Here is a 110,326-nt window from a genome sequence, read left to right as displayed (position 1 = left end):
AAGTAACCCAAATCACACTGATTTGAAGGACTAAAGACATCATGATTATAATCATCTTCATCATCATCATCTAAAGCAAATTCCAAAAGCAAGTACAGATTCTGTCTCTGCCTCACACTGTAGAGCACATTGTTACATGTCTAATTTCCTTGTCAAAAATATAGATAGAAATTGATTCTCTCTCTACACAGAATATGACACCAAAAAATGCCTTCTAAGATTTCCAACTAAATTGGGTAATATGTGGGATGATTTCTTCTCTGACTCCATTGAATATAGAACTGAAGTTTCTGCTTATCTAGTGAACACTAAAAGCCAGAGCAAAGTATCCCCTCGTGGCTTGTTATATGGTTCTACAGAGTCTATTCCACTATGGTGACATAAATGTTCATTTCTAGTAATATCGATTTTTCTAGCTCATTTTGCTAATTACAGAGAGAGTTAACTATGACAAAGCACAATTTTGCATTTGTCAACTGATAAGCAACCAAATTTGAACTTTGTTGAGGCCAAGTGAGAAGAAAGAATATTGTATATTGATTTTGTTTTTTTGCTAAACACTATAATACATCCTTCTCTAAAGCCCAAATCACTATAAAACACCAATTTAATACCTCTTTAAATCTTGCCATTTTGGTTGTTTACAGCTAACAGCAATTGTTTTGCCTAATTTACACAGAAAGTGAGATAATCAACTTTAAAGTCTGAATTTTTGGTTATATTCATGTATAAACAAATATACACTTAAAACCATCTCTGTGTACTTTTTACAACTTGTCACAATGGAAGAGTCAGCCTTGTTCTAACAATTTTTAAACCTAATTTAATATTTTCTATATAATTTATGCTGTCTCTTATGTATCTTAAAATTTAACTTTTGTTCATATATATTTCAGTTTATAAATATGACCAAAGCATCCTTATCTCAAATCAATATCCACCTTCAAAACTCACCTTGACATATAGTAAAATAAACAATAACTTCCAGTTGAGAAAAGAGAATGTTACTAGAATAGTAATTGACAACCAAGAAATAATCCCTAACAAAATTTTTGCATTTATATTTAAAATATAAAGAATCTTTGCAATAATTGAAACCAAAAACATAGGAAAAATGACTATTTAGAAAAATACATATTTTCATGTATGTATGAGTTTAACCATTTTTATGTATGTATGAGTTTTACATATGAGTTTAACTTCATAAAAAAATACCAGGTGGATTCAGTTACATGGTTGGAGGAAAATGTGTATGTGAATATATAGCGATAGTCTTTGGGGAATCTTAAAAATAATAACAAAAATGTTTCCATGTAAAAATAAGTTATATATTTTACCACAAATTTTACTGACAAAAAAGTATATTAAAAGTTAAAGTACGAAGTAAAACACAAACAAACAAAAAGATGTAGTTGGTACATTTTCTATGACTGATGACTCATTTGTCAACTGAAAGGATGTGTTTGTGTTTATTTACAAATTAGTGACATAATATTTTCCATGTAATGCTGAGCTTTTGATGATTAATCTTGAAATGAGTAAAGGTTTGCCACAAGGTGAATTGTCTAACTTATCATGACTTTACTCTGTATGCTACATAGCATTAATATTTAATAAAAGGAAAAATTCAAGAAAAAAGAATCACCTTGGAAAATCTCCATGTTCAAAGTAGCTTATTATTTTTTACATTTCTAATAGTGATATAAAACTGTACTATATTAACTCGTGCTTATACAGAGTGAGGCTAATGAGAGAACTGTAATGTAGACTATGTAAATAAAGCTATACACAAATACTAGACATAAAAGATATTTCATATATATGTGGTTTGCAAAAATTTGGATTAATTATATAGTTAAATTTTGGTTTTATGTAAACTTTTAAAAAATGTGTAGGACACTGAAAGACTATCACGTATCATTTTAATTTGGATTTGTTTTTTATTGAATGAAATTTTTGAATTTTTCTGAGCCTTATTAAATAATCTATGATTCATTAGTCAATAAATAACTTAAAATCTAATATCTTCCTGAAACAACTGGGAATGTGGTCCTTTAGATGACAACTGTGCATAAATAAAAGTAATTTTTTGAGAGTTGGTATTTGTACGGATAACAATCTGTTTTACAAATTAGAATAGCAACAAGAAGATACCTACTATGTCAATTCATAGGCCTATGTCTATCCTCCCCCTTGATATGCTTTCTTTGAGAGAAAATACTGTTAAAAAAAATGTGCTGCAGATTGAGTATTCCTGCTCCAAAATCTTAAACTTTTTGAGTGTTAACATGATGTCACAAGTGGAAAATTCTACACATGATGTCTTTGTTTTCTGATGGCTCGGTGTACAAAACTTTGTTTCATGCACAAAATTATTAAAAATCTTATAATAAAGCTACTTCAGGCTATTTGTATAAGATGAATATAAAGCATAAATGAATTTTGCGTTAGAATTACATCCTATCCCCAAGATATTTCATCATGTGTATGCAAATATTCCACCCCCTCCAAAAAAAATCTGAAATCTGAAACACTTTTAGTCCTAAACATTTTGGATAAAGGATACTCACTTAACTCATCTTTCTTATATAAGTTACCAATTCATAAGCATAAGATGGCAAGAAAATTGAAATAAAAAATCCATAACTTTGTGGTGTTTAAATTTTGTGAAACAGTCCCAGATATAAGACAGGTAAAATATGCAGTACAATAAGTTAGATGAGGATCAGGACAAGTATTTTGGAAAAGATTTTGAGATATTTTGGATACGTTTATGTATATGTTTGGAAATTATTGTTGTGAAGGACAGAGATGAAGACATTTAATTTGAAACTAAGAAGCATGTTTAATTTGATGTGACCAAATATCAACAAGGTGATTTAAAATTTCTATTGCTATTTTGTGTTATCTTTCCCACCAGGCAGTTTACTTACCAGTTGCAATTTTTTTTTTTTACTGTGTGTGTATATATATAATATATAATATATATATTATATATAATATATTCATATATATTATGATATATATTATATATTACATATTATATATATATTATAATATATAATATATTATATATTATATATATGTATGTATATAATATATATAAAATATATAATATATATATACACACTATATTTTCAGTGTTTCTTATCCATCTTGTCCCTTACTGTAATAAGGTGGATATACTTGGCGTCAATTTATATTAATTATTGATTAATATATGAATTCCACTATTATCTACTGGTAACTACACTCTATCAAGTGCTATTTTAGGTCTTAGATAAGTAATAGTAAATGAAATATAAAACACCCTTTCTGTTTTGGAACTCACAATTTAGGTGAAGCTGTATGAAGACAAGTAAAGTCATCTTCCAATAACCCTTAAAAAAGTACAGGAACTGCCACTATTTAATGATGATAGAGTGGGCTCTCTGAAAGAATATTTATTAAAATGTGTTATTACTCTTAGTTTATTATTTTAGCTAAAAATACTCACAAGATTTTAATCATTATAATTTGAGAAGAAATGCTGACTATATTTCACAAGTTATAAGTAAGGTATCCTCATTTTAAACATAACCCTAATTATTTTAGGTTACTTTTTTGTATTTAAAATTTTTCTTATAGCCCCAAGATTTTATAAGCGCCTATTTTATATGCCTTGCAACATGCTAGGTCATTATTGTGCTGTGCTTTGGGTAGGAATTATAATTAGTAGCATAGGCTCCATAGTCGAGTTCCTGAGTATGACTGAGTAAGAATCCAGGCTTTGCAGTTGATCAGTTGTGTGAACAGAGGCAACTTGTTTAAGTTCTATTGACTACACTTTTCCCATCTACAAAATACAGATACAATTAGTTAATTTAAAATAAAAAAAGACGTTTTGGAGAATTAAGTGACATAACACAGGTGATGCAATTACAATTAGCCTGGTACTTTGTCAAATCTTAAATGATTATTGGCAGCTCTTATCACTAGAAGATATAAAATTATTAAACTATTTTTAATGGTTTTATAATATAATTAAGAAAATAATATGAATGACATGAAGCAATCAGCAAATGATAAGTAATTGCTAGAATACATTAAAGAGAAAAATTATATTGTTAATATAGTACTGGATTGACAGAACTGTGATTAATATTTGCAGTTTTTTAGGTGTGGTTATTTTAGGTAAGGCTTAAGCATATACATTAATTTGCTAGGGCTGTCATAATGAACGATCACAGACTGGGTGGCTTAAACAACAAAAATTTATTTTCTCATACTTCTGGAGGCTAGGAAGTCCAAGATCAAGGTATTGGCAGGTTTGGTTTCTTGAAATCTCTCTCCTTAGTTGGAAATAGCCACCTTATTGATGTGTTCATAGATGGAAAAAGGAAAACTCATTTTCCTCTACTCTCAACATTTCTCACACCAAATGTGTGAGTTTTCTACACATAGCAATTAGCCAGCTCTTTGTAGACATCAATTGGGTGTCTTACAATTGAATTCAATTTTGACACTAAATACTTGGAGTTAGTGCAGACCCTCAGGTTACAGGCTTAGCCTGAAAAGATTGCCCCCACTTCAGACACCAGTCATAAGTAGTAAGTTCTCACGTTATCTGCACTTCTGTCTGATATGGATACAAATTAGGGATTTCACAACTCCCTTCTTGTTTGGTAATTTGCCTTAATAGCTCACAGAATTCAAGGAAATGCTTTATTTAGCCTAATCATATTATTTTATTATTTATATTTTAACTTAATTTAATTTAATTTAATTTAACTTTTTTGAGATGGAGTGTTGCTCTGTACCCCAGGCTGGAGTACAGTGACGCGATCTCGGCTCACTGCAACCTCTGCCTTCCGGGTTCAAGGGATCCTGCCTCAGCCTCCCAAGTAGCTTGGAATACAGGCGTGCGCCACCAAACCTGGCTAATTTTTTTTTGTTTTTAGCAGAGACAGGATTTTACCATGTTGGCCAGACTTATCTTGAACGCCTGACCTCAAGTGATCTGCCCACCTCGGCCTCCCAAAATGTTGCGATTACAGGCGTGAGCCACTGCTCCCAGCCCCTAATCAGGTTATTATAAAAGATGTAACTGAACAGCCAGTTGCTGTGTATGTATTCACCAATACAGAAGCCCTCAAAATGCTATTTATAGTTTTTTATGATCCTTTATGTAGGAACAATTACTACAAGTATTTTTTATTGATTATTGGACTCCATTTTCAATCCCTCTCCCTTACCTCGAGGCGAAGGAGTAAGACTAAAAGTTCCAACCCTCTAATTATATGATTGATTGCTCTGGCAACCAGCCCCCATCCAGAAGGTATCTAGGGTCCCCCCTACTGTTCAACTCATTAACATACAAAAAGACACTTATGACCTCAGAGATTTCAAGGGTGTTAGAGGTTCTTGTGTCAGAAACTGGAGACTAAGATCAAATATTATAACACAAGATGCTCCTATCACCATTATTATTTAGGAAGTTACAAGTATTTTAGAATCTCTGTGCCAGAAAGTTGGTGAAGAAACCAAACATGTATTTCTTATTATGTCACATATGGTCATCTCTAAGTCTGTACCATTGTGTTTTAATCTCCTCTTCTTAGAAATACAACAGCCATATTTAGGACTCACACATAGGACTTCATTTACCTAACTGCCTCATTAAAGGCTCTGTCTTTAAATTTCTGTCATTCTGAGGCACTGGGGATTAGAATTTACACATATGAAATTGGCAGGAGGACAGTTTGGTGTCTCAATTTTATCATCTCTAAAATGTAGATGATATTATACAAGCTGCAAATGTAATTGCAAAGATTTATTTTAGAAAGGTATGTAATGCTTTTAACACACTGACTATGATTTAGTGCTCAAATGTAACTGTGTCAGTCAGTATCACAAAAAGAAACAGAAGACACATTCAAATGTAAATCAAAGAGGGTTTATTTACAAAGGGATAATTGCAAATATGTGAGTGAAATGGAATCCAGATTTCTAAGGGAAACCACAAGGAATGGTGTGTCTAATACCTCCAATACTGTTAGTATCCTGAACCATTAAGGCATAAAAGAAGTAGAGGTTATTAAAACCTAGCAGTGGTCAATGTCTTGCAAGGAAGCTAACAATAGGAAAGATAACTTTTGATGTCAGAAAACAACCAGTTCAAAGTAACTTTGAGAGGAAGTACAGGAATAATTACCTTCATGTCAAGTTTTGTATTCCTTTAGATTTCTTTACAGGTTCTATATTAGTAGAACACAAATGTAACCCAGACACTTATGATCTGTTTTACATATATCAGTGTCCCAGGGGAAGATAGTAGAATGGAGAAGAATAAAGAGTGTTTCTGAAGTGTCAATTGGACATTAGGTAGTAAAAAATGTTAAGTAAAAATTTGAGAGAAAAACATCTTTAGTATGATTTTTGTAAAGGAAACAGAATTGTTGCAGGTACCAGTGTGATTTACCCTTAGTTACTCAGTTCTTAAAAGAAGGATATAAGTTTAATCCTTGAAATTATGAACACAAAAATAGTAAATAAGAGGGCACCAATGTTAATTATATGAAGATTGGTGCTATTGAATAAGCCTACATTTTAAAAATAAAATAAAAATCTGTGGAAATCATACTCCGTAATGATCAAAGACTAGGACAATTTTTTTAGCATAGTAAAAGGCCTCAAGTTCAAAATTGCATGGTGTTAAAATTTATCAGGAAGACCTAGTAATACAGACTAATTCCAATTCTAAAATGACAAATGCACACAAATAGCCTTCAAAGTTAATAACCATTTTAAATGTGGAAAAGAACACAACACATTCAAACTTACCATATTATAATTATTCAGATCTTAGTATTTATTGTTATCACTAGTCTACTTATAACTTCAAGTTAATCTTCTTATAAAATTGTCTGTCTTGGATGGGGAACATCACACACTGGGGCCTGTTGTGGGGTGGGGGGAGGGGGGAGGGATAGCAGTAGGAGATATACCTAATGTAAATGACGAGTTGATGGGTGCAGCACACCAACATGGCACATGTATACATATGTAACAAACCCGCGCGTTGTGCACATGTAACCTAGAACTTAAAGTATAATTAAAAAAAAAATATGTTTATTGCGGCACTATTCACAATAGCAAAGACTTGGAACCAACCCAAATGTCCAACAATGATAGACTGGATTAAGAAAATGTAGCACATATACACCATGGAATACTATGCAGCCATAAAAAATGATGAGTTCATGTCCTTTGTAGGGACATGGATGAAGCTGGAAACCGTCATTCTCAGCAAACTATTGCAAGGACAAAAAAAAAAAAAAAAAAAAAAAAAAAAAACACATGTTCTTACTCATAGGTGGGAATTGAAAAATGAGAACACTTGGACAGAGGAAGGGGAACATCACAGGCTGCGGCCTGTTGTGGGGTGGGAGTTAGGGGGAGGGATAGCATTAGAAGATATACCTAATGTAAATGACGAGTTAATGGGTGCAGCACACCAACATGGCACATGTATACATGTGAAACAAACCTGCACGTTGTGCTCATGTACCCTAGAACATAAAGTATAATTTAAAAAAATAAATAAAATAAATAAATAAATAAATAAAACATAAAATTCACTGACGGTTTTTTACTTTTACTTTTTTAGTATATTTACGTAGTTTGGAGCCATCACCACTATTTAATTTTAGGACATTTTCATGATCACAAAAATAATCCCTGTACTCATTATCTGTCAATCTCCACCTCTTCCTTCTTCTAGTTCCTGGCTAGCACTAATCTACTTTCTGTTTCTATGAATTTGCCTATTCTGGACATTTCATATAAATTAAATTATATAATATGTTGCCTTTTGTGACTACCTTCCCTCATTAAGCATAATGTTTTCAAAACAATATTAAAATTTTTAATAATGTGTAATATTTAATTGTATTAATCTTTGACAACTACATTTGTTTATCCACTTTTTAGTTGATGGTCATTTAGGTTGTTTCCAACATAGGACAAGTATGTTGCTATAGAATATATGTACATGGTGTAAACATATGTTTTCATTTCTCTTGAGTATATATCTATGAATAGAATTGCTGAATCATGTGGTCACTCCATATTTAACTTTTAAAGGAACGGCCAAACTGTTTCCCAAAGAGTCTGTATCATTTTACAATATCATGACCACTCATGGGGTTTTCATTTTCTCCATAAAACTTACTATTTTCTGTTTTGTTTCAGTATGAGTCATCTTTTGGATATCACATGGCATTGCTTTTTTGGTTTTGATTTGTAGTCTCCCAATGATTAAACATAATTGAGCACATTTCTCATGTGCTTGTTAATTATTTTTGTATCTTTTTTGGGTAAATAACTACTTAAATTGCTTGCCATTTTTTTTTTTTTACTTTTCTTTTTTCTTCAGTTATTTCATTGCAATTGCTTTTTATATATTGTGGACACAAGTCTCTTACCAGAACATATTTAATTTTCAAATATATTCTAATATGTGGGCTGTCTAGTCACTTTCTTCATGATATTTTTCAAAGCTTTTTTTATTTTGATGAGGTCCAATTTATTTATTTTATTTATTTATTTATTGTTTGTTTGTTTGTATATTGGGTATGACATGTAAAAGAAAAAAAATGCCTAATTCAATATCACAAAAACTTACTCCTAAGTTCTATGCTGAGAGATTTCTAACTTTAGGCCTTAAATTTAGATATGATCATTTTAAAATTTCTTTTTGAATGTAAAATAAGGGAGAGGTATCACTTCTAGAGCACTTCCTTTTTCACCATATACAAAAGTCAATTCAAAATGTATTGAAAACTTAAATCTAAGACCACAAATTATGGAAGTCCTACAAGAAAACATTGGAGATGCTCTCCAAGATGATGGAGCGGGCAAAGATTTCTTGAGTAATACCCCAAAGCACAGGCAACCTAAGCAAAAATGGGCAAGTGGGACCACATCATGTTAAAAGCTTCTGCACACCAAATGAAACAATTAACAAAATGAAAATACAACCCATAGAATGAGAGAAAATATTTGCAAACTACCAATCTGTGAAAAGATTAATAACCAGAACATATAGCTCCAATTACTCAATAGGAAAAATCTAATTATGCAATTTAAAAATGGGCAAAATATTTGGATAGATATTTCTCAACAAAAGACATACAAATGGCAAACAGGTATATGAAAAGGTGCTCAACATCATTGATAATCTGATAAATGCAAATCAAAACTACAATGGTATATTATCTCACCCCAGTTAAGATGGCTTTTATCCAAACAGCAGGCAATAAAATGCTGGCGCGGATTAAGAAAAAAGGAAACACTGTTAGTGGGAATTTAAATTAATGCAGCCACTATGAAGAACAGTATGAACATTCCTCAGAAAACTAAACATAGAATTACTCTATTATCCAACATTTTCACTTCTACATATATACCGAGAAGAAAGGAAATTCATATATCAAAGAGTATCAGCACTCCTATGTTTATTGGAGTACTATTCATGATAGCCAAAATTTGGAAGCAACCTAAGTGTTCATCAACAGACAAATCAATAAGGAAAATGTGGTACATATACCTAATGGAACACTATTCAGTCATAAAAAAATACAGATCCTGTCATTTGCCACATGGACAGGAACTAGAGGACATTATGTTAAGGGAAATCAGCTAGATTCAGAAAGACAAATTTTGCATGTCCTCACTCATTTGTGGGAGCTAAAATTTAAAACAATTGAACTCGTGGAGATAGAAGGTAGAATGATGGTTACCAGAGGCTGGGAAGGATAGTGGGGGGACAGGGGAAGTGGAGATCGTTAATGGTTACAAAAACATAGTTAGATAGAATAAATAAGATACAGTATTTGCTAGCACAATAGGGTGACTACAGTAAAAAATTTATAGTATATTTACAAATAATTAAAAGGGAATTTTTTAATTAGAATGTTTCCATAACAAAGAAATCATAAATGTTTGAGGTGATGGATACTCCATTTACCTTCATGTGATTATTACGTATTGCATACCTCAATAAAAATATCTACATACCCCACATAAATACATACTTACCATGTACCCATGAAAATTAAAATTTTAAAATAAATGAATTAACCATATGTATAACTTTTTATTAACAAACTTTCAATTTTCTTCCATTGAACCATAGGTCTCTCCTATGTCAGTACCATGCTCTATTATGATGACTCTGAAGTATTGGCTTACCTATTAAAATATTTGATTTTTCTCCTGTTTTGGAAATAGACTCTAGAGGACTGAGGGCAGAAGCAGGATATCACTTTAAATATTACGTTTTTAAAGAATAGATCACAAATGGTACCAGCTTAGTTGAATATAGCAGTGACAGAGATAAAAAGAATTGGACAATTTCTGGATATATTTTGAATTTATAGCAATAATATTTGATAATTGATTAAACGTAAGGCATAAGAGAGCAGACTTAAAGATGAAGTTAATGTTTTTCTTAAGCAACTGGAAGGAAATGGGTATCATTTACTGGGATAGGGTTGATTACAGAGAAGCAAAATTTTGGATTAACAAATAATTCAGTTTTTTGTTATGTTAAGTTTCAAGTATTTCTTATACAGTCAAGTGGAAATGTAGAACTATATATAAATCTAGCAATCAGGAGTGGGTGAAGGTATGAATTTTGCTTATAGCAAATTTTAACAACATGGAATTGCATCAGAGACTTAGATGTGAGAATAGGAGGGATAACTTCTTTGATAGTTCCACAGTTAGAAGCTGAGCTAGGAAGAGGGATTAGTGCAAAAACTTCATGAGGAGAAGTAGCCAATGATCTGGGCAGAACACCAGGCACATGTGGTAAACTAGAAAGCAAGTAAAGTTTAGTAGGAGGTAATAGTAACTCTTTAAAGAACTGCAGGTGGATATGGTAAAATGAGAATACGGTAGTTAGGCACTGGATTTAACAAAATAAAGATGACATAGATGCCATTGAAAAGAGTGAGTTTGGTAGAGTGATTAAGATAAAACATTATATGGAATCGGGTTAAGAGAAATGGCATAACCGAAAACCAAGCATGTAGGAATAGTGTAAATAAGATCAATAGTGAGGGGAAGGTTACTAACTCTACCAGACATTACTACACACTAAAATTCTAAAGAATGTGGTATTTGTATATTAAAAATTTGATAGGCCAATGGAACTGAGTATAGGAAAAAACTCCAGCATCTACAATCGACTGAGAAAAAAATGGAAGTAGTAAAATTGGATCATTTTTCATACCATATGGCAAATCTTCCAAGTAGATTCAAAATTAAAATGTAAGGATAAAAACACATGTATTAGGAGAAAACATGACATTTTTTAAATTATCTAAAAATAAAAATGTATTCTCTCACAAAAATCCAGAAGTTTTAAGAAAATATATACTTTTTAAAAAATGGCAAACTAGTAATACACACATACACCCATATACACATAAGGCAACAAAAGGTAAATGTAAATAATATAGAAAAAGCTTCAAAAACAGAGAAGAGATAAAGTGGTAATAATAAAAATGGACTACAATATGTAGAAAAATAATTAAAATGACACTAACCATTTGAATAAATAATTTTAAACATAATAAGTTGAATTCAAATTACATATGGATACAGGTATATTTATTATCATACTGGCAAAAAAATGCAATAATTTGAAGACTTGCTGTTGTTGAAGTAGAGAAAAAAGTTCTCTCAAAATTTGTTACTGAAAATGCAAAATGGCACAACACCTACAGAAGGTAAATTAGCAAATCTAGCAAAGTTGCATATACATTTATACTTTTAAGATCACTTCTAAGAATCATTCTCAAAAAATTAATGATAAAATACAAAATAATTCTCAAAAAATTAATGCTAAAACACAAAAACACATATGTTTATTTATCAAATTCTCCTAGGAAACAAAACCAACAGCAGGTATATATATGCACACTACTGGTGTGTGTATGTGTGTATATATGTGTGTTTGTGTATATATGTGTGTGTGTGTGTATATATATATCTGATATATATCTGTGTGTGTGTGTATATATATATCTCTGTGTGTGTGTGTGTGTGTGTGTGTGTGTGTGTGTGTGTGTGTGTATAGAGAGAGAGAGAGAGAGAGACAGAGACAGAGACAGAGATTTAAGAAATTGGCTTCTGCAGATGTGGACTTGGCAAGTCCAAAATCTAGAAGGTAGACTAGCAAGATGCAAATTCTGGCAAGAGTTCATGTTGCAGTTTTGAGTCTCACAACAGTCTGGAGGCAGAATTATTTCCTTCTGAGACTTCATCTTTTCTCTTAAGGCCTTCAGTGGATTCAACGAGGTCCATTCACATTATAAACAGTAATTTCCTTTACTCAAAGTCTACTTATTTTATTGTTAATCACATCTAAAGAAGTCCTTCACAGAAACATCTGGAATGATACTTGACCAAACAAATGGGCAACATAGGCTATAAGGTGACACATAAATTAGCCCTAGAAATATGCAAAAGACTTTTCACAGAAGCACTGAAACTATTACAGTTTAGAAATCTATTTTGAATTAAATTAATTATTAATTATAATTAGTAGAAAACAAATACATAAGAAAATTTGGAAATAATTTAAATTCCCATGAATAAAGTACTGATTTTATAAGCTGATATATCTACATGATAACTACATAGCTGTAAAAGCGAATGAGGAAGAATTCTCTGTCACTGGCATAATATCAGAATATATTTTTGAATAAAAAGCAAGCTTTGTGTGTATATTTATATGTGTGTGTAATTATAAATGACATATATATAAAAGTACATGTTATATATTAAATAATTATATATAAATGTAATCAAATATATATAAATATTAATTCAATATATAAATTATAAAAATTAAAAGCATTGTTTTAAGGGGGACATGAAGGCAAAGGGTAGAAGAGACTTGGATAAATCAAGGCTTAACTTCCTTGAATAAATTTGCTTTTAAAGTTTTGACTTCAGAACCACAGATATATTTCACATAATTTAAGAAATTATTTAAAACCATCCTGAAAGATCAAAAACAGAATGAAACATATGTGCCTGGCTGTATATGGGTTAATGAAAGAACCACAAAAACAATTTGTTTTTACTATTCATTATAAAATAACTTCAACTTGTAGAAGAATTTCAAGAACAAAATTAAAAAATGTCCTATAAACTCTTACCAGTGGTTAGAATTTTGCTTTATAATTCTCTCTCTTCCCCCATATGCTCTCTCTCTATATATAGATATAGAGAAATACAGAGAAATATATAAATATAATATATGTATAGGTATTGACATAAATGTTGATATAGGTAGATTTACATAAACATAAGATATGGTTTTGTATCTAGATACAGGTACATAATCCATATTAGTCTTTTTCTAAACTTGAAAGTACATTTGAGACATCATGCTTCTGTATCTCTAAATATTTCGGTGTATATTTCTTAAGAACAAGAATATTCTTACATAATTACCCATCAGTTAGCTACTTCAGACAAATTAACGTTGATACAATAGTATCAACTATTACAGCCTATAGGTTATTTTTTGCCAGTTTTTCAAATAATGTCCTTTGTATTAATTTCTCCCTCTGAACCAGCACCCTGTCACAACTGCACATCAAATGTAATTGCCCTGTCTGTTTGGTATGTATGTTTTTAGTTTGGAGTCGATGTCTTGATTTTAGTTTTGCAGATGGATTTTCGTGTCAATACACTACTCTGCAATTTAGCAATGAGCATTCTATCTCACACAGAAATATTTCCAGTTTTCACAAATTAGAAATCCGCCCTAGGTTTCCATTGTTGATGTACATATCTCTATAGTTTATATGATTTATATCTTTTGATTTAGAAATAAGAAGTTGAGAGAAAGTCCTACATCCATTTTTTTAAATTGTGTCTCACCTATGTCTTCCCATGATAAACTCACATGACATTTTACCAAACTGATGATTAAAAGAAGGAAATATGCAACGGATGAAAGTGCAGAAAAGAAAAGAAAAGCAATAATGCTGGATGTGAAATTAGATCCAATAAGAAGACAGCTGACCATGGAATATTGACACAGCTGTCATTTGAGGTCTGTATGTATAAGGCCACGAAAACTTACTGGAAGAGAACTTAACATAAATGAGAAAGGTAGTTGTGATGAACAGAATGAACATGTCCTAGAGGAAGTAATGCTGGCAGAAAATTTTCACATTAGAAAAATCTCTTGAAGGTGTTTCAAGATACTGAAAGAACAAAGAATACAATGCAGGAAGCCGGTCCGAACTTTAAAAAGCATACGACAATTCACCAGTGTGTAAAGAAAGATGGTGCTCCACATTGTTAATTACGCGAGAAGAAGGCAAGCATGGTTTCAACTACTTTTGATAAATTTTTATGAACAGTAAAACACTTTAGTTTTATGTTTTTTTTTAATTTTAGGGTTTTGCCTTTTATTAATTGAACTTTTTACTATAACCAAAATTGCTTAGCATTTGAAATATTTTATCATTATTATTATTATTATGCTTTAAGTTCTGGGACACATGTGCAGAACGTGCAGGTTTGTTACATAGGTAAACACGTGCTGTGGTGGTTTGCTGCAGCCATCAACCCAACTTCTACATCAGATATTTCTCCTAATGCTTCCCTCCCTTAACCTCCCAACCCCTGACAGGCCCTGAAGTGTGATGTTCCCCTCCCTGTGTCCCTGTGTTCTCAATGTTCAGCTCCCACTTATGAGTAAGAACATGTGGTATTTGGTTTTCTGTTCCTGTGTTAGTTTTCAGAGAGTCATGGTTTCCAGCTTCATCCATGTCCCTGAAAAGGACATTAACTCATCCTTTTTTATAGCTGCATGGTATTCCATGGTGTATATGTGCCACATTTTCTTTATCCAATCTATCATTGATGGGCATTTGAGTTGGTTCCAAGTCTGCTATTATGAATAGTGCTGCAATAAACATACTTGTGCATGTGTCTTTATAGTAGAATGATTTATAATCCTTTGGGTAAATACCCAGTAATGGGATTGCTGGAACAAATGGTATTTCTGGTTCTAGATGCTTAAGGATTTGCCACAAATGGGATCTAATAAAACTAAAGAGCTTCTGAATCACAAAAATCAAAACAAAAACAAAACAAAACAAAACAAACAAAACAAAAAAAACTGTCATCAGAGTGGACAGGCAACCTACCTGAGAGAAAATTTGTGGAATATATCCATCTCACAAAGGGCTAATATCCAGAATCTACAAGGAACTGAAACAAATTTACAAGAATAAAACAAACAACCCTATCAAAATGTGCAAAGGATATGAACAGACATTCTCAAAAGAAGACATGTATGCGGTCAACGAATACATGAAAAAAAGCTCATCATCACTGGTCATTAGAGAAATGCAAATCAAAACCACAATGAGATACCATCTCATGCCAGTTAGAATGGCGATCATTAAAAAGTTAGGAAACAACAGATGCCAGAGAGGATGTGGAGAAATAGGAACATTTTTATACTATTGGTGGAAGCGTAAATTAGTTCAACCATTGTACATCTATTTTGTAAACATCACATTGCTTGAAAATGATCATCAAGGATTCAAAATTTAAAAACTGGTAATTTACAATTTTATATAAATATCAATTAATCACGATCAATCAGGTATTTTGACAACTCTGTTAAGAGAAGTGCCAATTAGTTGCAATGAATATTTATTATAGAAGTCAAATCTCCACAATTTTTTCTAAATGTATATATTGTATTACAGTTTCTTTAGGATATACCTTAACATGTAGGAAAATACTGCTTTAAAGCCTCATCTAACATGGAAATCATATTTCTCTCCTATACAGTGTGAAATAATTGTTTTTGGTTCATGGAATTTAAAAAGTAAATAATTTTTATTTTATAAGTATTGTTTACAGGCTTGACTGCAATGAAAAAATAAAATTTTAGTAGAATATTGAGTCACATTTAAAAGCCTGAAAGAAAGGGCTGTTTAAAGTTAGAATTTTCTTACACTACTAAGGTCAGATTTAAGAGAAAAGCAGTTAAGATGCCTGAAGTCTGAAAATGCAGGTTTATAGACTTACATTTCCTGTTTTTACCTTAAAGAACTGCTACCTTGCTGAGCATATGCGCGTGCGCGCGCGCACACACACGCGCACACACACACACACACACACTACAAATTATAATGGACTATTTTTGTCTCTGGTACATTGAGCTAGATGAGAAAGATACTTAAATATGGGCATTAACGTTCCATTGAGACTCAGTAAAAAGACTTTTAGAGTAAAACCTATATTGTTTTCTAAATCAAAGCTCTATCAAATGAATACTCTTTAAAGCCCCCCACCAAAACAATTTTCTTTATCAATATGGTAATATATTCATTTTGAAATAGTGTAAGGAAGACATCTATTTTCAGACATGAGCAAACATGTCTAATTAAAATAAAAATGTACACATATAAAATTAGTCTATTTCATTTGTAACTATACTTGTTATACTTAAACGATACTTAGAGTTAACGTTTATCAAATGCTTATATTTCATTTTTTTTCAGAATTCAAGTAGATAAAAATGAGATTAATGATAGAAATTGATGTGAAAAAAGGATTAATGACACACAATTTAATGTACTGTAAGGATCAAGTTAACTGGTTTACTTTCATAAGCAAGACAAATAATCTACTTTTGTTCTAAATTCCAGTAGTATAAACTATTGGAAGAAACAAGATTATTATCAGGTCTATTATTCTTCTACGTTTTAAGAGCCCATCATGCTGACCAATAGTTATTCAGTAAATTCTCCGTTACCTAGGAAAAAAAAAAAAAACCCTCAGTCATAGTTGCAAATACTATGTCTCAGCTGAGATGAGGATAAGAATCTAAGAGATTTTGTTATCATCCACATAGAACAATTGACTAAATTGGAGATTAGAAGGAGAGAAAGAATAGGAGGATCTCCAATATCACTCACAGGCTGTTTTCTTAATTTTGAGCATCTTAAAAAGAGTATGCATTGATTACTTTAAACCTGTGAAAACAAATTACAACGTGTTCACAGATTTACAGACATATATAAAAATCTTTAAAACATATATGTGATTTTATATAAGAATCTCTAAAATAGTAAACTTGACTCTAAAAATTTGTATAGCTCATTTTGTTTGTCACTTGTAAGACTGGCTGCTTTACTGAAAGCTTAAAGTATCTGCAACAGTTAGAATATCAACACCAACTAAACTTACTTTTTACCACTATTTAATCAAAATTTTAAATGGGTTTTTACATCTTCATATTACACTACACATGGAATATCACACTTTAGTATTCACAGTAGGGATTACTATACTTATAGTCAAATAAAGTTTTTACATTCAAAATTTTAATTATTTGAGACGTTTACATTGATGTAGTCTACTATTTATAAATGTGCTCCTTAGGAAAAAAGAATTTGAGCAGTCATTTTAAAGGCATCCAGCAGCATTTTGGTCAACAATGACGCTGAACACAGTTGGTGTTATATGTCTTTCACGTTGAGTTTTCATCCAATAGGAAGCTACTTTTCTAATGGTAATCTCACATAGATTCCGTTAGAGAAACAGACACAGAACAAGGCATTCAATTTTTTTCTAAAAATTCCATTAGTTTTCATTGTTTTTCTCCCCTGTGGTATCTTTACAAACATGAAGCTGAATTTGCCAGCTTAGTTTTACTTTAATATGCATACTAAACACAACTTGGCAATATTTTTACTAGACCAGCTCTTAAGTAAGCTTTTCAAATCAAACAAAGAAAAATAGTTGTTGTAATAAAAGAATTACCTTTAGCAGATTGAGCATTAGTCCTATTTATTGATAACTAGAGATATACTACGTTTTTAAAAAAGAAAACAACTGTGATTTCTATAAATAATTACATTTACAAATATTTATAAGGTTTTATGAGTCACCATATTGCACTTATCTTTAATTTGTTCCATTGTTAATATTCTGTAGAATAATAAATAATAATAAATAAGGGAGACATTCTTGTAAGATTTTTATGCAAATAACTGTCTCACAGCAGCTTTTTCAATAGCTTGGAATTGCTTACCCAAAGGCCACATGAGAATATTTTAGATGAAATTAAAATTTGAATGGGTAGACTGAGTAAAGCAGATTTTTTTCACAAATATGAGTGGGCCCCACCTAACCAGTTGAAGATTTGACTAGAGCATAAAGGCTAATCCTCCCTCAAATAAAATGGAATTTCTCCTGCCTGATTACCTTGGCCTGGGACCTCAGTGTTTTCCTCACATTGGACTTGAACTCAAATATTAGCTCTTCTCAGGTCTTGTGACTGCTGTCCATGGGACTGGACCTTATACCATTGAGTCTCCTGATTCTCAGGACTTTGATCAGATTGGAGTTAAACTATCAGATCTCCTGTGTCTCCAATGTGCTAATTGCAGATCTTGGTACTTAGCCTCCAAAATCATGAGAGCCAGTTCCTTTTAATAAATAGTTCTCTGTATACATGGACATCCTATTGATCCTATTTTTCTGGGAAACCTTGACTAAAATAACTTACATTCTTTATAACCACTTAACTTTGGCTCCCTGACTGTCCCTTCTTCCCAAATGCTTTCTCTGAATTGTTGCTTGAATTGTTTTTCTCACTGATATATCTGAATATTTCATTCATTTCTTTGTATTTTATGCTTTTTTTATTATCATATATTGATATTGTAACAGAATAATATTTAAATATTAAATATATGGGCCGGGCGCGGTGGCTCACGCCTGTAATCCCAGCACTTTGGGAGGCCGAGGCGGGCGGATCACAAGGTCAGGAGATCGAGACCATCCTGGCTAACACTGTGAAACCCCGTCTCTACTAAAAATACAAAAAATTAGCCGGGCGAGGCGGCGGGCGCCTGTAGTCCAGCTACTCGGGAGGCTGAGGCAGGAGAATGGCGTGAACCCGGGAGGCGGAGCTTGCAGTGAGCCGAGATCGCGCCACTGCACTCCAGCCTGGGCGACTAAGCGAGACTCTGTCTCAAAAAAAAAAAAAATAAATAAATAAATAAATAAATATATGGACATTGTAGTAGGATAGTATCTCCTCTTTAATTAATTCATTCCCAGTTGAGCTGACATGTGGGGAAATAAACAATAAACTGCTTAACAAATAACATGCATATTGTAATTTCTAGTGCTCATTAATACTAAGAAGAAAAATAACATTTATGAGGGGATTCTAACTAATAGAATATTGTCATTTTGAATAAAGTGGCTAAGGAAGATCTTCATGAGGAAATGATAACTGGACAAAGATAAGAGATAGTCCTAAATGTCTAAGGAAAGTTTATTGTTTATCTTTTCACATTCAAAGTCAATGAGAAAAGAAATTTTTTCCTGGTGTATTATTACCCATTTGCCTAGCACAGTGCATGGTGCATTTTTAATATACAAACTTGAATTGTATATACAGTGAAAATATCTTTAATCATGAAAACGAAATGAAGACTTTCTTAGACAATCAAATTCTGAGGGAATTCATCAGCACCAGACCTGTTCTATAGGAAGTGTTAAAATGTTCTTCGATCTGAAAGAAAAGGACCTTAGTGAACAAGAAGAAATCATTTGGAGGTATAAAACTCACCAGTAAGCCAGGCACAGTGACTCAAGCTTGTAATCCCAGCACTTTTGGGAGGCCGAGGTGGTGGATCACCTGAGGCTAGGAGTTCAAGAACAGCCAGGTCAACATGGCAAAACCCTATCTCTATTAAAAATACAAAAATTAGCTGGGTGTGGTGGTGGACACCTGTAACCTCAGCTACTTGGGAGCCTGAGGCAGGAGAATCACTTGAACCTGGGAGGCAGAGGTTACAATGAGCCAAGATAATGCCACTGCACTCCAGCCTGGGCAACAGAATGAGACTTCATCTCAAAACAAACAAATCAACAAACCAAAAAACCTCACTGGTTCCACTGATAGTAATAAATACTCAGACAAAATATTATAACAGTGCAATCAATTGTGGTGTATAAGATACTTGTATCTTTAGTAGAAAGACTAAAAGAAAAACCTATCAAAAATAATAACTATAACAACTTCACAATAAATAAATAGTATAACATTAATAGAAACAACAAAAAGTTAAGGAGATGCACTTAAAGTGCAGAGTGTGTTATTAGTTTTCTCTTTGCTTGTTAGTTTTTGCCATTGGTGTTAAGTTGTAATCAGTTTAAAACAATAAGTATAAGATGTTATTATAAAAATTATTGGTAATCTCAAATTTAAAAAACCTACAACACATGAACAAAAAATATAAAGCAAAAAATTAAAACATAGAAGCAGAGAAAATCCTCTTAACAAAATGGAAGAAAGAAAGAAGACAAAAAAGGAGAGAAGACTATAAAACAACCAGAAACAAATAAAAAAATACTAGTAGTTAGTCCTTACTTATCAATAACACTGAATATAAATGCACTAGACTATCCAAAAAACAGAGTGTTTGAATAGATTTAAAAAATGAAAACAAGACACAATAATTGCCTGTAAAAAAGCATGATTTACATATAAAGATACACATCTTTATTTAATAAAATAAAAGCATGAAAAAGGATATTTTATGAAAATGGAAATAAAATAGAGCAGGAATAGCCACATTTATATCTTATAAAATAGATTTCAATATATAAACTATAAAAAGAGACAAAGAAGGTGATTATATAATGATAAAGAGGTCAATTCAGGAAGAGAATATAAAAATTATAAATATATATGCACCCAACACTGGATCACCCAGATAGAAAAGCAAATATTAAAGAGAGAGATAGACCCTAATAAAATAATAGCTGGACATTTCAACTCCCCACTTTCAGCATTAAATAGATCATCCAGACAGAAAATCAACAAAGAAACATAGGAATAATGTGCACTATAGACAAATGGACCTAATGGATATTTACAGCACATTTCTTCCAATGACTGTAATACACAGTCTTCTTTTCAGCAGATGGAACATTCTCAAAGATAGACCCTATATTGGATCACAAAACATGTCTTAAAACATTCAAAAAAAATGAAATCATATCAAGCATCTTTTCTGATCAAAGTGGAATAAAATTAGAAATGCACAGTGTGAGGAACTTTGAAAATAACAGAAACACATGGAAATCAACCAATATGCTTCTCAATGGCCAGTGAGGTCAATGAAGAAATCCACAAGAATATTTTTTAAACCCTGGAAACAAATGAAAATGCAAATACAGCATACCAAACCCTATGTGACACACCAAAAGCAGTACTAACAGAAAAATTTCTAGCAATAAGTGCTCTCTGTCTCTCTCTCTCTCTCTCTCTCTCTCTCTCTCTCTCTCTGTGTATATACACACACACACACACACACATATGGAAAAAATTAAACTAATGATGCATCCTAAAGAACTAGAAAAGCAAAAACAAATCACTCAAAATTAGAAGAAAAGAAGTAACAATGATTAGAGCAGAAATAAATGAAATTAATCCCCCCCAAATAACAAAACGATAATGAAATAAAAAGTTGCTTTTCTGAAAAGATGAACAAAATCAACCAACATTTAGCCAGACTAGCTAATAATAAAGAGAAGATTAAGATAAATAAAGTCAGAGATATAAAAGGAGACATTACAACTGATACCACAGAAATTCAAAAGATCATTAGAGACTGTATTAGTCAGGGTTCTCTTATAGGAACAGAACAAATGGAATATATACACATACATATGTATATGTATGTATATATACACATGCAAGGATATTTCAACTCCCAACTGGAATATATATATACACATACATATACATATGTATATAAATACATATATAATTTATGTATATATACATGCACACACACATATATATAGGGGAGTTCATTAAGTATTAACCCAAATGACAGCAAGGTCCCACAACAGGTCATCTGCAGTCTGAGGAGCAAGGAGAGCCAGTCTGAGTTCCAAAACTGAAGAACTTGGAGTCTGATTTTGAGGACAGGAAGCATCCAGCATGGGAGAAAGATGTAGGTCGAGAGGCCAGGCCAGTTCCTCTTTTCACATTTTTCTGCTGGCTTATACTCTAGACAGGCTGGCAGCTGATTAGATTGTGCCCACCCAGATTAAGGGTGGGTCTGTCTTTCCCAGCCCACTGACTTAAATGTTAATCTCCTTTGGCAACACTCTCATAGACACACCCAGGATCTACACTTTGTATCCTTCAATCTAATCAAGTTGACACTCAGTATTAACCATCACAGAGACTACAATAAGCAACTATACACCAACAACCTAGAAGAAATAAATAAATTAGCAGACAAATAAAACCTACCAAGATTAAACACAGAGCAAATTCAAAACCTGCATAGACCAGTAACAAGTAATGAGATCAAAGCCTATATATATATATATCTCCCAACAAAGAAGACTTGAGATGCATTGGTTTCACTGATGAATTTTGCCAAACATTTAAAAAAGAACTAATACCCATAGTACTCACACTTTTCTGAAAAATGGAGAAGAAAATACTTCTAAACTCTATGAGGCCAATAGTACCCTGATACCTAAATCAGACAAAAACACATCAAGAAAACTATAGGTCAATATCCCTCATGAATATCAATGCGCAAATTCTCAACAAAATGCTAGCAAATTGAATTTAACAATACTTTAAAGACATCATTCATCATGATCAAGTGGAGTCCATCCCAGTAATTCAAGAATGGTTTAATATATACAAATCAATCTATATGATACAGCATTATTAACAGAATGCTAGGCAAAAAAATATATCATCATTTTAATTGATACTAGAAAAGCACTTGATAAAATTTAACAACTCATCCTACTAAACACCCTTAAAAAAACAGGGGTAGAAGGAATATTTCTCAACATAATAAAAGACAAATATAACAGGCACACAACTAGTATCATACTTAATTTGAAAAAAACTGAAAGACTTTCTTCTAATATTTGAAACACGACAAGGCTGTCCACTTTCATCATTGTGATTCATCATAGTACTAGATATGCTATCCATTATAATTGCACAAGAGAAAGAAATAAATAGTATCCACACTGAAAAGAGAGAAGTCAAATCATCCCTGTTTTCAGATGATATAATATTATTCAGAAAAAACCAAAAAGACTCCACAAAAACAAACAAACAAACAAACAAACAAAAAATCTAATATAACTCATAAAGACATTCAGTAAAACTTCAGAATATAAAGTCAAAATACAAAAATCAGTAACATCTCTATATGTAAACAGTGAACAATAAAAAAATCAAGAACATAATCCCATTTACAATAGCAACAAGTAAAATAAAATACCTAGGATTAAACTTAACCAAAGAAGAGAAAAATCTCTACAATGTAAATTATGAAACAAAAACACTTATGCAAGAAACTAGAGGACATAATAAAATGGGAAGATATTTAATGTTCATGAATTAGAAGAATCAGTATTGTTAAAACGCCCATGCTACAAAAAGCAATTAACAGACTTAATGCAATTCTTATCAAAATACCAACGATATTCTTCACAGAAATTAAGAAAGTATACCTAAAATATATAAGGAACCACTAAAGACCCACAATAGCCAAAGCCATGTTGAGCAAAAGAACAAAACTTGAGTAATCACATTACCTGAGTTCAAATTATACTAAAGAGGTATTGTAATCAAAACAGCATGGTACTGACATAAAAACAAGCATACAGATCAATGGTAAAAATAGAGAGCCCACAAATAAATCCATACATCTAAAGTGGGCTCAGCACAGGTGGCAAGAACATATACTGGGGAAAGAAGAATGTCTCCAAAAAAAAAATTGTGCTGGGAAAGTTGAACATCCATATGCAAAAGAATAAAATTAGACCCTTATCTCTCAACATATTCAAAAATCAAATCAAACTGGGTTAAAGACTTAAATTGAAGGCCTAAAACTACTCCCTAAGAGAAAACATTGGGGAAACTTGCCAGTACATTGTTTTGGGCAACAATTTCTTGAGTAATACTTCAAAAGCGCAGGAAACCAAAGCAAACAACGGACAAGTGGAATCACAACAAGTTAAAAAGCTTTGCCACACCAAATGAAACAATCCATAAAGTGAAGATACAACCCATAGAAAGGAAGAAAACATTTGCAAACTCCCTATCTGACAAGGGTTTAATAACTAAAATATATAAGTAGCTCAAACTAACAAATAGGAACAAATCTAGGAATTCTAGTATGTACCCATAACAATTAAAAATTAATGAAATAAAAAATTTATCGGAAAATTTTGACCTGACCACAGACAAAATGTTCCCAACCTCCTACAACTCTTGCTAGCACTTTTATGTTTGTGATTGTTGGTCATCTCTTGATTCCAACCCCTTCCTCTTCCCCCTGCCTTTAACATAAAAATAAGCTGAAATTTGTTCTGACTTGAGATTGTCTTGGTGATACTTGTTCGCCATCCTCTTGAATTCCTGGCTTCTGCATAAACCTGCGTTTCCTCTTCATTCTTGTCCCTTGAGTTTGGTTTTCAAACAGCAAGCAGCCAAACCTAGGTTCCATTACACACCAGTGTGTTCCCTCATGTAAATTATGAATTTTGGGTGATAAGAATGTGTCAGTGTAGACTCATCAATTGTAACAAATGTATTGCTTATGTGTGGGGTGTTGACAATGGGCAAGTCTATGCATGTGTACAGGTAGGGAGTATATAGGAAGCCACCGTACCTTCCATTCAATTTTGTTGTGAATCTAAAATGGTCTAAAAAATAAAGCTTATTAAAATAACGCTTTTGATATTTGTCACTTATTACTGCACACACTTTGTTCCCTGGCTGTCTCATGCTTATCCTTTGTTTCTAGGCCACATTCTTCCATAGTATACATTGATAGTGACATCGTACTAGCAACATTTCCCATTAACTCCCAGATACTTCTACTCTTTCTCAGTTGTTATATATTTCCCTTGAGATTATTCCACCTATACAATATCAACAGAAATTATTTCAATCTTAGAAATAAAGATTGCAAGCTTGCCTACATTAGAGAATCACAGCAAATTCCATATCCATATTCATTGTTCCCATATGATATCAATTTCCAGAAAAGCACTCTAATCCAACATACACCTTCTCCCACCCCCAAACACGCACAAGTGAATGTATTAGATTTATATGTGGAAACAATAAAAAGCTTAGGAGAAAGAGGCTCAGAAGTCAGTCATTCTCCCTTGATTCAGATATTAAAAGCCGTATACAGATGATGTACATATCCATAAAGCAAATAGCACCTGGGTACCGGAATTTGCCTCCTCAATTACATGCCCAATTTTTTTGCATGTTTTGAATATTTCTTCTTGAATATTTCTAGCCATGTCAATCTTCCTCAATTCTACCTGTTTTTTAAAGCCATTCTCATGTGTGATTTCCCTCATTTTGTCACTGGATATTAACACTAGTTCCTCGATTAGCATATTTTTAGAATATTTATCCTATTCAACCCTGTACTGCAAGCATTGGATCATCCATTCATTCAACAAATGATTATAAAACCTTGACATCTGATGAGAATTAAGCAGACTATGGAGATGAAGAGTAAGCAAAAGAGCTTCAGTTCATCATGGAGCTAATAGAGAAATAGACATCACTTATTATACACTATATGCCAATTTTGAATGAGAAATATAAACTTTTATATGCAACTAAATTTATATTTTACATAATTAGCTTCTTATCAAGGGCTCTGTTCAGTTCTTCAACATCAACATCAAACAACTATCATACTGTCATGCATATAATAAGTCGTTTGTAAATATTTGTTGAAAAAAAGTAGTTGAAGAGATAAGGAACTTGCTGTGCATAAATATATTTTCTTTCTTTATTCCTATCAGTAGAAAAATGTAGATGGCTATGGTTTGTCACTATAAGTGTTTTTGCTGTGCTGAGATTTCACTTTCAGCTGAGGTAGTATAGCAGAAATAGTTTTTCTATTGTGAAGTTATGTTTAGGTTTTAATGAGCATTTTGTATGTGTGCTACACTTCAAATTTATTATAGATTTTGTCATTGATTTTTGAGAAATGGGCCATAGCAATTTCTATTTAGAAAGCTAAACCACATATGTAATTGAAAGTGTTGCAAAGCCTCTACTGCATTCCTCATTAGATCTCCCTTTGAATTAAAATTGAGTTTTTAGGACTAGGTCAATACCTCCCACAGAGTAATTAGACTGTTTGGGCAGCAGGTCAGAGTTCTAGACTCCAGCTGATACCATATATCAAAATTATGTATTCAATTATTTTTATGTGTTACTAGAAATATAAGAATCAAATTTTATACTGAGATTTACATATATTAAAAATGAACAGAAAATTATTCTGCTAGAAGACATACTCTCCCAAGAATACTTTTGTTTGTTGTTTTGTTTGATACTTTCCAAGCTACAATATTCAGAACTGAACAAAAGTAATACATTTTTTTCTTAGCAGATGGAGCCAGATCATACGTCTATTGCTATAGCACAATCACAGAGTGGAAAGAGACTGAACTAATTGGCAATACTGGGAAATAAAAAGAAGATCTGGATTAGAGAGATAATGTGAGAAAAGGCTCAATAAAATGTGTGGGTTTGTAAGGAGGCTTGTAAGCCTGAGAGAAATGAAGCTAGCAGTAAATGACCTTGGATGTCTCAGACAATGAAAATATGCAATATTGGTATAAATAAATAAGGGGAAAAAGTAGAAAATACTGATTATAAACTTAGCAACATGGAAAGCCAATTTACCAATAAATAATGTGACATCCATATTATTATGAAATGTGTGGGGAACTCACAGGTGAGAAGTAAGGATAATAGCCTTGTGTTATTTTTTCTGAGAATAGTAAACAGAATGGGACACGTATGGTAATAAAAATAGTAAAACAGTCATAATTTGATTTCACATATATCCTAAACTGACAGTTCTTGAATAAAGCTAAATCGATATCTAAAGTAAATTTTTAAAATATAGTAATAGTATCAAGGCAGAATTTAAGTAGATTTTTTTTCTGATAAATGTCCTATTTATGATAAAAAATTACTTAACATTTTAGTCTGGTTATGAGGACAGTAAATTAAATTTTAATATACTGATTAATTTCTCTAAAATAAAAGATGAATAAGAAATATTATCTTTAGAAGCAAAATGTATTTTTTCAATTTAGTACCTCATTACATGTCTAGTACTTTAATGTAGAATTATGAAAAATTTAAAATTCCAACATATTGAGAATGACATTGTCCAGTTTTTGGACCATTCTCTAGGCATGAATTCAAAATTTAGAGTAATAAATGCATCTTTTATGAACGTCAACATGATGATATCCTAGACTGCAGAATGTTGCAACAGTTCTTTATGACTGCCCATGAAAGTCCATACAAATGCACTGAATAGAAATATATCTTTCATTATTTTTAAACAAAACATGTTTTTTTAATTGACTTTTTTTAGAACCAATTGAATATTATCTAAATTTTGCAGAATATATTTATGTTACATTTATAATGCAATAAAAGAATGAATATGACAATAAACATCACTTACATATAATCTCGAAAGATAGAAAACAGTGTCATGAAAGAACTCTCAATAAATTCGGTACTGATGGACTGTATCTCAAAATAATAAGAGCTATTTATGACAAACCCACAGCCAATATCATACTGAATGGGCAAAAACTGGAAGCGTTCCCTTTGAAAACTGGCGCAAGACAGAGATGCCCTCTCTCACCACTCCTATTCAACATAGTGTTGGAAGTTCTGGCTAGGGCAATCAGGAAAGAGAAAGAAAGAAAGGGTATTCAGTTAGGAAAAGAAGATGTCAAATTGTCCCTGCTTGCAGATGACATGATGGAGAAAACTCCATCATCTCATCCCAAAATCTCCTTAAGTTGACAAGCAACTTCAGCAAAGTCTCAGGATACAAAATTAATGTGCAAAAATCACAAGCATTCTTATACACCAGTAACAGACAAACAGAGAGCCAAATCATGAATGAACTTCCATTCACAATTGCTTCAAAGAGAATAAAATACCTAGGAATCCAACTTACAAGGGATGTAAAGGACCTCTTCAAGGAGAACTACAAACCACTGCTCAGTGAAATCAAAGGGGACACAAACAAATGGAAGAACATACCATGCTCATGGATAGGAAGAATCAAGATTGTGAAAATGGCCATACTGTCCAAGGTAATTTATAGATTCAATGCCATCCCCATCAAGCTACCAATGACTTTCTTCACAGAATTGGAAAAAAACTGTTTTAAAGTTCATATGGAACCAAGAAAGAGCCTGCATTGCCAAGACAATCCTAAGCCAAAAGAACAAAGCTGGAGGGATCATGATATCTGACTTCAAGCTATACTACAAGGCTACAGTAACCAAAACAGCATGGTACTGGTACCAAAACAGAGATATAGACCAATGGAACAGAACAGAGTCCTCAGAAATAATACCACACATCTACAGCCATCTGATCTTTGACAAACCTGAGAGAAACAAGAAATGGGGAAATGATTCCCTATTTAATAAATGGTGCTGGGAAAATTGGCTAGCCATAAGTAGAAAGCTGAAACTGGATCCTTTCCTTACTCCTTATAGGAAAATTAATTCAAGATGGATTAGAGACTTAAATGTCAGACCTAATACCACAAAAAAACCCTAGAAGAAAACCTAGGTAATACCATTCAGGACATAGGCATGGGCAAGGACTTCATGTCTAAAACACCAAAAGCAACCGCAACAAAAGTCAAAATTGACAAATGGGATCTCATTAAACTAAAGAGCTTCTGCACAGCAAAAGAAACTACCATCAGAGTGAACAGGCAACCTACAGTATGGGAGAAAATTTTTGCAATCTACTCATCTGACAAAGGGCTAATATCCAGAACCTACAAAGAACTCAAACAAACTTACAAGAAAAAAACAAATAATCCCATCAAAAAGTGGGCAAAGGATATGAACAGACATTTCTCGAAAGAAGACATTCATACAGCCAACAGACACATGAAAAAATGCTCATCATCACTGGCCATCAGAGAAATGCAAATCAAAACCACAATGAGATACCATCTCACACCAGTTAGAATGGCGATCATTAAAAAGTCAGGAAACAACAGGTGCTGGAGAGGATGTGGAGAAATAGGAACATTTTTACACTGTTGGTAGGATGGTAAACTAGTTCAACCATTATGGAAAACAGTATGGCAATTCCTCAAGGATCTACAACTAGAAATACCATTTGACCCAGCCATCCCATTACTGGGTATATACCCAAAGGATTATAAATCATGCTGCTATAAAGACACTTGTACACGTATGTTTATTGTGGCACTATTCACAATAGCAAAGACTTGGAATCAACCCAAATGTCCATCAGTGACAGACTGGATTAAGAAAATGTGGCACATATACACCATGGAATACTATGCAGCCATAAAAAAGGATGACTTCATGTCCTTTGTAGGGACATGGATGCAGCTGGAAACCATCATTCTCAGCAAACTATCGCAACAACAGAAAACCAAACACCGAATATTCTCACTCATAGGTGGGAACTGAACAATGAGATCACTTGGACTCCGGAAGGAGGACATCACACACCAGGGCCTATCATGGAGAGCGGGGAGGGGGGAGGGATTGCACTGGGAGTTATACCTGATGTAAATGACGAGTTGATGGGTGCTGACGAGTTGATGGGTGCAGCACAGCAACATGGCACAAGTATACATATGTAACAAACCTGCACGTTATGCACATGTACCCTAGAACTTAAAGTATAATAATAATAAAAAAAAAAAACAAGAAAAAAAAAAAAAGAAAATGTAAACTAAAAAATTCCTCAAACCCCTCAGGTCTGTTATAATATATACTACCATTTATAAAATTTCTAAAACAACTGCTAATATTTAGTACAGAAACATGTTCTTTTCAAGGAAAATTTAATTCTAAAAATGAGTAATCAAACTTATTTCTCTCTGTTCTTTTTTTAGTGAATTGCCTATAAATAACAAAAGTGACACTCATACAAGTCCGTTGTGATGTCCATGTTGGTATTATGCCTAAAATAAACTACTAATTTATTTTTATAAAATAGTTTCTTTTATAGGTCATTAAAAAGTAGTTTGTTGAACATCAGAAATGTATAACGACCAGTAACCTTGTTACATCATCATGTAGCTCTGCCACGATTAACAAGCCTCATATGGGGATTGCTTCTTATTTGTACCTAATTATGCAGACATCAACTCATAAAAGCATCATATGATTTATGTTTTACCACTTTTGTGTGAGTAAGTTACCTTCCAATGAGTTGGTTAATGGTAACATAAAATCAATAACATGAACTCTTCAATTAATTAACTACTTAGGCAAATATTAAAATATCTTTAAATGTCTTCTTTTGTAAAAGGCAATAGCAAAACATTGAAGATGTTAAAAATGCAAATAAATTAACAGTAAATAATTTTCTGCTGCCCTTTATGTACATCCACTTAAGACCTGTCTTTCTAGAGGCAGTGTCTGTCATGACCAATTTATTGCAGATCTTAACAGGGACAGTCTGTACACTGACAAAATTATACGTATATCTATATTTACAGTTATATCTATAAAATATTATATATATTTATATATATATTTACAAATATATATATATTTAGAGACAAAGTATAACACTGTCACCTGGGCCAAGGGCAGTGGCACAATCACAGCTCACTGTAATCACAAACTTCTAGACTCAAGAGATCTTCCTGCCTCAATCTCCCAAGTAGCTGGAACTACAGGCATGTGTCATTATGTGCAGCTAATTTGTAAATATTTTGTAGAGATTGAGTCTTGATATGTTGTCCCAGCTAGTGTTGAACTCCTGGCCTCAAATAATCCTCCTGATCTGGACTCCCAATGTGTTGGTATTACAAGCACGAACCACCATGCCTGGCCTTATATATTTACAAATTGCAATACTCTATATGCTTGTTCTGTACTGTGTTTTCATTTAAGATTTTTCTAGATACATCTGTATTAGCACAAATAGAGATGCATTTTTCATTTTCCCAACTGAATGTGTTTTTTGTACGGACATTTAAACTATGATTTTCTTTTGCCTTAGATACCATAGGACCTCCCATATTTTAGAGAGACTTTCCAAGTTAAAAATAATTACTATCATATCATATATATTTCCAGCATGTTGTTCATACTTAATATATTTTTTCTTTGAAAATGTATTTTTGAAAACAGTTTACTTGGTCTTAACTTTCTATCTTTTTATTCTTTACATGTCTCTCATTTGAAATGGGTGGGATCAAAATACCCTCATAATATTTCCAGAGTAAAAATGTAATTATTACTACAAATTCACCTTTTATTTATTTAATTATTAAGCAATAAAAATGATAATAAATAATATTGGCAAAATAAATCTATGTCATATGATGTGAAGTGGTGAAGACTGATATAATAAGTTTTAAAAATATGCTAAGAGTAACAAAACAGATACGTTGAAATAAATGCACTTTCATATATATTAAATTTTCAGACATGGAAGAATAAGAAGAAATGTAGAATAGAAGGAATAAAGAAAGGAACAGGAAGTACAAACACAAGGAAGGAAGGAAGGGAGAGATAAGACTTACCAATTTTCAAACATAAAAACATAGCATGCTAAGCTATTCAATTTACATTATTTTATTTTACTTTAACCATTTCCTGAAAACTAAAGACAATCACAAGTGCAAAAGAAAGCCTTGATCCAAGTCTTTTCCATTTCCTGCTTTTTTAAAAATAAGGTTTTATTGAAACAGCTAGTCATTTATTTACTTACTATTTATGGCTATTTTTTCCTGCTGCATTGGCAACCCTGAACAACAACATTGGTAACAGAAGACATATGACCCACAAAGCTTAATACGGTAATTATCTGATCTGATATACACACACACACACACACACACACACACACACACACACACACCCTAACATTTTGGGAGAATAGTTCAAGTGTTTATGATATAAAATATGTTTGTATTTTTTAATGATTAAACTGTGTAATAAAATATTTGAATATACTTATTAAATCAGAATATTTCTGAAAAAAATCAAAATTTTAATATAGGTGTTAGTGGCCAAAGAAGCAAAACCAGAATTTCAATTATCTCACTTGTTACCTCCAACTAATTTTGTTTTTGTTGTTGATTATTGGTTCATTTCCTCACCCAGATATCTTGATTACACAAACTCAGTCTCATCAGGACCTACAGTCTGTTGACCCCATTCTTCCTTATCTTTCAGGGCTTTACTTCTATTCTTACTCACTTAAATGTGATAGGTCTTTCTTACAATTTTGCCCTTACCTAAATCCTCAGCTCCTTTATTCTTCTCTTACCTCTTCATATTTTCTTAGCAAACTACATCTGCTTAAATTCATGCTTTCATGCCTGTCTTCAATACTCCTAAACAGTGCTGAACTAAAAGAAGGAATTAAATTTCTATCACCTAACTTTAACTGTGTTCATCTACTATATCCTATATGCACTATATTCTCTTTCATTACTACAGCAATTTTCATGCTTCTAATAAAGGCCAACCCCTCTAGGTGGGTACCCTCTCCTTCCACTTCCAGAAATTCTTCTCTTTCTCTTGCATCCCAATGTTCTCCTCTTGACATTCCCAATGGCATAAACACATATCATCGTTTTTATTTTGAGATAAAAGTATTCTTGCTTTTATAGTCACATGTAGGTGTCTTTCCATTTTGTTCCTTTCCAGGATAGAAAAAATGCTTTATATGCATCACTGTCAACAGTTTTATCTTATTCTATTCCAATAAAGTATAGCTTCCTCTCAAAATTGTCCTGTCAAAATTACCAGTGTTTGTGTTTTGTTAATCTGGCAGTTATTTCTAATCCTGATTTTAATTAACCAAGCAGCACGATTTGATCACTCATTTTTGCTTAAAAAACGTTTCTAATTTGTTTTTTAGGGTGCTGTACTTTTCCGCTTTTTCTCTGACCTAGTGACTTTATGTTCCAGCTCTTTATTTTTCTCTTCATCTCCCTTAAATCTTAATTTTGTACTCTGTGTTGTTTTTTTTGTTTTGTTTTGTTTTGTTCTTTGGATATGTTATTTTCCCTCTGAACATGCAATTCCTTGGTGATCTCAATCAATTATAAGCATGTAAATGCAATCTATATGTTGAGGTCACAGATATTTATATTTTCAATTGAGCCATCTTTCCTAAACTCCAAATATATATACCGAACTCCCTAATTCACATCTTCCCTCATTTTCCATACATCCAAAAACTTATCTTGAGTTCTTATACACCTCAGTCTTAAAATGTCCAAAACAAATCTCTTGATTTCTACTTTTTATCCAAACTTGTTTTTTTCCATACCCTTCCCAATTCTCAATACTACTAACTTCTTTTTGTCTAGCTACTTTAACCAAAGACCTTAGAAATATTCTTGAACTCTCTGTTTCTCCCAGGTCCCCATCTGATCTACCAGAAAATCCTGTCACAAGTCTTTTCAAACTTTACTAAAATGTAACCACTAATACTACTTCTACTACATGTATTTGGGACATGGTTTTTCACTTAAAAAAAATAAATTTTTTTAAAAAGGATGTCTGACTGTGTTGCTCAGTCTGGAGTGCAGTAGATATTCACAGACACTATCATAGTTCACGGCATTCTAGAACTCCAGGCTTCAAGCCATCCTTCCACCTCTCAAATAGCCAGGACTACATGTGCGCACCTAGCGTCTGGTGGGCCATTATCTTTCTAGGGATATGTAAAATTATAACTGATACTCTTGTTTTAGCAATTGTGTTGAGCATAAATCAGAGAGAGTAATCCATGCTCTCTAAGTCAGTATTGAAGAATAGGATAGAGCAATGTAACCAATGTAACCAGTGTAATCACACAGTGAAGTGGCTTTGTTGTATGGGGAAATATCTGAGATTCATCATTTGGCGGCGAGAAGATTAACTACATGGACACACACACGGAGTGGGTTAAGAAGCGAAAAAATTAATAGGCAGAAAATAAGAGAACGACTCCCTCATGCAGAGGGAGGAGGGCTCGGAATGGAATCCCCACTCATGGCTGGAAGCAGTAGGTAATATAAGGATGCTTGAGGAGAAGGTGTCTGATTTACATAAGGCCCAGGGGATTGGTTTGACTAGGTGTGTCATTTACATACCCATGAAGAAACTGGCCATTCCACCTTAACTTTTTAATTAGGTAAATGGGGTTATTTACCTGGCTGGCTCCATGACACCTGCACAGGTGGCAACCAAGAGAAGGGCTTGGGAGTCACCATATTGGGTGTAACTGGCTTTAAGTATAGCTGCTGACATTCCCCTATGCAAGCTTCCAGTTTGTTTACCTATCCTTGCAGCTTGGCTTTTCAGGAGCTTTCTGTTAGAAAAGAAATGGTTTGAGGGATGCTTTTCATTAAAAGAAAAGCTTTACCAAGGACTCCTGTACCCTCACTATCTGCCTAAATAAGTATTTTTTAACTCCTTTATTAACAGGGCCATAAACTCAGAATCCCTAATTGTTGGGACTTGATGCTCTGTGGTTGCTGTTTTAAAATTCTTGATTGTATCTTCATTTCTGCTTTGTAAGTAACTGCAATAAGACAATGAAGAATATGCTTCCACTATCTCTCTTCTTCTTGGGATGGATTCTCATCTCCTGGCTTCCTATATCTTGTTCGATTGCCCTCTTCTTGTCCCCATCAAGTGAATCAAACACTGCCGTGCTGTGCCTGGGTAGATGACTGGATAGCAGAGGCAACACTGGACCCATGTTTCGCTGTTGCTTGAAAAACAGGAGAGGGAGGATGGAAGGGCAGACAGCAGACATTGTCAGCCTCACAATGAGGGTCCCACAATGCCTGGGGTATGACCGTTCTTGCTCCAGATTACAAAAGAAGGTGTTCTCAATTTAGAGTGGGAGGATGGGTGTAAAACCACAAATCTGAAAATTAAATGAAGCCTTACGTAGAAAAAAAAAATGGAGAAAACCCCTCCTTTTGTTAGCTTGAAGTTGCGATCCTAGTTAAAGCAAGAGATGATCCAGCAAGAAATCTAGCAGGTGTCAAAATAAAAATTTTTATCAAAGTTAAACAGGCAAGGCAGACCCTATTCAAAACCATTAGAATAAGAGAGTGTATTAATTTGCTAGGGCTGCTATGCCAAAACATCACAGACTAGGTGGCTTAAAGGACAGACATTTATTTTCTCAGTCTGGAGGCTAGAAATCCAAGATAAAGGTGTTGGTTTGTTTTACTTTTTCTGACGCCTCTCTCCCTGGCTTGCAGGTGCCTGCATTCTTACTATGTCTTCTGTTTTTCCTGCTCCCCAGGTGTCTCCTTTTCTGTCCAAATGTCCTCTCCTTGCAAGGACAATAGTGAGATTTTGTTAGGACTCATAAAAATAGCCTTATTTTAACCTAATTATTTTTGAAGACCTTATCTCCAAATACAGTCACATTCTTTGGTTCTGTGGGATCAGGGTTTTATCACATACATTTGAGGAGACCACAATTCAGCCCATAACCAAGAGAGAGGCCAAAACTCAATCTGAACTCAACTCTGCTGATCAAAGTGTTAGAGAGATTTTATGAGCTGGCGTGCAGAGATTGTAGGCCATCTGTGTTTGCTAATTAAATTTATAAGAAGAAAACTAAACTCATATCTTTATGACATGTAGAAGATTTACAAATTGGAGCAAGGTGCCTACTCCAAATTAGGCTTCTATTTCTGCACAGAAATTGGGAGATAGGCCATTATCTTCCTTGGTGTTTACATTTTTAAAGGATAGCTCCCCAGGTCTTTGAGAAGACAATCCTGGGTTTTAACAGCTGGAAGAGGCTTTTTAAAATATTTACATCTCAAAGGAACAAAAAAGAATTTATAATGAAAAGTTTTCTGAAGTAAATACTCTGTGAGAAAAAGAGATCAAAAGCCTGGAATCAGGAGGAAGCTGAAGTTTAGTCAAGCCGAAGGGAAAGTTAAGCCGCTTTTGTGACAGGAAGATCCTGGAAATTAGAGGCGGATGTATGGTTAGATAATTCTCCACATATTTTTTCCCAGGTGGGAAACTATGTCAAGTGTAGGTACCGCCAGCGAGAGCCCGATAGAAAGTCAAAACCAGTGGAGAATTGAGAGTAAGAATTGAGTGTGCTTCCCAACCTATATTCTGATCCATGGGCAAAGGGAAAACCTTATGACTTGAGAAATTTGATACAAACTTAAACTAAAAATCTTTTATTTAAAGAATTGTTCTGTGAAAATGAAAGCATAGATTTTCTCCAACATCACAGAAGTTAGTGCTGTGAATCTATTTGTCCTTGCCAGAGACTGCAGAGAGCGTCTGTATTTCCCATGGACATTTCAGTTGTCATCAGATCAGCTGGATCATAAGGGCCAAGTTGAAGAGTGGTTTTTTACCACATCCTGAACATGCTGCAGACTTTCTTTTGTTCTGTCCCCTTTTGAAACTTGAAGCCTTGTTGGTGACTCTGTAGATTGGTCAGAGTAACACACTCAGATGTAGTTTACATTTTCTCCAAAATCCAAAAAGACCGACCACAGGCACTACGCTAGTTTGTTTTTTTTCTGGCAGGTCATGTGAGCTATAGAAATTTGTTTTTCATCATAAACAGACTATGTTGACATGCTCCAGAGACATGAACCATCAGAAAATTCACTGAGACGACAGGTCTATAAATTTGTATGGATTTTAAAATCTCTTACCTTCAAGTTTTCATTCAAAATATGTGCCAATTCCTGATTATCATATACAGTCTGCCGAATGTTACTGTAGTAAATTTTGTGATGTCTTATGGAATTTCAAGACAAATTATTATTTCTTCAGATCATATTATGGCAAAGAGCAGGAAAATTAGCATTTTCCTGAAGTAATACTGTGAGGGTATACTACCGACCAAAATGTCCGTGAAAAATATCAAATGTTCTCTGCCGTCTTTTAGCAAGCAAAAACAAGAAATTCAGCTTATTTCATACTCTCTCCACAGATGCTTAAAGAACATTACCCCTGGCCGGGTGCAGTTGCTCATGCCTGTAATCCCAGCGCTTTGGGAGGCCAAGGTGGGCAGATCACAAGGTCAGGAGAAAGAGACCATCCTGGCTAACACGGTGGGTGAAACCCCGCCTCTACTATACAAAAAATTAGCCGGGCATGGTGGCGGGCGCCTGTAGTCCCAGCTGCTCGGGAGGCTAAGGCAGGAGACTGGCATGAACCCGGGAGGCGGAGCTTGCAGTGTGCAGAGATCATCACGCCACTGCACTCCAGCCTGAGTGACAGAGAGATACTCCATCTCGAAAGAAGAGTAGCAACAAAAAGAAAACCAAAAACAAACAAACAAATAAACAACAACAACAACAAAATTTCCTCTTCAACCTCTTAGTAACCACTTCATTTCATCATTTTATTTAACTCTTATCTACCCTAGTGTGGTCTACAATCTCCAGACAGTTTCTATGAATTCTCTGCATTAATTCCATCTTTTATCTTTAACTTCTACTCATCTCTTATTTTTCCCCTACTTGTTTATTTTAGTTTTTGCAATTTTAAAAAATATTTCTGTATTTATTTGCATTTGTGCTTAAATTAGTCAATAGTCAGAGAGTGAATTACCAAAAAAAAAAAAAAAAGAATTATTTTCCCATCAATATCGTATTTTCTTATGTCTAGAAGAATTTCGTATTAAGTTTAAATTCATGTTCAAAGTATTTGTATGTAGACAATTGGGCTATAAAATAGTGACAGAATAGATATTTAAATTATTTATATTCCAAACCGTAATTATCAAAATAACATCTTTCTTATAAAGATTTGTTGCTCTAGAAACAGAGAAAGGCATCTCTTATAATTAATATATATATATATAATTTTGTAATCATAAAGACAGATTCTCTTATTATGAGCTACTAGCCAGGACACTGAAATATATTTAATGGCATTGCCGGATAAGAGTACACTTATAAAACATTGCATTCTATGAAAAGTAACACATGTATTTTTGTCACTTTTTATTGCTTTCTTCTAAGCTGCATTTCTTTCCAACTATATTCAGGAGGTAATCGGAGAAAAGAAAAGCACGATGCTTTATATCACCTGTACAGAAAATACTGCCACTTAAAGAATATTCTTTGAGTAAAATTCTGATAAGGTCATTGACTTTTTATTTTTTTAACAGAAAACGTGAACAGTTACGTGTATATGGGGTTGCCAAAAGACAAAATCACAACAAATTTTGATTAAAGCTGTAATTGGATGTTATTTGAAATTCTAGAATCCGGCACTATCTCATTTTATAAAAGAGAATGAGTGTTCCAATGAGTTGAGAATAAGATTTTGGCTTTACAAAGAAAAAAGGACTGAACAAAGTAGAAATAGAAAACAAGAAACAGATTTACCTTTTCCGTTTTTTTTGTTTTTTGTTTTTTTGTTTTTTTTTTTTTGTGAGATGGAGTCTCGTTCTGACACCCTGACTGGAATGCAGTGGCAATCTCGGCTCACTGCAAACTCCGCCTCCGGGGTTCATGCCATTCTCCTGTCTCAGCCTCCTGATTAGCTGGGACTACAGGCGTCCGCCACCACCTCTGGCTAATTTTTTTTTTTTTTTTTTTTTTTTTTTTTTAGTAGAGACGGGATTTCACCTTGTTAGCCAGGATGATCTCATTCTCTTGACTTTGTGATCCGCCCACCTCGGCCTCTCAAAGTGCTGGGATTACAGGCATGAGCCACTGCACCTGGCCAGATTCATCTTTTCAAAGCTGCTTTCCTCATAAGGTTAAAGTAGAGGGACATTCTTTCATGCTGGTTCGGGTAAACTCGAGGCACCTTCTGATTGGTTGCTATGAGTCTCCTGCTTTTGGAAAACTGGGAAATTTCTGAATTCAGGTTGATTTCACGGCACCTAGCATGAGTTACTTCATTCTAGTTTGGTCTATTCATCTGGGTCTTAGTTTAGGAGCCTCATTCAAAACAATGGCCCCCAAAAACTTCATGTAACAGGGCTATATTTCTAAAATGCGAAGACTTACTTACTCCTGTTTTGTAGACTTTTAACCCACTTTTATAAGATGAGTTAAAATTGTAAATATTTACCATTGAAGAAAGAATGTGAATTTCTTCTTTTGTTTTAGGAAAGCAAAAACTATAAAGATATGAATGCATTTTACGAGGTATAAAAATGGGCATTGCTTTCAAATATGCAAGATGATAATAAAAATAATGTACCTACAATATGTATAATGTCTCAGGTATGTCTTATTAATTAATCTTATCAGATATCCAATGAGGTGTCATCAATTCCATTTACTTAGAAAGAAACTTCACGTTAGGCGAGTTAAGTGATTTATCCATACTTACGTATCTTAAGTAGAAGCCAGATTCATGTTTTTTAAAAAATATATATATGTACCACAATAAATCACAATAGAATTGTAAATGTCATGCTGAGAAACAAAAATATGTTAATATGCTAATGACTATAATTTGACAACAGTTGTCCACATTTATCTTGAATCATAATATAGTAATGATGGGGATCCTTTTAAAAATAGAGAAGGGGTTGTCAATCCAGCAAAATTTGTAGAGTAGTCCATCTCCAAATAGCCCCCTAAAATGATTTTTCATGATCTGCTATTCCATTGTTAGTGTATTATTATTCACTCAGGAAGACCTTCTAGAAGGCATATTTTCCTTGTAGGGAATTCTGTGAAGTCTCCAACACTTAGTTATGGTATAATTTATAAGTCATTGTTTTTCATACTCATTAACCCTTTCCTTGTAATAAAATATATGCTGAGACACTAATTTTTAGTCCTAGCATTTATCAAAATACCAAAACAGTAGCAGCAGATGGCTAACATTAAAATAGCAGTACTTTATGGACCAAACGGGATACACTAGTTTCCCTATTTAGTGATAATCTCCTTTAACTGGTGCGGGATTTTTGCTCCTTATTTCCGCTAAAAACAGGTTCTCATCACTTGACCAAGAAAGATTAGGCACGTGGACATATTGAAAGGTGAGGAGAGCAGAATTTTTTAAAAGAAAGCTCTCAGTGAAAAAAGGAGGGGTCCCAACAGGCTCCCACTTCACAGATTGAATACCAGGTCGTCACAAAGGAGCTGAAGAGGTCAGGCTCCTCCTCCCTTCACAAGGCACAAACTTCCCGTTAGCTCCACCCCAATCTCCCAGCTGCTGGCGTGAGCAGACAAGACCCTGGGCGGGTTCCCTTACCTGCATAAAACCATCTGATGTAAACACTTGTGGGGTGGGTTGGAGATTCTCCCAGGACCACCCCTCTCTCCTTATCTGCCTCCTGCATCGATCACAACAATCAGTTTATCTGGTTAACCTCCTATAACCTCTAACACATCTTCATTAAAGAAAACAGGGATGTCATAGGTTGGAGAACAAATAAACACAAAACGTTCAGCACCCCATGAGTCCTTTGGCTACTTAGAGAAAATATTATTTGCAAAATTACTATAAAGTATTGCACCTAACCATCCCTCAAGAAGCTTGTTCTCAATTTATCTTCATAGCTCATAAACTGTGCCCTTTTTGTGACAAAATGTCCTGAAGAATTGTGTAAGAACACTACAAAGTTGTGTACTACTTGCTTAAGGTATACCTTAGAAGCTAGGCTCAAAAGAGAGTCCCTTACTAAAAAGAGACAGAGGCCAGATAAAGGGGTGAGAACAGAGCTGATATGGGGAGGCAGAAAGACGTTGTAGGGCATTTGACAGCTATAACCCAGGTATCAGTGACCATTCTAGATCGTTAGTCATGGAAAAACCTCCCAAGATCCTGTATGACACAACATTTTAGTACTTTGCAGAGTAAATTCTTTCACTGTACTCAAATCTAAAGAACAAATGTAAGGAATGTATAATAAGATTATTTAATCCTGAGGCACATAAAACTGGATATTAGCTGATAATCTAGAAACACATATGGTTCCAAATACTATAGAGACCTTAGAGAAAGCAAATTTGGGCCAACTCCAGTAAAATCATAAACCCTAGCAAATGCATTTAAATGTGATTCCACCTAATTGAGGATCCTTGGAAAATGTAAAGATGAATGAGTATAATGAATAATCCAATTTTCCCATTCAAACCAACAGCCTCTTCTCTCATCTCTAATAAAATCGGAGGTGATTGGATGGAAGATGAGGACTAAGGAATCAAGGGGTAAGGTTAATAATAAACCCAAACCTATTAACTCATTTTAAATTTGAAGGTCAGAGTAGCTAATTTTGATATCATTGCCACTTTTTTTTTTTTCGATTTTATAAATTCTCATGCTTCCTGTATATCTTCAACTTGCTTATTTACTTTTTAAAGATAATTTGAAATAAAATTTATTATCTTCACAATGTCAGTTGGACAGGAATTTTGGAATGACTAAGCTAGGTGATTTTGGTTCAGAGTCTCTCATAAATTTCAGACAAAGTATCATCCAAGACTACAGTCAGCAGAACCTTGATTGGAGCAGGAGCTACTTCCAAGGTTACTTGTAGGCTCGGAAGTTGATACTGACTGTTAGTGGATATCTTCAGTTCCTCCCCTGTCTCCTGCCCTGATATGGTCCTTCTGCTGCTAAAATGGTAGCATACTCATGATATTACATAACTGACCTTCAACTGGTCCCCAAAATGAAAGACAATTCTACCCAACAAGAAACCAATTCAATAAGCTTATTTAGATTTTTCACATCTTCTGATAGTTTCATAGAAATATCACCAGTTTTCTTGGGCTTTAATGTTGATCAAGAGATGATAAAACATTCCTATACATTTATAGTAATGTAAATTTGTTAATAGAAATTGTAAAAAAAAAAAAAAACCTTATAGACTTATTAAATCTATATAATAAATCTGAGATATATATTTTTCCCTCATTTTACAGTGGAAGTAAAGCCTTTAAAGCACCATCCATAATCACAGGAAGTGTACTAATCTGAAGTCCAACAAAAATATTAATATTTCAATATTTATGTTTATTTTCACTTTCCAGTGGATAGAAATTGAAAAAACGGTGAGAACCCATATAGCCAAAAAACTGTTAGCAAAATATTTATTTTAAAACATGATTTCTGGCTGAGCATAGTGGCTCCTACCTGTAATTCTAGCATTTTGCGAGGCCGAGGTGAGTAGGTTGCTTGAAGACAGGAGTTCAAGACCAGGCTGGACAACATAGTGAGTCCTTGTATAAATTAATAAATAAAAATTTAAAAAATCAGCTGGTCATGGGGGCACATGCCTGTAGTCCCAGCTTCTTGGGAGCCTGATGCAGGAGGATTCCTTGAGCCCAGGAATTAGAGGTTACAGTGAACTATGATCATGCCTCTTTACTCTAGCCTGTGAAAGAAGAAACCTTGCCTCTGAATACAAAAGAAAACAAATTTGCTTTTTCTAATTGAAGAAAACATTCCAAACTACAGCTTCCACTCTGCATTTTCAAAAACTATTAACATTTCTACTTGTATAATGCAAATGTAACAATGCTTATCATCTTCAGCACCAATGGATTTCAATACCTGATAAAATTTAGCTCAAGCTTATCTCTGAACAGTCTGCCAAAGGAGTTAAAAATATAGTCAAACAGTAAAATAGCAACAGAGATTAAGTGAAGATTGACTTGAAGAGTAGGATGGTAAATTGTACTGATTCTACTGAATTAATCATTTCTCATTGATTTTTAAAATCCTTAGTGGCCCATTACAACGATCTTTACCTCCAGCTGCTTAGATGAACTTTTTTTTTTTTTTCCCTCAAAGATGAAGATGTTTCCATGGAAATGGGCCAATTTATCATAGGAAAATTAGATTATATTTCAGTTTTTAAGAATTTTCTGTAACTGATTAAATGTTTTCATTTGGGAGATGTGAAGATTATTACATTATCTCCACCTCATTTCCCATTCAGTGATGTTTATATGAGGGCAATCTTACATGTGCCCAAAATATAATGTGATCAGGTGACTTCCAATGCCAAAACAGATAAAAAACAAATGGCATCTTCATTCAGCATTTGCATACCTCTATTAGAACCTGCATTTGTAGGTTTCCAGGCAATGTAAATATGTCAGAACACACGTAATACTTTAATTCATGTTAAAGAAAGTGCCTGGAATTATGAGAGGTAATAACAAAATTAGCAAAAACTACTAGCTATATTTTTCTTTTGGATTCCTCACTTAGAATTTTTTAAACTTGTATTTATCTGAATAAAAAATAATGCTACTTATATGAAATTGAGGAGTGTCCCTTTTTAGATTAATAGAATTATAGTCTGGTTCATGGTTCAAACAGGCTCAGGAGTCATCAACTTATAAAATATCCTAAAAACAACAAATAAGGACTATGTTGACAAGCCTAACACTAACGGCAAAACAATTAATGGCAGCATATTTTATGCCATAGACAGTTGAAAAACAATTTTTCTTTACAAATATGAAAGTTTTTGTTTTCATTTTTATGGTTGGCATAATAAGGCCAATTATTATTTATACTTTAATGTGTAAATAATTGGATTAAAGCGTGACAATTACAAATTCAATAATATTTGCAAAATACAGCTTTTAATTCTCTCTTGTCAAGAATCTATTTTCATTTGATATAATTAATGTCAGAGACTAGAAAAAGTAAAGCATTCATATAGTTTACTGACCACTGCTCTTTTTCAGAATTTTAAATAGAAACCAGGTTATATCTGTTCCTTAATGGATTCAGTCACATACTCGTTTGTTCTTCACATATGCTGGGCCATGTAAGAATGTTTTAGTGATTATAACACATGGGTGCTCAGCATTTGGTAGCTTAAAACCTAGAGAAACCTATCACACAAAATTGTAAGTAACCTAGCAGTTTTTTATACTAGTGTAAAAACTTCAGCTAAAGTACCTTTGATTAAAAAAAAAATGAAAATATTTTAATACTACTATCAACATAAGAAAAAAATTAACAAAATTTAGCCACAATAAAAAAATACATAAATTTCCATTTTTTAACCATGACATTTTAAATAACATAATTCTGAAGACTACACTGTGATAAATGTATCAGCTACTGCAACAATGAATAAATAAATAAACAACAAATTCTTTACACAGAGGTCCCCATTATTAGCTTTACAACCTCCTTGACAAGAGGCTTGGTGTGATTATGAGGTAATGTAAAACATCTGCAGTTTTATGTAAATATTCTAAGTTTTTTTCTTAACATAGTCTTAATCTTTATTTGATAAGCACTTTATGTAGTACTTACTATGTGTCAGGTACACTTTTGTATTTTTTTATTTATTTTTATTTATTTATTTATTTATTTATTTATTTATTTATTTATTTATGAGATGGAGTCTGGCTCAGTCACCCAGGCTGGAGTGCAGTGGCGTGATCTCGGCCCACTGCAAGCTCCACCTCCCGGATTCACTCCATTCTCCTGCCTCAGCCTCCGGAGTAGCTGGGACTACAGGCGCCCCCCACCACGCCCGGCTAATTTTTTGTATTTTTAGTGGAGACGGGGTTTCACCATGTTAGCCAGGATGGTCTCAATCTCCTGACCTCGTTATCCGCCAGCCTCGGCCTCCCAAAGTGTTGGGATTACAGGCGTGAGCCACTGTGCCTGGCCCACTTTTTTAAATATGGTATTCCATGGTGTATATGTGCCACATTTTTTTAATCCAGTCTATCACTGATGGGCATTTGGGTTGATTCCATGTCTTTGCTATTGGGAATAGTGCTGCACTGAACACACACATTCATGTTTCTTTATAATGGAATAACTTATATACATTTGAGTATATACCCAGTAATGGGATTGCTGGGTCGAATGGTATGTGTGTCTTTAGGTCTTTGAGGAATCGCCACTGTCTTCCACAATGGTTGAACTAATTAACACTCCCACCAGCAGTGTGTAAGTGACCCTTTTCTCCACAACTTCACCAGCACCTGTTATTTTTGCACTTTTTGATATTAGCCATTCTGACTGGTGTGAGATGGTATTTCATTGTAGTTTTGATTTCCATTTCTCTAAATATCAGTGATGAGCTGTTTTTCATATGCTTGTTGGCCACATGTATGTCTTCTTTTGAAGAGTATCTGTTCACTTCCTTTGCCCACTTTTTAATGGGGTTGTTGTTGTTGTTGTTGTTTTCTGGTAAATTTAAGTTCATTATAAAAGCTTAATATTTCACCTTAGTCAGATGCATTAGTTTGCCAAACTTTTCTCTCGTTCTGTAGGTTGTCTGTTTACTCTGTTGATAGTTTCTTTTGCTGTGCAGAAGCTCTTTAGTTCAATTAGATCCGATTTTTCAATTTTTGCTTTTGTTAAAATTGCTTTTGACATCTTTGTCATGAAATCTTTGCCAGTGCTTTTATGTCCTAAATGGGATTGGCCAAGTTGTCTTCCAGGCTTTCTATAGTCTTAAGTTTTACATTTAAGTGTTTAATCCATCTTGAGTTAACTTTTGTATATAATGTAAGGAAGGGGTCCAGTTTCAGTTTTCTGTATGTGGCTAGCCAGTTATCCCAGCACCATTTATTGAATAGGCAATTCTTTCCCCACTGCTTGTTTTTGCCAGGTTTTTTGAAGATCAGTTATTTGTAGGTGTGTAGTCTTATTTCTGGGTTCTCTATTCTGTTCCATTGGTGTATGTGTCTGTTTTTGTACCAGTACCATGTTGTTTGGTTACTGTAGCCCTGTAGTGTAGTTTGAAGCCAGATAGCATGATGCAATCAAATTTGTGTTTTGCTTAGGATTGCACTGACTGTTTAAACTCTTTTTGTGTTCCATATGAATTTAATTTTTTTCTAGTTCTGTGAAGAATGTCAATGGTAGTTTAATGGGAGTAGCATTGAATCCATAAATTGCTTTGCATATTGTGGCCATTGTAATGATATTGATTATTCCTACCAATGAGCATAAAATATTTTTCCATTTGTTTGTGTCAGCTCTGATTTCTTTGAGTGGTGGTTTGATCTCCTTGTGAAGATCTTTCAGTTCTCTTGTTAGCTGTATTCCTAGGTGTTTTATTTATTCATTTATTTATTTTTATGGTAATTTGCGTGAGAGTTCATTCGTGATTTGGCTCACAGCTTGAATATTGTTGGTGTATAGAAATGTTACTGATTTTTGCACATTGATTTTGTATTCTGAGTTGTTGCTGAAGTTGTTTATCAGCTTCAGAAAATTTTGGGCTGAGACTATGAAGTTTTCTAGATGTAGGGTTATGTCATCTGCAAAGAAGGATAGCTTGACTTTCTATTTTCCTATTTGAGTACTTCCTTCCTTCCTTCCTTCCTTCCTTCCTTCCTTCCTTCCTTCCCTCCCTCCCTCCCTCGTTCCCTCCCTCCCTCCTTCCTTCCTCCCTTCCTTCCTTCCTCCCTTCCTTCCTTCCTTCCTTCCTTCCTTCCTTCCTTCCTTCCTTCCTTCCTTCCTTCCTTCCTTCCTTCCTTCTTCTTTTCCTTCCTTCCTTCTTCCTTTCCTCCCTTCGCTTGCTTGCTTGCTTTCTTTCTTTCTTTCTTTCTTTCTTTCTTTCTTTCTTTCTTTCTTTCTTTCTTTCTTTCTTTCTTTCTTTCTTTCTTTCTTTCTTTCTGTCTCTCTCTCTCTCTCTCTCTCTCTCTCTCTCTCTCTCTCTCTCTCTCTCTCTCCTCCCCTCTCTTCTCTCTTGCTTTCTTCCTGATTTCTCACTTTCTTTATTTCTTTGGTCCCTTTGCCTGATTGCTCTGGCCAGAAATTCCACTACTATGTTTAACAGGAGTGGTGGAAGAGGGTATCCTTGTCTAATGCAAGTTTTCAAGGCAAATTCTTCCAGCTTTCACCCATTCATTATGATGTTGGCTGTTGGTTTGTCATAGATGGCTGTTATTATTTGGAGGTATGTTCCTTCAATACCTAGTTTACTGAGAGATTTTAACATAAGCTGATGTTGAGTTTTATTGAAATATTTTTTCTAAATATATTGAGATAATTATGAGGTTTTTGTCTTTATTTCTGTTTATGTGAATAACCACATTTATGAATTTGCATATGTTGAACCGACACTTCATCCCAGGGATAAAACCTACTGGATTGTGAAGGATTACCTTTTTAGTGTGCTGCTGCATTTTATTTGCCAGTATTTTATTGAGAATTTTGACATTGATATTCATCAAGAATATTGGCCTAAAGTTTACGTTTTTGTTGTTGTTGTATCAGCCAGGTTTTGGTATCAGGATAATGCTGATACCAGTTTGTTAGTAGGCCATTTATTACTGACTCAATTTCAAAAGTAATTAGGAGGAGAAAGAGAGAGGGTATGGTAATCCACATGTTGCAAGAGAAAAGGAGCAGGTAGGAAAATAATCAGTTATCTTTTTGTCTTGTTCTCAGTAAATTGTCATTTTACATAAGCTCATGTGAACATGGCGTAGCTGTCTTTGCAGGTATTTTACCTTTCATCTGTAGCTGTCTGCTTCAGAACAGAAGGAAAGGTAGTTTCTAGCATGACTCAGCTTTCAGCTTATTATTATTATTTTTCTTTGGCATAGTGAATTGAGTTCGCAAGTTTTTATTTCCCTGTCACATATCTTTTGGGGTATTTTTCAAAATTGCAATTTTAAAACATGCACCCTGAAGATTTTGATAGGAAAAAGTCCCTCCTCCTTGAATTTTTGAAATAGTTTCATAAGGAATGGTACCAGCTCTTCTTTGTTCATCTGGAAGAATTCAGCTATGAATCCATCTGGTCCTGTGCTTTTTTTAGTTAGTAGGCTATTTATTACTGACTCAATTTCAGAACTCATTATTGGTCTATTTAGAGATTCAATTCCTTGCTGGTTCAATCATGGAAAGTGTATGTGTCTAGGAATTTATTTCTTCTATATTTTCTAGTTTATGTCCATAGAGGTGTTCATAATCTCTGAGTTTTGCTTGTAGTTCTGTGGGGTCAGTGGCAGTATTCCTGTTGTTTCTGATAATGTTTTTATAAGTTTGTCTCTCTCTTTTTTCATTAGTCTAGTTAGAATCTACCTTTTCATTACTTTTTAAAATAAAACCAACTCCTGAATTAGTTCATCTTTTTTTTCTTTTTTTTTTTCTTTGTTTTTATTATACTTTAAGTTCTAGGGTACATGTGCATAACGTGCAGGTTTGTTACATATGTATACTTGTGCCATGTTGCTGTGCTGCACCCATCAACTCGTCAGCACCCATCAACTCGTCATTTACATCAGGTATAACTCCCAATGCAAACCCTCCCCCACCCCCTCCCCATGATAGGCCCCGGTGTGTGATGTTCCCCTTCCCGAGTCCAAGTGATCTCATTGATCAGTTCCCACCAATGAGTGAGAACATGTGGTGTTTGGTTTTCTGTTCTTGTGATAGTTTGCTGAGAATGATGGTTTCCAGCTGCATCCAGGTCCCTACAAAGGACACAAACTCATCCTTTTTTATGGCTGCATAGTATTCCATGGTGTATATGTGCCACATTTTCTTAATCCAGTCTGTCACTGATGGACATTTGGGTTGATTCCAAGTCTTTGCTATTGTGAATAGTGCCACAATAAACATACATGTTCATGTATCTTTATAGCAGCATGATTTATAATCCTTTGGATATATACCCAGTAATGGGATGGCTGGGTCATATGGTACTTCTAGTTGTAGATCCTTGAGGAATCGCCATACTGCTTTCCATAATGGTTGAACTAGTTTACAATCCCATCAACAGTGTAAAAGTGTTCCTATTTCTCCACATCCTCTCCAGCACCTGTTGTTTCCTGACTTTTTAATGATCGCCATTCTAACTGGTGTGAGATGGTATCTCATTGTGGTTTTGATTTGCATTTCTCTGATGGCCAGTGATGATGAGCATTTTTTCATGTGTCTGTTGGCTGTATGAATGTCCTCTTTTGAGAAATGTCTGTTCATATCCTTTGCCCACTTTTTGATGGGGTTGTTTGCTTTTTTCTTGTAAATTTGTTTGAGTTCTTTGTAGGTTCTGGATATTAGCCCTTTGTCTGATGAGTAGATTGCAAAACTTTTCTCCCATTCTGTAGGTTGCCTATTCACTCTGATGGTAGTTTCTTTTGCTTTGCAGAAGCTCTTTAGTTTAATGAGATCCCATTTGTCAATTGTGGCTTTTGTTGCCGTTGCTTTTGGTGTTTTAGACATGAAGTCCTTGCCCATGCCTATGTCCTGAATGGTATTACCTAGGTTTTCTTCTAGGGTTTTTATGGTATTAGGTCTAACATTTCAGTCTCTAATCCATCTTGAATTAATTTTTGTATAAGGAGTAAGGAAAGGATCCAGTTTCAGCTTTCTACTTATGGCTAACCAATTTTCCCAGCACCATTTATTAAATAGGGAATCCCTTCCCCATTTCTTGTTTTTCTCAGGTTTATCAAAGACCAGATGGCTGTAGATGTGTGGTATTATTTCTGAGGACTCTGTTCTGTTCCATTGGTCTATATCTCTGTTTTGGTATCAGTATCATGCTGTTTTGGTTACTGTAGCCTGGTAGTATAGATTGAAGTCAGGTAGCGTCATGCCTCCAGCTTTGTTCTTTTGACTTAGGATTGTCTTGGAGATGCGGGCTCTTTTCTGGTTCCATATGAACTTCAAAGCAGTTTTTTCCAATTCTGTGAAGAAACTCATTGGTAGCTTGATGGGGATGGCATTGAATCTATAAATTACCTTGGGCAGTATGGCCATTTTCACAATCTTGATTCTTCCTATCCATGAGCATGGTATGTTCTTCCATTTGTTTGTGTCCTCTTTGATTTCACTGAGCAGTGGTTTGTAGTTCTCCTTGAAGAGGTCCTTTACATCCCTTGTAAGTTGGATTCCTAGGTATTTTATTCTCTTTGAAGCAATTGTGAATGGAAGTTCATTCATGATTTGGCTCTCTGTATGTCTGTTACTGGTGTATAAGAATGCTTGTGATTTTTGCACATTAATTTTTTAACCTGAGACTTTGCTGAAGTTTCTTATCAGCTTAAGGAGATTTTGGGCTGAGACAATGGGGTTTTCTAAATATACAATCATGTCATCTACAAACAGGGACAATTTGACTTCTTCTTTTCCTAACTGAATACCCTTGATTTCTTTCTCTTGCCTGATTGCCCTAGCCAGAACTTCCAACACTATGTTGAATAGGAGTGGTGAGAGAGGGCATCCCTGTCTTGTGCCAGTTTTCAAAGGGAATTTTTCCAGTTTTTGCCCATTCAGTATGATATTGGCTGTGGGTTTGTCATAAAGAGCTCTTATGATTTTGAGATACATTCCATCAATAACGAATTTATTGAGAGTTTTTAGCATGAAGGGCTGTTGAATTTTGTCAAAGGCCTTTTCTGCATCTATTGAGATAATCATGTGGTTTTTGTCTTTGGTTCTGTTTATATGCTGGATTACGTTTATTGATTTGCGAATGTTGAACCAGCCTTGCATCCCAGTGATGAAGCCCACTTGATCATGGTGGATAAGCTTTTTGATATGCCGCTGGATCTGGTTTGCCAGTATTTTATTGAGGATTTTTGCATCGATGTTCATCAGGGATATTGGTCTAAAATTCTCTTTTTTTGTTGTGTCTCTGCCAGGCTTTGGTATCAGGATGTTGTTGGCCTCATAAAATGAGTTAGGGAGGATTCCCTCTTTTTCTATTGATTGCAATACTTTCAGAAGGAATGGTACCAGCTCCTCCTTGTACCTCTGGTAGAATTCAGCTGTGAATCGATCTGGTCCTGGACTTTTTTTGGTTGGTAGACTATTAATTATTGCCTCAATTTCAGAGCCTGCTATTGGTCTATTCAGGGATTCAACTTCTTCCTGGTTTAGTCTTGGGAGAGTGTAAGTGTCCAGGAAATTATCCATTTCTTCTAGATTTTCAGGTTTATTTGCATAGAGGTGTTTATAGTATTCTCTGATGGTAGTTTGTATTTCTGTCTGGTCGGTGGTGATATCCCCTTTATCATTTTTTATTGCGTCTATTTGATTCTTCTCTCTTTTCTTCTTTATTAGTCTTGCTAGCGGTCTGTCAATTTTGTTGATCTTTTCAAAAAACCAGCTCCTGGATTCATTGATTTTTTGGAGGGTTTTTGTGTCTCTATCTCCTTCAGGTCTGCTCTGATCTTAGTTAATTCTTGCCTTCAGCTAGCTTTTGAATGTATTTGCTCTTGCTTCTCTAGTTCTTTTAATTGTGATGTTAGAGTGTCAATTTTAGATCTTTCCAGCTTTCTCTTGTGGGCCTTTAGTGCTATAAATTTATCTCTACACACTGCTTTAAATGTGTCCCAGAGATTCTGGTATGTTGTATCTTTGTTCTCATTGGTTTCAAAGAACATCTTTATATCTGCCTTCATTTCGTTATGTACCCAGTAGTCATTCAGGAGCAGGTTATTCAGTTTCCATGTAGTTGAACGGTTTTGATTGAGTTTCTTAGTCCTGAGTTCTAGTTTGATTGCACTGTGGGCTGAGAGACAGTTTGTTATAATTTCTGTTCTTGTACGTTTGCTGAGGAGTGCTTTACTTCCAATTATGTGGTCAATTTTGGAATAAGTGCGATGTGGTGCTGAGAAGAATGTATATTCTGTTGATTTGGGGTGGAGAGTTCTGTAGATGTCTATTATGTCTGCGTGGTACCAAGTTGGGTTCAATTCCTGGGTAGCCTTGTTAACTTTCTGTCTCATTGATCTGTCTAATGTTGACAGTGGGGTGTTGACGTCTCCCATTATTATTGTATGGGAGTCTAAGTCTCTTTGTAAGTCTCTAAGGACTTGCTTTATGAATCTGGGTGCTCCTGTATTGGGTGCATATATATTTAGGATAGTTAGCTCTTCCTGTTGAATTGATCCCTTTACCATTATGTAATTGCCTTCTTTGTCTCTTTTGATCTTTGATGGTTTAAAGTCTGTTTTATCAGAGACTAGTATTGCAACCCCCGCTTTTTTTTGTTCTCCATTTGCTTGGTAGATCTTCCTCCATACCTTTATTTTGAGCCTATGTATGTCTCTGCATGTGAGATGGGTCTCCTGAATACAGCAGACTGATGGGTCTTGACTCTATCCAGTTTGCCAGTCTGTGTCTTTTAATTGGATCATTTAGTCCATTTACATTTAAGGTTAATATTGTTATGTGTGAACTTGATCCTACCATTATGATATTAACTGGTTATTTTGCTCATTAGTTGATGCAGTTTCTTCCTAGTCTCGATGGTCTTTACACTTTGGCATGTTTTTGCAATGGCTGGTACCGGTTGTTCCTTTCCATGTTTAGTGCTTCCTTCAGGGTCTCTTGTAAGGCAGGCCTGGTGGTAACAAAATCTCTAAGCATTTGCTTGTCTGTAAAGGATTTTATTTCTCCTTCACTTATGAAACTTAGTTTGGCTGGATATGAAATTCTGGGTTGAAAATTCTTTTCTTTAAGAATGTTGAATATTGGCCCCCACTCGCTTCTGGCTTGGAGAGTTTCTGCCGAGAGATCTGCTGTTAATCTGATTGGCTTCCCTTTGTTGGTAACCCAACCTTTCTCTCTGGCTGCCCTTAAGATTTTTTCCTTCATTTCAACTTTGGTGAATCTGGCAATTATGTGTCTTGGAGTTGCTCTTCTCGAGGAGTATCTTTGTGGCGTTCTCTGTATTTCCTGAATTTGAATGTTGGCCTGCCCTACTAGGTTGGGGCAGTTCTCCTGGATGATATCCTGAAGAGTGTTTTCCAACTTGGTTCCATTTTCTCCCTCACTTTCAGGCACCCCAATCAGACGTAGATTTAGTCTTTTTAAATAATCCCATACTTCTTGCGGGATTTGTTCATTTCTTTTTCTTCTTTTTTCTTTAGATTTCTCTTCTTGCTTCATTTCATTCATTTGATCCTCAATCGCTGATACTGTTTCTTCCAGTTGATCGAGTCGGTTACTGAAGCTTGTGCATTTGTCATGTATTTCTCGTGTCATAGTTTTCATCTCTGTCTGTTCGTTTATGGCCATCTCTGCATTAATTATTCTGGTTATCAATTCTTCCACTCTTTTTTCAAGATTTTTGGTTTCTTTGCACTGGGTATGTAATTCCTCCTTTAGCTCTGAGAAGTTTGATGGACTGAAGCCTTCTTCTCTCATCTCATCAAAGTCATTCTCTGTCCAGCTTTGATCGGTTGCTGGCTATAGCTGTGTTCCTTTGGAGGTGGAGATGTGCTCTTATTTTTTGAATTTCCAGCTTTTCTGCCCTGCTTTCTCCCCATCTTTGTGGTTTATCTGCCTCTGGTCTTTGATGATGGTGACGTACTGATGGGGTTTTGGTGTTGGTGTCCTTCCTGTTTATTAGTTTTCCTTCTAACAGTCAGGACCCTCAGCTGTAGGTCTGTTGGAGATTACTTGAGGTCCACTCCAGACCCTGTTTGCCTGGGTGTCAGCAGCAGAGGCTGCAGAAGATAGAATACTGCTGAACAGCGAGTGTACCTGTCTGATTCTTGCTTTTGGAAGCTTCCTCTCAGGGGTGTACTCCACCGTGTGAGGTGTGGTGTGTCAGTCTGCCCCTAGTGGCGGATGTCTCCCAGTTAGGCTACTCAGGGGTCGGGACCCACTTGAGCAGGCAGTCTGTCCGTTCTCAGATCTCAACCTCAGTATTGGGAGATCTACTGCTCTCTTCAAAGCTCTCAGACAGCGTCGCTTGCGTCTTCAGAGTTTTCTGCTCCACCCAGTTCGATCTTCCCAGGGTTTTGTTTACTTACTTAAGCCTCAGCAATGGCAGGCGCCCCTCCCCCAGCCTGGCTGCTGCCTTGTGGTTAGATGGCAGACTGCTGTGCTAGCAATGAGGAAGGCTTCGTGGTCGTGGGACCCTCCTGGCCAGGTGTGGTATATAATCTCCTGGTGTGCCCGTTTGCTTAAAGCACAGTATTGGGTTGGGAGTTACCCGATTTTCCAGGTGTTGTGTGTTTCAGTTCCCTGGCTAGGAAAAGGGATTCCCTTCCCCCTTGCGCTTCCCAGGTGAGGTGATGCCTGGCCCTGCTTCAGCTCTCGCTGGTCGGGCTGCAACAGCTGACCAGCACCGATTGTCAGGCACTCCCCAGTGAGATGAACCCAGTACCTCAGTTGATAATGCAGAAATCACCGTCTTCTGTGTTGCTCCCGCTGGGAGCTGGAGATTGGAGCTGTTCCTATTCGGCCATCTTGCTCCACCCCCATCTTTTTAATTTTGTTGTTGTTGTTTTTCCTGTCTCCATCTTCTTCAGTTAAGCTCTAATTTTAGTCATTTCCTGTCTTCTACTAGCTTTGGGATTTTTTTGCCCTTGGTTCTCTAGTTCTTTTGGTTGTGATGTTAATGTGTTGACTTAAGATGTTTCTGACTTTTTCTTGTGGGCATTTAGTGCTATAACTTTTCATATAAACTTTGCCTTAGTTGGGTCCCAGAGCTTCTGGTATGTTTTTTCTTTGTTCTCATTAGTCTCAAAGAACTTCCAAATACCTGTCTTAATATCATTATTTACCCAAAAGTCATTTAGAAGTCATTCAATTTCCATGTCGTTGGATAGTTTTGAGTGAATTTCTTAGTCTTGATTGTTAATTTGATTGTGCTGTGGTTTGAGAGGTTCTTTGTTATGATTTCAGTTTTTTTTTTTTTCATTTTCTAAGGAGTGTTTTATTTCCAATTATGTAATTAATTTTAGAGTAAGTGTCATGTGACAATGAGAAGAGTGTATATGCGATTGTTTTTGAGTGGAGAGTTCTGTAGTTATCTATCAGGTCCATTTGATCAAGTGTTGAGTTCAGTTCTTGAATATTTTTGCTAATTTTCTGTTTCAATGACCTGTCTAATATTGTCAATGAGGTATGAAAATCTCTGACTACTATTATGTGGAGGTCTAAGTCTCTTCGAAAGTCTCTAACAACTTGCTTTATAAATCTTGGTCCTACTATGTTGGGTACATATATATTTAAGATAGCTCTTCTTGTTGAATTGAACCTTTTACCATTATGTATCGCTCCTTTTTGTCTTTTTTGATCTTTGATGGTTTAAAGTCTTTTTTGTCAGAAACTAATATTGCAATCCCATCTTTTTTATGTTTTCTATTGTCTTAGCAAATTTTCCTCCATCCCTTTATTTTGAGCCTATCTGTTCATTGCATGTGAGTTGGATCTCTTAAAGAAAGCATCGCAAGGTCTTGGTTCTTTATCCAGCTTGTCACTCTGTGTATTTTAGCTGGGGCTTTTAGCACTTTTACATTTAAGGTTAGTATTTATATGTGTGGATTTGATTCTGTCATCATGATGTTAGCTGATTATTTTGCAAACTTAGTTTATTTGGTTGCTTTATAATGTCACTGGTCTATACATACTTCAGTGTGTTTTTGTAGTAGTTGGTAATAGTCTTTCCTTACCACATTTAGTCCTTGTTTCAGGAGCTCTTTTAAGGCACGTCTGGTGGTAAGAAATTCCCCAGCATTTGCTTGTCTGAAAAAGAACTTATTTCTTCTTAGCTTATAAAGCTTGATTTGGCTAGATTTGAAATTTTGGGTTAGAATTATTTTCTTTATAAAATGTTGAATATTGGCCACTAATCTCTTCTTGCTTGTAGGGTTTCAGCTGAGAGATTTGCTGTTAGTCTGATGTACTTCCCTTTGTAGGTGGCCTGACCTTTCCCTCTAGTTGCCATTAACATTTTTTCTTTCATTTTGACTTTGAAGAATCTTATAATTATGTGCCTTGGGGATGTTTTTCTCATGGTGTATCTTACTGGAGTTTTTTACATTTCCTGAATTTGAATGTTTGCCTTTGTAACTAGGTTCAGGAAGTTCTCATGAATGATATCCTAAAATATGTTGTCCAAATTGATTCCAATGTCCTCATATCATTCAGGAAAACAGTCAGTCATAGATTTGGTCTCATTACATAATCCCATATTTTGTGGAGGTTTTGTTCATTCCTTTTCTTTTTTTTCTGTTTTTGTCTCATTATTTCAGAAATGTAGTCTTCAAGCTCAGTTATTCTTTTCTCCACTTGATCTCTTCTACTATTAATACTTGTGTTCACATTAGGAAATTATGTAGTGTGTTTTTGTGCTATATCAGGTTGATTACACTCTTTTATCTATTGACTATTTTGTCTGACAACTCCTGCAATGTTTTATTAGGAGTTTCAGCTTTCTTGCATTGGTTTATAGTGTACTCCTTTAGCTCAGTGTACTTCATTTCTATCCAAATTCTGAATTCCAATTCTGTCATTTTAACTTCCTCAGTCTCCACCCGATTCCAAACCCTTGCAGTCATTTGGAGGAAAGAGGGCACTCTGGTTTTTTGAGTTTTCAGCATTCTTGTGCTAATTCTTTTTCATCTTGGCAGGCTTATTTACCTTCAATATTTGAAGTTGCTGGCTTTTGTGTATTTTTCTTCCTTTAACAGTCTGTGCACTTTTCTGTAGACTTGCTGTGGTATGCTGGGGTTCCGCTTCAATGCCTAGTCACCTCAAACTTTCCTGTACCTGCAGGTATCACCAGTTAAGCCTGTGAAGCAGCAAAGATGGCAGTCTGCGCCATCTTCTAGGAGGTCTGTGACAGGGAGGTACGGACATATTGCTGGCTCAAATGCACCTGTAGGAGGTGACTGGAGACCCTGGTTGGGAGGTCTTGCCCAGTCAGGAGGAACGGGATCAGGGACCTGCTTTAAAAAGTGCGTTGACCATGTTTTCATAGACAAGCTGTGCTATGCTGGGGGACCACTTCAGCTCATGGTCACCTCAGACACTCTGAAGCCTGAAAGCTGGAACAGCTAAATCGCCCAAACAACAAGTATGACAGCATCTACAGAAATCATTTTATTTGAGTTATGTAGCAAGAACCCAACTTAAGCAAATATAAAACTTATAACTAACTCATTATTTGGATATTAATGTCTATGCTAAACTGATTTGTTCATGGGCTAGTCAGCTATTCATATGACCTTTACAATTTTCTGAATTATATTTTTTGGTTAAAAAAAGAAAACAAACTGATACTTATCGCTTTCCAATAAACATTTGATTTAAGTTGTTATGCCTTCAATATCTCATGTAAAATGCTAGTTTCATTACAACTGTATGTAAATATGTATAAAATAGAAAGTATCTGAGACAAATCTCAATCAGTTTTGAAGTTTATTTTGCTAAGGTTAAGGATATGCCCAGAAGAAATAAACATGAAATCACAGAAACAGGCTATGGTCTGTGTGTTTTTCCAAAGATGATTTTGAGGACTTCAACATTTAATGAGGAAAAGTAATCTGGAGGGGAAAGACAGAGGGTATAGTAATCCACGTGTTGTAAGAGAAAAGGAGCAGGTAGGAGAATAATCAATTACATTTTTGTCTTGTTCTCAGTAAATTGGCATTTTACATAAGATAATGTGAACATGGCACAGCTGCCTGTGGAGATATTTTACCTTTCAACTGTAGCTGTCTGCTTCAGAACAGAAGGAAAGGTAGTTTCTTGCATGACTCAGTTTTCAGTTTATTATTATTATTTTTCTATGGCATAGTGAATTGAGTTCTCAAGTTTTTATTTCCCTGTCAGGTATCTTTTGGGGTATTTTTCAAAATTGCAATTTTAAAACATGCACCCTGAAGATTCTGGTAGCAAAAGATGTCATGTTAGACAAAATCTGTACTTTTTAAAAATCTCTAGGCAATTCTCTTCACAGTCCAATTAGGGAAAAACTGATTAAGGATTTTATACCAAACCAGACTTGCAAAAGAGAGATGCAAAAGCATTTGAAGACTCTATAATAACAAAATTTAAAAAATATATATTTATTTCAAGTATCCAATACTGACTACAAAATATAATAGATTTATTTCTAGAACGCATGAGTATACTTTTAGAAATCTTATAGAACACTCTTATATTTTGGTGTCCAGGCTGTGTCATTTGGTCACAATTAGCTGGTATAAAAATATATATAGACTTATAGATTATTTTTAAAAATTCCAATAAGTGGGTGGGCAGAGGGTAGTAAGTTATTCATTGATAATGTCTCTACTAATGCCCACTCATGATGGCTAAAGATACATAGAATTTAAACTTACACACACACACGAACACACACACACATATAAGACACACACACACACACACACACACAAAGACACACCACCCTTCTCCCACAGTATCCTCTGCTGAATATTCTCTGTATCTTCATTGGTACTTTGATTATAAGCCAATTTTCCTGCACTTTCCAGAATATCTTTAGGATTTCGTTTTCCTGAATTATCCATAAATCTACTAAACATACCCGTATTGGCTTTTTTTTTTATTTTACATAACTCTAACATCTTATTTTACCCCTGAGTTCCCTACAGATATTCCTATAAATTTACTTTACCAGAATTATTTTGTCTTCTTTTCCCTTGAAATATCTCGACAACTCCATCAATAGATTCTCTGAGCACACAACTCTCTTTAATCACTACCAGTTACTTCACCCAACATCTCAGTCTTACTAAAGAAAAATAAATTACGCTGGAAAACATTAATAGTTGCTACCACACTATTACTTACATGTCTGCCACACAAGTAAATAAAAAAGTGTTATAAATATTCTGAAACCAAATATGGTTGAATTTTGGGGTGTACTTTGGTTTTACACAGTGCCTAATAAAAATGATGTTTCTGTTTCTCTGAAGTGAGTATATTTTTCAATTATCTACCTCATTGTCATTTACTTAACCAACATTCGAATTTTCAATTTAGGAAAGAATAGAGAGATTCTTCAAGAATAGACCTGCCTATCAAAGAGGAAGTTATAAAGGGTGCCACCCAAATCTACTTACTTTACAAAAATAGCTTAATTGTAATTAACATAACCTCAAAACAAATATTCAATTGAAAGAATTTTAAAAAACAAACTACATAAAAAAAAAAATTGTTGTACTTCTTAAAAGAAATATCTCAGGCCACAGTTCTTTATTTGTATACATTATAAGAGAAATAAACTGAAAAATCCAAACATTTTATTTCATTTTACAATACTCATGCAGTTGCTTGTTATTTTTATTGACACAGATGACATTCTAAATTATAAATGACCATTGACTTAAACTATGCTTAATGTCATGAAAATTCCACTTATCTAGTTAAAATATAATTCCTGATGTAAGGGTATTCTGAACTAAGTTTTGAAAACTTCATTAAATGAGAAATAATCTCTAGATAATTCTTGTAAAATTATCAAATTTCTTTCCTTAGCTCACTAGAAAAACATACATTTCAGGGACTTGGTAAATTAAATTAAAAATAACTTTTTCTGGGACTGTTTCTTTAAGTTTCACTGGTCAACAATGTTGCTATTCTTTTTATTTTATTTTATTTTACTTTATTTTATTTTATTTTATTTTATTTTATTTTATTTTATTTTATTTTATTTGGCAGAGTCGTGCTCTATCACCCAGGCTGGAGTGCAGTGGCTCCATCTTAGCTCACTGCAATGTCCGTCTCCCAGGTTCAAGCTATTCTTGTGCCTCAGTCTCCTGAGTAGCTGGGACTACTGGCACGTGCCACCACGCCATGCTATTTTTGCATTTCTTAAAGTAGAGACGGGATTTCACGATGTTGGCCAGGCTGGTCTCAAACTCCTGACCTCACGTAATCCACCCTCGGCCTCCCAGAGTGCTGGCATTACAGGCGTGAGACACTGTGCGTGAAGGGCCTAACAGTGTTCCCATTCTCAACTCATAGATCTAGTTTATAAAAGTCAGTCAGGTACTTTTCTAGACCATATAAATGTCAGTCACAATATTTATCAAAATAATCGCTCACTTTAAATTTAGCTGTGTGTACAGACTATGAACCACTTACGCTTAGTTTGACAGAACATATGTGAGGATCAATGTTTATCTTCATAATTATGTCATAAAGTTCTTATATCTCAAAGACTGTGTGCTTACATTCACAAAATTCTAAAACTCGACATGTATAATTCGACAGATTTTCTTTTCCAACTGATGTGATGTAACAAGAGGAGCAACAAAAGAAGAATCCCAAGATAATCAGGTAATTATGTTAGGAGAGATTCTCAGTTTGATCTAATCCTGTCTAAGCAGGCTGAAAGAAATTAGTCACTCAGAATTATATAAAAGGCTCTACTGAGGTATGTAAAACAATCTGTGCAGATTTTTTCAACCTCTTCTTGTGCCATCCAGAATAGAGTTAAACTAGAATAGAGTTAAACTAGAATAGAGTTAAACTAGAATGTCACTGTGAATAGAGTTAAACTAGAATGTCACTGTGAACTATTTCTTCAACTTTATCTTCTTAGGAAGTTTTGTAGTTGTTTAGGACTGGGGAGAGAACTTAAAGAAATAACAGGAACTTGAGAAGAAATCACATATACAAGGGCACCTCACTTAAAATTGCTGAGCAAGTTAAGCATAAATATAGGGCATAGATATAGACAGACCAATAAATTGATCAAATCAATTGTATATATATATTTATACATACATATATACATATACATAAGTAGATTTACAACATCTTTCACATTATATGCAGATATTAACTATCAAATCTTTATTATGTAGAAAGAGTGACCACAAAAGATGCACCGATTTAATGTCTAATTCAATAAATAAATACTTACCAGTTTCCATGCATGTGCCAGGTCTTCAGCTAGATTAAAAAAAAATACAATATTGAATCAAATAATCAAAATTCATTCTCTTATGAAGAATTGCATTCTCAAGACAAAAGACTTAGATAAATGAAACAGCACAAGTGCGTGCCTGTGCAGACATGCATTAACTGGTGAAATAAAAATATTAAATATATAATATGCTAGGCATACTAGAGTGTGAACTAAATAATCGTGTTAAGTGTATGTAATGTATATTCTGTGTGTACATGTGTTTGAACATATGTCTGTATGCATGTATATATATTTAATATATATGTACAGTACATGGCATTTTCTACCCATGTCATGGTTTATATCAGATAGCGACAATTCCAGTGAAGAAAAAGCCAGAAGACCAGATGTGGTGGCTCACACCTGTAATTTCAGCTCTTTGGGAGGCCGAGGTAGGTGAATCGCCTGATGTTAGGAGTTCGAGACCAGCTTTATCAACATTGTGAAACCCCATTTCTACTAAACATGCAAAAATTAGCTGGACATGGTGGCAGGCGCCTGTAGTCCCAGCTACTTGGGAGGCTGAGATAGGAGAATTTCTTGAACCCGGATACTGAGGAATAAGTTACTGTGGGTTGAGGGTTTACTATTTTATTTAGAATAGACAGATAAATCTTGGTATGACATAATCTGATCCCAAAATTGGGTAGATGTTTCATGTCCAGTAGGGCAGTGTGGACAGTTAAGTGCTTTGACTTTTGCCTTGAATGATAAAGAAAACTATTGTAGAGTTTTGAGAAGAAAAAGGCAATTTGTCTTATGTGTAATATTAAAAGCCCTCTGCTGCAGTGAAGAGAAAAGATTGTAGAGGTAAATGAGCAAACGGAGAAAGCAGTTGGGGACCACTGTAGTAAATGGGCTAGCCCGGGGATGCCAGTGGCTTGGGGAAGGTGGCAGCCTTATGAATTTTTCATAACTTTATAAAAGTCTCAATTCTTCATGGCACAGTCCTGTGGTATGAGCTCTCATTTCACATCATGCATGTTTCCTCAATTCCCCATTTTAAATCCATATACTAAGATATTTCTGTTTCTCTTAAATATATGATATTGAAGTACATTATCTTTATGAACTACTTTATATATCAATATATATTTAGACTATATTTTTAATTATACTGTTTCTAAGTGTTCAATTCTTGTATAATAATTGTAGAATATTTAGAGATGAGAGAAAATGAAGATCATCTTTAATTCTACCATCTGAGCCTTTGCATTCTTTTGTTTTGAATACATACATGCGTATATGTGTATGATTATGGTCACTATAAAAATAGATTATTGTCTGATTTTTGCACACACAGGAAAATTTATATATGCTTAAATATGCCTAAATACTCATTATGTTTTAAAACATAATTTTATTATTTAGTAAATAATAAAATACATACATAAATAACAAAATTATTATGAATTATTTTAGTCACCAATTATTTACTGAGTACTTAATATAGGCAGGGCCTATTCTTTGCACTTAAAATACATCAGTTAACACAGCTAGGAAGAAGAAAGTGCCGGCACACATAAAACTTATGTTCTCATGGCAGGAAGTAACCAATAAATGATAATAAATAATAATCAATTAATAATTGTAACATTATGATAGAAGGTGATGATTTTCATGCGAATATATAGAACTACATAAAAAGGATTTAAAAAGAGATTGAAAAAAGCCCCTAAGTTGGCCTCATTAAGAAGAGATTGCAGTTAAATTTTTTTCATTATTATAAAGAGTATGTATCTTTGTTCATAATTTTTGTCTAAACCTATGAAATTGTTCTTGGATACATTCCTAGAAAGGGAATTAATGGGTTTAAGAGAATATTTTTGAGCATTGTCATCCTACTGTATTTTAAAGCAATTTATGCACATACCAGCAGAGTTCAAGTTATTATTTCAATGTTCCATGCTACTGATATTTAACAAAATCAAACAATAAATTTTCCAATTTCTTTTTGATTTTTCATTTTTGTTATCTTCATTCGTATTTCTTGAATTGTTTGATGCACCACCCCCCTTTAAAGATGTTAAAGAATTTACTGTTTCAATTTATTATTTGTGTAAAAGGCTATTGATATTCTTTGTTTGGCTTGTCTATTTTATTTTTCTACTTTTTGTGTTCATCTTTAGGCATTTTTAAAATAATGATATTCTAGGTTTGATACACATGATAAAATATTTTTTCTCATTTTTACATTCCTTTTTAAGATAAATTTTGGGAAGCTGATCACACATATTTTTATATTTTATCAAGTCTCTAAATTCTTCTCATTGAATTTATCATATTGCTTGCATAGGAATCTGTTTATAGACTAAAGTCCAACAATTATATGTATTTTCACCTAGAATTTATTGTTTCTCTTCCTCTTGCTTTATCTCCTTTTTTGTTACTATTCAACTCTTTAATATACTTTCTATTAATTTTAGGCAATATGTTAGGCACTGATCTAACATTATTTTTCCCCAGATAGGAGTTCAAATGTCCCATAAACATATTATCTCCAGTGATTTATTATCATTTTATCGTGATGAACCGTCTTGTGAAACAATTGTTTCTCTACTATATATCCCATTTCATTAATATATGGAATCATTCTTGAACATTCTAGAATATTAAGACAAGCAAATAATACATTATTAAAATGTTGCATGTGTATGTTTTGATATGACACTAAATAATCCAAATCCTCAAAGTTAAAGAATTTTATATTTCTTTTCTGAAATGTTATACAGTGTAGTATGATCAGATTTTTAATTTTATCTAATATTTTGGGTAGGTAGGGGTATGTGATTGCCAATTTAATTTGAATTTTTTTTTTTTTTACTTTTTAACCATTTTTCTTATATATTTATGTTCTTATTTATCATTCATGTATCTTTGTCCAAGTGTTCAAACATTTGTTTTATTGTTGAATCTTCTTCATCATTGAGTTTTAAGTATAACTTAGATGTTCTGGACACAATTTCTTTACCCATTTATATTTGAAAACATCATCTCACAGTTTCGCTTGATTCTTCAATGCATTGAGCCTCTTTTGAAAATGAATTTTTAAAAAATATTTATACATTGAATTTATCTTCATTCTAAATTATAACTCATGCCCTTTGAGCATTTTTTAAATCTTTCCTGATTCAATGTCACAACATTTGTTTGTCCGTTTTTTTCCTGTGGTCTTTTTCAACTTTTGAAGTTGACCACTTATATTTAGGTTTATGATTTAAGCTTTAAGACATAAAACTTTTTCCATTTTTGATGTGGATTCCAATTGCTTTAATATTATTTTTAGAAAACTATCATTTTCTCATTAATTTCCTTAGGATCTTTGGCAAAAACTAATTGACTGTATATGTGTTTATTAATTTTTGTACTTTCTATTTTGTCCCACACTTCTGTATATCTGTCCTCCAATACCACAGTCTTTATAACTATACTTTATAGTGAGCCTTGAAGCAAGAAAAGTAAGTCCTCTATGTACTTCTCCTTAGTAAATAAAAAATAAAATAAAATAAAAAGCTATTCTACTTCCTTTATATTTCCAAAATCAGTTTAGAATATCCCTGCCAAGTATAATTGGGGTAATTTACAATCTCCTCAACAGCCTGAAATGGTTTGATTTTCTTCACATTCTCATCAACACATTTTATCTTTCATTATTTTAAATAGTAGCTGTTCTATCTCATTGTGGTTTTAATTTGTATTTCACCAATATTTAGTGATGTTGATTATTTTTTCATGTATCTGTTGGCCATTTGCATTTAGGTGCAACTTCTTTTGAGAAACATCTATTTAAGTGCATTGACTACTTTTAGTTGGGTCATTTGTTCTCTTGCTCTTGATTTGTTCCACAGAAAACTATAAGAAGGTTCCTTAAAAACCTAAAAATAGAATTACTATATGATCTAGCAACTCTACTTTGGGGTCTATATCCAAAGGATTTTATAAACATAAATATGTTTAAGAGGTATATGCACTTCTATATTCCATTGCAGGATTGTTTACAATAGCCAAGTTATGGAATCAAACCAAGTGTCCATAAACAGATGAATGGATAAACAAAATGTGATATACACACACACTCTTTATATGTAGTGTATATATACACGCAGATGCACACAAACAGACACACACACACACACACACACATAGGAATACCATTAAATCCTTAAAAAGAGGGAAATCCTATCATTTGTGACAACATTAATGAACCTGAGGACATTATGCTAAGTGAAATAAGCCAGGCACAGAAAGACAAAAATACCTGTTTTCACTTATATGAAGAATCTTAAACAATTGAACCCATAAAAGCAATGACTAGAATGATTATGACCAGAGGCTGGGGACTGGGGAGAATTGGGAGATATCAAAGGGTACAGTGTTTTAGTTAGATGGGAGAAATAAATGATAAGTATTTGAAGTGATGATATATCAATTAGCTTAATTCAATCATTTCATATTATACAGCTATAAGTTTTAAAATTTAAAAAATATATAGCATAGTGAGATATCATTGGAATTTAATAAAGCTAGCTTCTAATATTTTTAATAGGGCTTTAGTTAAATCTGTATAAATCTCTGGATAATTGAAATCTTAACACTATTGAATCTTTAGCTTCCTTAACATATCTCTCCATTTATATAGGCCTTCTTTAGCTGTCAATAACGTTTCACAGAATATCTCAACAATCTGTATTTGGTAAATTTAGCCATACATACTACATGTTTTGGATGTTATTGTAAATGATACAATTTCCAAATGCTTATTGCTAGTATAAACAAATATCATTGATTTTCTTTAATAATCTTGTGTCCTGTAACTTTATTAAATTTATCTATTTGTTCCAGTAGCCATTTTGTATATTCTTCAAGATTGCCTGTACACTCAGTTGTGTTATCAGTTGTCTGTTAAAAGAGCATTATTTCATCTCTCCTTATCTGCGTGCTTTTTGTATTTTTTGCCAGCTTTATTGCACTGGCTGGAGGCTCTAGTGAAATGTTAAAATAGAGGTGGTGAGAATAAACGTTTTTGCCTTTTCCAGGTATTACAGGAAACATATTCAATTTTTCACCATTAAGTTTAATGATAATTGCAGGTTGTTTGCAAATCCCTGTATTGGTTTGCTAAGGTTGCTGCCCAAAAGTATCACAGAAATTTATTTTCTCACAGTTCTGGAGGCTAAGAAGCTGAACTCTAGATGTCACCACATTTGGTTATAGTTGTGAGGGAAGGATCAGTTCCAGGCTTCTGTCTTTGGTTTCCAGGTGGCTTTAATCTCTTTGGGTCTTCAAAAGGTTTTCCCTCTCTACGTGTCTGTGTTTCAATTTTCTCTTCTCGTAAGGACATGAATCATATTGGAATATGGCCTACCTGAATGAACTCATTATAACTTAATTATGTCTGTAAAGACCTGATCTCCAAATATGATTACATTCGGGGGTGCTGAGGATTTGGATTTCAACGTATGGAATTCAGGAGAGGGAAGCAATTTAGCCCATAATGACATCTTTATTAAGTTAATACATTTATAAGACTATGTTTATGAGTAAGTGTTGCATTTTGTCAAATGCTTTTGCTCTCTGTATCTATTGAAATGATTCTTTGGATTTTCTTTAGTAGCCTATCTGTAGGCTGAATTATATTAAATGATTTTCTAATATTTAAACAAAGTTCACATTGTGATTTACTATCTGTATTTAATATTGCTGGATATGACTAGCTAGGATTTTGTTGAATATTTTGGTGTCTATTTCCTTAGGGATATTACTCTTTAGGTTTCTTTCTTTGTATATATTTTTTCTGGTTTGGTAACAGAGTAATGCCAACCCTGTAAAATGAGCTGCAAAGTGTTTCTTCTGAACTTGTATAGAATTGATATTATTTCTTTCTTACTTATGTAGTAGATTTTTAGCAGTGATAGATTTTGGCAGTAGTAAATTTTTATCTTGCCTTGGAAATTTTTAGGCAAATATTTTAACTATAAGTAAATTTTATTAATCCATAAATAACCCTTCTGTTTATCTCTATGTTTCTTAAGTTAGCTATGGTAGTTTTACTGTGTATCAAAAATGGAAAAGTAAGTCAACAGATGTTCCAGATAAAAACAGAAAGTCTGCCCTTCAGGCCTTCTGTGGACTAAATATTTGTACATCCCCAAAATTCATATGTTGAAAGGCTAATTCCCAGTGTGATGATATTTAGAGGTGAGGCTTTGCAAAGTAATAGTTCATAATTAATATTCTTATAAGAAAAGGATTAGATAAGGGCTCACTCTCTCTGCACCCCACAATAAGGACATGGAAAGAAGAGGCCCATCTATAAACCAGGAAAAGGTCTCTCATCAAACTGAGCTCTTCCAACACACTGATCTTGGACTTCCCAGTCTCCAGAATTGTGAGAAATAAATGTGTGTTTTTTTGTTTTGTTTTGTTATATATATATATATATATATATATATATATATATATATATATATATCTCCACTATATCATAATCTGTTGTTGCAGCCTGATCTGACTAAGACAGGTGGAAATGAAGGCTGGGGAAGCATTTGTTGAGATACTTTTGTCCTTTCATTTCCTCTCCAAGCCATATTCCCACTTATCTAAAAATGTTAAAAGAATTCCTACAGCTGAGATGTTTTCCTCCACCTCATTTTGAAGTTATGCAAAGGATTCCTCAAAGTTGCCCTTGAAGCATCCTAGTACTGTTCAATACATAAGCAAAGACAGAAAGCCTGTGTTATTTTCTTCAGCCATCTTCCTACCAAAGGGGTTTGTTTGACTTCAGGACATATGAGAGATATCTAGTCACTTGCTCTCCTTCTTAAACACTAAGATAATAACCACAACTTCACATTTTGTTTCCCCAGAAAGTATTAGAGATGACAAAGCTTTCCTCTTAGTGTAGAAAAGGCTTAATTAATTTCTGCACTTACTATCTATGATCCCATAAAAGTAAACAGTTAAATAATTTAGTTCAAATGGTACAAATTATTAATTCCATATGGTAATTACATATTCTTTACCTTTAATGAGGTGTGTGTATGTAATTGGCTATGGTGAAACAAATTTCAGAGGCATAGGCCCAAAATAAATATCAGTTTGTTTTTTTTCATGAAACCTAATATTGAGTTTTTATACCTAAGTTACAGTTTTTCTAAACTTTTATAGCACAGTAATATGTGCACAAAATATTTTTAGCTAAAGCTTAATATTTTAATTTTTGAAATCATTATTTGAATTTTAAAGAGATTGCATCATTAAAATCAATAATTATATTTTAAACAGATAAATGTAAACAAAATGTGAACTCTATTTGTGTGTGTTTAATAGTATAAAAGAAAATAAAATGTCACCTGTACATCTACAAAAAGCATTTTTTAACCAATATAATATAATGTTGCTCTTAAGATATATACTTAGTGTAATTCTAGAATCACATAAACAAATCATTCTTTGAAGCTTGAAAACATCACTACTACTAGCTTTTGGTTTTACATTTTCAAGTTGGAAATTCCAAAATACTTTTAACACAACCAAAATTCTCTCCATAAAGTAGTAGAGAGTTGATGTTATAGGCTGTAAATAACAATTTTAGAAAAGGCTCTAGCAGGGATACAGCATAAAGAATTATCTTTAAGAATGATATTTATGCTTTATCTGTATTCTCTGATTCTCAACATGTTTTAATTCATTTCCTTTTATTTTAGACACCATCTGGCAATCTTCCACAGATATATTTGACAGTCTCCAAAGCAATTACTGAGAATCACTTTTGGTGTCTTTAAACAGAGTAATGGAGTATTTCTGCTCTTTCTTTTTAGGTATCCTATATTTAATTACATTTCTTATTTCTTATCAAAGTTTATTTTTGTTTAATTTTTTATACAGGCCTTATATATAATTTTTACATTATATTTTCATGTTATTTCCTTAATGTTTGATAATGATAATAATTGACATTATCAATAGTGTCAGTAAATGTTATTGATAATGTCAAAAATTGACATTATCAATCATTAAAGAAATAACATAAAACTATAATCAAACAAAGAGTAGTAGGATTTTAACTCACAAATAATAATCCTGCTCTGATATTCCTTTTTAAAATATAATTTACCCATAAAAGTTTAACTAACTTAACCTAAATTTGGTTTGTGAAATACTGATATCTGCATAAAGATATAAAAATATTAAATAACACTTGATACAACAATAAACTCCTATTGATGTGTATCAGCTGTAATTTTTACCTATGAAAATGCAAACAGATATTTGTTTTTACTCATATTTCATGCTTCTAAAAATAAGAGCCATCTTATAATCAATATGTGCAATCATTTTTATCTGAATATATTTTATTAAACAAAACCATGTCTCAGAATTAACATTATCTTAGAATTAAAGTAATAGGTCCCTAAAATATCAAATACCATTAACAGAGTCATATTTTCAAATATTTGGCATCCATCACTACACATTAAGCAGACGTTTTCATTTAGCTGTAGGATGGTCATATGATCACATTTTCCTAGTTGTGAATACAAAGGCAATATGAGATATCACGTTAATTTAGTGTAGTAACTGTGGAGACAAATTGGTAGGCAAATCAAGTTCTAAACTCTCTGGCTTGATTTCTTTATATACAAAGTGAGGATAACTATATAATAGAATTCTTGAGTATGAAATAACCCAACACCACTCCTAGTCAACATAGTGTTGGAAGTCCTGGCTAGAATAATCAGGCAAGAGAAAGAAATAAAGTGCATTGAAATAGGAAGAGAGGAAGTCAAACTATCCCTATTGGCAGATGACATTATTCTACATCTAGAAAACCCCATAGTCTTGGCCAAAAGCTCCTTCAATTGATACATAACTTCAGCAAACTTTCAGGACATAAATGTACAAAATCACTAGCATTTATATATACCAATAACAAGCTGAGAACCAAATCAGGAACACAATCACATTCACAATTGCCAAAGAGAGAACAAAATACATAGGAGCATACTAAGCAGGGTAGTGAAAGCTCTCTGCGATTAGAATTACAAAACACTGCTCCAAGGAACTAGAGACAACAGAAATGGGGAAAAACATTCCATGCTCATGGATAGGAAGAGTCAATATCATTAAAATGGCCATAATGCACAAAGCAATTTATATATTCAATGCTATTTCTACTAAAATACCAGTGACATACTTCACAGAACCAGAAAACTATTTTAAAATTCATATGTAACCCAGAAATAGCCCAAATAGGCAAAGCAATCCTAAGCAAAAAAAAAAAAAAAAAAAAAACAAAGCTGGAGGCATCATGTTACCTCATTTAAAACTATACTACAGAGCTACAGTAACCAAAACAGCATGATACTGGTGCAAAACACAAACACACACACACAAACCCCAGTGGAGAACAGAGATCCCAGAAATAAGGCCACACACCTACAACCATCTGATCTTCAACAAAGTTGACAAAAACAAACAATAGGGAAAAGACTCCTTATTAAATAAATGATGCTGGGCTAACTGGCTAGCTACATGCAGAAGATTTAAACTGGCCTGCTTCCTTGCACTACATACAAAAATCAACTCAAGATAGTTTATGCCTTAAAATGTAAAATCCAAAACTATAAAATCCCTAAAAGACAACCAAGGCAATATCATCCTGGACGTAGGAACAGGGAAAGATTTCATGATGAGGATGCCAAAAGCAATCACCACAAAAGCAAAAATTGACAATTTACATCTAATTTAGCTAAAGAGTGTCTGCACAGCAAAATGTTCCATCAACAAAGGAAACAGACAAACTACAGAATGGGAGAAAATGACTATTATTAAAATACAAAAAGTAAGAGATGCTGGTGAGGTTGCAGAGAAAAGGAAACACTTATACACTGTTGTTGGGAGTGTAAATTAGTTTAACCATCATAGAAAGCAATGCGGTGATTCCTCAAAGAGCTAAAAACCAAACTACTATTTGACCCAGCAATCCCATTACTGGGTATGTACCCAGAAGAATATAAATCATTCTACCGTGAAGACACATATACATGAATGTTCATTGCAGCACTATCCACAAAAGCAAAAACATTGAATCAACCTAAATGCCCATCAATAACAGATTGGATAAAGAAAATGTGGTACATATACACCATGAAATACTATGCAACCATAAAATAGAATGAGATCATGCCTTTTGCACTAACATGGATAGAGCCTGAGGTCATTACTCTTTGCAAACTAACACAGGAACAGAAAATCAAATACCACACCCTCTCACTTATAAGTGGGAGCTAAATGATGAGAACTCATTAACACAAAAAAAGGGAATGACAGACACTGAGGCCTAATTGAGGGTGGAGAATGGGAGGAGCAACAAGAGCAAAAAAGTTAACTATTTGGCACTAGGCTAGTACCAGAGACACAAGTTTACCTATATAACACAACTTTACATGTACCCCGGACCCAAAATACAGATTTAAAAATATGACTAAATTCATGTAAATATGAATATAAACTTAAATCACTGTAAATGTGTACTCTGTGTAAAATATAAGATGTGATTGTTTCTGATTAATTCCTATTATAACACTGAAGTTTCCAATAGTATTATTTAAAGGCAGTGAATCCTTTGGAAGCTTTGTATGTGTACTCATTTCAAATGTCAGTACTGATTTTCTAACCCTAAAGGCATTGTCAGATAGGTTTTACTTTGATTGGCTAAACTTAAGAACAGCTTCATTTAAATTAAAGTGAACTCAATAAGTTAAATTTACTAAGTAGGCCAATCACACACATAAAAAATGTTGCAGAAAATTAAAATGTGCTCCCTCTGCTTACTCTTGATTCTAAGGAAAAGTATCAGATGCTTGTCCCAATATTTGCTTGCATGTACCTTAAATCATATATATCTATAATCTACATATATATAACAAGTGTTTAATAAATATGTAATTTTATTAATAATATTAAACTAGTGTTTAATAAATATGTAATAAACTGATGAAGAATTTTGAAAGAATAGGTTATCATTTACCCAAACAGTAGGCACCACTTGATACCTTAAAGGAAACTGAAGAATATGATACTTTTAATTCTGGAAGATTTAAAATTAGCATATAAATGTAAATTGGATTTTTCAAAAACTATTGAAGTCCCATTTTGTTGAGCTGAATATGTCAAGTCGTATTAGATTTTCCAATTCATTATAAGGACAGGAATAGCAAAAGCCTTAAGCCACCAAAGTGAATTTATAAGCAAATATTGAGTGCTTAATACAATACACTGGGCTGTATATTATCTCTATGCTAAAAGAAAATGTAACACTCCAGGGGGAAACAAATCATGTGCACATTAAACTTTTGAGAATAATGCATGGCTATATATAATCAAGGGGTAAATTACAGTTCTAGTTATCTATTACATTTTTAAAAATTAGTGACAATAAATAAAATGTTTTCTTGGTTTCTTTTTATGATGATATTGCCTACTAATACTTGTAATACTTATGACTACAAAGATGATGCATCTCAGTAAAACCAAATAAATTTTCAGAATGACATAAAGTACTATTGAGATTTTTTTTAATATGCTAATATTTAGGTAGGTGATTAAGTTTTACTTCTAGACTGAGCAATGAATCTTTGGTTATCTAAAAGATTGTTACTTAACATCTCTGATAAATTAAAACAATATTATCTTCTATATATGTTACTTTATTTTCAAATAGAAAATACATTCTCTGTGCTTGTAGTGGAAAGCCAAATATACTAGATATCAAGAGACTAAATTTTTCTCACCCCAGTCCTAACGTTTTCTTTAGAAAAGTTGTGTTTTTCTGGAACTCATCAGAATTATTTTTAAAACAAGGTTTCAGAGTAGATGAGCTCATGAAGTGATTTTTTTTTTCTTTATGTAAACATAAATGTAATGGTTAATACTCAATGTCAACGTGATTAAACTGAAGGATGCAAATTATCGTTCCTGAGTGTGTCTGTGAGGGTGTTGCCAAAGGATATTAACATTTGAGTCAGTGGACTGGGAAAGGCTGACCCATCCTCAATCTAGATGGATGCAATCTAATTAACTGCCAGCACAGCCAGATTGAAAGCAAACAGAAGAACCTGAAAAGGCTAGACTGACTAAGCCTCCCAGCCTACATCTTTCTCCCATGCTAGATGCTTCCTGCCCTCGAATATCAGAATCTAAGTTCTTCAGCTTTGGGACTCAGACTGCCTTCCTTGCTCCTCAGCTTGCAAACAGCCTTTTGTGGGACCCTATGATTGTGTGATCAATACTCCTTAACAAATACCCCTTTATATATACATCTATCCTATTAGTTCTGTCCCTCCAGAGAACCCAGACTAATACAGTAAACTGTCAGATATTTGATATAGATTTTTTAAGTTATTGGATATAAAAGAATACTTTAAAAATCACATTGTTTTGCTTCATACCATAAATATTTAGAAAATGAAATTTTAAATAAATTATTTGTAATAGCACTGAACATACCAAATACTTGGAAATGATTCTAATAAAAGATATTTAGAACCTACAACACACATATTCACACAAAACATCTATAAATAGAAATTAAACAATAACTAAGCAAATGGATGAAATTATCTCACAGATTAAAAAATTAAATTTTGTTAATAATAGTTTCTCTTAAGTGCTTCTACAAAGGAAATTTAATTCCTTTTAAAATTGCTTGTTTGTTTTTATTTGAAATTGATAAACTAATTCTCAAATATGCATGGAATAAAAGAAGTAAAATAACCAAGGCAATTATGTAAAATAACAAACCTAGGGAATGTATATTACCAGATTTTAAAAAATTAGAGTGTGGCATTGCTATCAGAATATGCAAAGAGACCAGTGGAAAATTATTTAGCCATTAGGGACAGATGACATATAAATGATTTCATGATTATGGTGAAAAGAACAGTTCTATATACAGAAAAGGGTAGTGTTTTCAACTTTGATGCTGGTTGAATAAACATTTGAAAATTTCTGGGTGTGGTAGCTCATGCCTGTAATACCAACATGTTGGGAGACCAAGGTGGTTGGATCACTTGAGGTCAGGAGTTGGAGACCAGCTTGACCAACATGGTGAAACCCCATGTCTACTAAAAATATAAAGTTAGCTGGGCATAGTGGTGCTTGCCTGTAATCCCAGCTACTAGGGAGACTAAGTTAGGAGAATCCCTTGAACCCAGGAGGTGGAGATTTCAGTGAGCCAAGATAGTGCCATTACACTCCAGCCTGGGCAACAGAGCAAGACTCTTTCTCAAAAACAAAAACAAAAACAAGAAAAAAAAATATTTATCTTTACCCCTATCTCACACTGTAGATACAAATCAATGATATAAATATATAAATGTACAATAAATCTTTATGAATCCGGCAGGAACTGACTTTTAGCAATGACTCCAAAAGTGAAAACCATCAAGGCATAAAATCAATAATTGGACTACAATCTAACTATACTTTAAAAAAAAATTAAAAGAAATATGCATTTAGACATTCCTGTTATTCTTCAGTTTGCTTTCTCCCAGTGGCGTGGGTTTGTTCTGAACCTGCTTTTGGGGTGTGCCTGCTTCCTTCTCTCTGCCTGATGAGGCCGAGAGAGGTGAAGCCACTTGAGCTGGGGAGTGACAGATCTGAAGTCCCTGCTTTTTCTAAAACGTTTTGCCTTCAGAAAAGAAGAGCTAGAAGGATGAAAATTACATAGAAAGATGAATACCAACTTTGAAAAAATGAAAGATGAAGAGGAATTGAAGGAGTTGAGGCACAAACTTGAACAGGGTCACGTGTTTGGCCCGTGATTGTAAACACTTAGTGCCGCACATGCTCCTGTTACTTGTGCAGTTGCAGCAGAAGGAGCAGCGGCCTGAGATTCCAGAGAGCTGGGTTCCCTCTCCATCTCTGCAGGGACACCACTTCCTGTGGGCCCTTGGGGAAGTAACTGCACTCTCTGAGTCTCAGTTTCCCCATTTTCAGGATAACCACCTGCAATAATTACCCCTTTCTGCCAAGTTAGAGGACTTGCTTTGCAGATCTGATAAGGTGGTGTGGATGATGCTGCTTTGGGGGCTTTAAAGTATAAACCTGGGCTTACTTATACTCCAGAAGTGGGCAGGACAGGTCTCTCGTGAGAGTTAGTTTCTTTTTCCCCCTTTTTTCCTTTCCTATCTCTTAGTTTTAGTGCTGTTATTTTACAATGTCCTTATAAGATGAAACAAGTGATGCTGATTTTTTTTTTTTCAACTTTTATTTTAGAATCAGGATACATGCGCAGCTTTGTTGCATGGTATATTGTGGGATGCTGAGGTTTGAATTAATGAATTCATCACAGAAGAGGTGAGAATAATGCCCAATAAGTAGTTTTTTTCAGCCCTTAGTTCCTTTCCTACCCCTTCTTATATTCCCCAGTGTCTGTTGTTCCCATTTTTATGACCATGTGTACTCGGTGTTTAGCTCCCAATTATAAATGGGAAAGTTCTGGATTTGGTTTTCTGTTTCTGTGTTAGTTTGCTTGAAATGGTGGCCTCCAGCTGCATCCATGTTGCTGCAAGGGATATGATTTCATTCTTTTATGTGGCTGCATGGTGTTCTATGGTGTATATGTACCATATTTCCTTTATCAAATCCACTGTAGATGGCCACCTGGGTTGATTCTATATCTGGTGCTATTGTGAATAACGCTGCAGTGAACATGCGGCTGCATGCAGCCTGTGGTAGAATAGTTTATTTTCCTTTAAGTATGTACCCATTATTAGGATGATGCTGAAATATTTAAAACAGAAAGGAAAACTTTCATGTGCTCCCCCAAGCCCCCAAGCCCCTCCATCCCATTCTGCAGAGACAGCCACTGTTGGTGGTTTAGTATGCTTTCTTCCAGGTTTTAAATAAACAAAACCCATGCATTAAAAAAAAAGAATTTGCAGTAGGCTTATTAATTAATTTCATGAATAATTAATCAGGATAAAAAGCAGGTAAGAAAAAAAGATGAGAAACCAAAAGAAAACTGGTTCAATGACTTGAATAGATAGAAATTTTACGTAAAAAGAATGACCAATAGCCAATACACACATGAAAAGGTCCTCAACATCATTAGACATCAAAAAAATGAAAATTAAAATTATGTAAGATATATCTGCATATACACTAGCATTACTAACATAAAACATATAATTGCAAAGTTTTTATAAAACAGAGGAGCAACTGGAATATTAACACACTTCTGAGGTAGTACGAATTGGATTCAACCCTTTAGAAAAACGCTTGGAATTATCTACTATGAACAAGTAATTCCAGTCCTGCACAAATACCCAAATAAATATTTACATTCATTGAAATACATGCACAAGAATGGCATAGCAGTATAATATGTAGTAGCCCCAAACTGGAAAATTTATAAATATTAATTTACAACAAAATGATGAATTAATTCTGGTATTATTATACCATCTGAATACATTGTTATAAAGTATTGAGGATAAACAGTTTTAATACTGAGTGTACAACATTTATAAATATATTCATTAAAAGATAAGGGCATGAGTACTGTTTCATTTCATTTATATAAAATTAGAAACCAGAAAATATAATATTTGATTATGGATGTTAAAATAGTGGTTTCCTTTGGGAAAACTAGTGACTAGGGAAGTAAACAATGGCCACCTCTGAAATGCCAGTGATTTCATCTTTTCTCTCTCTCCTTTTCTCTCTGTGTGTGTGCACGCACGTGTGTGTGTGTATCCTAAACCCAGTGGTTTCACGGGCATATTCACTTTTGAAACTCATTAAACTGTGACGTTATAATTTGTGCACAATCATTTATTTATATTTTATAGTAAAAATATCTGAGTAACAAAACCCTGAGTCAATCTAAAACTGACAAACTATACAAGAAAAGAGGTTAAGACAAAAAATAAAGCATTATTTGATTAAAAAAATAGAGATGATAGTGTATTCCAGCTGTCATTGGTAAATTTTTAAAAACCAAATAAAATTAATTACCCACCTTAAAATTCAAATGGTAGAGAGTTGAATACTTATGAGGTGTCCACTAACCATATTTGAAATTAAGCCATTTAAGGAAAAAAAAAAACATATAGAAGAAGGAAATTGTTTTAATAATCATATTTTTATGATTTTGTAATTAAGTTGCCCCATAATCATGGGACATAACTGTATCATAAATTTAGATACGATTTAAGGACTTTTCTAAATACTCCGCTATTCTGTAATCTTGTGAGAAAAAAATAAGCTGAAGATTTTCTGAATATTATAATGACCAAATATCTTCGGTTCCTCAAATTGGTCTATATGTATATGGAGTTACCTTTAGATAGCAAAACTCAGAATTTACTAATTCAAGGAAAGTTAGTCTTTACCATTTTCCATGTAGTTTTACCACTGGTAGTTTTACCAAACGGTAGTTTTACCATTAATCATGTAGTTAATCATACACCTAATCTAAGATCTAAAATTATAAAACTTCTGAAAGATAATATAGGAGAAAATATTTGGAATCTTGGTTTGGGAGAAAATTTCATAGATTGATATGAAAATTATGAAGCATGAAAGAGGTAAACTATACTTTATCAAATGAAAATGTCTCCTTCTTAAATGTTTCTTAATGAAATAAAATAATAAAAACCATTTTTATTTAAAAAATATAAAAATATTGTATAACCAGAGTAAAAGAACAGCTTTGTATGTTTCAGACAGTATGTATGTGCCCATTTAACCTGTGAGGTCTTGGGCAGTAAGATGTAGACAGTAGTTACCACGAATTTTACAATTATACAGCATTCTGGGTCTTGAAGTTACAAAACAGACATAAACAATCATTTTACTAAATTCTAATACCCAGACTTCTTTTGAATTTTCATTCTCTACTATATTTCAAAAACATCCATTCAAATACTTGGTGCTGTTTTGTTAGTTAAGTGTCTTCCCAGTATTCATGAAATGAGCTTTAAGTAGGATAAAATAGAATGTATAAGTTAGTTTGTGACTTATGTCAACCACAAAATAGCAAATGTTTTCTAAATTAGGCCACTATTCTCTAATGCAAACATATAAAAATGTTGAACAAACCTCTATTTTATTCAGTACTCTGACAAGAACATTGTTAGTATATTTTGTATACAGTTTGCTATGACTCAAGAAATAGATAATTCTTAGAAAAAGATGCCACCTGAAGCTATAGTAACTTCTGATTCTAATTTGTTATTATATCAATCAAGCATAATGCCAATCTTGACTGAAATAGAGTAGAATTTATTGTAGCAAAGTAGAAGTACATGTGTAGCTGAAAAACTGAGCTCTGATTTTCCTTTTCATGAACTCATAACGTGGGTGTTACTATCACAAACACTGTAGTCAATCTTTTTTCTATTAAATTATCCTAACCAAAGGATAAAAAGGTAATATATATGAAGTGTTTTCTAATTTACTAGGTGCTGGAACACACTTTGTATAATATGATGTTATTTATTTCATACAACAATCTTACAATAAGTAATTGATATTAGGAGAAGAAAAGTTACAATTTGAACAACACTCAGGGAGGAATTGATAGATTGGAGGTGCTAAACCATTGTCTTTCTGGCCACAAATTTCACTTTTTTTTTTTCTCCAATACACAACATGAATTTTCCTCATCAAGCCAACACTAATCTGGCATAAGGTTAGACATCAGTGTATTGATCTAAGGATGGACAGACAGATCAATAGACTAGAAAGAAGAGTTCAGAAATAAATTGCATATATGGCCTATTCATTTAAACAAAGCAGTCAATTTAAGAAGGAAAGATTGTCGTTGCAACAAAAAGTGCTGAAAAATTGGATATCTATGAGCAATAAAATGGACACTTTAAAAAATAAATTATACTGTATATATTTAAGATATAAACTCTGAAGTTATGGGATAAGTATGGATAAAAAGGTTACTATAATGAAGGAAATTAACATATCCTATCATCTCACATATTTACCCAATTTTGTTTATGTTTTTTGTGGCAAGAATAGCTAAAATCTATTTAGCATGAACCACAAATATAGTACAACTGCATTACCTATAGTCCTCATGTTGTACATTATACCTCTAGATTTGTTCATCCTACATAAATACTACCTTGCATCTTCTGACCTACATCTACTCACACCATAAATGTCTTAAAGCTAATCATACACCTAATCTAAGAGCCTAAATTATAAAACTTCTGAAAGATAATACAGGATAAAATATTCAGGATCTTAGATTGGGAGAAAATTTCAAAGGTTAATATGAAAATTATGAAGCATAAAAGTGGTAAACTAGACTTTATCAAATGAAAATATTTCCTTCTTAAATGTTCCTTAACAAAATAAAAAACAATAAACACACAAATTAAGAGAGAATATTTGCAAAATATAAATGATAAATGACTCTTGCCAGTTATAAAAGAAGTATTTTGATACTAATGCACAGAAAAACCATCAAATAAATACAGTGGACAAAATAATTGCATACAAATTTACCTTTCGTATTCAAAAAGACAGTAAGTATATGGAAAGATGCTTTACATCTTTTGCCATCAGAAACATGCAAATTAAAACAACATGGGTTACTACTTCACATCTACTATGGCAATTTTTTTTTTTAATTGACAATACCAAGTGTTAAACAGAATGTGGAGTTACTGGAACTCTTATATATTTCTTTAAGAATTCAAAATTGTAAGCTACTTTTGGAAAATAATGTAGCAGTTTCTTATAAAGTGAAATGATATGGTTTGGCTGTTTCCCCACCCAAATTCCATGTTGAATTGTGATCTTCAATGGTGGAGAAGGGGTGTGGTGTGAGGCGATTGGATCATAAAGGCAGATTTCCCCCTTTCTGTTCTCGTGATAGTGAGTTCTCACAAGATCTGGTTGTTTGAAAGTGTGTGGCACTTTCCCCTTCATAATCTCTCTCTCTCTTGCTGCCATGTAAAGAAGGCGCTTACTTCCCCTTGGTGTTCTGCCATAAGGTTAAGTTCCCTGAGGCCTGCCAGCCATGCTCCCTGTACAGCCTGTGGGCCTGTGAGCCAATTAAACTTCTTTTCTTTATAAATTACCCAGTATTAGGTAGTTTTTAATAGCAGCAGCATTAGGTTGGTGCAAAAGTAATTTGCCATTAAAAGTAATGGCAAAACACCAATTACTTTTGCACCAACTTAATAGAACCAACTAATATACTAAACATATTTCAATCCAGTAATCTCAAAAATCCTGTCAATAGAAAAGAAAGCATATGATCACACAAAGATTTGCACATTATTGTACATAGCAGCTTTATTTACAATAGACAAATCCTGGAATCAACCAAATGTCTATCAACTTATGAACAGATTGTTGGTTCTATACAGTAACATGTATTAAAAAAGGAACAAACCACTGAAACCTATATGAACTTGAAAAGAAAACAATTATGAACTTGAAAAAAAAAATTCAGAAGCTGAACACATAAGACTGCATTTATATAATTCATTTATATAAAATTTTTAAAGACACTAAAAGTAAATTGAAATAATGCAGAACTATAGTCAGGATCTGAATACGTGGGGAGAGAATTGACTGCAAGTGGACATGAGGCAACTTCATGGGGTGGAGGATGTGTTCTCTGCATCATGAATCACAGGGTGTTTATACAACAGCATGCATATATTTGTCAAAACTCATTGAATTAGGTACTTGAAATTGGTAAATTTTACTGTTTGGAAAGGTATGCCTCTGTAATGCTGATTAAAACACCTAAAAGTGAGAATGGTTGTTGTTCATAGCTAAACATAGGGTCAGTCAGAAGAGGCAGGATAAATTCAACTTGCTATTGATACCTGGAAAGTCTAAGTGCTGGAACTAAGAGAAAAATAGCTTATTTTTGTTTATTAAAGATAGTCATATTAATTACTTTTATATATAAAGTAGCTACACACATAGGGAAAGCCACATAAAAACAACTACTTCAAGTAAGGTATGGAGAGATTTAAAATTTAATATCTAAATAGATGTTAAAAATGACAAGAGTAAAGGATATGCCTAATCTAAGAAACCGTCGCTATAAAGTTTGTTCCAAAATGAAAGTATAAGTTCTGAAGTTGCAGAGGATGTTACCACAGCTTGAGTTGCTAGTGATTTTTAAATCATGTATCATATTCTAATAAGCAATGACTTCATATTTTTAATTACACTTCTGGCAGGAGGCTGCACAAGATATTATATCAAAGTCTCCTGTTGTAATGCAGTTAGAAGGTGGACATCCCACAACACACTTAGGTACTGTTGTGACACAGAAAAGTGCAAATGTTTTCAAGAAAAAGGAAGGTGGGTGAGATGAAAGAAGAGGCAGAAAATAAATACAGAAAGAAGAAAAAGAAGCAAAAGTAGGGCAAGGAGGAGGGGAGGAAAGAGAGGGGAAGAGAAAAATGTTGAATAGGAGGAGAACTAATTAATCAAACTGAGAGTGAGGTGAACAACAAACACTCCATTTGGGACTTCAGTCGGTTGCAAATATTGAAATCCGTAACAAGAGTTTCAGAGTAATACAGGTGGCCTGAAATTTGTAATTCACATAAAACTTGGAATCTAAAGGGGGGTAGCATTAAATATATGACAAAAGGAGAGGTCCTCAATCCTCCCTCTCACTTTATTGAGTTCACTAATTAGGTCTATGCAGAAACTGGATAGCTTTGGTCAACTATAGCACATTATCATAAACAGGGGGTGAGGGTGACTCCAATTACAGCTGCTGTTCCAAATTTTGTGTCTTTTATGGAGAAAGTTAACACAGCCCTGGCATACGGTATGAAACTAATGAGCTGTCAGTGCTTTTGCTTCTATGTCATTTAGCAAAGACCACCAGAAGCAATTTCAGTGGACAACAGAAACATATCACTGTCTTTCTCAGGACCACGCCAATTCTTCCTAAATTGAAGTGATACTGATTGTTTTATCCTCTCACAGGACATCTTGGTTTAATGGCTAGCATCATGGCTAATGAACCTAGAAAGGAGGAAGTAGCAAAACACCGTCATATACCATAAACATGGGAGAAAATGAACTACACCTCACCAAATTCATAGACTTCCATCTTGGTAGAATTTCTAAAGACTCAGTGGTCTAGGTTATATTGAGATACATGATATCCGTAGTTGCAGAACTCAGTAAACCTGCTAAAATTATTTATGTTTGCTCCGTCAGACATTGTTAAAAAGAATGAAAAGGCAAGCCACAGACTAAGAGAAAATATTTTCAAAACACTTATATAGTATAGGTCTTTAATGAAAAATATAAAAATAGCTCTTAAAACTCAAAAGTAAATAAGCAACCCAATTTAGAAAGTGGACTCTTCAGTCCATTTTCTGGGCTAAAGATCTTATCTGAACAGACAACTCACTAAAGAAGATATAGCAAATAGGCATGTAAATGGATGTTCGACATCATATGTTATTAGGAATTGCAAATTAATACAAAATTAAGATACCACTACATGCTTATTAGAAAGACTAATATCCAATGCACTGACAACACCGAATGCAGGCAAGGATGTGGAGTGACAGGAATTCTTTTTCACTGCTGGTGCAGTGGTACGGTCACTTTGGAAAACAGTTGACAGTTTCTTACAAAGCTAAACTGTCTTCCCATGTAATCAAGCAATAAAGCTCTTTAGTATTTACCCAAATAATTTGAACTTATTTTCACACAAAGACCTTCTCAAGAATGTTTGTGATAGCTTTCAATGCTTCTGTATTTTTCTTTGTATTCATCTCTGGGACCCAGATTTTCATAACAGGCATCATAGTACGGGCTTTAGTGTGCTAGGCAATAAGAGATCACTTACCCAAAGAAGAAAGCCAAAAACATGTACAAAGTGAGACCAACAAATTCAATAAATGAAGTCATAATGTGTAAGTGAGAAGATTTACTTTACGCAATGCTTTCTAATGTATGTTTTCTCATAGTGTTGACCAGCAGACAGTGTTATGGGAGGGTTGGAGGAAGAGAAAGTTTTAGGTCTAAGTGCTAAAAAATAACAGGCCTATATCATTCACATTCTTTTTCTGGGATAACTCATATTTTTATAATAAAAAGGAGATATCCAAAGTAAAATGAAACTTCAGGGATCAGATTTTCCCTGTCCCCACTTGGAGATTCTTCTATAGAATTAACTGGAGGGAACAGCATTTTGTTTCTTAAAAATGTGTTTGTGATTTATAAAGAAGGGAAGCATTTTCTTGTGTGACACGTTTTCCAGGGTATAATTTACAATCCAGCCCCTCATGGATACATATCCTAAAAGAAGCCTTTGTTACCCATAAGAGTTTATATATTCAAGAGATCCTAACCACCAATGAGGAACTTACTTTACTGTGGAATCTATACACAAATAGCTTGTCAGTTTCATTCATTCACAATATGGAGTGGATCTGAACTTCTGGTTTGAAATTTTGTCCACAGTCTTCTATTAGACAACCCAGATTCTTCGACTCCCATAATTTCCCCAGAATTTTTCCTACTGCATGCAGAAATATTAGGTAATTAAATATATTGACTCTCATTTTCTGATTTGCAAATTGGTATTTGAGTAACTATGTGAAGCTCTCAGCTTTATACTTCTGACTCAAAATAACAGAACACAATACATCCTAAAAAAATTGGGTTATTTATGTGTTGGTCAAAGTAAGTATGCTTTCTTGGCAGTACTGATCTCCACGTCTATTACAGATACCATTTATAGTACCAAATACCTGGATGAATATTGGCTAATATCAATCAAATCTCTGAACTTTTTCAAATACCAAATATTTGCTACTAATGGAAGATAAAACATAGAATTAATAATCTGTATTTTCATAAAATTTTAAATCATGAAATGCATTGAGATGCCCTGTTAATGCACAGAATGTAAAATGGTGAATTGTATTAGAGTTTCTATCCATTCTCTATACTGTTATGAAAAATCATGAACATGTGAAAAACAGGTGAAATAATCTTGATTAGTTTTCTCAGTTGATGGACGTGATCCTCTTCTGATTTTGAGTATCAAAAATTAAAATAATATTCTCTTTTCAAAGCACAAGGACACAGGTTTCTAATAACATTGCTTAATGATTATCTTCAAGATAATTTAGTATGTAATTCAATAATAATTTGCTTTTTTCAATATCTAATTTTTTGTGTGCATGCATTCATGTTTTGATTGTTAATTTGCTAAGCCAGCGCAAAGTAAAAGGAAATTGGTCGGTCTGTCTTCTTTTGAACGAGGTTTCCACAGGTTTTTAAATGAATACTTGACATATCTATTGCATATACATTTAAGACGTAATCACATAGCAGCGATTATATTTGCATATTTGGCTCATACACACACAAATGAACACACACACACACACTTTTTTTCATGTGAAATAATCTCAAGTGTCTTTGAAAGTGAACAGATCTGATTTAAATAAAGTTACATTGGAACAAAATCTCAAATACCTAGTAAGCCATTGTTTATTGAATATTTGCTTTGGGTAAGGTGTAGTAAGTTTCTAGGAAATAGAGATTAGTAAAGTATAATTATTGCTCTTTATAAAAGGAATGTCTAATGCATGTTAGCAAGTGATTACAATAGACTTTAGTCAGCACTACCCTGTATTTGTGTTATGATAACCATCCTTCAGCAATAAGTTGTTGCTTGGGTTCTTTATATAGTGTGAGTAGACTTTCATAAAAGAGAATGTCAATCCAAGCAAAGAATATATGCTATGCACTAATGCATGGGTTCATATTTAAGCTCTGTTACTTCCTAGATGTAGCTGCAAGAATATTTCCGGATAAGAAAACAATGGTGTTCTTTAGTATTTTTATTTCAAAATTAAGGATAATGTGTCTCGCATAAGATAGCTAACATGTGTAGACAAGCTTCTGACATATGGTTTAGTCTCAGTAAATATTAACTTATTTATTTATTTTAGATTATATTATTATCAAATAAAAATATCATTTTGCTAAAGGTTGTAATTTTTGCTCTTATCTAGAGTCCTACACAGGCAGTTCAGCCATCTCTGCCAATTTTGTTGTGTTCTTCTCTCCCTTAGGTATTGGTAACGCTATTCTGATCCAATATCCAAAAGTTTGACTTGTACTCTGTCCTAATAAGTTTTTCTCTGGTTGTCCTTTCTTCTTGAGTCTTTGCCCTTATGAACCCAGATGAGCCATTTATTATACTAGGTTCTGAAGATAAAACGCTAAGTAAAGATCTACAGTGTCCCTCTCAATGAGTTTAACATGTAGTTCATGATGTCAATAATTTGGTAATATATATTAAAAAGCAATTTGGATAATATTACAATCTGTAACAGGTAGGCATGGTTTGTTAGGTAAAGGGGAGAGGGAGTATGAAAAGGTCAAAGATTTAAACCAAAGTTATTGTACCTGGAGTTAGCAAACCACGGAGCGTCTATCATGAGATAAGTTTGAAGAGGTCGGTCAGGGCCTTGTCAGAAACGTTAAGATTTTTAGATTTTATTTATTATTGTTTTTTTCTTTTTTGAAAGTAAGAGTTTTAAAGAATTATTGAAATACAATGTGTGTGTACTTATATGTGTCTATATAGATATATATATATCATATATAAAAGATATATATATACTTATACATAAGTATATATAGATATACTTACAGATATCTAGGGTGGAATAAATAACAAAAATCAAATTTAAATTGTGAAGAGCTCAGTATCAAATTCCTACAATATTACAGCCTTCTATTTTTCTTGTCAGGTCTCTCCAAGAACATGGAGGACTTCCACCTGCTAATATTCCCCTTTAGCATCTTTTACTTCTCTGAATGAAAAGAGTGCCATGCAACTCCTAAATGTATTATTTATCCCCACGTAGCAGACATACTTTCTCATGCTGTGTGTCCAGGACAGCATCTTCAAAAGTGTTTTCACTTAGCCTTTGCTATTATTCATTCCAGAAACATGCCAGTTGCTGTCTCCCCATACTTTTTCTAATCACTTTTATTGGGTCCTGGCCCAAATGAATTGGTTTAACTTTTTATGTTCATATTTCTGATTTCAATCCAGCTATTCCACCACTCATTTAGCTTCTTAGATTCATTTTGACATATTGAAAAGTCAACTACATCTGAGCCCAAATTTAAGTGCCTATGCTTCTATATAAATTTGAGCTCAGATTTAGTTCCTATATAAGGATTTAGTTCCTATATAAGGATTTTTTTTCAATGTATACTCTATGGAAATAGACATTTTATCTTATTTTGCCGTATCTTTTCTAATCACTTGAAAGCAGAAATTGGAACGAGAATAACTACTGGGAATTAGCCTGAATTCTTGGAAACACTTAAATTTTCTGTATCTGATTTTAACCCTAGGGCGATGCTTTTGACAGCATTCCGTTTAGATTTGGCAGAAGAATGGAAGCATGCTGAAATCACTGCCTAGGGATTCACAGCCCTTTAATACAGAAGTGCTCCAGTTAGATTTGGTCAGAGATCACAGAAGTACATTTCCAGAGAATGCTACAAGGCATGAGATGTCCTAATGAACACAGCAATGCAACCCCAGAACCACTATTCAGCAAACATTATTAGGTAGCCTAGTATATTTCAGCTAATTCACTACACATTTGGGACATAAGGATTTTGAGGTTTCGGTCCCCTATTACAATTACAACTTTGACCTAGTTCTTTCCTCAAACACTTCATGTTTTAAAGGTACAAGAGATACCTAATAATAGAAAGTCAAAGTACCAGCCAAGCAATTTTACTAAAAAGTCTATGAGAATCTAGGGAAATGAGCTATTTGCCCAGGCAATGTGGGAGAGGGAAGGTATTACAGAGTAGGCACCATTTAATCTGGGTTGTAAAACGTGAGCATGCTGTTTACAGGAATGGGAAATGCCATTTCAGTTAAAGGGAGCAGTACATGCCACAGCAGAGAGATGTGAAATTGCATGGTGAAGAAACATCATCCAGGAAGACTACAAATTATGTGGAAGCCTAATTATATAAATAACTACAGAATTAAAGATTTTGGAGTTAAAAGACAGATTTGTGTCAGTTCAGAGGTGATGCATCATTAGAATTGATGCTTTGTTTCAAAATATTTCAGGCTTTGATTATATAAAGGTGGTCTTGGTTTGCAAATGACCTATTTTATCATCACAAACATGCATTCTTGAAAAATAAAGCAATATCCTAAGCCTCATGTTATCTCTATTTTATGCCTTGTCAGACCACATTTCAAAATAAACATGAATAATTAAAGGCATGGTATCAGAACTGATATGGAGAGGAAGAATAGACGGAGTTATCAGGTGTGGGTTCTAGAAAATAGTATGTTTACTATCTTAGAGATTACTAATGACAAGATAATGTACTCTCACAGCTCTATGCAAACTACATAATTTTTTAATGAAAATTATAGATTTGAAAAATTTATAGGTGAAAGTACACATTTAGTGAATGGGTTTAACAAAGATTAACCACAACAGAAAAGATAGTCTGGCAACTAAAAAATAAGAAAAAAAATAAGTACACAAAATACAGGAAAGCAAATGTTTGACAAAGAGAGAAAAGTGAAAGAGATGCAGGAAATACAATTTATAATATATTATAGCATACTAACAATCTGAGTTCTCAAAGTACAGCAGAGAGAAAAAAATGGAAAGAACAGTATATAAAGATATGATGGCTCAGAGTTCTCAAGAAACACATAGACAAACAAATAATATTAAGAATTATTGCACACCCAAGCAGTATCAATAACAATAATGTTACAGTAAAAACATTTAAATAAAAAGATATGTTACAGTAAAAACATTTAAATAAAAAGAAAAAAATCTTAAATACAACCAGAGGAAAATATGTTCTACAGAGAAGATACAATAAGAGTGATAGCTAGCTTTGCAAGAAATAATGCGAGTTCAGATTTTTAAAAAGAACTGTCTTCACAAGAGAAAAAAACCTGCTATCCTAGGATTCCATGTCCAATAGAAATATATATATATTTCTATATATAACATATTTTTTTAAATGAAAACTTGAATTCTGCTTCCAGCTAAAGTGGAATAACATGACCTGGAATTTCTCTTTCATCTGAAACAAGCGAAAATCAAACCAAATATATGAAACAACAGAGCTTTCAAGTTATTGGACATCAGGCAACAAAGGAAAGTGATCCCAGAGAGGCAGGAAACCAATAAGTTTGCCCCTGTGATTGTCCCAGTTCACTGCTTTGAGGACGTCTCCATGCTGCAGCATGTGGAGGGGAACACATGGCAGAGCTAGCAGAAGACAGAGCTGAATGTTCAGAGGAAACAAGGTAACCAGAGGTTGCTGCACAGAGTACAAGAAAAGAAAAAGTTCACAGAGAAAGAACACCGAAGCTCTGCCAAGGATCCTCCTCAGGTATTCAGTGGAAACTTTATTAGCATGTGCATGTCACAATATCAAAAAAATAAAAGTAGAAAAGAATAGTCAGAAAGCATGAGAAGACAGATATCAGGCACTCAAATGGTGTGGGTGTCCCTTTTCGTCAATCAGATGAGGAAAATCTCATAATTCATTAGACATAGGTAGAAAACAGAGAAAGGCCTTAAGTTGTGGGGAAGAATTAGGTCAGGACCAAACATGGCTCTACTTCTGCCAAACAAATCTTAAAAGCAAGACCTGAAAGTATCAAACTAATTACGTTAATTGATTGTGTGCCAGAACAACACTCAAGAATATGTACAAGAATACAAAAATATTCAACACCCAACAGGGTAAAATTTACAATCTAATCGAAGATTACTAGGCTATAGAGGAAACAACACAATGATATCCTAAATTAGAGGAAAAATAAATCAGTCAAAGATGAGCGAGAACTGATGCAGATGCTGGACTCTGGCAAACAAGGATATTTGAACAGCTATCATAACCATATTCAGTACATGAAAAACTTAAGTAGAGACCATGAAAACATTTTTAAAGACACACAAAAATCTTTTAAAGATAAAATAGATGATTACTGAGAAGAAGAAAATATGCTGACTGAATTAAATTCAGATAATTTAAGAAAAAAACTTAGTGAACTTGATGAAAAAGCCATAGAGACTATTTAAATGATACAGAGAGCAAACAAATATAAAACGAAGAGTATCAGTGAACTGTAGGACTGTTTCAGTTGGTCTAAATTATGGGTGGTTGGATTCCTAAGGAGAGGATAGAGAAATGAGACATAAAAATTTATTGAAAAATAAATTATGATTATCCAATGATTAGCCACATTCGATGAAAATAACAATTCAGGAGATCCTAAGCACAATGAAACTGAAAGCCCATCACTTGAGATGATGTGGCAAGTTAGCAGGTATACAATAACTCCTAAAGCAATCAACAGCATTTTTGTTTAAAAAGGCATTTATAGTTTATAAATTAAAAATTGAGATTAATTGGAATTATTTTTTTAAAACCCTCGATCCAAAGTTAAAAGAAAAAAAAAAGGAAAAAGAGAACAAGAAACATAGGGGGCAAAACAAAACAAAAAAAAACCAAAACAAATAGCAAGATAATATACTTCAACCTAACCTAACTTTATCAATAATCACATGGATTCTAAACGGTCGGAACAACACAATCGAAAGTCAGGCTGTATACAAATACAGAACCCATATCTATACTCTGCATATAAGAAACATATTGGAAATATGAAGGCACATATACTTAGAGTAAAATGATAAAATATGTGTCTCATGATTACTGTAATCATATTAAAGCTGGAATAGCTATAAATAATATCAAAAAAACCCGCACACTAGATTTTAAGTCAAATAATATTGCTTGCCAGATTTTAAAGCAAATAATATGCCAGAGATAGAGAGATATTTCATAATAACAAAAGGGTTTATTCATCATTTCTATGACAACTACAGGTATCAGACTATGCGATTGTATTACACGTGCCTACAGTCTTATGTATTGTGATGCATATATTTCTTTATGTAAATTAACTTTATTTCTTTTGAGGTGTTGAGTCTGAAAACGCTGAGAGCTACTGTCTTGAATCTTCATACTCTCATCAGTTTACTGAGGTCATTTCTTTCTCATCTATGTTCACCCCTTTCTTTCATCACCAGAAGTTGGTGGAAATATGAAATTCTTCCTTTCTTTTTTATAACATATTCATTTCATGGTCTACCAAGCTAGGATCAAACAACTAAAATGTCATATCAGCATTGTTTTGGTAAACAAACACAATCTCTGGGCTAAGAAAAACTGCAGTATGGTTTAAAATTGATACATTTGCCAACGATGACATACATTATAAAGTTATGAAAAAAGAATCACAGTTGTCTTGAGAAATCTTGTACTGTATTTCCTTATATATACAGAGAGATACAAATGTTTTTTGACTGCCATTCACAGGTGATGGCATAATGCCAATAAAGTACAAGATTCAAGGAGTTTTCTGCCATAATAACATGAAAAGATTTACTCTCTTCTCCCTCTTCCCTGTGATCATCAACCCTTGTATTCAAAATTGTTGTCAGAATAAGAAGAAAATGTGGCATGTGCAGAAAGCTCCACACGTGTTTAGTAGAGGTCTTTATTCGCTCACAGGCACTTTCAGCTCAGCAGTGTTCTTTCCTAGATTGAGCATCTCAAGGAGACGATTATCCAATCAGAGAACGATGCCCCAGGTTTTCAGTCTGGCATTTACAAGAACAGTTGAATATCTATGATTGAAAATAATTGCAAAATATATCAGTGATTGCTGAGTCAAACTGTGCTGTAGTTGTCACCAAGTTAGCACACATTCCAGATTAGTTTACACTTAGTCTTTACGCAAATTATGTATGTGGGGAATCGATTTATATATGATTAATGCTCTCATGAGTGAAAAGTCTGAAATTCCAAATCAAATGCAACTTTTTGATAATAGTGTGAAATATTAGCCACAATTTTTGCTAACAATTGATAGGTCAGGATGAATGAACTGATTCCAAAGGAACCTAATTTTAGCCCACAATCTAAATCATCACGCTCTCTGTGGAGGCTAACATTGTTTTGGATACACCTTCTGCTCGGAGGATAGAACATCTCCACTTTTCATATTTTAATGAAAAACAACTTCTGAGCAGGAATTAAGAGGAATTAAGAGACCTTGATATGTAATTCTGGCATTTAAGAAAATTAACTTCGTCAGCCAACTGATTTATATTTTATTGTGTTGTAACACAGACCACTGAACAGAAACACGAAAATATTTAACATTTGTGTGCTGAAATTCTTATATGGTGATAGTAACATGGAGCATATAATGCACATGAATGCTCAAGTCTGTGATATAGATCTATTACACGGAATTACATTTCACAGTGTCTATTGATACCTGATCCTTCTGATGTAGATACTTAATATTAAATACAATGTCCATTGTAGAAGTTTCTAAATTCTTAAAAGTTTAATTTAGGGACAAATTTTAACAAAAGCTATCAAGACTAGAAAAATAAGATTTATTTACTTTAAATATAAAAGTTTCCACAATTAATCCTTCAGCAATATTGAGAAGTAGGTAATAAAACAACATTTTGCAGGTAAAGAACAAGGATCATAAAATGACAGTTAATAGGTAGAATAGAAGGTTTCACACATATGCCTACCTGATTCTATAATTTCTGAGCTGTGCAAGTCCAAAGAAAGTACAGCATATTGGTTAAATAAGCTTGTCATCCAAGTCAAATGTTCAGTTTTTATAGGTTTTCAACAATTGAGGTTATCATACCACTTCTTTCAATTCTGAGATTTCAGGACTAATAAAGTTTAGTTGGGATGTTACTACAGCTAAGTATTTATTAATAAAAATAAAATGTACCAACACCAGGAGCTATAACAAGGTCAAATGGCAAAGGTAAAAGGTCAAGGTCAAATGTAGTATCCAATTGGATACTACAAAATATTGCCATTCTAGTGAAATTAGGAGGAATAAAAACAACAAAAACGGCAGGGCGCGGTGGCTCACGCCTGTAATCCCAGCACTTTAGGAGGCCTAGGCGGGCGGATTACCAGGTCAGGACATAGAGACCACCCTGGCTAACACAGTGAAACCCGTCTCTACCAAAGAATTAAAAGAAAACAAAAAAAATTAGCCAGGCGTAGTAGCGGGCGCCTGTAGTCCCAGCTACTTGGGAGGCTGAGGCAGGAGAATGGTGTGAACTCAGGAGGCAGAGGTTGCAGTGAGCCGAGATTGAGCCTCTGCACTCCAGCCTGGGACAGAGCAAGACTCTGTTTCAAAAAAAAAAAAACTAACACAGCAGAAATCAAAAACTAAACATCTACATATACAATTTCAATAAACAATTAAAAATAAATTATTCCTTTAAGTGACTAGTATAATTTATACTAAAAATACATGTAGGCTATCCCTGTAATAACATTAGTATTGAAAAACCAAAGAGATATGCCTTTAATTAATTAATGTTTTAATGTTTTAATGATATTCATTGTTGTTCTTGAATACTCAGAAAGCCTCTGATATACTTCTCAAATATATCTTAGTCTCTCAGGAGATACCAGTAGAATGATACAGCCCCTGTTCTTTTCAAAAAAACTAATCTAATGTGCTGTACCTGAGAATGTCCTGACTAGAAAAGCCACCTAACAGATAATAGAGTGGACATTCTATAGTTTTTATTATCTGTCGCTACTGGAAGTTACTTCAATTCCACATACAATGATTCCAGAGGCTAAGCCTCATCGTATGATACTTTACCAGGTTTATGAAAATAGGTCAACTATGATATTCATACTTTTTTTTTACCCTAAAAGATGAATTAACATGCAGTCTATCTCAGGTTATATCTTTGTGTCCATAAAAATCTATTTGTCATGAAGTCATCATGATATGACATCGTCTCCCTTATGATTATATGTCAGAGATTGTATAGGTAATTCTAAATAGAAGTATGGAACATATGGCAATAAACTAAGGCAAGCAGTCCTTAAAATATGCACACTCAATACATACACATATGCACAGCTATTTTCTTCATTTTATTGCTTTTATGGGGCCCAGTGTTAGTTGTAGAAATGTTATGAAATTGTTTTTGTCAGATTTTCTTAGCTTGTGGCTAAGAGAAATTGTAAAAGTGTTGATATCTTTAACAAATAGGAACTGTAAAACTTGACAAACAAATATAAATGTATTTTCTATATTAGTCAACCAATATTGTAATTAATGTGTAGGAGTGGAACTGGGTTGTCTGCCTTTGGAAATACATTTTCAAAGTATTCTAATACATGTATGATTATTTTTTCAAATTTTAACACTTTTCTGACAATAACAGAGAAAGCTGGCAGAAAGTTGGTTTACATTGTGTCACATAGTAAGACATGCAATATTTTTGCTTTATTTTTTTGTGCTTTAACATAAATATTGATTTACTTAACCTTTTCATTGATATCTCAGTGTTTAGTGATACAGTGTTAATGTCAGAGCACTTAGCCTCTGACTATTCACTTTTAAGTGTAATAAATATGGAATAAGAAAACTTTTATACCACCCTATTGAGTTTTGAATGTTCTGCCAATTCAGGACAATGACAGTTAGAGACCATATATGCATGGCCATGAATTAATTTGGGGTGGAAAAATTATCTTAATATGATATGCAATCTTTGGAGAATACGAGAGCTTATACAATCCCATCCTTTTAAAACTGTACTCAGGGAGAACCCTAGTGTAGCTGTCTTATGAATCTTTGACCTCTTGAGGGTGGGGATAAAACATTTCTGAGAAATATTTTGTTTTAACAATATCTGGAGCTAAAATATCTGAACACTGATTTAACTGTATTATTAAATTACTTATATCACTTATTACTATAAGTGATAGATTAGTAATTCTCACTTCTTAAGCTCTTTTCAAATACCAAGCAGCACACATTACCAGTATATTCTAATTGTGTCACCACCCTGAAAGCAAATATTATTCTTTCAGTTTTACTAATGAAAAATAAAGTGTATTGGAAAAGTTCAATATCTTGCTAAACATTTCACAGGGATTCCAAGCATAGCTGTGATTCCAACACAAGTCTAATTCTGTTTTCTGAGAATTGATTATTCTCCTATTATATACCATTCAATTAATTGTATGGTATTGTCATACATATTGTTTGACAATATGTCAGAACATATTGTCAAGAATGACCATCTGATCATGGAATAGAAAATTCACAATAACACACAATAGAATTTATGACAGAAAACTCAAAGACTAACAACTACTAATTACAGAATAAAAGGGCCAAGCCTAGTGGCTTTGGCTAAGAGAATGGGCTCTGTAACTCAACTGTCTAAGTTTGAAACCCAGCTTTGACTCTTAAACCTCTGTCCTAAGTTAATATATGTAAAATCCTTAAAGAGCAATTGCTTCATGATAAGTGTTTCAATTTTCATTCCTAGCATAAGTAATTCTTAGTAAAAAAGCAATCTGGGGATAATACTTGAAAATGTACTATTTGGGATATAAGAAAATGTATGCTTACCAGTTTTCTGTGATCTACTGAATTAAAATTTCCACGTCAGTCAAAGTAACACTTGATGAATTTCTAAATATCTTGAATCAGCTATATTTAGGTTTGGGTTGAGAGGTGAAGGAAAATAGGGATGAATCAGGTTATGTGTTATTCATCTGAACAGCTGCTAAAGCTATCAGTGTCTATACATACCACTGTGAAATAAAAATCAGTGCTATAAAAATTTACCAAAGAAAGGAGGCAAGTCTGGGGAGCCTGTGTAAGTGAGATTTAGCAGACCATCAGCTACAAATAGCCCTTGATAAGTGGGCATACTGAGATGGCATGGGGAAGAAAAACAGGTAAAAGCCCAAATCATGGTTCAAAGAAAACTGCACAAATCTCTCGATTATTAGAGGAAAGATTAATTGGTTAATCCTCAGCAGGTAGTTGATTCTAGAACAATCATGAAGTGTCTGTTGATTACTGCTGTTTGCCAGCCATGTGGTCCAACACTTTTGGGCTGAACCATATTTGCAACTGATGAGGGTAGAGAAACGGAAGAAGGAAATCGGTAAAAGGAAAGAAGAGAGAAATTATAATCAGCACTAATGAGATACTGTCTAATCATTGATGTGCCTTGATATAATATGTTTGCATTCTTTAGGCACTCTGTAGTTAGAATTTACCCTGTATAAGGATAAAATATATTATTTATTTATAGGATTAAGTTCTGAGCTTCTGAATTTCTATGTGATTGCACGTGTATATATTCTTACTTTCTCTATGTAGTCTTCAGTTGAAGTAACTCATCTTAGAATTCCTTTTTTTGTATACCATATATGCTATAATATATAAAATATAGTTATAAACAGTATGTAATACGTAAGACTTCTGCTAGCCAGAAATAAAGTTTTACATGTCTTTTATTAAAAATTTTAATGAGTTTGGTAAGTTATTAAAACATACATCAAAGAAAACATTTATTGACCTAGTCAACAAATATTTATCATCTTTCACCTCTATTGCTAGAATGGGTTTCATATGGTTGGGCTGTGTCCCCACCAGTATATCATCTTGAATTGTAGCTCCCATAATTCCCACATGTCATGAAAGAGGCCCGGTGGGAGCTATTGAATCATGCAGGCGGGTCTTTCCTATAATGTTCTCATGATAGTGAGTAAGTCTCACAAGCTCTGATGATTTCGTAAAGTGGAGTTACCCTACATAATGCTGTCTTGCCTGCTGCCCTGCAGGACATGACTTTGCTCTTCATTTGCCTCCAGCCATGATTGTGAGGCCTCCCCAGTCATGTGGAACTGTGAGTCCATTAACCCTCTTTCCTTTATAAATTACCCAGTCTCAGGTGTGTCTTTATTACCAGCATGAGAACAGATGAATACAGTATATTGGTACCAGTAAAGTGGGGTGCTGCTGTAAAGATACCCAAAAATGTGGAAGCAACTTTGAAACTCGGTAACAGGCAGAGGTTAGAAGAGTTTGGAAGGCTCAGAAGAATACAGGAAGATGTGAGAAAGTTTGGAACTTTCTAGAGGCTTGTTGAATGGCTTTGATCAAAATGCTGATAGTGATATAAACAATAAAGTCCAGGTGAGGTGGTCTCAGATGAAGATGAGGAACTTGTTGAGAACTGGAGCAAAGGTGACTCTTGCTTTGTTTTAGCAAAGAGACTGGCAGCATCTTGCCCCTGCCCTAGAGATTTGTGGAAGTTCGAACTTGAGAGAGATGATATGATTTAGGGCATCTGGTAGAAGAAATTTCTAAGCACCAAACCATTCATAACGCGATGTGGGTGCTGTTAAAGAAATCAGTTGTATGTATTCACAAAGATATGGTTTGGGATTTGAACATATGTTTAAAAAGGAAGTAGAGTATAAAACTTCAGAAAATTTTCAGCCTGACAATGAGATAGGAAATAAAAACCCATTTATTGAGAAGAAATTCAAACTGGCTGCAGAAATTTGCATAAGTGACTAGGAGCCAGAGGTTAATTGCCAAGACAATGGGGAAAATGTTTTCAGGGCATGTCAGAGGTCTTCATGGCAGCCTTTTCCTTCACAAGCCAGGAGGCCTAGGAGGAAAAAATGATTTCATATACTGGGCCCAAGGCCTTGATGCTTTGTGCAGTCTCAGGAATTGATGCCCAGCATCCAGCCTTGGCTAAAAGAGGCCAATATAGAGCTCAGGTCAAGGCTTCAGAAGCTGAAAGCTCCAAGCCTTGGCAGCTTACAAGTGGGGTTGGGCTTGTGGGTGCATAGAAGTCAAGAATTGAGGTTTGGGAACCTCCACCTAGATTTCAGAGGGTGTGTGGAAACACCTGGATGTCCAGGCAAAGGTGTGCTGCAGGGGCAGAGCCCTTATGGAGAACTTTTGCTAGGGTGTTGTAGAATTGAAATATGGGGTGGCAGCACCCACACAGAGTCCCCACTGGGGCACTGCCTAGTGAAACTGTAAGTAGAGAACCAGCATCCTGCAGACCCCAGAATAATTGATTCACCAACGGCTTGCACTGTGCACCTGGAAAAGCTGTGGACACTCAATGCCAACCTGTGAAAGCAGCCAGTACAGTGGCTTTACCCTGCAAAGGTTAAAGTCTATGAAGTCAAAGAAGGTTTGGAGCTTTAAGATTTGACTGACCCACTGGATTTTGAACTTGCATGGGCCTGTAGCTCCTTTGTTTTGGACAACTTATTCCATTTGGAAAGGGTGTTTTTACCCAATGCCTGTACCCCAATTGTATCTAGGAAGTAACTAACTTGCTTTTGATTTTAGAGGCTCATAAGCAGAAGAGACTTGCCTTGTCTCGGATGAGACTTTGGACTGTGGACTTTTGAGTTAATGCTGAAATGAGTGAAGACTTTGGGGGACTGTTGGAAAGGCATGATTGGTTTTGAAATGTGAGGACATAAGATTTGGGAGGGGCCAGGGGCAGAATGATATGGTATGGCTGCAAATGAGATTTGGATGGGTCCAAATCTCATCTTGAATTGTAGCTACCATAATTCCCGCATGTCAAGGGAGGAACCTGGTGGGAAGTAATTGAATCATGTGGTTGAATCTTTCCAGATAGTGAATAAGTCTCAATAGATATGATGGTTTTATGAAGGGGAGTTCCTCTACACAAGCTCTCTTGCCTGCAACCATGTAAGATGTGACATTGCTCCTCATTCACCTTCGGCCATAATTGTGAGACCTCCCCAGCCATGTGGAGCTGTGAGTCAATTAAACATCTTTTTTTATTAATTATTCCATCTCAGGTAGGTCTTTATTAGCAGCATGAGAATAGACATACAGTGTTACAAGTCAGATTCATGAAGATAAATAAGAGACATATAGCTTCAGTCTTTAGTTAAATTCTACTGGAAGAGATGGCAACAATAACAAACCATATAAATAGACACATGCAGTAATTACAAATTATAATAAGTACATTATAGGAAATATACTGGAAAAGAATTTGAGAAAAATGTAGGATTTATTTTGGATAAAGTGATTAGGGAAATCCTGTCTGAGAAGATATTATGGAAGCTGAGAACAAAAGGATGAGATGGAGCCATAGTGATCAGGGAAAGGTAAACATAATATGCAAAAGCTCTGGGTTGCTAATGGGCTTTCTATCTTTACACCTTAAAAAACAATACCAATGAATTTGGAACAAAGAAAAAGGTGCAATTTTTTTTCTTATATCAAGTTAGAGATTCAAGGACTACATTCTATAAGGCATTGTAAGCCTAAGTAAAAGTTTTATAATTTACTATAAGTAGAATAAGTGGATATTTAAGGATTTAAAGCAGGGATTGATTTGATCTGTTCTATTTTTTAAGAAAATAATTCCGGCTCTATGTTAAAAATGCATTAAAGGATGTGTAAAATACAATTAAAGATTAGTTAGAAAGTTATTACTCTATTTCAGGGGGTCATATTGACTTTCGATTCTGTGAAATGGGAATGAGCAGTTGTAAAGTTGAAATTGTTTTTAAAGGGAGACTCTACTTAAACTACTCAATTAGTTGGATGTGCAGAATGAGAGCCAAGGACCCCTAGGTTTGCAGCCTAAGCATTGAGATGGTAGTAAAGTCATTCACTGAGATGAGGAAGGCTTGGGGATAAACACAAATGTCATTATCAATATGCATTTTGTGCCGTGTGGGATTACTTAAAGAATTAGGAGTCTCAATTTGGATGTACATTTTGACTTTTATCAGATTCTCTAGAGATATCAGGTTAACAACTGAAGGTGAATATTTGGCATTCAGATAATCCTTGGCTAGGCACAAATAGTTTAGAATAGTCACATTCAGGATGATATTATGAGCATGGATGAGTTCACCTACAAGGACAGTGGACAAAGCGAATACATAAGAAATTTTCTATTTTGTTTTGTTTTAAAGCCAATCACTACATAAAGACAAAGTGCAATGTTTTATCCCAGTTTGCCATGTGCAACTACTATTTATTGATTAAAAGAATCTCTCCATACTTTCTCATGAATACACAAGCTTTGATGCTTCCTAAAACCCTTATCATTCCATTCTGATTTAGTGTAGAGTTTAAGGGAACAAATACTACATACAAAATATGTATCCAAAGTGTTAGCCCAGACATTCCTCCATTAATAACTTTTAGTATATGTACACACATGCTGAAATGCATCTTTTGTCCATATATAACTGAAAATCTTTCAAAAACAAAATTAAAATGATCCCATATAATAATAATTAACTAATTTTTGTGTGTTTATTAATTTATCTAAAGTAAAAACATTGATAACAAATTATGCATTAGTTAAGAATTAATTTAGATATTATAAATTTATTTTTCACTTAAATATTTTAAAATATCTTTTTAGGTATTTAATGTTCATAATGGTCTTTAATTCTTTAATATTCCTGTTAAAAGGTATTTTTTATTTAAGAATGAATTATTTCTGTTAGTCATTATGTCTATTAATAGCCAAAATAAAAATGTCTTATAGCATTTTTTTTCATTTTAACATAAAGGTGTGGATCTTGTTTATAATCTTTGCTCATCACGAGATTTATATAGAAAACAATTTAAACAGAATGATTTCAAATATCAGAATCAGTATCTCCTACCAACATTAAGCGTTTCTCACAAATTTTTAGTAAAATATATGAGGTTGAACCTTAACAAATGCAAATTTACACTATAGGACTAATGGAGCCATCTCATTTTCAAGCTAGATGACCCATCTAGGTTTGTGAATTTTTTTTTAATTAAAATATCTATATCCCAGTTAAAACATATTTCTAAATTTTTTGATAAGAAAATTTTCTCACATTGATCAATAAGACAAGTTTAGGACAAATACAGATGTTTAATATATAAATTATATAAAAGATATTGAGTAGGGAAGTTTTTGAAGGGCTCCATTTTCACACACACTTTTAATTTATAAATTCATTGAACATCAGATAAAATCTCCCAGGTACTTTCTGATATGGTTTGGCTCTATGGCCCTCCCCAAATCTCATCTTGAATTGTAATCCGAATTGTAATCCCCATGTGTCATGGAAGGGACCTAATGGGAGGTAATTTAATCATGGTGTTGGTTACTCTCGTGCTGCATATACTGTTCTCATAATATTGAGTGACTTCTCATGAGACCTGATGGTTTTATAAGGGATTTCCCCCTTGCTTGGCTTTCATACTTCTCCTTCCTGCTGCCCTGTGAAGAAAGACATGTTTGCTTCCCTTTCTGCCATGATTGTAAGTTTCCTGAGGCTTCCTCAGCCATGCTGAACTGTGAGTCAATTAAACCTCTTTTCTTAATAAATTACCCAGTCTCGGGTATGTCTTTAAGAGCACTGTGAAAACAAACTAATACACTTTCCTTCCTAGAGTCTTACATTTTTACAAATAATGTTCTTTTTTTGTAATTTGCCATATGTGCAGAATGACTCTTACTAAAAAAAAAAAAAAAAAAAAAAAACAATTGGTAAGTACCTCTTTTATTCTTTTCTCCACAACATTCTACTTATTTAAATTGAAAAGTGTAAAACTTGAAAACTGTGAAACAATGTATGAATATCTGGTATCTTCAGATTTGGCCTGAAATAAAACTATTTCCACCTAATTGCAGTTATAGCCCACCTCCTTTAAATGTGCCCCATACATCACCTCTACTGCTGATTGTTCTCTAGGCGGTAACACACAGGATCACTAAATTCTCTCTCACTAAAAATATCGATGCCTAGTGTAATCTCAGAAAAAGTCACAAAACAAATAGTAGGCCATTCAGCTGTCACCTTGACTTCTATGCTATTCTCTAGTAGAATAATTTTCTATTATTTGGCACAAGCATCTTACTCCTTAGAAATAAAACTTTCCTTGAGATGTAAGCATATGATCCCTCTTGAATTCAGTAAGAGTTAGGATTGTGTGCTGAAGGGCATAACTTAAGTGGTGAGTGCCTCGTAAGTTTGCCAAAAGCTATTAGTCTTCTCTGTGTCTCTGCTGCATTTCTATTTTCTAACATCTTTTCTTATGAAATATTTCAAGTGAAAAAATATGCAATGTAACAGAAACAATGTACATAGCACCCATCTCTGTAAAACTTTAACATTTTACATTTTTAGACTTCTTTATGTTTTATAGAAATAATAGATGACAAAATCAGTTGAAGCTTTCTTTGCACTCTTTCTAATACCATAGCTGACCATTTTTACCAAGTAAACTCTATTGGGAATTAAAATTTAAAATTTCCAATCCTTCACTTATATTTGTATTACTATGTATATGTGCATGCACACAATATATAAAATTGCAGTGTATATTAAATGTTTAATAATGTTAAAATATATTATCATCTTTCTTTCCTCATTTAATTTTATATTATAGTGTTTTCTTTGAAACATGCATATATAGTTTATCAATTTTAAGCATTGTATATACTCAATTATATTAATATATAACTCATATATATGTATCTAACGTTCTGTTTATAAATATTTAAATTGTTTACAATTATTGTCATTTCAGTACTTCATGTTATACACATTTATATGATTTTCTTTATCAATGACCTCCTAAATTTGGTCATAACATATAATTTAAAAACTCATATTATTTATGATCTTTCCACCTCTATTATGTTCAAACATACTCATATGCAAAAACTGAAAGAAAATATTGATGAAATGAAATTATACTTATTTCTTGTGTTATACCTTGACATATTATTTTGTATTTTATTTCATTCAAACTGATTACCTAATATGCTTGTCAATACCACTAATTTGATTTTATAACCCATTAATGGAGTCATAATTCACAGTTTGTAAAGTATTCATCTAAGAATAAACCTAGACAAGGCTCCCAGTTCTTGAACTGTACTTGGAAATAAAATAAATATATTTACAAATTCTTCCATTGTAAGGTAAAAAATATTGTTACCAACAGTAACCCAGTTATTGTCACAGAAAAAAAGAGACAGAGGCTGAGCATAGTGGCTCACGTCTGTAATCCCAGCACTTTTGGAGGCTGAGGCATGCAGATCACTTGAAGCCAGTTCGAGACCAGCCTGTCCAACATCGAGAAATCCTGTCTCTACCAAAAATGCAAAAAATTAGCCAGGCTTCGTGGTGCAAACCTGTAATCCCATTTACTCAGGAAGCTGAGGCAGGAGAATCGCTTGAACCTAGGAGGCGGAGGTTGCAGTGAGCTGAGATTGCACCACTGCACTCCAGCATGGATGACAGAGTGAGACTCTGTCTCTAAAAAAACATAGCAATAATGATAACGGATCTATTTAATGCTCAGCCCCTTATCAACCTGAAGTAAAAGTTTTTTTCCCTACCTTTTTCCTACCTTCAATAAGTTTTACCAAAATTGTCATAACAGATTGTGAACAGCACTCCTTTTTCCCCCTTATCTTCAAGAATACCCTTTATCTAAACCTGGAGACCTACCTATTCTATTATAAAATCTATCCTCTTTCAAATGCGCTCCACCCACCAGCACTTTCTTTATATTCAAACTAAGAGAAAGGCATTTTGTTCTTGATTTCTTTTCTGAGTGTCACACTCAATCAGAATTTTAAATTGTCTAGCTGTCATTTATTTTGCCAAATAATTTTAATGCAGGCATTTCCATTGTTCTACAATAACTCTAAGAACATATTGCTTAGAACAGTAACATTGTTATTACATTAGTAGCTTTGCACTTGAAACGGAACACATTGTAACATTTGACTTTGTCACAAGTCAATACAACATAGAACTCTAGTCACATTTTCTCTCCATGAACTTAAATCTCTGCTGATTACAGACAAGAAGCATAATAGCCTGCATTCTGACAAATATGTAATATGTTAAGGCTCCATATATCAATGCTATGCAGAATTACTCTGATTAATTTATATTCACTTCTAGTAAATAGTAATTCCCAGTCCCATAAACAGGGATTTACATGTTCAGTAGAGCAATAGAAAGGTAGTGTCAACATGCTGATCTCATAGCTCTGCAATTTGTGGGGTTTCTAAGGCAATTATTTTAGCATGTCTATCATATTGCTATTATGTTTCTGGAGAGCAGGTGGCACATTGTAAAAAGCTATATACCATACAGAGATATTTTAGTTAGAATAAAGCAATGTATCATTTTTTCTTAAATTTATCAGCCCTTGCTTATTTTAATCTAAAACAATTTGAATAAGCATAAAGCATTAGTTTCCCAGGTATACTGCTCTTAAAATGTAGCATATTTCTTACCTGAAGGCATAAACTTTAGTGACATCCTAACCATTTTCATTGCAACCAATAGTTGTGCTATAAACTGAGGATTAAATAGTAGGTGGAGAACAAACAGCAGGAGCAGAAGAATTCCTAAAAACAAATGATCTCTATTTGAATGCAAATATCGCTATTAATAAAGAATGAGAGAGAAAAACATTTTTTAAAATATGTACTATATTAAAATAAATTGTTTCTGAGCAGTTTGTTTTCTAATGGCTCTTCAATGAGCTATTTCTTCATATGTTGGTAATTAATTATTACATATATTTTGTATGTATTTTTAATATCCATAAACTATGGATTTCATCTATATTTCTTGTCCGTGTATTTGAAAATAATTTGCAGAAACGTGTTTAAACTGCTTGGTTTCGTGCTAAGTGGGAAACAATGGATTGAAGACTTATCTACTCTGCCAGCTAGAAGCTAAATTAATGGTCCTTAATATAATGCAATGAAGATGAGGTTTTCAAAGCCTCTATCTGGCCTTCTTTACATGTGTAAAGATACCAAGGTTTGCAATGACAGCAATCCCGGACAGCAATCCAGCTGGGCCTTATGTATTGCCTGTTATTTATATGCCTATTTATTTACATTTTCCAGATACTATATCTTGAATGTAGTATTGACTTTGTGTTTCAAAGCACAAAAAAAAAGGTGGGATTCATCACTCTTTCAACTGCATATATTATACAGGAGATGAAGAAGGAAATCACAAATTTAGATGCTAATATTTTGGTCACCTTAGTAGTAAAGAGCTTTACAGTTTCTACCATATTCCTGCTGGCTTCAAAATTCTTCATAAACGAAAGCGAAACTACCTCTCTGTTTCCACGATCGGAGTCTTGTCCTTGTCTAGTCTGTGCCCTTGCATGCACTACTCGTTCTTCCTTAATTACTTTCCCGCCTTGTCATACAGGCAAATCCTGCTGATTTTCAAACATAAGCACTTACCACATAATCTCATCAGAGGCTTCTCTCTCTTCAGAGGTACAAGTATTTCTACAGATTCAATGATCAGTGAGTCAGCCATACCTTTATTAGATTTACGTTTTTATTTTATATGTATCTATATTTTTACCACTTAGGTTTTTAAATTCTTGAAGTGCTTCTCCTTTTTTTATTTTTTATTTTTTGTTCTCAATCTCCTTTGCTTGTTAATCTTTCCACATTAGGTTGTGATAAACATCACAGTTGTTTCCTCAGAATACTTTCTTGGGACGTAGTTGTTGACATGACATATACTCGTTTCCCAGGTGACTTGATGCATCCATATATTTCTCACATTTACATCATTAGGTTCAAACACTTTAGAAGCAACCTATTTTCTCCATGTTTCAAGAATACTTCAAATTCAACAAGTCTTAAAACTAAAAACACTTTAGTTCTCTCCCCCAAACCTAGCATTTCTCCAGGTTTTCTGTTCCAGGGAATGACACCAGCTTGTTGTGCAAGCCAGAAATCTGAATGCATTCTTTGACATCTGCCACTCTTTTCTACTCTCTCCTTATATGGAAAGTAGTATGAATTTATTCCCCAGTCATCTTTGGGGAATAATCTGGACACCTCTTGCCGTTTCTATTGCCACAACCATAGTTCAATTTATTGTCATCTCCTAACTGGACCACTGTAATTGTTTCCTAATACTCACTCAGATGCTCTTACATTATGTAGTATCTACTTCACATACTGCAGCTGGAGTAAAATGTCACATTGCAAATCTGATATGAGAAAATTACATCTGGGAGCATTTTAATTTACTTTAATAGAATTCTTTGTTATGCAAATGTACCTTCAATGGCCAAATTGTCTTTCTAAGGGGATATCATCAAGAGGGAAAAGAGCTTTAATTTATTGAAATAAAGAAATAAAGCAATTATTCAAGTAAATAATTCTCTATGAAGTGTTTATGCATACATCTCATGTAAAATATACATGACTCTTTCACGTGCACACTTGAGATCTTTACATTCCTAACACCCACAAATGCTCTGAGAGCCTTCATTTCTTATCCTGTAAATAAGCGGGATGTTTTCTTTGTACAACAAAAAAATTAAAAACAAAATTAAAAGCACTGTAGCACATCAATATCATTAATACTTAAAATGCCATTTACATTGGTAAGCAACCTGAATAATTAAAAAATGCAAATTTAGCCTACTTAGAAGTAATAACTTTATATGTAAATCTTATGAGTTGAATTTCATTACTTATTCATAATATACTAACAATTAAAAAAACAAAGTACTGTAACAAAAATGTAAAAGTCAATATGTAATCAATGGCCCTATGGCAATTTAAGTGGAGTGACATACTTTCTTCTTCTCTATTAAGAAAACGAATTTTATCTGGGAAATAGTCATTGCATCCCACTAAAAGAAATTGTCTTCAAAATAGAGTAAATTTACAGAGTAATTTTCTTAACTTCCTACTCACTCATGCTCAACTTAGTTTTTGGGTATGCTGTAACCACAAAAATATAAAAATTTCAGAAAATTTACCTTGACACAGATGATACTCTTTCACTTGTTTTTAACTTCATTAAAAATTTAATCTATCATTTTAGTCTATTAGCTGAATACCATATTACAAAACTGATGCCAACTAAGGAACATCAAATGTATTCCCTTATATTTTAAACCAATTACAGTTGATTATTAAATTTAAAAAATAATAGTAAAGAAAATGCCTAGTGAATTGAAAATCTCATTAGTCTAAAACAGGTATGTGTTCATATTTAGTTCAATTTGAAAACTGTACTTGATTTAAAGCATTTCCTAGCAATTCTGCCAAGTTACACAAGACTTTCTATTATTTCTATGTTTTCTAGGCTATTTTGTTAGTATCCATCATATTGAAAATGTAACATCATTATCCTTGATTTCTATTTCCATTTGTCTTCTCCTTATCATTTACCACTATTTTTCTGTCAATAATATATCTTTAAGATTTCCTTATGTATACATTTCTTCAGCCACGAACTTGATCAAAATCTTGAAAATAAAAATGAAAACTTTAGAAGATCATAATCAATGCCTCATTGAAAAGGCTACCTCGGTTTTTCAATCTCCCCTAGTTAACAAATGTAAACACTGGGTCTAGAATACAGGTCACTCATGTTCTAGACCAATGCAAATAAAATCATGTAGAAACCCCACGCTTTGAGAGAGCAATGTTTTTATTACTGTTCCCCTAGCATTGTGCCCAGTGCGAATACATTAACCCACTGTTGTCTTAGCTATTGCTAGAAGAAATTTCATCACATCACCCTGGCCAGTGTTTGACTTTTGAAATCTGGTAGGATCCGATTGCTTACCAAGTTGTTTTTCTCATGTGCAGAATATTATACATTGCATAATTTTCAATATTTGGTCAGAATAAGATAACAACAAATTTACAGTGATGAAAAGATATGTTTTACACCCAGTCAAAAGCATACTTTTGATATAAATAAGTCATACTGTGCTTAAACAATGCAATGTGTTATCTATTATTTTTAATCTTTTATGTTATATTGAATGAACTATAGTGCAAAGAATCATGAAAGATAGCTTTATATAATGCATTCTCTATTGTCCCAGATGATTACTTCTTTTATAATCTTGGAAATTGTTTTTATGGATTATCAGGAGTAAAACTTATCCAGTATCTACCCCTATTTTAATAAGTATAAAGGCTATGATATATAAGAATTTTTTCTTCAGTGACTTCATTGATGAACTACTGATACCCAAAGCATAGACATCTCACAAAATATTTCACTTTCCAAAGAAATTGAAAAAAATCATAGCATCAAATTAGAGCAAGTGTGTACAAATATAAAACTTATCAGTGATTGCTTAAGTTGGAGGGTGATTACCTCAAAGGAAACATCTTTTTTGATTGAAATAGTCTATGTAGTGTTTCAATGGTTGTTATAAGACTGCATATATTTTCAAAAGTTATCAAACTGTACACTTTAATGTATGTATTTTAATTAATTTAAATCATGTACCTCAAAAATATAATTGTATAAAAAGGGGTTTTAATTTTTAATATACTTTTGACAGATAGACTGTAGTTAAATGAATAATAATTGCCTAACAGTGGTGCAGATCCTTACTGAAATAAGCTTATATGACTGCAAAGAACTTGAGCAAATATAAGGTACTAAAAATAACAAGTAGTATAGAAGACAAGGATGTGCTGTAGAACTAGGATATCACTGGAGAACTTAACAAAGAAGTTTCCAGAAGTATATGTTCTCACCTACTTCTTTCTCTTTCCTCAGACCTTCCTAAAGAAGAAAAAAATGTCTCAACCAATGAGTTCACCAGATATTAAAAATAAACTTGTCAACAAAAGTATCAGGGGCTAGAGACAACAGAGTGAAGACATCAACTATTTTAAGTAAAAATTGATATCTAAACTGGAGTTTTATACCCAGATATACTATATGTAAAACGTGAAGATAGAATACAGATTCTTTCAGACATTAAATAAAAAGTTACTTACTGATTCACTCCATAAACATGGAGGAATGACCAAGAAAAGAGGGAGGTATTGTTTCCCAGAAACCAGGTAATAAACACACAAAATATAAAATCTTAGTACTTCCGATGATTACAAAGGGAAGCCTGAGAATGACAACTATGGAAATCTGTCAAGTTGTCACAGAAAAATTAGAAATGAGTACATATATATCTAAGAAAACCAATGAGACATTTACTAATATTTCTAGGTATGATTTTGTGTTTTGTTTAAAAGGTTACTGTACTCTGGGCCTGGCGCGGTGGCTCAAGCCTGTAATCCCAGCACTTTGGGAGGCCGAGACGGGCGGATCACGAGGTCAGGAGATCGAGACCATCCTGGCTGACACGGTGAAACCCCGTCTCTACTTTAAAAATACAAAAAACTAGCCGGGCGAGGTGGCGGCGCCTGTAGTCCCAGCTACTCGGGAGGCCGAGGCAGGAGAATGGCGTGAACCCGGGAGGCGGAGCTTGCAGTGAGCTGAGATCCGGCCCCTGCACTCCAGCCTGGGCGGCAGAGCGAGACTCCGTCTCAAAAAAAAAAAAAAAAAAAAAAAAAAAAAGGTTACTGTACTCTGTATTTTATCTTTTTAGGTGATAAGAAACATCAGAAACAGTTGAGGGGCCAGGAAATGGGTCCTCTAGGAATCTTGGATTAGAAAGCACTCTGTAGATTGACTTTTTAAAGGTTACTTCTAGAGTTACCTGCCTCATTAACAACTTTAATTATTATTATTTTTATTTATTTATTTTTGTCCAGAAGTCTATCTTTGATTTTATAAACTGACATGTTTTCTTTTTCTGTCATGAGTGCATGATGCTCTCTCTATTCCTTCAACAAGCCTATGACACTTTTTCATCACGTCACCTAAAGGTTTATTTTTTGCATGTGTAAGGAGGTCAGATATCATTTTGATTTCTCTTGTTCATCATTCTCCCTGAATATGGACGCAAGACAGAGGTTGTGCCAGGCATGCAGGACTGTGTCTTTAGTCACTGTGTTCCAAGCATTAGTAAAAAGAAATACAGCATCCTTTATATTAGAATTCTTCCAAAAACTTCTACACTCACGGCACTGTTCATTGCTGCTAGCATGCTGTTCAAGAAAGTGTTTTTCTATTTACCCTTCATTGATCTAAGAATTCCTTGGTCATATGTCTGATTTAATGAAGTCACTGTTTAGGGGAAGTACATGGCATAAACATTATTTTAATAAAAATGTCAGTTGGAGAATAAGCAAAGAGTTGTGAAGAAATAACACAATCTTGCATTCTTCATCAGTCTAGCTTCCCTGCAGTGAGTACCAGTCACTAGTACAGAATGTTTGTGACATGAATTTAAAAAGATATGCCTGATGATTTATGCCTTATTGTTAGCATAATAATAGACTAGTAAGAAATTCACTCCTTGAAAGCAGAAGACACAGCTTTTGCCTATAACATTAAGTAAAGTTTATACTTACGAGTGTTGCTGCATTAGCATCTTTCAGCAGAGTTATTCTGTCCTCGTCATACTTAATTCCTGTAAGGCCTGTCTCATCAGCTGTATTCAGTGTCTTTCTGGAGAAATAATACCTAAATAATGATGTTTCATTAGTATTATAGACTTGTTCTTGCATCATCAAATTTTTATCACCGATGACCTTGGCAGACGAATTGATTAATTTCTCTGCTTATCTGTGATCAGCAGATGCTTTATCACCACAAAGTTTAAAAAGTTTAATCCCATGTCTTTTCTTAAATGTTTACAGTCAGCCTATTGAACATTCAGAAATTTTTTTTATTTTTAGTTTATCATAACAAATCTTTGTTTCATGATCAGCATACTGTTAACTGATGTGTGTTCACATGCCAGTAAATCCACTCTTTCAATACACAATTGAGATCTTCATTTTTAGCTTTATACAGTGTTTTTCTATTTCCCATTAACTTCCATCATAGACTCTTATACTTCTATTTCTTTTTGTCATATATAGTGGTAATTCCAACAATACAGTTTTATGTAAGATATTTCAGACTTACACTGCTGCCCAGTTTCTCCAACAGCTGTAGGCCCTTTCAGTATTTTTAACCATGTATTTACACCACTGAACAGATAATAAGAAAAATCACAGTAAATAATGCATGTAGGTCTTGGACCCATGTGGGATATTGTAGGGAAGCCGTATATGTAGATTCATCTGGCCCGTCATGTACGATTTTCTAACCTTGTTTGGTGTGCTAGTGCTGCTAGTGCAGGGAAATATAGGCAAAGAATAAAAAGTAATATTACAGCTGAAAGAGGATGGTAGAGTCTTTTTTTTCTCCTTAAGGACACTGAACATACTATGTGTTTTTGTGCCTGCATTTGGGCTGTAACCTGTCACATGAGGTCAGGTGTAAAATTTTTAATTTATAATGTTATGTTGACACTCAAAAAGGTTTAGATTATGGAGCATACTGGATTTCAGATTTTTGAACCAGGGATGCTCAAACTGAATGCAGACTACTCTTCAAATTAGTTTAGCTACAAAGGAAACTGTTGAGTCACAAAAAATCAATTTAGGATTACATAAAGGGTTTTATAAGATGTAAGAGACTACGGAAGATTCTTAGGATCAAAAGAAAGAGAATAATATATGTAAAAAGAAACAATCCCCTTGTGTTCAGGACCTCTTAATTATATGTAACTTCATTTAGACTCTCCTAAATTTACTAGGGTAGCCTACCATGTATCTTTATCCCACACTGTTAAATGTT

General features: G+C 33.8%; 2 long non-coding RNA genes across 2 annotated transcripts; both read left to right on the top strand.

Moving 5' to 3' along the window:
• Positions 1-41,267: 41,267 nt before the first annotated feature.
• LOC139362192 (uncharacterized) lies at positions 41,268-107,648 on the top strand. The gene is made up of 4 exons (XR_011620579.1): positions 41,268-41,336; positions 60,067-60,229; positions 75,047-75,127; positions 107,351-107,648. It is a non-coding gene; the product is annotated as an uncharacterized lncRNA (long non-coding RNA).
• Positions 56,535-57,299, top strand: LOC105463579 (uncharacterized). The gene is made up of 2 exons (XR_976419.2): positions 56,535-56,672; positions 56,804-57,299. It is a non-coding gene; the product is annotated as an uncharacterized lncRNA (long non-coding RNA).
• Positions 107,649-110,326: the final 2,678 nt, after the last annotated feature.

The sequence above is a fragment of the Macaca nemestrina genome, chromosome 3 (genome assembly GCF_043159975.1).
Source record: "Macaca nemestrina isolate mMacNem1 chromosome 3, mMacNem.hap1, whole genome shotgun sequence".
NCBI lineage: Eukaryota > Metazoa > Chordata > Mammalia > Primates > Cercopithecidae > Macaca > Macaca nemestrina.
Note: the sequence above shows the minus strand (reverse complement) of the source record. Positions and strands in the feature narration are given on the sequence as shown.